The 123607-nt window shown below is 32.2% G+C and overlaps 2 protein-coding genes and 1 pseudogene across 2 annotated transcripts; 2 read left to right on the plus strand and 1 right to left on the minus strand.

Moving 5' to 3' along the window:
* Positions 1–6880: 6880 nt before the first annotated feature.
* Positions 6881–75719, plus strand: LOC133323318 (potassium voltage-gated channel protein Shaker-like; the record flags this gene model as incomplete). Its single annotated transcript, XM_061532259.1, has 11 exons — positions 6881–7004; positions 10447–10615; positions 11194–11290; positions 22230–22425; positions 28473–28594; positions 33034–33187; positions 34013–34184; positions 55896–56025; positions 68910–69100; positions 69959–70405; positions 75565–75719. Coding segments are annotated over 10 exons (1795 nt in total), but the record flags the coding sequence as incomplete, so codon positions are not given.
* Positions 20400–20647, minus strand: LOC133323325 (U6 snRNA-associated Sm-like protein LSm6; annotated as a pseudogene).
* An 11436-nt stretch (positions 75720–87155) lies between the features above and the next one.
* LOC133323319 (potassium voltage-gated channel protein Shaker-like) lies at positions 87156–115737 on the plus strand. Its single transcript, XM_061532260.1, has 4 exons — positions 87156–87184; positions 105817–106007; positions 106172–106428; positions 115645–115737. Exons 1-4 carry the CDS (start codon positions 87156–87158, stop codon positions 115735–115737), a joined length of 570 nt encoding a protein of 189 aa, XP_061388244.1.
* The last annotated feature ends 7870 nt before the right edge of the window (positions 115738–123607 follow it).

Here is a 123607-nt window from a genome sequence, read left to right on the forward strand (position 1 = left end):
AAAAACCCGATTATTTCGAATGGATACTAAATTATAAGTATCCATTCGAAATAAGCTTTGTTTTTTTATTAAAAAAAGGTTTTCAATCATCAATGAATTTTATTCAGAAATATACAAAAATATGCCTTCTAGGATTCGGTTCTTATCACACGACCGCTACTTTTAATTCTCCTCATTTTTAGTAGTTCTACTTCTTCAGTGAATGTGCTAATGAACAAAATGCATAGTGAATAAATGCTATGCATTTACCAAATGCACTTTTGCCGAGTACATAGAAAGAGATAGATAGACAGTCTGTCAGCCACACAACCAGCTATGGAAAATAAACTTCTACCTAACACTGTACCTATATATAAAACGAAAAGGTATATAACACATGGTATATATGCGGCATGTGACGTCATAGATTATGGTATATAGGTGAGGGAGAAAAAATATCACTTGAAACACGAATCACAGAAAGAGAGAGGGAAATAGAAAGACAGAGAGTGGGAATTAATACGTCCTGACCGTTTGTTTGCGATGAAAAAAAAACTGACGTTGATGATTTGTTTTCATGGAACATAACGAAACGAATGAAATGAGAGACGAAGAGAGCAAGACTGAGAGAGAGGTGGATGAAATAAGAGCGGCCTTAAAGAGAATATAACATTTGACCCAATTTCAATGCAAATGCATGCATGCATCAACAATGCACACAGAGCCACAAAGGCAAAAAAGAAAACGTGTATGTAGTGAAAATTCGTCAGTATTTTATAAGGTTGGTTATATAGAGAAGAAATGTACATAAATCATAGATATGTACACAAAGTCACCTGTATATAAACAGATAACAAATGATTTGTAAATTGCTGTTTATTGCCATTACACCAATTCTAAGGCCAGTCTAAACTGATTGCATTGGGTTATGAAATATTGCAATACTCATAAATCATATTTTGAAAATAAACACTTTTAAGAGGATTTAAAAAAAGGAATTTAATTTTCCATAATACAAAACATTTATGAAGCAAGTGGTTTCTTCCATTGAAAAATATATATGAGAAATATTTAAAAAAACAGAAGTACCAATATAAGAGGATATTCTAAGCCATGATCACGATTTTTTTAATTGACAATAAGTTGTGATTCCTCGAATATGAATCTCCTTGCCTTGAGTCAACTACTGTCGAATACGGCCTCCCTCATTTGCCGCCTAACTACTGCCTGAAAATATTTATCTAACAAATGCTAGAAGGTTACACGGTAGTATATAGCGGCAAATATACCATACCGTGTTATGTATGAACGTGTAGTTGTATATAGCTATAAATATATATGTCATCTGTGTATATATAGAGGCATATATAACTAAAAATAGTTTAGCCTTGTCTTTTCTATTGCCTGAGGAGGGGGCAAGGTAAATGTGGTGGTGGTGGCGGTGTTGGCTGTTGAAAATGACGATTGAATTTGACTGTTGCGCTTGTTTTTAGCATTTTATTGACGAGAAGTCAGTAGGCCGCCACCCGCAATCCTCACGTACACTGTACTTAGACATAAAACGGGAGGGGAGATGAATATAACGGCAATCATGGCACGGCGTCATAGACAAGTGCAATTACATTTGCAATGTTAATTTCTCACAAGAAAAAATGAACTATGAAATCATTGAACCTTTTCAATTGAGTGAATCGATAGGACCTGAAAGGGAAAAGGAGGGAGGTTAGAGAATTGATTTCTGTATATTGGGGGATAATAATAACTTGAGGCTGATTATTCGATGACGTATTTTTGGCAATAAAAATGTATTTATAAAAGTCAAAAAATTTTTTTAATTCTTTTTTTACAACACTAAATAAATGTGAATTTTTACAAATATTTTTATCAATGGTTAAATAAATCTGAATATTTTAAAATTATTTTATACCCTACACTACTATGTTGTCAGAGTATTATAGCTTTGTGCAGCCCCAGGAGTTTGTAACGCCGCGAAATGATGGGTCTACCTTTAAGTATATCGGTCATATCTCGACTAGCTGAGCCGATGTAGACATGTGTGTCCGTCCGTCCGTTATAATTGCCATTATAATTTGTAAACACGATACAGGCCACAGTTATGGACCAATCTTCACGAAATTTTACATGTAGGATGGGTTCGGCCCAATGAAGACCCCTATTGTTTTTGGAAAATATCGGTTAATATTTAGGGGGTGAACTTGACCAAATGCTTAATTTTTGTCAGTTTTTTCTGGTCACTCCAGAGGCCGCAATTATGGTCCAAACATCACGAAATTTTACATTGAAAAGGGGATCGGGCCAAGGAATAAGCATGCCTCTGTTGATAAAGATCGGGTCAAATGGACCCTGACTTTTGTGCGAAAAATTACAAAATTTGTATTCTATGGCGTATATATTTACCCCAGAAGGATATAGATCCGAGAAGTTTATAGTATATCCGAGAAGAATGTTTGACGTTTTAATTGGTACCAATAATATTGTCATATGTATTCGGATATGGGAGTTGCACTTAAATATTTGTAGGTGCTTACGTATTCAGACATTACTTAGTAACCGTTACCACACTAGAGGGCGGAAATATAGCGATGATCGCTTTGAAATATTCCTTGATGTTCCAGTTATGGTCAAGAATAACGCCTATAATTTTCGGCGATGATCTGATAAGAATTTTGGGATGAAGTTGCTCGAAAACTTAATTATGTGCATTTTTCGAGTCGAAAGCCGAACATCACAACACAACCCACGGTGAAGGGAATCTGGACAAGTAATTAGAGGGGCTGTACAGACTATAAGTAACATTTGCTGAACTTTAGTCAGTCAAAAGTGTGCAAATAAGGCGAAATATTGCCCAATCTCAGAATATAGAACCACAAAAAATTAGATTTTCATAGAAGATGTTTAAGGTATCATATGGTCGGCCCCGTCCGACTATACTGCTCCGCTCACTGGTTTATAATATGTTTTACAGAAATTATTGTAGTCATGGATTACATAAATATATTTTTTTCTATGACTATTATAGGCCTGGAATTTTTAAAAATATATTTTCTATGACTGTTATGGGCGTGTATTTTTATACCCTTCACCACACTGTGGTATAGGGTAATATGTCTTTACGCATATGCTTGTAACAGGCAAAAGGAAACGAGATAGACCCATGGTTCCTTTTGAGAATATAGAATCACTTTCTGAGTCTGGTCGCATTTATGACCTGAATTGGATGAAATTTGGCCCAAGGACCAACCCTATTGAAATTGAAGAAAATCGGACGAAAAATATTTTCGTCCGATTTGAGGTAAATGTGGCGCCAAAGTCCCTATATATCTTTCGATTTCCATGCAATTTGGCACAGAGTTTTGAATTAGGCCCAGAATGATATGTGCTAAGTTTCGTGAAAATCGGTTGAGATTTAGATATAGCTCACATATATAGTATTGTCCGATTTTATGTAAATGATGCGCCAAAGCCCCTATATATCTTTCTATTTGCCCGAAATATTGCATAGTATACTGAATAGTGTGTAGAATGATGTGTGTCAAGTTTCGAGAAAATCTGTTCAGATTTTGATATAGCTCACATATATATTTTCGTCCAATTTAAGATAAATGGCGCACCAAAGTTCCTATATATCATTCGATTTGCACGAAAATTGGCACGGTGTGTTCAATTGAGTCCAGAATGATGTGTGTCAAGTTTCGAGAAAATCGGTTCAGATTTAGATATAGCTCCCATATATAGTTTTATCCGATTTTAAGTAAATGGTGCACTAAAGTTCCTGTATATCTTTCTATTTGCACGAAATTTGGCACAATGTACTGAATAAGATTCAGAATTACGTGTGCCAAGTTTCGAGAAAATCGATCAGATCAGATTTATATATAGCTCCCATATATATTTTTGTCGGATTTAAGGTAAATGGGACACCAAAGTCCCTTTATACATTTCAATGTGCATGAAAATAGGCATAGAGTACTAAAGTAGGTGCAGAATGTTGTGTGTTAAGTTTTCAGAAAATCGGTTCAGATTTAGATATAGCTCCCATATATAGTTTTATCCGATTTTATGTAAAAGGTGCACAAAGTCCCTATGTATCGTTCGATATGCGTGAAATTTTGCATCGTTTACTCAATTGAGTCTAGAATGACGTGTGGCAAATTTCGAGAAAATCGGGTCAGATTTACATATAGCACCAATATATATATTTCGTCCGATTTAAGGTAAATGGGGTTCCAAAGTCCCTATATATCGATTTGCAAGGAATTTGGCATAGGGTACTGAATTTGGTCCAGAATGATGTGTGATATGTTTCGTGAAAATTGGTTCAGATTTAGATTTAGCCCCCAAAATCTATTTTCGTCCGATTTAATGTAAATTATGCACTATAGATTCAAAGTTTACCCGACCGGCACACAATTTTGTACAGTGTACTGAAGATACTACAATTCTAACAACCACTTTACAATTGTATTTACAGAAATTTTGTGTTTTTTTCTGTTTTTGTATTTACACTTGATGTTTTTTGTTGTTCTGCATATTCATGGGGATTTTCGTACCTTTGAAATGCAAATCTGTCCCTACCATAGCTCGTGTGTTAAGTTTCGAGAAAATCGGGTTAGATTTAGATTTAAGTTCGTTCAATTTCATGTCAATGTTCCTTCTAAAAGGCGACGTCTGTTAGGATACATATGTGGAATATACCCAAAGTGGTGAAGGGTATCATTTAGTCGGTCCAGTCCGACTTTACTACTTTCCTTACTGGTTATACCCTACACAACTATGTTGCCAGGGAATTATAGCTTTGTGCAGCCCCAAGAGTTTGTAACGCTGCGAAATACTGGTCCTAGACCCACCTTTAAGTATGCCGATCGTCATATCTCGACTAGCTGAGTCGATTTAGACATGTGTGTCCGTCCGTCCGTCCGTCTGTCCATTATAATTTGTAAACACGATACAGGCCAAAGTTATGGACCAATCTTCACGAAATTTTGCATGTAGGATGGGTTCTGGCCAATAAACCCCTATTGTTTTTGGTAAAGATCGGTTAATATTTAGGGGATGAAATGTACGAAAAACTTTATTTTTGTTCGATTTTCTGATCGCTCCAGAGGCCGCAACTATGGCCCAAACAACGCAAAATTTTACATGGAGGATGGGATCGGGCCGGAGAATAAGCATGCCTGTTTTGATAAAGATCTGTCAATATTTAGCGGGTCAAAAGGGCCCTCACTTTTGTGTGAAAAATGGCAAAATTTGTATCCTATAGCGTATATATTTAGTCCTGAAGGACACAGGCCCGGGAAGTTTATAGTATACCCAAGAGGAGTAGTTGACCTTTAAATTGATACGAATTATGTTGTCGTATGTACTCGGATGTGGGAGTTACACTTACATATTTACAGGTGTTTACGTATTCAGAAATTATTTAGTAGGTCATTACCACACTAGAGGGCGGAAATATAGCCCTGATTGCTTTGAAATTTTCCATGAGGTCCCAGTTATGGTCGCCTATCATTTTTGGTGATGATCAGATAGTAATTTTGGGATGAAATGGACCAAAAACTTAAATTTGTGTGTTTTTGATCTATAGGCCATAATTATAAGCCGAGCATCACAATACAGCCCACGGCGAAGGGAATCTGAAAAGTATTTAGAAGCGCTATACTGAATATTAGTAATATTCGGAAAATATGTTGGTGTAAGGAAGATGAGCTGTTGAAGGGTGCAAATATCACGAAATATTGCCCAGGGTCGGAAAAAAACATCCGCAGAAAGTAAGAGTTCTGTGGGAGTTGTGTAGGGTATCGTATGGTCGGCCCCGTCCGACTATACTGCTCCGCTCACTGGTTTCAAAATATATTTTTCAAATATTGTTCTAGGCGTGTATTCTTTTAAAATATATTTTATACATTTTAATACATTTTGCAATGATTATTCTAGGCCTATTTTGTCAATGTATTTTTAAGGATATTTCAACAAACTAAGGGAACTAATGAGAATCAGTGACGAGATCAGAAACTATAGTCTTCCCTGCCTTACCCTTTGGCGGACAACGTCATACTTTCCCCACTAATAAATAGTTGTTTTTATAAAACAACAAACTGGGATTCAGCCTGAGTGAGTTTTACAATTACAAAATACAAATGGTATTGAAATTATTTTCAACTCATTTTATATGCTTTAAAATAACTACAAAATTTTTGTTCTTTAGTTTTCATGCCCATATCACTTAGTGGCCATTAAATATTCATACCAAAAAAATTGAAATACCTAATACTGCCAAAAGTACAAGGTGTTACACCAGGAAATATATATTTTTTTATTGCAACAACAAATTCCATTCCCACCGCAAATGAAAAAAATATATTTAAACGATATCACACTTTATTATGTGGCGGCAAATTACAAATACATATGCCCAAATTGATTTAGATTGCACTGTGTGAACTTTAACAAGCACTTTTGGAAATTTTTGTCAAGGAGCCAAGAAAAAGTGGCCCCCTAAAGTGGTCGAAATGTTCGTTGTGTTTGTGTGTGCGATGGTTTAAAAATTTGTGATTGCAATTTTTGATGACTTTGCTTACAAGTGGTTGAACAAACATGGGTTTTTTGCAAGCACTGGGTTTGGGTGGGGACTGGTTTTTTTGGCAACATGAAAAAGAGCAAAAGTGGCAGGACGACAGGCAGACTTGGCTCGTAACCTGAAGAAGGCTTTACAATTTAACAAGGATATTTTTTTTTTCTTCTTTCAATTTTTATGACAACATAAAAACAATTCTCCATAGGCTAAGTGTTTAAATTGCATTGCATTTTTTATATATACAAAAAAACTATTAAAATAATAATTTATATAATTTTTTTCCTTCTATGTTTTTTCTCCCTTTAGGTCTTTACCCAAATTAAGCAGTCAAGACGAAGAAGGGGGGGCTGGTCATGGCTATGGTGGCGGGCCACAACACTTTGAACCCATTCCTCATGATCATGATTTTTGTGAAAGAGTTGTTATAAATGTAAGTATAATTGTGTGTTGTTGTTATTTTTTGTTGGTTTTAAATGTTTAAATTATAATTTTTGTAATTGTGGTTATGGATTTTCTGATGATTATCCTGTAGTAGTCCAGTCTTTAAAAAAATTAATTAAATATACGATTGTAAACCCTCAACCTTGTGACTAATGGTGTAACTTTTATACGACAAAAATATGCCTCATCTATAGACCCCATGTAACTTTGTTCCAAATCAGTTTCCGATATATCTGTCTGGCGGTTGCGCACGATAATTCTCGAAAAGAGTAACCAATTTTATACAAACGTTTAAATATAGATCAAGTTCGAAGATAGGATATATCGGTACTATCCTTCTAATTCTAAAATTTGTAAATCAAACATCAAACAAATGTAGTGTTCGATTGGATACACATTTTGTACATCGTAGTATGTTTATCAAACCTAGATCAAGTCTGAAGATGGCACCCACTCTACTCTTAAGTATGAGTAGTTCTTTGTTACAAAAATACCTTCTTTAGATCTTCAATATATAGAAAACCGTCTAGATGTGTTCTCAGCGCAGATGACCTACTTGACGTTGTCTATAGACAGAAATCAGCTTTTCCTTAGTTCAGATGTCTTTTTTATAGAAAATCTTCTTCGTTCTTTCTAGAAAAAGGAGAAGCACTTACAGAAAATCTGCAGGGCATCTATAGACCCGTACATCGAAAATCTGTAGACCCCATATAATGGTACCTCTATGTTTTGTTATTTTGAGGATTTCAGCTATTTTTATACCCTACACAAGTATGTTGTAAGGGTATTATAGTTTTGTGCAGCCCCAAGAGTTTGTAACGCCGCGAAATATTGATCCTAAACGCACCTTTAAGTATACCGATCGTCATACCTCGACTAGCTGAGTCGATCTAGGCATGTGTCTGTAAGTCCGTCTGTCCACTATAATTTGTAAACACGATACAGGCCACAGTTATGGACCAATCTTCACGAAATTTTGCATGTAGGATGGGTTCTGCCCAATGAAGACCCCTATTGTTTTTGGTAAAGATCTGTTACTACTTAGGGGATGAAATGGACCAAAAACATTATTTTTGTCTGACTTTCTGGTCGCTCCAGAGGACTCAATTATGGCCCAAACATCGCGAATTTTTACATGGATAAGGGGATCGGGCCAACAAATAAGCATGCCTATTTTGATAAAGATTGGCCAATATTTAGCGGGTCAAATGGACCCTGACTTTTATGTGAAAAATCACAACATTTGTATTCTATAGCGTATATATTTACCCATGAAGGACATAGATCCGAGGAGTTGACTATATACCTTTCAATTGATACCAATTTTATTGCCGTATGTACTCGGGTGTGGAAGTTACATCTAAGTATTTACAGGTGCTTACGTATTCAGATATTATTTAGTAACCCATTACCACACTAGAGGGCGGTAATATATTTTGAAATTTTTCATGAGGATCCCCAGGTATGGTCAAGGACAATGCTTATAATTTTCGGTGATGATCTGATTATAATTTTGCAAGAGGGTGTAAATATCGGGAAATATTTCCCAAGCTCAGAATATAGAAGAACAGAAAGTTCGATTTACGTGGAAGTTGTGTAGGGTATGATATGGTCGGCCCCGTCCGACTATATTGCTCCGCTCACTGGTTACAACTGAGTTGTTCCAAGTTTTCTTCAGTCTAAAAATTTTAAATTTTGGTCCATTATTTAGTATTGTGTACATATAAAGGAGCATTTATTTCAGTTGATGATCCTAGACACTTTTCCAAGCGATGTACCTATATGTTAGTATTTCGTAAACAACTTCATCTAAAGACAAATAAGAATAATCAGATCTTTTAGATACAGAAAAGGTTCCGTGGTTCAAAAGGTTCAGGTACTTCATGGACTGGAAATCTTTCCTAGGTATTCTATTATCAGGTATAGTGAGGACATGTGAGCATCTTAAATTCTTCAGAACATCTAGAGAGCAAAGAGCTATACACGTAGGATCCATACCCAGTAAACCTGTCGGAAGTCTTCTATAGAAAAAATATCTTCCTCAGGTCTTCCAGAGACGTTCTCCACAAGACTTTCATCGGATTATATAAACCTTTTACAGGTTTTCTGTATGCAGAAGATTTTTTCAAATATTTTATGGGCAGGAGTTGTTTCCTAGGTCTTTTGCTGCTATTTATTTGTTCCCAATAATGCGGTAAACACTAACAAAAGAAAAACTCCCACATCTGACTAGATAGAACAATAAAATTAGTTCGATCTTGTCAGATGACTATGTCATTCAGAAGTAAATATATACGCAATAGAATAACAATCTTGTTATTTTTCACACAAAAGTCCGGTCCCATTTGACCCGCTAAGTATTGACCGATTTTCACCAAAAAAGTTATAAATATTCTATGGTCAGATTTTTTCCTCTGTGTAAAATTTCGCGATATTCTGGTGAAAATTGTGGCCTCTAGAGCGACCAAACAAAAACACAGACAAAAATTAAGTTTTAAGTCCATTTCATACAATAACAAACAGTAGGGATCTTCTTTGGCCAGAACAAAGAAATTTTCGACTCGGAGATTGGACCATAACTGCGACCTATATCGTGGTTTGAAATTATGAGGGACAGACGGACTAAAAGGTGGATGGCGATACAAACTCTTGGGGCTACGCAAAGCTAGAAAAATAATTTGTGTTATTCTCATGTGTTGATATCGAATTTTTTATTAGAAGGTCAGGGAACTTCGGATGCACTGCACCTCATATATAATTTTTATTATTTTTAGGATTTGTATTATCGTTGAGTAGCAAATCTTCCTAAAATTTATATCCACCGACTTTGAACATAGTAGCCCCAATATAAAAGTCCAGCTATACTCTATAATTACAAATTTTCTAGGCTGGCAGCCAATTACAATAGCATAACTAAACGACGTTTTTCTGATAGGTTCACATTTGAGAAAATTTTAAAACTTTTAATATTCCAATACAGTATACGGTCCCAATAAAGGCACCATTAGATTCTATTTGTATGAACTGCACTCGTCGAGACCCATTATATTCTTAATATGCCATGAACATTGTGGTTCTGACTATTGAAGGTTTTATAAAAAAAATCTTCATGTTGGAGAGAACAGCTTCTTCATGTCTGCTTTTGACAGATATAGAAATAATATTTTCAAAGTCTTCCATTGACAGAAGAACAGCCTCAGACATTCCCGGGACCAAATGCCTCCCTTAAGTTTTTGGTACACATAAATCGTTCTTAAGTTTCTCTATAAAGATAAATCCTTCTTCTTACCTTCTTGCGACAGACAACATACCTTAGATGTTTCACAGAGGGTACCCGCCTTTAGTATCTCTACCCCTTCGACAGTCAAACGTCCAAGTTATTTGTTTGTTATATTCATAATGTTCATATTCCTCAATTTATTTCATTTCAGGTAAGCGGGTTAAGGTTTGAAACACAATTACGAACGTTAAATCAGTTCCCCGATACGTTACTGGGGGATCCAGCTCGGAGATTACGGTACTTTGACCCGCTGAGAAACGAATATTTTTTTGACCGTAGTCGACCGAGCTTCGATGCCATTTTATACTATTATCAAAGTGGTAAGTTCGATCAGTTGCCAAGAATTTTCAACTTTATCTCTTACAAGAACAATAACAAAACAACACTTTACAGCCAGGACAGGCTGGACACACTTAACATTTTTATATATAAAAAACTATTTCTATATATAATAAATTTTCTATATATAATAATATTGAAACTAACTAATCATGTAATATTTTTTCTCCTCTTCTTTTATATTATAAATAATAATCAAAACCAAAAAAACAACAACAATATCTACTACTACATCTACAACGATAACAACAACAATAATAATATATTTATATTAAAATATTTGTATTTATTATTTAAACATTTTTTTATTTATATATTTTAATTTGAATTTGTTTTTTTTTATTTTCAATTTCTTTTTTTGTTTTTGTTTCTTATTTACGTGTTGAAAATCCCTGTTACTACCCTCTCCCACCCTCCGAAAAAACGTAATTTATGTTATCCTGTTGTGCATCATCCTCCTTTGATTTCCTGCCTGCCTGTCTGACTGCTGCCTGCAAAACAAAAAATATTACCAAAAAACCAAAAATCTGTATATGAATATGAACAATGAAATTTCTAGGTGGCCGACTACGGAGACCGGTCAATGTCCCTTTAGACGTATTTAGTGAAGAAATAAAATTTTATGAATTAGGTGATCAAGCAATTAATAAATTCAGGTAAGATTTAATTTACCACCTAACTGCGTTAAATGTACGTTAATCGTTGAGTTTTATACATAAATACAGACTTTGCAAAAAAAAAAAAAAAAATAAATTGATTTTTCAAAATTTTATACAAAATTAAAAATTTTATATTCTTTGTGCCACAACAAAATGTGCCTTATTTTTTTTCAATTTCCAAAATTATATCCTTTATTGGCCGTAAAGAAACAAACAATATTTTCTAATTTTATTTTGTTTTTTGTATTGGAATGATTAATTAATTGATTGTTATAATTAATATTGAAAAATATATATTTTATTTGTTATACAAAAAAACCGTATTTGTATGAAATATCCACACAATTGCAATATTACTTTAATTTTTTCGTTTAAAATTATTTCCTTTATTTTGTGGTTATTTAGATAAGAATAAAATTTATTGCAAATTTGCTTTCCATGTTAGTAATTTGACTTTGAAAATAATTTATCATTTTGGAAAACTGTCGTAGTTTGTTTTATGGTTTTTTGTGCAATTTGTTGTTAATTCGTTCGATCGCAAAAAAAAAACATTATAAAACAAATATTCTATACTAATATACGAGAACAGTGCGTTAAGTGTGTGTTGATAGGGAGCTGATGGGATATATCAGAAATATCTATATTATTAAAAGAGTAAAATGATTGACTGACTTAATGATTCATCAACGACCAGATGGAACGGCTATAGATAGAATCTTGAAATTTGGGATGAGAGTCACTCTTAGTTATGAGTCGTTTATTTTGAAAGTGGTTTAAGTCCATGATACAAATCTTGGTTTCCCATTTTCTATGATGTTTAAAGGCACAAAGCCACAAACAAAATTTATACCACTTAACAATATTTTTGAAACAAATCAAATTCAAAACTTTAAATATCTGTATTAAGAACCAGTAGAGAAAGTATTAAAGTCGGACTGGGCTGATTATATGATACCCTTCACCACTTTGGGTATATCCCACAAATGGAATCCTAACAGACGTCGCATTTTTGTCATTCTGAAACCTATACTAAATTTTGGTCAGATATAGAGTTGCATCTTACAATGGGACAAAATTATGTAAATAAATTTAAAGCAAAATATCGAAATCTAAACCGATTTCATCGAAACTTGTCATATGTTAGGTTACACTTATATCAGTATGTTTTTTGCATTCGGCCACATTTTGAGTTATTCATTAACTTATAAATCCAAATTTCGTGCAAATCGAAGGATATACACGGACTTTGGTGCACTATTTACCTAAAATCGGACGAAAATATGTATGGGAGCTATATCTAAATCTAAACCGATTTTCACGAAATTTTACACACATTGTTCTAGGGTTAATTCAGAATGCTAAGCCAAATTTCGTGCAAATTGAAGGATATATAGGGCCCTTGGTGCACTATTTACCTAAAATTTAGCTATATCTAAATCTAAACCGATTTTCACGAAATTTTACACACATCGTTCTGGACTTAATTCAGTACGCTATGCTAAATTTCGTACAAATTGAAGGATATATATGGACTTTGGTGCACGATTTACCTAAAATCGGACGAAAATATATATGGGAGCTATATCTAAATCTGAACCGATTTTTCCCAATTTCAATAGAGTTCGTCCTTGGAACAAATAAGTGAACTGTACCAAATTTCATCCAAATCCGATCACAAATGCGACCTGTACTTTGTTATCAAAAATACATGGACGGACGGACATGCATAAATCGACTTAAAAAGTGATTCTATGCATATTCTCAAAAGGAACCCTGTGTCTATCTCGTTTCCTTTTGCCTGTTACAAACATATGCACAAAGACATAATACCCTGTACCACAGTGTGGTGAAATTTGGATTGAGGGTCATTGATGGGTAGATGTACAAAAGGTTTTTTTTTGAAATTCGAACTATAAGTATCCGAAAAGTTCTAAAATGTACTAAATTTTTTTATAGAGGATAGAACTAATAAAATTCAAATTTGGAATGCGAAACAAGTTTGAGAAGTAGGATTTATATAAGGAAATAGTTTAGGAAACGCGTACACCTGTATGCGAAACATACGAAACAATACTAAATTTTATACAATTTTAAGTTGGAGGAATGTAATGAATATTCAATACAGTATGCAATACAGTATGCATTTGAGTGAACTGATAGAACTGAAACATTGAAATTTGGAAATAAGATTACTACGGCATTATAGAATTGTGGTATTTAGGTAGTTTAGGAAATGGTACTAAATTTGGTACAATTTTAATTTAGTGTGAACAGATAGAGCTGAAATCCTGAAATTTGGAGTTAGGACCGCTGTTGGTGTGTAAGATTGGGGTATGTAGGAAATTTTCGAAATTCGTGCTAATGTGTACTAAATGCTGCTAAAGTTGAAATTTGAAATTAAATTGAGAAATAAGATTCCTATTGGTTTGATAAGGTAGTTTTGGAAATTCGTACTAATGTGCACTGAATAACTTGGTACAATTTGAATTTTATGTGTACCTATATAGCTGAAATACTGAAATTTGGAGTTGGGATCACTGTTGGTATGTAGGATTGGGGTATGTGGGAAGTTTTGAAAGTCCTTTACTAAATGGTAATAAATTTGGTAACATTTTGATTTGGGATGGTGTCCTAAAACTGGGAAATGAGAATTTTATTTGATTGTATGATATAGGCGGTAATGGAAATTTGTATTTATGTATACACAATTTGATAAAATTTGGATGTAGGTGATCCGTAGGCGGTGGTGTGTGAAATCCTAAAGTTTGGAATTAAGATGGAGTGTTGGTACAATTTTGATTAGATTTCTGACATTTGAAGTTTTCCGTGAAAACAACATGTTAAAATATTAGGTTGGCGAAACTTTATTTAACATGCACTGTAACATCCAAATATTCACCGTTTTGTTGTATGATTTGTTGCCATTTTAAATGGAACATCATAGAATTCCTGCTCTCTATTTGCAAAAACCTGTAGTAGTCGATTTTTACAATCCTCCCTAGATACCAATTTTTTATCATTAAAGAAATTTTGCAATGCAAGAAAAATATGATGTTCGCTTAGTGCCAAGTCGGATGCATTAAAACTTCCCAACCAAGATCCACAAATTTCGGGCGAGTCACTGTAGATGTGTGTGGCCTAACATTGTCCCGGTGGAACACGACACCTCTCCTGTTGGCCAATTTTGGTCAATTGCTATCGTCAAACGGTCCAGTTGTTGACAGTAGAGATCAGGATTTAGCGTTTGGACATATGGAAGCAATTCATAATAAATAATCCCCTTCCAGTCCCACCAAATGCATAGCAAAACCTTCCTAGCCGTTGGTCCTGGTTTATCCACTGTATGAGGTGGTTCACCGCTCTTTGAACACGATCGTTTCCACTCAAAGTTATCGTATGTGATCCATTTCTAATCTCATGTCACCATCCGTTTAAGAAATGGGTCTATCTCATTCCGTTTGGTCAAGGCTTCGCAGATCGAAAATCGATCCATCATATTTGTTTCTGTTAATTGGTGTGGCACTCAAACATCGAGCTTCTTTTTGAATCCAGCTTTCAGTAAATGCTCATGGGCGATGTTACGACTGCTAACATGTCGGTCAACTTAAATCATTTCTCTGTGTCCCGAAATTTGGGTCAATACTGGTTAATTTTGTATAAGGCATTTTTTTTTACAAAATTTACTATTAAATAAAATTGCAGCTGAAAGATGTGTTCAAAATTCGGAATAATTGGGGTATCTTTATATAGGGTCTACCTCGAAACACAAGTCAATATAGGTTTTATTTTTTTAAATCTTATTTTATTTTCTTCCCAGTGGGAAGTCAAAATATTCCTTATTATTATGATTACAAATTTACTTCACTGCAAGGAAGGACACCGACTTCGCCGGATTTTATGCCGATGGATGATTTCAATACCCTACACAACTACGTTGTGAGGGTATTATGGCTTTGTGCAGCCCCAAGAGCTTGTAACGCCGCGAAATATTGGTTGTAGACGCACATTTAAGTATACCGACAGTCATATCTCGACTAGCTGATTCGATCTAGACATGTGTGTCTGTTCGTCCCTCCGTCTGTCCATTATAATTTGAAAACACGCTACAGACCACAATTATGGAATAATCTTCACGAAATTTTGCATGTAGGATGGGTTCTACCCACGGAAGACCCCCATTGTTTTTGGTAAAAATCAGTTCATATTCAGGAGATGAAATAGACCAAAAACTTTAATTTTGTTTGATTTCCTGGTAGCTCCAGGGGCCACAATTATGGCCCAAACATCGCTATTATGTACATGGAGAAGAAGATCGGGACAAAGAATAAGCATGCCTGTCAATATTTAGAAGGTCAAATGGACCCTGACTTTTGTATGAAAAGTGGCAAAATTTGTATTCTATAGCGTATATATATATATAAATATACTCCTGCAGGACATAGACCCGAGAAGTTGATATTATATCCAAGAGGAGTGGTTGACCTTTATATTGATACCAATTATATTGTCGTATGTACTCGGATGTGGGAGTTACACTTAAATATTTACAGGCGCTTAGACTTTTTGACTTTATACTTTTGTCAAAAAAAAAAAAACCAACACCAATTTCAATAATTCCGGGATATTATATTCGAGATAAGTTGCAGGTTTTATGTGCTCGAACATGGGATTATATTGTTTATTATCGGTAGAGTCGGAAATGTGGCAAGTGCCCCACATGTTCGGGATAAAGCTCTACTGAATATTTAAGCTCAATGACAGATGATCAGTATAGTACGATATAGTGCATTTGCCGATCTTCTAATTTATCGATTTAGTTGTAAAATATGCCTTTTACTTCAAAATAGGCCTCAGAATGGGTGACACTTTTTCTGGCAAAAATTCATCCGATCTAAAATTGTTTGAGTACAAGGAACAATTTCAGGGGACAGATTTTTGGGTGCGCTAGTTATTCGAAACTGATGATTTTGTAATGGAATTTTACGTTAAATTCAGTCCATCAATTTTTTGTAATATTAAAACTTCTATAGATGGTGTTTCAAATATTAACAAGCCTCACCGCCCTAACCTGTTTCTTGACAAGTGTCTAGTTTCTACAAGGTATACTTTTTTTGTAAGGATATCTCCATATCAGACCGTTAAATATTGAATTCTTCTCCCTCAGCATCTAATTGGAGATATACCTAAGTTATTGATTTCCCCTCTAATAATATTTTCTCTATTTCGAACATAAATTCTTATTAAAATACAATACGTTTTGAAATATATATTCTGAGCACATTACCTTAATTATAAAATTAGTCGCAGACTATTTTATAAACAATACATAAACAAGCATTTAATTTATAATATTTTTAGTCAGCAGAACCTACAACTTAACGCACTGTCCTCGTATTTCTACAAAGAAAGTAAATTTGAACAAATTATAAATTGATTTATTGTTTGTTTACAGTAATAAAACAAAAATACAACAACAACAAAAATATATATAAATAAAATAACAAATAATCTGGCCCAATAAAAACACATAAATATATCAATACAAACAAACAAGATTCACACATACATACACACAGACACACCTGTACACATATATACTCCAAATACATACATAACATAATCACACACACACACACATATCCACATACACAGACACACAGCAAGCAATGTTGTTTAGGCATTAATTCACTTGACCACCAGCTTAAAATTTTGTTCATACGACAAAGGGGCCGGCCCGTGGTATCAAGTTGAACGAAACAGAAAAACAAAACAAAAAAGCAAATAAATTGAATTTTTAGACAAATTCACATATTCACACAGACACCAACCAATCGAAAAAAAAGAAACACTTTCGTTCAAGTAACAATAATGAATGAAGACACACACACTCACAAAACACCCAAAAAAAATGTGGGCGCAACCTACCCCACTTGGTGGTGGCGGCGGCACATCATTCCGGCACATCTAACATGAAGACATAGGGAAATGTTTTCTTGTTGCCAAAAAAACATAATAATATTTTTTTTGGACCAAGTCAATACTTCTAGTCGTCATGTTGTGTGTGTGTGAGTGTGCATATAGCCACTCTCCATCGAGCAGGATATTGTGTTACGCCCACCAGCATTTTGTAGAAAGCAAAAAAGCAATTAAAGCAAGAATGCTAGAAAAAGCATTGCATGAGCTTTTTTAATTAGATAAGATGTGATGTGTTTTTGCTGTGTTCGTTCTCTGTTCAATACAAAAATAATAAAATAATCACTTGACTCAACTCAAGCGACGATCTCTCTTTTTGTGACATAAAAACACAGCCTCTCAAAAAATTGTCCTGAATTTTCCTGAGAGAGAATGTTTTTAATTACAAAAAGATAAAAAACTTAGAAAAAAAAAAATATAAACATTTACAATTACTTTACACGATGTGAAACACAACACAATTTTAATACAAATGTAAATGTCACAAAAAATATATACAAACATAAAATGATAAATTGGGTTATATATACAGTTCGATTTTTCGATTGATCGATTAGTTGATATTTTATAAAAATATATATTTGGAGGAAGTCTATTTTTAAGGTAACAATAAAAATTGGGTATTGATAAATCACAAAACAAGCTTCAAGTCTATAATTCCCATTATCGCAGTAAAAACGTCATTAATTTCGTTCGGGCCGAGTTTTGTATAGCCTCCACCACCACCACCAGCGTGGTCTCCTGTTATGAACTCGCTGCTCTAACCTCTAACAACCTTCTTTCTTAGCAGTTTATATTCAATAGATATTCCACCTTGAACTCGCACCTGGACGGTATGACGTGCAGGAGCTGATCCAACGATCTTGTTGTCGACAGGATACAGCACTTCTTTGTGCACCTCCTTATTTACTTTGCGATATTTCCGTCGATCTCTACATAGCAAAACTCGTATATGTCGTGTCCCCAATCTAATATGACATAATATTGCTGCTGCCATCTTCCTCTTTCGTTAATTCCGGTTAGTCTTTTTGGGTATTCTCGGCCTTTGCGGAAAGTTTCGATGTAGTGCCCGTCTTCTCGATACTATAACCGACATTGCACCCATCAGTTGATGTATTCTGGTGGCAGTATTCTTTGGCGTTGAGTTGGCTGGGGCTTCTCTATGTATCCGAACATGGGGTATATTTTTAATCCCTTATTCCCCCTTGAACTCGCAACTAGGGAAATCGAGGTGATCCAGGATCTTGTTGCAGGAGGAAGGATTTTGCAGGAGGTGATCCAGGATCTTGTTGCCAACCTCATCCAGCACATCTTTATGCACCTTCTTACCTAGTTCGCCGGAAACGTTATTCTCGTCGATCACATAGCACAACTCGTGTCTGTAATGTCTCTTGCAACCTTCGCATACGATAGCGGTTCCTTACCATTTGTTTGCAGCCATCTTCCGCTTTCATTAATTTCAATTAGTCCTTTTGGGGAATCTAGGTCTTTACAGAAAGGTTTCGATGTAGCGCCCGTCTCCTGGATACTATAGTTAGGTTTTGTGTCCTCAGTCGATTGATTCTATGTCAATATTACTTCGGCACTGGTTGGCATTAGATATTCCCCCTTAAACTCGCAACCAGAAAGATCGATATGGTCCCCATTTGCAGAAGGTGATCTAAGATCTTGTTTATGACCGCATCCAGCACCTCTTTGTGCACATCCGTGAAGTTCGGTTAGTCCTTCTGGTGATTATCGGCCTTTACGGAAAATGTATTTATAGTGCTCGTCTATAGCACTAGAGCTAGGGGTCTCCGTCCTCAGTCGATGGATTCTGGTGAAAGTCCGGTTGTGGTTTGGCTCAGTCGGTGATGACATGTCTCCTGCCTTACCATTGCTACTGTCATATTTCTCTTTCGTGAAGTCCGGTAAGTCCTTTTGAAATTTCCGGTCTTAATGGGAGGATACTACGGAAAATTTCTTTATAGTGCTCGTCTTCGGGATACTAGAGCTAGGGTTTTCCTTCATCAGTCAATGGATTCTGGTGGCAGTCTCTCTCCTTCTCTTTCGTGAAGTCCGGTTAGTCCTTTTGAATTTTCTGGTCTTTATAGGATACCAGAGCCCCTCAGTCGATTCATTCTAGTGACAGTCTCTTTTACTTTGGATTGACTTAGCCTTTACGACGGAGAGCTATTATTCCTTCTTTGCTGATTTTGTGCTCTACTGCTCCTCCAGAGAACTAATCCTCCTGTTCGCCGTTTCCGAGGAATTAAAGGAAGGTCGGACTTATCCTAAGGGGTTTCCGCGAGCTGTATGCCCTAAGCCTTATGACTACTGATAGTATATTATATACACTTTGATACAACAAAAATGTGCCTCATCGAAACATTGGTTTTAGACCCCATGCTTCTTTGGCCTAAATCCGTTTCAGACAACTTGGAGTAGATTTATAAATGCCCGTTCGTCTGTCTGGCCGATAACACGATAACTCTGGAAGGGAGTAAACGATTTCATCCAAACTTTGGACATCGTAATATTTCTTACAAATTTAGTTCGAGTTCGAATATGAAACACATTGGTCCACTTCTTATGGTACCTTTCCCACTAATGGTCAACATTTTAAATTTTTATAAATCCAATATCATGCGAACGGACTATTGGAACCAAAATTTGTACGACCTATGGGACCCATTAGTCGACTCCTCCTGGTACCTCAGCCACAAATGGTCAAAATGTTCAATATTTATAAATCCTATATTAGGCGAACGGAATATCCGATTTAAGCAAAATTTTGTACAACCTATTGTCTTTACCCAGCCTTGATCTAGTCCGTAGATGGGTCACATTGGTCCACTCCTTCTTTTACTTACCCCACAAATTAACAAAATTTTTAAATTCAATATAAGGCGAATGGAATGTCGAATCTTAACTAAAATTTTTACGACCTATTATCTTTAATATGCCTAGATAAAGTCCGAAGGTGGTACTCTTTGGCCCTCTGATTCTGATACCTCTCTCACAATGGGTCAATATTTTATTTACCCTGGTTTCTGCATTTGCGCCCGATGCCCTTGCTGACTTTTTATATTATTTATTATTTATTTAAAAAAAATAATGAGTTGTACAAAAATATATAGAAAAAAAACTAGTGTTATACTCTTCTCTTTTGTGTGGATATATACAAAACGTTGTTGCCTCTTACGAAGGCGTCACCGTATTTATTTTTAAGTTGGCCATTGACATATTCGAGTTTGATCGAGGGCAATGTTCATGTAGCCATCCAGACATGCTAGAACACCTCTCTAATCAAGACCACTGTTTAACTTGACCACAACAGGTCTTCCATGGATTTGATTGATAAATTGTGACAAAGCTTCCTTGCGAGACATTTTTCCGGGTGTTGTGTTGTATCACTAGGTCGACTTTTGTCTTTTGTATTTTTTCACCATCGTTTACGCCTCCTCACTATTCGGACATTCTGAGATGATTATGTCGTTTTCCAACTCGAACTGGATTTCCCCGCCTGTCTCGCATGCAGATTTTTCACACCCAAAGACAACCTAAAATATGCTGCCAATTTAGTTTAAACTTTGCTCAAAATAAATAAAAATATGAGTATCGTTATAAGGGTCCTACACCGAAACTCATATGGAACATTTTTTCTAGAAAAAAAACTCAAGTAAGACTCCAAAAATAAATTAATTGACACAAATTACAGATAATTTGGTTGACAAACAACCCAAAAATACTGAATAACGGTCCATTATATGGTCCCAAACTTGAACCAATATCCATAATTGGTGGTAGTGAGATTGTCTATCCAACGAGAATCGAAAATTTAAAATGATAGAAAAATTAGTTGAAAAAGATGCGCCCAAAATACCAAATACCATACCAAGGAGTTCTATCAAAAAATGGACCAAATTGAATTGTAGCACAACTTCAAAGCAATAACTTTTGCCGTTTCTTTCGCGGTGGTAGCTAAATCGACATAGAATTTTTATTTAAATCAAGAATATATAATTTATGAGGCCACCAGTGAATAATTATGGAGGATATAAACAGTCTCAAAATGTGTTGCATTTCATATCCGTACGAAGAATAATCGAAAAGACACAAAATCATTGCCCTGCAATTTTCGATACCGTTATTTATAATAAATCTTAAACTGTAAAAAAATAATTTAAATTTTATTTTGAGTATTTAATTAAAATCGACTTCCTTGATATATATAAAAATTATAAAATTATCGACAAAAAATCGATTTTTCGATAACATCATCTGTATACATATACCCAATTTACATAAACTACGCATTCGTTGTATTTCACACAATGAACAAAAACCAACACTTCACACAAGCAAGGATAATTTCAAATAAAATAAAAAACAGCCCACGAAAAACACTCCTGTACATGTGAAGCAAAAAAACGTTCAAGAAAACAGAAACAACAGAAATAAACTCAAAACAAAATCGAACAGTCGTGTGCTCTTCATATTCTAAGAATCTTTTCGTTTCCCTATACCTTTGATTTGTTTTTTTTTTCAAATATTATTATTTTCTTGATTTCAAATAATTTCTATACGATTTTATTTTAAAATGTGTAAAAATTCAAAGTTTGATACAATTGGTAATTTGTACTTCAATGAATTGATGATGGCTGTGGTATCGTCTTTGAATTTTTCTTCCTGGATTTGTGTGATTATGATTTGATTAACAATTTTATAGTGCAATTGGCCAAACTAGAAAAAAATAGAAATTAAATTAAATAAATTTAAAAAAAAAAATCAAAAAATCTCAAAAAAAAATTCTAAGTTGTAGTAATAATTTTAATTTTTTTATAATTATTATTAATGTTTTTTAATTATAATTGTTTTTTTGCAATTTTTTTTTGTGTATAATTTTCTTCTATTATATTTCTATATGTTATACGTTTGTTTTTTCTCTATTTCCCATTTCTTCTTCTTCAATCACCTTTAGAGAGGATGAAGGCTTTATTAAGGAAGAGGAAAGACCATTGCCGGATAATGAAAATCAAAGAAAAGTTTGGTTACTTTTTGAGTATCCAGAAAGTTCACAAGCCGCCAGAGTTGTAGCCATAATTAGTGTATTTGTTATATTGCTATCAATTGTTATATTTTGTCTAGAAACATTACCCGAATTTAAGCATTATAAGGTAAGTGGCAAATGTCCAAAAGACAAAAACCGAAAAAAGCAAAAAAAAATTTATTGTGTGTTAATTGTGCGTTGATTTCATTATTTTATTTTGTACTATAATTTAAATTATTTATATATAATTTTATTTATTTTTTTATTATTCTATACCTTTTGTGTATATAAACATGAGGATCTAGTTATTTTCCTTTTTTATAGTTTACAAATCCAAACAAAAAAATACTATACCCACTTAACCAACTAATATATTTTCAATTTGAAGCGTATACTTTTTATTGCAGATAAATAACTCCCCACCATAATTTTCCCCTTTCCCTAATTATCCCCCATAATAACTTTCCCCGTTATTTTTGCATTATAGCCAATAGTTTAGATTTGTATAGAACTCTCTTCTATATAGTAGAAGCTAGCCGAAATTTCTTTTGCACACAACTATTTTAGATGACATTTTGTGCACATTGGGGGATTTTCTCAACAACAACAAGAAAAATAAGATTTTTGTTAATTATTAATAATTGTTTTTGAAAATTTTATTTTTGTTTCCAATTGGATTACCAGAAACAACCAGATTTTCTAAATTCAAAAATAGAAATGGTCTTGGAACAAGAAGTAAGTTGATTTTTTGGTCAAAATTTGTTATGTAAAATTATAAAAACTATATAAATGATAAAGTAATTATAAATAATAAAAATCATAAACAAATTGTATGTAATATAAATAAATAACAATAAATTAATAGAATCAAAGCAACAATGAAACTAAAAAAACATACAGTTGTTCCCCTTTTATCAAGTAAAAATGTCGAAAATAAAAAAAAAAAAACACACACAAACACACAGAATTTTTGGGAAATAACGTTTCAAGGATCTATCGTAAAACGTTGACAAATATTGATCATTTTTGACATGAGAACTCAAAATACTAAATTGCCGCCAATTTTGTTGAAAAATAGTGTGTAGACTCCCCAAAATACCAAAAAATCCAAAACGTGGACTAATATATCCCATTTTCAATACCAAAAATCCTAGGAGTAATGACAATGTATATGCAAATTTCAAAGCTCTTCAAATCGGCAAACCACTACGAACACTACAAAAAAGTACAAAAATCAAGGATTCGGAAGTCGGAAAACTTCTGTCGAATGTGAATTCTGTTCTACCAATTATCAACTCCGCTAGTGTAGTATAACCGGACGGGGCCGACCTGCACAACCACTAAAGAAATATAACTTTCTACTTACTTCTACGTTACAGAACGGTTGTTCGATAAGCCGAGCTTATAAAAGATTTCCAAGCCCGTCGGTCTTGTGCGCCAATCCACTAATTTGGAAGACCACGTTCCAAGATGTTGTTTTCTACTTGCTCTTTCCATCTAATTCGTGGCCTTCCCCTTCTACGGGAACCATAAGTAGGCTCACTTTTATATGCCTTGTGAGCTGGGGCATTCTCATTCATTCGCACAACATGGCCTAGTCACCGTCAATGTCCGCGTCGATGTCCGCGTATAAATTGTGAAGCTCGTGGTTCATTCGACGCCGATATTCACCATCGACGCAGATCGGTCCGTAGATCTGTCGCCTTGTTTCAAAACTGCTTACTTAGACCATGACACCAAAACTGATGTCATTCGTTTTATTTATGGTGGTACCAAGGTATATAAAATCTTTAACTACCTCGAAGCTGTAGTTCTCAAGTTCCACAGTTGGTCCGAGTCTACTGGACGTCTTGCGCGTTGATACCATCAGCTTCTTCTCGCCGTTTACTGCCATACCCACTTCGGCAGACTCCTCTTCAGTTTGTTTAAAGGTGGATGTTACCGCTCGCAATGTCAGACCCATTATATCGATGTCATCGGCGTAGGCGAGTAACATTTGTTGTTTGGTGTACAGAGTGTCATTTCTGTTCACCTTTGCGTCTCGTATGACCTTTTCCAGCAGGATGTAAAAGAGATCACGCGACAAATTGTCACCTTGTCTGAATCCTCGTTTCCTACTTTAACTGCTGACCTTGTGCCTGCATAGCCGTATCAATTTTGCAGGAATGCCGAACGTAGACATGGCTTTAAACATTTCTTAACGGATAGGGCTGTCGAATGCGGCTTTACACAGCACACTGGATAACACTTTATATGCGATGGGAAGGAGACCTATTCTGTAGTTGGCACATATCGTCTTGTCTCCTTTTTTGTGCACGGACTCAGGATGCTGAGGTTCCAATCATTGGGCTTGCATTCCTCTAGCCAAATTGTACTAATCAGCTGGTGCATGCTTCTGACCAGCATCTGGCCACCAGTCTTGAATAGTTCGGCTGGTAACCCATCGGCTCCTGCTGCTTTATTGTTCTTGAGCCGATTAATTGATTTTATTACCTCATGTTGGCTACGTGGTATACACTCTATACCATAATATCTTATTGGTTTTGGGGTATATATATATATATATATATTGTTCAGCTTATAATATCCTCTACAGCGACTAGAAAATATTATCTGATCATCACCGAAAATTATAGGTGTCGTCCTTGATCATAGTGCCGTTAGCGTGCCGTTTTGGCTCTGTGCCCTTAAACATGCTAGAACATATAACGTATTATGTTTTGTAATCTATTCTAGAAAACCAAAATTTGTATCGGAACCTAAAATTGACTTAAAACACTTTCAAAAAAACGACTCATGTGTGTCATTGAATGCAAATTTTGCCATTTTTCACACAAAAGTGTGGCTGCATTTAATACGCTGAATATTGACCGATTATCATGCAAAGAGCCATGTTTGATACTTGGCTGGACCCCTTTCTCCGTGAAGATTTTTCGGATCATAATTGTGGTCTATAGAGTGACCAGAAACCAAACAAAAAAAAGTTTTTGATCCATTTCATCCTCTAAATATTAACCAAATATTTAGTATCCTTTAGTACTTTTCTTTATCCATTCAGTAAAACTAACTTTTCCTCTCGGTTCCATACTAATGGTAAACAATAACTTTTAGTACTTATGATGACCTCTGTACCACTGTAGTTTAATATTTAATACTAATATACACATAATATTAGGCTGGGGAAAAATAAATCCATTGAACCGGTCACCGAAAATGCCGATGACATCGGAAAAATGGTCCAAGTTAACCGACATGATAGCAGGAGCTAAACATTGACAATAAACGGTTTTAAACCATTTACACAAAGCTAGATTCAAAAAGAAGCTTGATATCTGGGTGACACACCACTTAGAAAAAATTGAATGGATCGAATTTCCATCTGCGAATGAGATAGAGCCATTTCTTAGACGGATGGTGGCTAGAGATGAGAAGTGGATCACATACGATAACCCTGTGCGAAAACAATCATGGTCAATGAGCGGTGAAGCACCTCAAACGGTGGCCAAACCAGGACTAACGGTCAAGAAGGTTCTGCAATACATTTGGTGAGACTATAAGGGGATTATTTATTTTGAGTTGCGTCCACATGGCCAAACGTTAAAATCTGATCTCTACTGTTAACAACCGGACCGTTTGAAGATAGCAATTTACCATAAACGGCAAGAATTGGCCAAGAGGAGAGGTGTCGTGTTCCACCAGGACAACGCTAGGCCACACACATCTACATTGACTCACCAGAAACTTCGGGAGTTTGGTTGGGAAGTTTTAATGCGTTTTGGTTTAACCCCAATTTATTATCATTTTAAAATGTCGGTATGAAAGTCTAATTTTATAAATTATAGACCCATTATACATGACATAAGCTTGAAAACAATAGGCGATGGATTTTTTGTACTAATGGGGTTTTTTTATTATGTATATTTAGTGATATAGGTTGTGCGATCCATAAGGCACAGACGTCTGTGAATCTAGATTGTCCAAATGCCCCCAATATTGTATTTATTCTGAAATTATATCTTAGAAGTAAATGCAAAGGTATCAAGTTCTAGACTAAAACTAAATGCATTTTGAATTTATGCCAATTTAGGCAAACGACTTGTTTGTGTCTTGCTTTTATTCCTCTTCATCAAAGCAATAAATTTTATCATTGCCCTGAATCCACACAATCGATTCACTAATACATTCGATTCATTTTGCCAATATATGAATACTTTCCTGCCCGTCCGTTTTGAAATAAGAGACAATTAGGCTAATTTTTATGTATTATCCTAATTGTGTAAAAGGGACATAAGTCAAAATCGCTCTTGAAAAATTCTGGAACCGAAAACTAGAGAAAAGGACAACACTAGATGGCACTCCTTCAAAATCAACACAGCCTAATTTGGTATTCCCCTTTACCATTTTCAGTGGAACAAATTTCTCGAGGGAGAAAGGGAGTTCCGTTAAATTTGATTGAAAAATCTTCTAGTTTGTGAGTACAGCAGTGGGAAGAAGTAGCAAAACTTGTAAAAGCAGGGACCGAAAATAACAGTTATTTTTTAAAATGCGAACAAAAAAATCTTCATGTTAGAGACAGGGGACACCAATAGTGTCACATACCAATAGATTCGTATTGAGGAGCCCATTAAGGATACTGAGTGATCTTGAGAAAACACTCTCAGTTCCCATGTTAAGGATTATTTTTTAACGGAAAAAATAAACGTTGATTTTTAACTGTTAAAAATTATGTTTATTTTTTCCGTCAAAAATAAAAGTATTTTTTGGATTTTAATTTTTTCCGTCAAAAAAAAAAGTCTTTTTGGGACTTTTATTATTTCCGTCTAGTGTACCAAATCATGAATATTAATTAAAGAATCATTCCCCCGACTATTAGGTCAAAGGTTATATAACTGGTACCAAACTCTATATGCTTATTTACGTAAAAGAGTTTTATTTCCTGACGGAACAAATAAAAATCCCAAAAAGACTTTTATTTTTGACGGAAGAAATAAAAATCCCAAAAAGACTGTTATTTTTGACGGAAAAAATAAAAATCATTTTTAACAGTTAAAAATCAACGTTTATTTTTTCCGTTAAAAAATAAATAATTAAAGTGGATTTTTTTATTTAGGTCACATAATAACAGTTATTTTTTACCTGATTTGATATAAGTTATAACCGTTACGGTCCCTGTGTAAAAGTGGTAGGTTCTGTGACCAAAAAAGTAATATATTTCTTGATTTGGATATAAGGAAAATATTTGTTAAAAAAATATATCGCCACGTTTAAAATGGAATAAACATAATATGAACACTAAAATAATAAATTATAATTTATCATTTACATTAAATATTAATGCGATAATAGCAAAAATTTACCATAATTATAATATAGCTATTAATAAAAAATACAAATAAATTATAAAATTGATTCTAATATTTATAATAAACAAAGATTGTTCCACTGCCATACATTATAATTTAAAACAAATTCAGGTCAGATATAAATAAAAATAATAATTAACATAAATATGGAAAGAAAATAATATGCATACACATATAAATATATATTGTACATAATAAAAATATACCATATAATAAATAATAATTTTTATAACTAAATATTATTATATATAAATGATATTATAGGTTTGAAGTCCGCTATAAATGTGCAATTTCCAAAAAAAAATGCTTAAATTTTAATTTTCTTATTTTTTTACATTAGAAAACAGAATTTCAAGAATTTTCCATACATTCCTATAATTTTTTTTATAAATATACAAGCTCCTGTAAGTAGTGGGTAAAAAATGATAACTTATTGCATTTTGCTTAGATAGAGTTGCCATACTTTCCCATATCCAAAACCTTGTTATCCTTATTCCTTATAATAAACCTTATAATATATACGATTTTATATAATTAAATCATTTTGGGTATTTTTATAATTAGAGTATAGTTCTCCTCCTCCCCCCTCAAACCATTTTGTATAGACTTAATTTTTCTCTCTCTTTACCCCCCGCCTAGTTTTTGTTTTTCATTCCTCAAATGTAAATTATTTTTCTTGAATATATTTTCAGGTTTTCCATTATTACTATTATGATTATTCTATTAATTATTGTTTTTTTCTTAATCTTTTTTGTAACAACTAATCATTTTATTTTGCAAATAAACAAATTCTGAATGTATATCATTATAGGTGTTCAACACAACTACAAATGGCACAAAAATCGAGGAAGATGAGGTGCCTGACATCACAGATCCTTTCTTCCTTATAGAAACGTTATGTATTATTTGGTTTACATTTGAACTCACTGTTAGGTAAGAAAAAACTATAACCGCCCACCACACCCACTTCAAGGAGTGAGGCAACTGTTAACTGAACGCTAACTAAACACAGAACCTCGTGGTTTACTTTGGTGTGATGGAACTTGACAATCATAAACATAAAATGAAATGAAATGTTTTACTTAAAAGGGTGATATTTTTAATAATTGCTGCTTTTGTATATTTTCTATATAATAATTTATAATTTCTTTGTATATATTGCTGCCAACCAAGTAACTATCTCAGGGATTTTGTAAAATATTATTAATAACTCCTAAAACCCCAAGTCAACCCCCACCCCCTTTACCACGTTCTTCTTCTTGCTCCAAACCCTCTTAAAAAATATTACTTGCTTAGTTATGCAAAGTACTCGTATTTATTCTGCGTTTTGTTTGCCGCTGAGTAACACAACAACAACAACTGATGACCAAAACTATACTTGGACCCCCATTTCAACGATACAACAACAACAAATGGCACAAATTGGGAGAATTTTGGATAGATTTAAGGCATCCGCAGTTAACCCACAATAACCTCTCGAAATGGATTTAATCAAAACCATCAAAACCAAATCGAAAATTCAAACAGTGTCCAAAAAAAAAAAAAACTCATGGCATGCCGTAGAAAAAAGAGTCCCTTTTTATAGAAATTGATTGAATTCTATATTTTTTCTGTTCCGAATTTTTTTTCTTTTCTTAGTCTTAGTCTTTCCATGTCTGTTACTACTGTCCTCCCGTATGAATTCAAAAATGTTTTCAAAATTTGCAAAATTAATTTTTTTTTTTTAATTTTTTCTTGTAATTTACAATTTCCAACTCCGTTTTGGCAAATACCGAATTTTTGGGGCCCCCAATCCAATCTTTACAAAATTTGTGTGTAGTTAGTCGTACCGATTCGTTTTCGTTTATTTATAACTAGAATATCCTCTCTGTAATGTAGCAACAAGTATTGTGGCATGGTAGTAATCTTCAACAACAACCAACCAAGCAACCAAACAACTCATGTGTCATTCTTTTAACGAAAGTTGTTAAAAATACGTCCTATGGAAAATGGAATTTAACCAGGACACAATTTTTAACACAATTCTACAATTGTGTTCTTGCAAAAAGTTTAACGGACATGCCACACATTATGAATTTTGATTATGCGAAATGTGCAGGAACTATGTTAACCATAACCACCAACCACAATCACACCACAATCGTCTTCTTCTAACTTCTTCCAAAACCAACCAACCAACCAACAAAATCACCCTTTCTTCTCTCTCTTTCAAAATCACCGACCACCCCTCAGCCCCCCTGAAACATACAACGATTTGACTGAATCTTGGTGATGGAGTTCTTGATATTGTTATTATTGATTTATGAGCGTTTCTATTTTGTAATGCAAAAGAAAAAAAAAATAAAACTAAATGCATGTGGCAACAGTGTTCTTTTTTGGGAAACGCCATACAAATAGTAATAAGTACACAAAAGTTCCATCACACCAAAATAAACCTTCTTTATATATATATGGAAGAACATAAAACTACTAACACTACTCAACTCTATTAACAAACTTTCTTCTCTTTATGGCTTTGGTTCTTTGTCCCGAAAGGATCTCTTTCGAGGGCCCTTGATATAAAAAACAACCTTTACGGGAATCTGACAAAGGTCCCCTATTTTGTAGAAACCTACCATGGAGAACTCCTATTGCAAAGAAGCCACTTAAGTTGGTATTCTATTCTACCGAAGCCTTCTACGGAGGTCTACTACTCTATTGGAGGCCTCTTATATCATATAAGAGGTCTCCTGTTGTACAAGAGTGTCCTAATGAGGTCTCCTATTCGACCGAAATCTCCTATGTTGGTTACCTATTTCATATGAGTCTCTATAACAGAGGTTTGAGAGGACATCAATGGACATCTTTTCAAAAGAAGCGTCCGACAAAGGTCTCCTACTATTTCGTAGCACCCTCAAGAAGCCTCCTACTTTATCGAATCCTCCTGCGAAGGTTTCCTATCTTATATGAGCCTCATACAAAAGTCTGCTATTCTGCTGATGGCTTTTACGGATGTCTCGTGACCTATAGAGTATCCTATGGAGGTCTCCTAACCTATATGCCTCCTATGGAGGACTAATAATCTGTAGAGGCCTCCTACAAAGGTCTTGTAACCTGCAGAGGCCTCCTACAGAGGTCTCGTGGCGTAAAGAGTCTTCCTACGGGAGTCTCGTGGCATATATAGTCCTCCTATTATTTAGAAACCTCCTACGAAGATCTTATTTTACATAGAAGACTCCTACGGAGTCCTCCTATTATAAAGAATCTTCCTACGGAGATCGCATATTACATAGAAGACTCCTACTGAAGTCTTCCCATGGGGGTCTCGAGACATATAGAGTCCTCCTATTATATGGAGATCTCCTTTTATATAGAAAAATCCTACGTAGGTATCCAATTATAAAGAAGCCTCCTACGGAAATCCCAGACACCTATGGAAGTCTTTTATTTTATAGAAACCCTCTATGGGTTCAGCTATTCTGCATTAGCTTCATACGGACGTTTTATTTCCTAGGTATCATATTCTATATGGAGATCTTCTATTTTATAGGAGCATCATACGAAAGTCTTGTATTATATAGAAGCCTTCTATGGAGGTTTTTTATTTTATAGAGGTCTCATACTGAGATCTCTTATTATAAAGAAACCTAATATGGGGGTAATATATTCCACAAAGCCTGCTATGGAGATCTCCTATCATATGGAAGCCATCTACGGAGATTTTATATTATAGAAGCCTCCTACGGGTTCTCCTATTCTACAGAAGCGTCCTACGTACGTTTTGTTTTCAATAGAAACCTCCTTTAGAGGTCTCATATTCTATATAAGCCTGATTCGGAGTTCTCCTATTCTATATAGAGGTATATAAAATACCCCTAATGAGGTATCTTAACCTATAGAAGTAAACTACTAAGGTCTCCTATACCATAGATGACTCCTAGGAATGTCTCCTTACCAATACCAGTTTCCTACAGTGGTCTCCGAACCTCATACATCATGGAAGTCTTTTAACATAAAGAGGCTTCCTTCCGAATCCTCCCACGAAGATCTAAATTTTTTTAAAATTACTTTTTATCGTCTTCTAGAAGGTCTTCTTCATAGAAAATCTCAAGGTCCTATTCTTCCCAGAACATCAAAAAGCCTTCTTCATAGGACCAGAAGTTTTTCCACTTCAAAGAAGTCCAATAGGTCTTCTTCTTCAAGGAAGGACAGAACGTTTTCTTCTTCTTCATAGAACATCAGAAGGTATTCTTTTTCACCGGAAGAAGACCGGAAATTTTTCCTCATAGAACATCAGGAGGTCTCTAATTTAAATCGTAAGGTATTCTTCAAAGAACAGGAGACCTTCTCCTCTATTACATTAATGCCGCTTCGAAAATGATTATTTTCGCCATGCGAGACCCCTTCTCAATGGTTAATCTATTCTTCAAACTACCTCTCATCGGTCATATATTCGGTAGAAGATCCAACGAATGGGTTTGGAGAGAGGAGATATATTTTATAAATGATCCTCAAGTGATCAAAAGTATATAAAAGAAGATCTCTCACGAAATCAAAAGGTTTATAAAAGCCCCTATAGGGCTCAATAATACTATTGAAGGCCGTTCAAGGGATCTTCTATTATGTGGATTACCGCTAAAGATTTCTTCTCGTTTATAGAATATCTTCCACGAGTTCAAATATTCCACCGAAGACCCCTCAAGGTTTTCATTATTCTGTTGAAGGCCCATAAAGTGTTAAACTATTCTATTGGATGCCGTTCAGGGAGTTTTCTATTCAGTAGAATACCGCTCACGATATCTTCTCGTTTGTAAAAGACCTCTCATGACATCAAATATTCTGCGGAAGAGCCCTTAAGGCTTCAACTATTCTGTAGAAGGTATCAAAGGGTTCAACTTTTTTATTGTAGGCGGTTCATGGGGTCTTCTACTCTGTGGAAGAACCTGAAAAGGTAATCTACTATTTACAATATTTTCAGAAGGTCTTCAATTCTGTAGACGAATCCTTAAAGTTTCAACTATAGAAGACCACACAATGGATCTACTAGTCTCTCCTTATCGGATGAAGTATTTTTTTCTATATTTTTTATTTGTCTACGGATATCCCATTGGGCAAAGAACCATAGCTTTTAACTACTACACTTAATGCTAACGCCACAAAAACACTACCTCTCTTTTTATAAAAACAACAACTACAACTTTCCAAAACCCACTCTCTTTCTGCTCTTTATACTAACAAACAAAAACAACAACAACAAACCCTAACCTCTTTACAAACCAAAAAAAAATAATCTTTATTTCAAATTATCCATCGTCTACCTTTATTTTTTTGGAATATTCGAAATCAACAACCAACCAATCAACCAACCAAACAACAACAAACAAAACAAATAGGTTCCTCGCATGTCCGAACAAATTAAATTTCTGCAGGGATGTCATGAATGTTATCGACATAATCGCCATCATTCCTTATTTCATAACATTGGGTACTGTCGTAGCCGAAGAGGAGGATACATTAAATCTTCCAAAAGCGCCAGTTAGTCCACAGGTACGTTCAAATTGTTTACATGTCTTTGTAAGAATGAAAGAAAAAAAATACAACAACAACAAAAAATATATTACAACAACATATATATGAAAAAAAATATCTAAAAACTCAAAATGGACGTAACACAAGTTTGAAATGACGATACAACACAGACAGACGAACGTTGGACCAAACACACCCACACATATATGTACTTAGACACACACACACACCCACACACCGACCTTGACTTTGTTTTCAGTTTTTTGTTGCTATTTTTGAATATTTATTATTGTGTTAAATGTTACATTACAACAGCAACAATAACAACATACACAAAATTAATATTTGGAAAAATAACAAAAAAATAAATAAATTAAATATAATTTGAAAAAAAAAATACAACAAAATTCTAGTACAACAACAATTCTTTGCAAATTGAGTTTTTAGTTTTTTTGTGACAGTAAACAATTGAAAAAATTATGATTTTTAAAAGAAAATTTATAATTTTTTTATTGAAATGCCTGTTCTTTTGTTTTGTTAACTAATTTTACATACAATATATATATATTTAATAATACTACAATCAATCAATATATATATACCATATAACTTATATATAAATATATAACAAATTTTATTTTTTTTATTTAAAAAAAAATATTTTTTTTATTTTTTGGTCAATGTTATTACCATATAAATATATACTTTTTATTTAATTTCAAATTTTTTTGTTTATAAATAATTAACTGTTATTAAACTCATTATTATTATTTATATTAAAAAAACAAAAAATATTCATTCAATTAATTGTTGTAAAATACGTTATTAAATTGTAATTTTTAGGACAAGTCATCGAATCAGGCTATGTCCTTGGCAATATTACGAGTGATACGATTAGTTCGAGTATTTCGAATATTTAAGTTATCTAGGCATTCGAAGGGTTTACAAATTTTAGGACGAACTCTCAAAGCCTCTATGCGGGAATTAGGTTTACTTATATTTTTCTTATTTATAGGTAAGTTAACGAATATAAAAAACAAAACCAAAAACAAAAAGCAAAACTATTTTTTATAAATATAAACAAAAAATACTACTACTACCACCACTACCAAAATAATAAAAAAGGCTTTACAAGAAAAAAAAAACAATAACAAAAAATATTAACACTCCAACTATACTCTCTCTTCATAATAACTGCTTAAATTCCCCCAAAACAATTTTACTTGAAAGTAAAAAAAAAAAACTGAAAACCCCCCTTCACCCACAGCTATTTACACATATTTAACACAACAACACTAATTTTAAAAACAGAAACCAACAACAAGAACAATTTCTACAACACAATTTTTTTAATAATAATCACTTTTTTTAAATAAAATACAAAAACAAAAACAAATAATTAAAAACAATCATTCACTCACACACTGTTTACACCATGTTAAATGAAATCATTCACGTGATTTCGATTTGACTTGTGAGTAACAGTGCAAAAAAACGTGTTGTACAAATTCAAAAAAATAATGGAAACTAGGTTGTGATTTTTTTAATATACAAATTATAGGTATTAAGTATTATATAATTATTATATATTAAAAAAATAATATATTATAAAAAATAGGAAAACATTTTTTTATTATTATTGGTTAGGCCTTTTTAAGCACTTGAAATATTTTTTTTTATATTTTTTCAATATTAAAAAAAAATCATCGCCAGTTAGTTTAGTTAAAAATTTCAATAACTTTGTTTTTATTTTCAAATCTTTCTACATTCCCCCTCTCCTTCCTCACTCTCTCTATATATATAAATAGCTTTTGGTATCTTTTTGTTTAACAATAAGTCCTTTTGAAAAGCGTACAAAAACAAAATAAATTAGTAAAAATGGCTTAAATGTTTTAATTTTTTGCAACATAAAAAATAGTAATAACAATTATTAATATTTAAAGTGTGTTCAATTTTTATGGTGAACTAATGATTACTGGCGGACTCAGTAATATATCCAGTTTCGGGAGGTTATACATATACAAGCAGTACACAGTAGACCACATTAAAAGGGAGCCATCATGGCCCAGAAGATTTCACCCGAGCTTTTAAAATAATTTCATCCGGAGTTGTTAGAATAATTGCAACCAAATCTTCATTAAATTTAGCCATACAATCTGAAGATATTTCCTGTGAGCTCTGAACCGGATTGGCTCCCAAAACATCATTAAAAGTATCGGTAATGTTACGTCCCAATTTTGAGAAATTTCTCCTGCCCTTATGGATGCTTTCAGCTGACTATGAAATATTTTGCACCATACCATGATGAAGATTTTAGATCACAGATAGAAATTACGATTCAAGTCGTTCAATTGAACGCTTCACAGAAGCTGACTTATGAACTAGTTCAGTGTAGTTCATGTTACTTCCGTTCATAAGTACGACTATTTTCAAAGTGAGCCATAATGGTCCAAATAATTTCACCTGAGCTGTTAAAATGCTTTCAACCAAAAAAACCAAAACAGCAGTGGCTTTCAAAACATCATTAAAAGTATAGGCTATGTTACGTTCCAATTCTGAGAAGTTTATCGTGCCCTTATGGATGCTTTCAACTGACTATGAAATCTTTTGCACCATATCATGATGATGATTTTAGATCTCTTCTAGAAATCACGAATCAAGTCGTTCGATTGAACGATTCACTGAAACTGACTTGTGAACTAGTACGGTGTAGTTCATATAAGATCAGTTCATATTTTAGACTATTTTCATGAGCTCTGTCCCTTTATTTGTTATTTTCAACTTGTGATTGTATTGCAAACTATAAGTACGATGAAATATTCGCATATTGCAAACGATGAACCAAATAGTTCACTCGAGGTCGTTAAATTTTGTTAAGATTTGGGATATTTGGTTACGCATGTTCTAGTGGAAACCAAATCCCAACGATCCCAAAACAACGTTCGGTGGTATGTCAAGGGTTGTTCCCAGTTCGATTAAATGATTCATTGAAAATTAGCAGTGAACTAGTTACATGTGGTTCATTTTAGTACAGTTTGGACTATTTCCTTACTCGAGTTCTGAATATTTCTATGTCTACCGAGGGTATATATACTTTGCTACGGCAAAAATGTGTCTTATCGAAATATAGGTTTTAAACACCATGTTTATTTGGACCAAATTCTTTTCAGAAAATTTGGAGCCGATTTACAAATGACAGTTGGTCTGGCGGGTTGATGTGCACTATAACTCGAGGGGAGTAATCAATTTTCACGTTTTTACCCTGATTTTTTTAACTCATGTTATTACTTACTTACTTTACGTAGTTGGCTTGTGACAGAACTGTTGTTCCATAAGCCGAGCTTAAAAAAAAAGATTTCCAAGCGCATCGGTCTTGTGCGCATCTCTTCCAATTTAAAGGACTATGTTCCGAAATATTGTTATCTACTTGATCTTTCCATCTAATTCATGGCCTGATGCGTGAACCATCAGTAGGCTCGCTTCTATATGCCTTTTGAGCTGGAGCATTCTCATTCATCGTACAACATGGCCTAGCCACCGTTGTCGCTGCAGCTCAATACGACTGACTATGTCGATGTTCGCGTCTAGATTGTAAAGCTCGTGGTTCATTCGACGCCAATATTCACTGTCGACGAAGATCGGCCTAGAGATATTTTCTCTTAAACACTCCAAAGGTTGCCTCATCTGCTTGCACAAGTACCCATGCTACAGATCCATATAACAGCACGAGTAGTATCTGCGTCTTGTAGAGTGTGAGTTTAATCTGGCGGGAAGTGGCCTTGTTTCTAAACTGCTTACTTAGGCCATAGAAGCATCTGATGGCCATCACTATCCTTCTTCGAATTTCTAAATAGATGTTTTAGTTTTATTTATGGCGGTACCAAGATATATGAAATCTTTGACTACCTCGAAGCTGTAGTTCTCATGTTTCGCAATTGGTCCGAGTCTACTGAACGTCTTACGCGTTGATGCCATAAGCTTGGTCTTCTCGGCGTTTACTGCCAATCATACTTTGTTTACCGCTTGCAATGTTCGACTCATTATATCGATGTCGTCGGCGTAGGTGAGTAACATATTCTGTTTGGTGTAAAGAGTGTCATTTCTGATCACCTTAGCCTCTGGTATGACCTTTCCAGCAGGATGTTAAAAAGGTCTCACGACAAACTGTAACCTTGTCTGAATCCTCGTTCGTTATTAAAGTGTTCCGAGAGGTCCTTTCCGACTTTAACTGCTGATCTTGTGCCAGTTAAAGTTATCCTGCATAGCCTATTAATTTTGCATGAATGCCGAACGCAGACTTGGCTTTAAACACTTCGCATACGGCTGTCGAATGCGGCCTTATAGTCGACGAATAGGTGGAATGTGTCGATGTGTTTTTCGTGAGTCTTTTCCAGAATTTGTCGCAGAGTGAAAATCTGTTGAATGGTGGATTTTCCAGGACGGTATCTACATTGGTATAGTCCAATAATGTAATTGAACATTTGCTTCGGCCGTTCACAAAGTACGCTGGATAGCACTTTATATGCGATGGGAAGGAGACTTATTTCTCTTTAGTTCGCACATATCGTCTTGTCTCCTTTTTTGTGCACGGGACACAGGATGCTGAGGTTCCAATCATTGGGCATGCATTCCTCTAGCCAAATTGTACTGGTGCATGCTCCTAACCAGCATCTGACCACCAGTCTTCAATAGTTCGGCTGGTAACCCATCGGCTCCTGCTGTTTTATTGTTCTTCAGCTGATTGATTGATATTCTGACCTAATCTTGGCTAGGTGCTATACACTCTCTATACCGTCATCTCTTGTTGGTTCTGGGGTGTCCTCTTTACCGCCACTATTTGATACCAGAAGTTTTTCAAAATGCTCTTTCCAGATCCTCAATACGCTGTCTGTATCTGTCACCAGATTTACTTCTTCATCTATAGAGGAGGATATGCATGCATTAAAACCTGCGGTTTGGTGTTTTACTGTACATCTCGATTTGCTCCCGCTCACGTTTTCCTTGTAATTTTTTATTTTTTGTTTCTAAAAATTCGTTTCTTCTCTCTCCTGTTCTCCCGATAATTCTCAATCACATTACGTGTTCATATTGTTTGCAGGGTTGCCCTATACGCTACGGGATTCTTCAAAACCCTGGGCTTTACCATGTTAGAACCAAAGCCGTTGCTTGGTATCTATCATCCCCTACGCCATCAAATATGATACTTATCCACTAATTCTAGTACGCTCCGAGGAGTCCGCAGAGGAAACATGCAGAGGTAATACCCGAACTGTCAGTCATAATCTGTGATCGACTCAGTCTCGAGAAGCTGAGGACATATCAAACTTATGCAATCGGCAATAATCAGCAGTTCCATCGCTAATTGAACGTAATTTTAGGATGGGGAAAAGGAAATCTATTACATTTATTCAGATTTGGGCCAAATATGCACCGTTTTGTTGTATGACTTGTTGCCATTTTAAAGGTAACTTCATAATGCCTCTCTCATAGAGGTCCTGCTCTCTATTTGTAAAAAAAATCTAGTAGTCGATTTTCACAATCCTCCCTAGAAACCAATTTTTGGTGCCAAGTCCGGACTGTATGTCGGATGCATTAAAACTTCCCAACCAAGCTCCCGAAGTTTCTGGCGAGTCCCTGAAGATGTGTGTGGCCTAGCGTTGTCCTGACGGAACACGACACCTCTCCTGTTGGCCAATTCTGACCATTTCTGGTCAATTACTATCTTCAAACGGCCCAGTTGTTGACAGTAGAGATCAGAATTTAGCGTTTGGCCATATGGAAGCAACTCATAATAAATAATCCCCTTTCAGTCCCACCGAATGCCACAAATTTCAAAATTATAAATGTAGCAAAAAAACTGTTTCAACTCGACACTAGCCGCCGATTTCGTAGGCCTCCGTAAAGCAAAACAGTATATAAATTAATATTTTCTATAATTCAGTCGTTTATTTTTAAAGGCGGCTTAAGTCCATTTTTGCTTATATTGAGATATTTAAAGTTCTGGGTTTGTTTGGTTTCGAAAATATTGCTAAGTGGTATTAATTTTGTTTGAGGCTCTGTGCCCTTAAACATGAAGGAATATATAACGTAATGTGTTTTGATGTATTTTCTTGAAAACCAAGATTTTTATGACAATCAAAAATGGACTTAAACCACTTTCGAAATAAACGGCTCAGTTATGATCTCTGAAAATTAAAGTTTTCTATTTTTTTTTAAGTTTATTTATGGATCTATTACTGAGAGCGGTCATACCGAGCAAATTATTGAACACACATCTCTATAAACTTCGAATAGTATTTGTACTGTACCTTGAAAAAAATAACAACAACTACAAATAATAAATAAAAAATAATATTATTAAACAAGTGTGTCATATTAGAATAGGATTGCATATTAACTATATAAAAAAACCGTCGTCAATTAGGTTTATACAAAAAAAATAAATATATGTTAAATAATATAATACTAGTGAACCAACAATATGTATAGTCTTGAAAAAAAAAACTATATATATATATATAGTCTTTTAGGTGTAAACACTGACTGAATTAATGTATGTGTGTCCTATCTATAACGAATAACAAGCAGCATATATTAGTGGCAAAAGCAAATGCAGATCTATAATATTAATGGAAAAAATTACTCGAATTTTAGTCTATTACTCGAGATATACATGGCAGAGTAAAATTTGAAAAAAAAAGAAAATCAAAAAACAAATGAAATTCACAGCAGTCGGTTGTAATTTTAATTAGAGAATTTTCACATAAGACAAAAAATTAGGAAGAAGAAAATTAAAGAAGTTTGTTATTTATTTATTTTCGATCTTAAAAAATCTCCTAATTTTTTGCCTAAATTAAAAATACAACACTTCTGTTTTGTGAAAAAATATTTTCAAAAATGTTCAGACATGTCCAAATTCAATTGTATATGTAAACGCCTATCTGTGTGTGTTTCTCTATGTATACATATTTGTGCATTTTTGATAGCTAGAACAAAAAAATAAAACAAACTACATACACACCAACCTAACCAAATTAACCAAACAAAAAATAATAATAGTAATCATTGTATATTATTTCGTAATTCTATTTTTTTATAAATGTTGCGTGCTTTTCTTTAACCAAATAGTATTGTCATAGAGTTCTCTTTTAACGTGTGCCTAATTAACCAAAAAAAAACAAAAACAAATAAATATGTTTCTATATATCTCTAACAATAACCCATAACCACCGTACATAATATCTCAATACATATACATAAATAAATAAATATATTTTTTTGTTATTTAGTAGACCATTAGTAATTATAATTATTTAACTGATTTCCCCCCAACCGACCTTTATTTTGGGGTTTTTGTGTTATTTTTTTGGTTCAAAATTTACTTAATTGCCTTTAAATGTAAATGTATTGTGATATTCCATAACAATAACTACATACATATATAGTTAGCTAGAGCTTAAAGCTTTTGTGTTATTTCAGTTGAAATAATGTCGATATTAGCCTTTAAATTGTTTGGAGTAAAATATAGTTTTATTTTTCTATTTATTTCTTTTTCTATCTAAATGATTTATAAATACCCATGCACATTTTTATTTATTATAAATATATATATTTTGTTGATAAAATCGGTTTAATAGTACAGAGCTTTGAGTGATGTATTTTGCAATACACTCACATATAAATGGCCGTAATTATGAGGGAAGGTGGTATGACCCAAAATTAGAATTTTTCTGAAAATATTTTCCTATAGAAAAAAATTAATCCTAATGACGGAAAACATTTTCTCAAGAGACTGCGAAGGGCGTGGATTTTTTCAACGCAATGCCAAAGTTGTGGATTTTTGGAAAAAATATATATATTTTTTAAGAGACTACCGAAGGCGTGGTTTAAAAAAAATTTTTGGAGACTACCAAAGGCGTGGATTTTTGAAAAAAAAATGTTTTTTGGAGACTACCAAAGGCGTGGATTTTTTAAAAAAAAAAAATTTTTTTTGGAGACTACCAAAGGCGTGGATTTTTTAAAAAACAAAATTTTTTTTGGAGACTACCAAAGGCGTGGATTTTTGAAAAAAATTTTTTGGAGTCTACCAAATGCTTGGATTTTTGAAAAAAATATTTTCTCAAGAGACGTAAATTTTTTAAAAATATTTTTTTCAAGAGACTAAAAAAGGCGTGGATTTTTTCAAAAATATTTTCTCATAGACGTACATTTTTAAAAAATATTTTTTTTCAAAAGAATTATAAATATTTATAACCTACACAACTATGTTGTCAGGGTATTATAGCTTGGTGCAGCCCCAAGAGTTTGTAACGCCGCGAAATATTGTTCTTAGACCCCCCTTTAAGCATACCGACCGTCATATCTCGACTAGCTGAGTCGATCTAGACATGTGTGTCCGTCCGTCCGTTCGTTTGTCCATTATAATTTGTAAACACGATACAGGCCACAGTTATGGACCAATCATCACAAAATTTGGCATATAGGATGGGCTCGGCCCAATGAAGAACCGGAAATATAGCGCTGATCGCTTTGAAATTTTCCATGGGATTCCAGTTGTGGTCGAGGACAACAAATATATTTTACGGTTATGATCAGATAATAATTTTGGAATGAATTGGACCAAAAACTAATTTTTTTATTTTTTTTCGAGTCGATCTATAGGCCAAAATTGTAAGCCGAACGTCACAACACAACCCACAGTGAAGGGAATATTAGTAATATACTGAATATAAGTAATATTCTGAATCAGCAACGTCCACAAGATTTCATTTCGAGGGGGCCCGGAACAATATTCGCTGTTGAAAACATAAATTGACTGTGAAAAAAATTCACTTCGCCCCCCTGCGTACGTCCCTGTTTGGAATATATGTCAGTGTAATGAAGAGGAGAGGGCGCAAATATCACGAAATATTCCCCAGCCTCGCGATAAACATTCGCAGAAAGTTAGAGTTCCGTGGTAGTTGTGTAGGGTATCGTATGGTCGGCTATACTGCTCCGCTCACTGGTTAAGAATATTATTCCAAGCGACCGAATGCGTGGATTTTTGAAAAATATTTTCTCAAGAGACTACAAAAGGCATAGATTTTGTTTTTAAAATTTTCAAGGGACTACGAATGGAGGGGATTTTTATACCCTCCACCACACTGTGGTTCATGGTATTATGTCTTTGTGCATATGTTTGTAACATGCAAAAGGAAACGAGATAGACCCATGGTTCCTTTTGAGAATATGCATAGAATCACTTTCCGAGTCCATTTGGGACGAACCCTATTGAAATTGGGAAAAATCGGTTCAGATTTAGATATAGCTCCCATATATATTTTCGCCCGATTTAATGTAAATGGTGCACCATAATGCCAATATTGGCCCGATTGAGACAAAATTTTGCACAGAGTACTGAATTAAGTCTAGAATGATGTGTGTTAAGTTTCCTGAAAATCGGTTCAGATTTAGATAAAGCTTCCATATATACGTTCGTCCGATTTAATGTAAACGGTCTATATATATATATTCCAGAATTTGGCACAGCGTAAAGAATTAGGTCTAGAATGATGTGTGTTAAGATTCCTGAAAATCGGTTCAGATTAAGATATAGATCCCGTATATATTTTCGTCCTATTAAATGTAAATGGTGCACCAAAGTCCCTATATATCTTTCGATTTGCACAACATTTTGCATAGTTTACTGAATTATGTCTAGAATGATGTGTGTCAAGTTTCGAGAAAATCGGTTTAGATTTAGATATAGCTCCCATATATATTTTCGTCCGATTTAATGTAAATGGTGCACCAAAGTTCCTATATATCTCTCGATTTGCACGAAATTTGGCACAGCGTAATGAAATAGGTCTAGAATGATGTGTGTAAAGTTTCGTGGTAATCGGTTCAGATTTAGATACAGCTCCAACATATATTTTCGTCCGATTTAATATAAACGGTCCCTATATATCTTCCGGAATTTGACACAGCGTAATGAATTAGGTCTAGAATGATGTGTGTTAAGTTTCCTGAAAATCGGCTCAGATTTAGATATAGCTCCAATAAGGCAAATGGTGTATTGATTTAACGTAAATGAAGGACCAGTATAATGAAATTGGTTCCATAAACAATTTCATTATAATGGTCCTTTAAAAATGCGACGTCTGTTAGAATTCATCTGTTGAATATACCTAAAGTGGTGAAGGGTATTTAAAAGAAAATCAAGGGACTATCAAATGCGAAAAATTTTTTGAGGGACTGTTTAAGGCGACGATTTTTTAAGCGACTGTCAAAAAAAAAAATTCAATAGATTACCAAAGATGCCTGATTTTTTTTTTTTTTTTTTTGAAATATATTAAAAACAACATTTACGGGAGTATCAAAAAAGCGTACTTAAAAATATTTTTTTTGTCAGGGGGTTATAAAGGCGCACATTTCCTCAAATACTGAGGAGTAACTTGTTAACAAAATATCCTCATTTTCTGACGTCAAACATTTTATAAAAAACCATTTTCACTTACTGGGGACTGATTTTTCGTTTTGGACTCACAAATTGGAACAATTACATGTTCAGTTACAGATGAGGACTTATTTTTTTCTATAGCAAAAATCATGTCTTATCAAAATTCGTCTATTATCAAAATTCGTCTTATATTGCGGACTGATTTTTTCTAATGGAAAAACAAATTCTTCGTAACTTCGACAGGTTTTATATACATAAAAAATGTTTATGTCATACCACCTTTCTCTCAAATATTATTATATCAAATAAATGCAAATATTATAGGCAAGTAATGAAAAAGTATATTTTTATTTATTTCTTTTTTAATTTACCCTACACCATTTTCAATTATTTTTATCTAATTTTTTCTACAATAATCTAAATAGCAACGCAATTATTTACAAATTTACCTAAATAGTACAACAAAAAATAGCAAACATGTCTATGTAATACTGTTATGAAAAATTTATATTTTGTAGAGTAGTTTAGCTGTTGATTATTTCTAATAAAAAAATATCTCTTTTTTTCTGACGGACAGACCAAACTATTTATATACAAAAAAAAGTATATCCTCATATAACTATATTTAGACAACTATAATCACTACCCCCCTTTTTCTATGAAATTATTTAGTAATTTTTTCAGCCAATTACATTTTATAAATATTTATATATTACATAAAAGAAACCTATATATGTTTGTACAAAAGAAAATATTACGTCGTTTTGAAAAAAACTCTACAAGGTTCAGTATAAATTTACGTCAATTTAAATGTGTATAACTTATATATTTTTTAATTTTCTTTTGAATATTTAAATTTTTTACTCGTAACCAACTAATCCCCATTTTATTTGAAAATATTTCTACTAATCATCCACACACACACACTGATAAATTTCCTTATTTTTTTCTCTTTAGTAGAAGGAAGAAACATCCTATGCACATTAGTTTCCTTTTTGAATCATTGTTTTTTTTTTTCCTAACTATCGCTCTTCTCCATTTGTATCACTGAGTATATACTTATTAACATTTTCTAAAAATTCAATATTTTTATTTTTTTACTTTAGAAAGCACCGTTTTATTACAATTAGTCAGTAGTTAGTTGAAATAAAATATTTTTTTTAATGAAACAGAAAATTAAAAATATATAATTATATATTATTGTATTTTACATATATTTTTAATATAATATATATAAATATTTTTTAGTAAATTTTTTTCAGAAAAATAACGATAGCCATTTTTCATCTTCGACTATAAATTTAGAAATTCTTTTCAGAAATGTAAAGCACATTAGATTTTCTGCAAATAAACTGTATTTCATATTTTTATATATATTTTTGATATAAAAAAAATTAAATTAAAATTTAAAATTAATTTTTAATAAATTCAACACCACTTCAGAATCTTGAAATTGACTATAATTATAACATAAAAGCGAATTTTCAACCCATCAATTTTCTGTTTAATAGAAAATTAAAACTTAGAAGAGAGAATATTCTTCATACAAAAATATCCTTAGATCATCCCTAGTCTATGAATAATTATTTTATAAATATGCCAATTTCTTTAGATTTATTGTTTCTTATAAACAATGTAACAGAATATGATGATTTAATATATTCTAGTCATGAATTTTCTTAAGCCTATGGCAAATTTTTCTCTATGGAAGAATTTCTGTGATGGTAAGATATCAGATACTATCACTAATTCCCATCTTATAAAGGGCCATTTTTTTGTCAATCAAACCGATCGTTTTAGATAATTTAAAGTCGATTTACAAATGTCCATCTGGTCCACGTCCGACTGGATATAAAACCGAATGATGTGTGGTCTAAACCTAGCAGACCTCAACATTTGTACTAAACATCGATTTAGTTCCTCTGTTTCTTATGGCGTTTATTTACGTATTTTTTTCTGGACGAGAACTTATATAAACAAAAAAAAAAACAAGTGGAGAAGCGTTAACTTCTGCCGGGCCGAACTTTGGATACCCTCCATCATAGATATACTGACAGGTACTTGAAGTAAAAATAAAAATATAGCGAACATACCAAAAAGTGTACCTATACCGACATTTCTACAAACCGATTTTGGTTCTAAATATTGGCCACAGACCCCATGTTTCTGTGGACCAAATTTGTTCCAACAAATTTTGATTGCATCCAAACTTTGGCCATCTTATTATTTCTTCCAAAATTAGTTCAAGTTCGAACATGGGGAATATCGGTCCACTCCTTCTGGTACCTCCCACGCAGGGGCTAGAGCAAAATGCGGGTTACAGTTCATATATATGAATATATAAATAAGGTTAATTATCGAACCTTATGTTCTATTCTTTTTGTATCTATATAATAACTATTTTAATATAAAAAAGGGTTATATGGGGACGACCCCATAAAGGGGGCGAATATTAAAAATTTTTAGTAGAAAGATTTGTTACCATATACGACTACAAAATATAAAATTGCAGAGAATTCGGTTGAAAAACGGGCTCAAGAACCCCAAAATACCGAAAATTGGGGTACCCTTATATGGGGTCTATCCGACAAAATTGACCTATATTTATAATTTTTTCTGGAGAGATTTGGTACCTATTAAGAACTCAAAATACTAAATTACAGCCAATTCGGTGGAAAACCCCTCAAAATACTGAAAATAAGGAGGTACCGTTATATGGGGGCTACCAGAAAAAGTGGATCTATATTTATAATTTTTTGTGGAGAAATTTAGTACTCAATAAAAACCCAATGTACCAAATGTCAGCGTATTCGGTTGAAAAACGCGCTCAATAATCCCAAAACACCGAAAATTTGGGGTTCTGTTATATGGGAGCTATGCCTAAACGTGGACCGATATATACCATCTTCGAACTTGACCTGCCTGCAGACAAAATTTCAGCACCATACCTCAATTCCTTCAGAAGATAGCGTGATTACAACAGACGGACGGACAGACGGACGGCTAGATCGTCTTAGAATTTTACCCTGATCAAGAATATATATACTTTATAGGGTCGGAAATTAATATTTCGGAATGACAAAATTAATATAAGACTTCGAAGAGGAGGACTTTTTATTATGTATAAATAATCTGTCAGTTTTCTACAACAACAGATCCGCATGTATTGAGGATTTAATTTCTATAAAAAATATTCTTTCAATTCGAAGGAGAAATTTATCTCTACAGAAAAAAATTCCATTTGAACAGTTACTGACTACTATTTTTTGACAGGTTTAGGTTAAGTTCGGTACGGCCGAATTTTTGAAACTCCCCACCAACTCTCGGGATTTTTATGTGGACTATGTAAAAACATTACTTAGACATCCTCAATTAATAAGCATTCATTTGCATACCCTCTATCATAGTATGGAGGGTATATTAAGTTTGTTATTCCGTTTGTAACTCATCGAAATAATCATTTTGTGTACAAGGAAGAGAGAGACCTATATTTGCTACGAAGTGTTTTTCCCACAATGTTTCATTGCATGTATATACCCACACGGCTGATTGATGTTTTTGTTTCAGACGCTTACGCATGGATTAGAAATCTCCCTTTGATGAATTATCTCCATACCATAAATTATCTCCTTACTATAAATTATCACATTTTGAGGAATCCTCATTTTTTCCATATTTTGAGATTTTGGGTTATCATTGGATATCAAATCCTTTTTATCGGAACTGAATATCGACCCACGATGTTCAAAAATTTTAAGTTTTCAGACATATTTTTTAACCGAATCAGCAGTAACTTTATGGTGTTACTTACTTTACTTAGCTAGCTTGTGACATAACTTTCGTTCCATAAGCCGAGCTTAAAAAAAGATTTCCAGGCACGTCGGTATTTTGCGCAGTTTTTCCAATTTGAAAGACCATATTCGGCAATGTTATCTTCCACTTGATCTTCTCATCTTATTCGTGACCTTCCCCTTCTGCGTGAACCATCAGCTGGATCGCTTTTATATGCCCTTTATGCTGGGGCATCTTCATCCATTCTCACAACATGACCTACCCAACGTAGTTGCTACTGCGCTCAATAGTCTAACAATGTCGATGTCCGAGAATAGCTTGTACAACTAAAGTTTCATTCGACGGCGATATTCACTATCAACGCAGATCGGTCCATAGATCTTTCAGTAAATTTTTCTCTCAAACACTCCAAGAGCTGCCTCATCTGCTTGCGCAAGTACCCATGCTTCCGATCCATATAACAGCACAGGTAGTATCAGCGTCTTGTAGAGTGTGAGTTTGGTCTGGCGGGAGATGGCCTTACTTTTCAGACCATAGTAGCATCTGTTGGCCATCACTATCCTTCTCCGAATTTCAAAACTGATATCATTGGTTTTTTTATGGCGGTACCAAGGTATATAAAATCTTTGACTACCTCAAAGCTGTAGTTCTCAAGTTCCACAGTTGATCCGAGTCTACTGGACGTCTTGCGAGTCGATACCATTAGCTGGGTCTTCTCGCCGTTTACTGCTAGACCCACTTTGGCAGACTCCTTCCCAATTTGCTCAAAGTTCGCTGTTACCGCTCTCAGTGTTCGACCTATTATGTCGATGTCATCGGCGTAGGCGAGTAAGTGGTGTTGTTTGGTGTACAGAGTGCCATTTCTGTTAACTTTTGTCTCTCGTATGACCTTTTCCAGCAGTATGTTAAAAAGGTCACACGGCAAACTGTCACTTTGTCTGAATCCTCGTTCGGTATTAAAGGGCTCCGAGAGCTCCTTTCCGACTTTAACTGCTGATCATTTGCCACTTAAAGTTATCGTGCATAGCCGTATTAATTTTGCAGAAATACCAAATGCAGACATGGCTTTATACACCTCTAAACGGACAGGACTGTCAAATGCGGCTTTATAGTCGACGAATAGGTGGAATGTGTCGATGTGTTTTTCGTGGGTTTTTCCAGGATTTGGTGCAGAGTGAAAATCTGGTCAATGGTGGATTTGCCTGGTCTGAAGCCGCATTGGTATGGTCCAATAATGTCATTGACCATTGCCTTCAGTCGTTCACACAGCACAGTACGACTTATTCCTCTATCGTTGGCACATATCGTTTTGTCTCTTTTTTTGTGCACGGGACACAGAATGCTGAATGCTTACAATCATTGGGCATGCATTCTTCTAGCCAAATTGTACTAATCAGCTGGTGCATGCTCCTTACCAGTATCTGACCACCAGTCTTGAATAGTTCGGCTTGTAACCCATCGGCACCTGCTGCTTTATTATTTTTCAGCCGATTGATTGCTATTCTGACTTCATCATGGCAAGGTGGTATACACTCTATACTGGTCATCTATTATTGGTTCTGGAGGATACCCCAGAACCAATAATTCACGTTTCTCCTCTCTCCTTTTATCGCGATTGTTCTCCATCGCATTACGTGTTGCTACTATCCGCAGGGTTGCCCTATACGCTGCGTTTTTTCATATCAGTAGCATTACGACACTCCTGATCGTACCACGGATTTCTTGATGGTGGTCTTTGGTACCCAAGTGTTGCTTTTGCTGCATTTTGTAGGGAGTGGGCAATTTATGGTGTTATTTGGCGAAAAATATTATATAAGTAGTTTGATGGTTCTAGTCGCATATTTCACACAAGTGGTTATTCTTCAGTTTTACAAAGTGATTGTTTTCTGTAGAAAAATATGTTAAGGATAAAAACAATTTTTAGTTTTTACTTGATTTCAACAGGTCTTTCCCTCTCTCTCTCTCTCTCTCTCTCTCTCTAAATTTTTAATAATAATTCTGGTTTGATATTTATAATAACAAAATATTATAGTTATATATATAAAACCAGTATAAGAAGTCAATAGCAATTTATTAATCAGATTAAGAATAAAAAAATTTCAAGGAACAAATTTATTTCTAGTGGTGTATAATTTATAAAAATATGTCTATCAAAATTATATTAACATCTAATGTGCTTTACAACAAAAAAAAAAAACAAACAAATATTATCTCACAAAAACCATACACAATAAGTTTTATATATAAAAAATATCCCAAGCAGAATTTTTTCCAATAAAAAAACAACAACTATTAAAGGCCACACAAAATCTAAAAAAAATCAAAATAAATATTTTTACTAACCCTAAATTAAAAATCAATATTTTACCTCTAACTAACACTTTACAAACCAAAAATAATAATAATAATCTCTATAATGTGTGTATATGTGAAATTTTACCTCCCCCAATTTCAAAATTGCAAAAACAAAAAAATTCAATTGAAATACAGGCGTTGTCCTATTCTCGTCGGCGGTTTATTTTGCGGAGGCTGGTGCTGAAGTGTCATTCTTCAAATCGATACCGGATGCATTTTGGTGGGCTGTTGTAACCATGACCACTGTGGGATATGGTGATATGAGGTATAGAGACAAAATTACAATTTTAAATATTTTCTTGTTTTAATTTTATATATATATAAATATTGTACAAGAACAACAACAAATACACATGTAAAATATGGAGCATATAACTGATGAACATACAATTTGTAATTGTAAAAATAATTGAAATATTTTTTTTTAAACGGAAATTCCGATTTTATGCAATTCAGATGGAAAAACAAATTGTGTATATTGAAAAAAGAAGAACTTTTTAAAACCGAACATATTCTATACATACTTTATTGTAATGAATGTACGTACGTGCGTGTGTGTTCTTGTGTCTTTGTGTTTGTGCGATAAGTGTAATAAAAATACATATATATTAATCGCAAGCTAATGCAAATATTTGTCCAAAATAACATACAATTTAACTTGAATAAAAAAAAATAAATATTGTAATTAATTTTTTGTCGTAATACAATTTTGTTTATAAGACAGGTCAATATAAATTATATCATAGTAAATTATTAAATATATAAAAACAAGTTGTAAAAAACAAATTCTTAAAAGCAACACTTCTAAGAACTTTACCCATACATTTTATGATTAGGAACATATTATTAAGCAAATATACGACAAACAGATGATTTTCACGTGGCTCCTGTAATTAGATAAAAATCGAATTATTATAAAAATCATATACCGATAAAAATTAGATCTCGAAGGTGCCGATTTATTTTTTAGAAAATGTCAGATTTAAAATTAATAAATTCGTTAATTTTATGATTAGGAACATATTATTTAGCAAATATAAGACGAACAGTTGATTTTCACGTGGGTCCTGTAATTAGACATATTGAAAATCGACGTGTTCGCATATTGTGTTGAAAATCATCCTTAAATTTCACAATTTAATTTAAGTACATCCGCCCGTGTTGTGTGTTGTGTGGCAAAAGTTAGCTGGAAAGTTAAGCAACTATGTTCGTAAAAATTACCTTATCCGACTTTACCGACCTTATAAAAATTCCACAAAATTTTAATATCGGCTTTTCTTAGAAACCTTAAGCTCCTTAATTTTACGGTGGAAACTCATAAAAATGTCAACGTGCTAAGCACTTAAAAGGTGTTAGTTTGAGTAGATGTCGTAGAAGCATACATGGGAAGATCCTAATTTCTCAAAGAGGGGAACGACAGAAACGCCACTGAGAATAGAGACTTGTAAAGGGTGTTATTATGAGCGATAAAAATATTAAAAAAACAAGTGAAAAAGCGTTAGATATACTGACAGGTACTTGAAATGAAAATATAGGGAAAATACCAAAAAGTGGACTAATACCGACATTTCTACAAACCGATTATGTAAACCATGATACAAATTTCAGAAATGTTTAATGGATAATTATACCCTTAACCTTATGCCTAATGAGGGTGTAAACACTTTGACACGGCGAAAATGTGTCTCATCTAAATATTGGTTCTAGGCCTCATGTTTCTTTGGACCAAATTTGTTTTCATCCAAACCTTACCCATCTTATTATTTCTTCCAAACTTAGTTCAAGTTCGAAGATGGGGAATATCGGTCCACTCCATCTGGTACCTACCTCAGAGGGGCTAGACCTAAATGCGGGTTATAGTTCATATATAGTTCAGCGAATTCGGTTGAAAAATTATCAAAACCCCCAAAATACTGAAAATTTGGGGGTGCCGTTATATGGGGACTATCAGAAAAAGTAGCCCTATATTTATATTTTTTGTGGAGACATTTTGTACCCAATACGAACCCACTGTACCAAATTTTAGTGACTTCAGTTGAAAAACGCTCTCAAGAACCCCAAAATACCGAAAATTGGGGGGTACCCTTATATGGGAGCTATGACCTGCCAGCAGACAAAAGACAACCCCATGCAACATTTTATCACCCTATCTCAATTCCTTCAGAAGTTAGCGTTATTACAACAGACGGACGGACGGACAGACATGGCTAGATCATCATAGAATTTTACCCTGGTCAAGAATCAAGATCAAGAGACCAAAAAAAACACACACACACAAATAACTCAGAAAAATTCATAAAATCTATTGCTTTAGCATAGCCCCACAAAAATGGTCTAAAGGCGTTAAATCCCACGATCTAGACGGTCAACTGACTTTTTCTGTATTAATTTGTAGGTTTTGCAACACTTCTGGCTGGTCTTCATTCTAAAATCGTGCCCATTGAATTATCGGCCAAATTTAGGTCATTTGGCTTCAATTCTACTTTTCCACTTTGTTGAGTAACATAGGTCATCATTAACACTGGCTGATACAGCTGCGATATTTTCTTCACTTCTCATTCACTTAAAGGTACCAAAAATATTGTTATGTGGTATAATTTTGGTTTGTGGCTTTGTGCCCTTACAAATGATAGAGTGATAAAGTGTCAGAACTTTCGTTCCATAAGCTGAGATTAAAAAATATTTCTAGGCGCGTCGAAACATTGCGTAGTTTTATAAATTTGAAAGATCATGTTCGGCAATGTTGTTTTCCACTTGATCTTTCCATCCAATTCGTGGCCTTCTGCATGATTCATCAGCTGGTTCCCTTTTATATGCCTTTTAGGCTGGGGCATCTTCATCCATGCTCATAACAGGAATGAGCCAACGTAGTCGCTGCCGCTCGATACGTCTAACAATGCCGAGAGCACGGGTAGTATCAGCGTCTTGTAGAGTGTGATTTTTGTCTGGCGGGAATTTACCTTGTTTGTAAACTTCTAACTTCCTGCTCCGAATTTCAAAACTGATGTCATTAGTTTTATTTATGGCGGTACCAATGTTTACTGGCAGACCCACTTTGGCAGACTCCTTCTCCATTTGTTCAAACGTGGCTGTTACCGCTCGCAATGTTCGACCCGTTATATCGATGTAATCGGCGAAATCGAGTAACATGTGCTGTTTGATGTAAAGTACCATTTCCGTTCACATTTGCCTCCGAGAGGTCCCTTCCGACTTTAAAAGCTGATTTTGTGTCAGTTAATGTTATCCTGCATAGCCGCATTAATTTTGCAGCAATGCCAAACGCAGACATGACTTTAAACACCTCTTAATGGATAGGGTTGTCGAATGCGGCTTAATAGTCGACGAATAGGTAGAATGTGTCGTTGTGTTTTTCGTGGGACATTTCCAGTATGAAAATGAGAACGAAGATCTAGTCAATTTTTGGCACATATCGTCATGTCTCCTCTTTTGTGCACGGAACACAGGATGCTGAGTTCCAATCATTGGACATGCATGCATCTAGCCAAATTTTACTAATCAGTTGGTGCATGCTCCTGACCAGCATCTGACCACCAGTCTTAAATAGTTCGGCTGGTAACCCATCGGCATCTGCTGCTTTATTTTTCTTCAACCGATTAATTGCTATTCTGACCTCATTATATGGTATACACTCTATACCGTCATCACTTATTGGATCTGGGATATATTTTTCACCGATACTATTTGATACCAGGAGCTTTTCAAAATGCTCCTTCCAGATCCTCAGCACACAGTCTGTATCTGTCAGCAGGTTTCCTTATTTATCTCTACAGGAGGATGTGCCTGCACCAAAACCTTCAGTTTGGTGTTTTACTCGTTGGTAAAATTTCCGGACTTCGTTCTGAAAATGATATTAAAAATCTCCGAAATTTTAAATCTAGATGGGTTGGGGGCTTCTCTTAAATTAATAATGGGACCTTCCCAAAAAATGAACCAATATTGATATTTTATGCTATGAAGATTTGCTACCCAAAGGGGATTAAAAATACCAGATTTGAGCCAATTCGCTTGGAAAATGTGGCGAAATTCACGAAAATAACGATATTTTGAGTACCGGTTATATGAAACAATATTAATTGGTTCTCGGGAGCAAGATTTGTTATTCATTTATCCAATTTGGTTGAAAAACTTATCAAAACTCCCTTAAATACCGATTAATAGGAGAAACTTCTCTGTGAGGGACACCCTAATATATGGCCCAATATTTAAAATTGTTTGTAGGAAGAAAACTACCCAATGTGCAGTCAAAGTAAAAAGCGTGACCAAGCATCCCAAAATACCGAATAATGGGGTGTACAGCTTCATCGAGTCTACTCTGAAACATAAACCAATATTGATATTTTTCTAGGGAAATGTACTACCAAATGAGAATCCAAATGATCACATTGGAGCTATTTGGAGCTTGAAAACTGTGTCCCAACTACTTAAAATATCGGAATATACGATGTGCCCTAATATGGAAGCCACCCTCAATATTGACAAAACCGACCAAATTAAAGCAAATTCAGTTGAAAAACCCTGTCCAAACTCCCCAAGTTATAATATTTCGGAGCGTGTATACCCAAACGTGTACCGATGTAACCAATTTTCAATACCAAACGTCCTAAAATTAGTAGTAATGTTTGTGCAAAATTTTAAGGTTCTGTCCACAAAGTTTTGCTATATTTATCGTGATTTCAACATACAGGCGTACAGACAGACAGATATGGCAAATTAGATACACGTAAAATTTAATTCTTATCAAACATATAAGTTAGCGAAGAAGAAGAGCTTGGGGACAACAGCTCGTCTTTCTTACCCTGTCATCATTTCCGAACCTTGGTTTCCCTTGGTTGAACATTATTAATTTATTAAAAAAATTGTATGTATTTTAATACAATTTAAATTCTTTAAATTAAAACAAATGTTTATTTTCTAATAATATATAAAATATATATATAATATAAGAAATATATAATTGATATTGTATATTGACCTGTGTTATAAATTTAAAAAATAACAATTGTATAAAATTCCTAAAAAATAAATCGATTTGTTATTTTATTTTTTTTTATGTAATATTTTTATGTTGTCTATAACAATGTTTCTTTTAACATATATATAATTGTGAAAAATAATATTGTAAAAAAAACACAAAACTAAATCAATGTTGTCTGTACTCTAACTATATCTTTCTCTTTGTCTATATTCTCTCTCTATATATATACAACAACTGTTCTATTTCTATTGTTTTTCTTTACTATTATTATTTTTTCTTTAAATTTGGCATGTGCTTTAGTTTTTCAAAATTTAATTTTGTTTTTATAAAAATTTATTTAGTTTTTCTTCTGTTTAGTTTATTTATATTTTGTAGAAGCAAACCAAAAAATTAGAAATTTTTTGAAAATCCTTAAAAATTGATGCCCCAAAAAATATCACCATATTTCGTGGTAACGATACGATACGCCATTGAAGACAGACGAAAAAAGAAATTAAATGATTATTTTTTTTTTCCTTTCCGATTTTTAAAGCTATATAACTATCTACCTTTTCTCTGTCTCTTTTGCATACAAATGACATTGAAATCGAAATGAAAGAAAGAACGAATACAACACAGCCTATTAAACCACAAGCCGTTTTTAGAATAAGTCACCAAAATACAAAACCCGAAAATAAAAATAAAAAACGCCTAGATTAAACATACAAAAATATTTCTGCTTGGGAAATTTTAAAATTAGGATTTTTATTAATTTTCCTTAAATTAAAAAAAAATAATAATATATTTATTAAAAAATCTTTTTTTAATATTTTAGGTAATAACATTTTTTCCTAATGAAAAAAATCGAAAAAAACACACATTAATTTTTTTAATAACAAAACACATCATTGCCACTAACACCCAAACAATTTAACAAATGAAAAAAAACATAAACGAAACGAAAAAAAAATTGTAAAACCTTTAGCCTTGTTTTGGAAAAAGAAAAATCCATTACCCTTGATCATCCTGCCAATTCCCTATATTTTCCCCTCTGATTTTTTTCTTAACAAATTAACAAAACAACTAATACCAACAAATCTATAAAATAAAACAGAAATGCCAATTTTTTTAAACTACAACAACAACAATTTGAAATTTTCTAGGCGTTGTACTCTTCTCATCGGCGGTTTATTTTGCGGAAGCTGGAAGCGAAAATTCCTTCTTCAAGTCCATACCCGATGCATTTTGGTGGGCTGTTGTCACCATGACAACCGTTGGATATGGTGACATGACGTATGCAAAAACTTTAATTCTTTTTAAAAAAACTAAAAAAAAATACTTTTTCTGTTCTACCTCTTTGTTATTTATTTAGTTTCAATTTTTTTTAAACTTAACTCTGTCTCTTTTTTTTAATACTTAGATTTACTAATTTTCTTAATTTTTTATTAATTTTTGTTTGTTCGATTTTTCTTTGTGTTTGAAATATTTTTGTTGTGATTTTTTCAATAACACTTTAAAAAAAATATTTTATTTTTTTTTTTTTGTAACTTCTTTTTGTATATTATTTTTGTTTTATGTTTAACACTATATTTTTCTTATAATATTTTTGTGATATATTTACAACAAAATTATGTGTTTTGTCTTATATTTAAAAAAATCATTATATTTTTCCATATAATTTGCACATGTGTTCAAAAATCAAATTTTCAAAACAATAACCCCTCAATTCCCGCTCAAAAACAAAAAAAAAACTGATTTGCCAAACAAATCAAGCGACATTTTTTCACCATTTCATCAGCAGCATCAATCATAAAAAATTTAAAAAAAAAATAAGAAATCATTTTCAAATTTTAAAAATACAACTGTACATAAATCTTCAACCCGGCACCGCCCAAGCAAAAACAGCAGGGCCCCTACCAAGGGCCAAACTTTTATAAAATATGCACCAATTTTTTAAATATTTATTTTTTCTATTTTTAATGCAAGCATAATTTATTTATTTTTAATTTTTATTTTTTATATTAATTTTCATAAAAATTTATTTCATAATTTTTCTCTCTGTCTCTTTTCCTACTATCCTTTCTGATTTATGCATCATATGAAATTATTTCTAAGCTTGTTGCATGTTTTTTATGTATTTTTCAAAACTTCATCTCTATCTTTCAATCTGAAAACAAAAAAATCAAAAAAAAAAACAAAAAATATTGGTTCCTCTTTCAAAATCACAACATGCTTTCCTCTTACCTACATAATTTTTAATTTTATTTTATATTTTATTTCCATCTCTCATCGTTTGCATGTCCTTGCTTTCTCTCGAATTTCTTTGTGGCTTAACAACAACAAGCTTCCAATGTAAATCCTTACATAAATAATAAACACTCTACAAATAATAGATCTCTATACTAATTGGTTTTATCATTCGATCATGTCATGTATCACCGTCACGACCACCACCACCCACCGCCATTATTGTCATCGTCATTTGCATTTTTTTTATTCTCTCAAAACATCAATCAGCAAAGCAATCAACCAATCACAAAATCAAACGCCAGCAAATCTATTTTCTTTCCACTACATATTTCTTTTCAAAATCGAAAACCGACAAAGTCCATCTGTAAATTCTACAACGTCTCTCTGTGTTTATAGTCACATGAAAATTCGAATAGGGTTCTTTAAGAAAATATTTTAACCAAAAGGAAGAGAGAGAATTTGTCAATTTTTGGAGAGAGAAAAAAAATAATCTTTTTTTAGGTTAAGGTCAACATTTTTTGACATTTCAAACCTAATTGGAATGTGAAATCTCACGAGACTATATATAAAGATATTCTATATGATTTGGAAACGAAGTGTAATATCATGTACATAAGTCGATATTGATTTTTATAACATATCCGATATTAAAGATGGTGTGGGAACGAAGTGATGTGTTTTGATTTTTATCACCTTCACACCTCCACTTTTAGACGAAAAATAATGTGTTTGAGGGTATGACCTGATGGTATATTTGAAATTAAAAAAAATGAATATTATGGCACAGACTTTTAAGACAAGATATCGAACCGAACTTTTTATATCTTCCAACATTTATACCCTCAACCACGAAGTGTACATTTAAAATATGTAAAATCGATCGGCATTTGACATGGTAAATTGGTACCAGGAGAAAACCCAATACCAAACTACAGACACAGAGAAAAATTCATAATATAAAACCAATGAGCGGAGCAGTATAGTCGGACGGGACCGACCATACGATACCCTACACAACTACCACAGAACTCCATATTTCTGCGTGAAATACGTGGGTTGTGTTGTGATATTGTGATCGACTCGAAAAAACACAAAAAAATAAGTTTTCGGTTCACTTCATCACAAAATTATTATGTTATCATCCCCGAAAATTATAGGCATTGTCCTTAACCATAACTAGAACCTCATGAAACATTTCAACGCGATCAGCGCTATATTTCCGCCCTCTAGTGTGGTAATGGTTTATTAAATAATATCTGAATACGGAAGCACCTGTAAATATTTACGTGTAACTCCCACATCCGAGTACATACGACAATATAATTGGTATCAATTTAAAGGCCAGCTCCTCCTCTATGTCCTTCAGGAGTAAATATATACGCTATAGAATACAAATTTTGTAATTTTTCACACCAAAGTCAGGGTCCATTTGACCGGCTAAATATTGGCCGATCTTTATCAAAACAGGCATTCCTACTCTTTGGCCCAGTCCCCTTCTCCATGTAAAAATTCGAGATGTTTGGACCATAATTGGGACCAGAAAACCCGACAATAATTCAGTATTTGGTCCATTTCATCCCCTAAATATTAAATCTTTACCATAGGGGTCTTCATTGGGCCGAACCCATCCTACATGCAAAATTTCGTGAAGATTGGTCCATAACTGTGGTCTGTATCGTGTTTACAAATTATAATGGACAGACGGACGGACGGACACACATGTCAAGATCGACTCAGCTAGTCGAGATATGACGATCGGTATACATAAAGGTGGGTCTAGGACAAATATTCCTGACAACATAGTTGTGTAGGGTATAATTATAAACAATTGTGCTAAAAAAATGCCCAAGCCGCCGAACAACCGAAATTTGGGAGAAACTGTTCTGTGAAGGGTAGCATAAAAACTGGACCAATATGGCAGCGAAATTCCTACCCAATCCTTAAAAATGTGCCCAAACTTCCTTAAAAGAGGAAGATCAAGACGGCCCATATAGATCATTTACACGGGGATTATCTAAAAACGTAAAAGAAGGAAAAAGCAATGCATGACAAAATTATATTAAGTATAGCGATCTGTATCACGATTTCAACAGACGGACCTGGTTAAATCTTTATATATCCCCATAAAGAAAAAGTTTGGATGACCAATCGACCGACACAAAACATTAAATTATATGATCACAGAAGTGTTATATCTATGACGAAAATGGCGCAGTCTTTTTGAAATCAAATATCGCTCTAATCATACATCACTATGGACGGTTATGTATTTACTGGCATATTTTTTTATGAACATCCACCGATTCACAAACCACAGTAAATCGTTGCTATTTTCTGGATAAAGTGACAGCTCATTGATTCGTTAGTTAGTTTTTGAAGCTTATTAAGAGCCCATAAAACGAATCGATAATGCTTGGGAAGTTCAGGCGGCTTTAGGATTTCCTCTCTGTTATAGTAGTTTGGGGGAAAATCCATTATTTTTATATGAAATATAGGATTTTATTTAACATACTTCGGAATGTCCGATTTGGGCCAAATATCCACTGGTTTGTTGTACGATTTGTTGCCATATTTAAGATAACTTCATAATGCCTCTCTCATAGAAATCCGGCTCTCTATTTGCAAAAAACTCTAGTCGTCGATTTTAACAATCCTCGCTAGATATCTATTTTTTATCATAAAGGAAATTTTGCAATGCAAGAAAAATATGATAATCGCTTGGTGGCAAGTTCGGACTGTATGAAGGATGCATTAAAACTTCCCAACCAAGCTCCCGAAGTTTCTGGCGAGTTACTGTAGATGTGTCCTGGTGGAACACGACACCTCTTCTGTTGGTCAAATCTAGCCATTTCTGGTCAAATGTTTTAAACGGTGCAGTTGTTGACAGTAGAAATGAGTATTTAGCGTTTGGCCACACCAAATGCATAGCAGAAGTTAGTTCTGGTTTAGCCACCGTTTGAGGTGCTTCACCACACTGTGACCACGATCATTTTCGCACAGGGTTATCGTATTTAATCCATTTCTCATCTCCAGTCGCCATCCGTTTAAGAAATAGGTTTATCTTATTTCGTTTGGCTAAGGCTTCACAGATGGAAATTCGATCCATCCAATTTTTTTTCTGTGTATTGGTATGGCACCCAAACATAGAGCTTCTTTTTGAATCCAGATTTGGTCCATTTTTAGCTCCTGGGCAAGGTTAAGACTGCTGACATGCTGGACGAACGGTCTATTGGATTTATTATTCCCCAACCTATTATATGTTGACAATATCAGCCAGTTTAGATTGCACTTTTCTCTTTTTAAACTACGAATATAATAGTTGCATTTTTTTTCTAATCTTTCATACAGGAGAAGTCTATTCTACGAATGTTATGTTGTCCACTTATATTTGGACGATATCTAATTCATAGAATAGGGATATATATCATCCTTGGACCCCTTGTCACTACTAAGCTTTTTTACTGGTTTTCGGCGTAGAAGAACTTTTATGAAACACATACATAAATTTATTGATATTACACTACGTTCCAAAATATATTGTTTTTCTAAGTTTAAATAAATAATTTGAAATTGGATTTTAAGCATATGTACGCAGGCGTTTCGCACCAATAGTAACGAATATTTCAGCAATAATAATATTGATATTGAGTTAAAACTATGGCACAATGCTGATATATTTATCCCCCCAAAAAAGGCTTTCATTGCTTTAAACATACATATATCTATATAATAATAACAACATATTATTGTACCAATATTTAAATTCAAATAATCGGTTTCTGGGTCTCCCCACAAATGCTTTTTTATCTGGAAATCTGCCAATATATTTTATCCAAATAAAAACCAAATCGATTATATTATGCTTCTTATGATAATATAATTTAATATATATTTATTCAATTTATTTGCATGATCTTTCAGTTTTATATATTACAATGATCAAATCGATAATTTTCCCATTGGCAGTGTGAGAAAAGAAAAACTTACAAAATATAATCGTGTCATTATTAAAACAAACAAACAAAAAAACTTTGTAATATAATTCAACGATTTACAAATGAAAAGGAATGAAGATCGAAGTTTTTCCTTTTAGTCTTCCAGAAAGCAAGTTCTTCGATATTAAAAAAAAATTAGTAAAAAAAACTAGGAATATATTTGTAGAGTACAAATATTTCCTAGTCATATTATGTATAGAAAACATTTTCAATGAAATATACATTGGAACAAAAATAAAAAGGATATATCAAAAGTTTGGGGATGAGACTTCGATCCTTTAAAAAAAATAGTCTTTATTCATTAGGCAGATATCAGTATTTCGAATCGTCTTATACACCAACAAAAATTTTAAAACGATTTTGAAATAATAAAAAATTTGTCCTTTTACAATTTAAAAAATTTATTTAAATTAATGCCGAGGAAAAAAACAGAGAAAACTGTGCAACAAAATATTGACGTGTGCAAATGTTTATTGGTGTTGGTAAGTCATTATTACGTGAGCAGTTCGGAAATTTCTTAGCCTAGCACATAATGAGCGGTATAAACAGAAAAATGTTAAGTGTTTTGGAAACTTCTATCTCTGTTATGAATACATGTTAAATTTGTTCGATCTGGCAACTCCTTCATGTAAAAACAGGTGTTCATAAAAGACGCATCCGCAATTTAATACAAATGAAAAATTAGAAATGCGTGCTTTCATTGTAATAAAATTGCGGATGCGTCTTTTTTGAACACCTGTTTTTACATGAAGGAGTTGCCAGATCGAAACGAAATTTAACATGTACTCATAACAGAGATAGAAGTTTCCAAAACACTTAAAATTTTTCTGTTTATACCGCGCATTAATTTTAATTTTTTTCTGTTTATAAGGTGCTTTCTGTGCTAGGCTAAGCACATTCCGAACTACACTCGTATGTATTTAGAGGTGTTCTCTATAGTTTCTGAGAGTTATCTATTGAAGATCTTCTTAAGCGCAACATTTAAAAGAAATCGAACGGATGCGTCTTTTTTAAACACCTGTTTTTACATAAAGGAGTTGCCAGATCGAAAAAATTTAACATGTATTCATAACAGAGATAGAAGTTTCCAAAACACTTAAAATTTTTCTGTTTATACCGCGCATTAATTTTAATTTTTTTTTCTGTTTATAAGGTGCTTTCTGTGCTAGGCTAAGCACTTTCCGAACTACACTCGTATGTATTTAGAGGTGTTCTCTATAGTTTCAGAGAGTTCATCTATTGAAGATCTTCTTAAGTGCAACATTTAGAGGAAATCGAACGGAACTATATTTCAAACGATTTCAACAAAATTTAAAACACAACATTCCGGATTATTCGGTACACTGTGCACAATTTTGCTTCAATCGAACAATCGTATATAAAATCGAACCCAAAATGTGTATGAGAGACACATGTCAATTTTAGATGCAGTTTAGTACGTTTTGCAGAATTTCGTCTCTTCGAGAGATTACAATATAAAATAATGACTAATATGTTATGTACACAATAACAAACCTCTCTCTATTTTTGTTGCACAGTGTAATATAACTTAATTAAAGTGAATCAAAAACAATTATTCAAAAATAAGCAAATTATTATCTACATAGCCTTGGTAAGAAAAAATAACTGGGTCCGAAATATAATATTATTCTATTTTATTTCAAAAAAATCATTTTTTGAAATGATTTCGACATTGCTGAGAATGGTAATTCCTAAATAAATGGGGAGCTATTAAAAATCGGCTTATCGTTTTTACACTTAACAAAATAAATATTTTGTAATTTTTAATACAAACTTATTGTCACTCACTTTTTCCCGCATAGCATTACCGTTTGTTGTTCTATGTATCGCTAGAAATTGTTATAGCATAATTGTTCAAGGGCTACTGGCCATAATGAGCAGCTAGCTAGCTATCATTTCCATCATGTGTAATTTTCTGATTTCCAGATAATCTACTGCGATGCAAATAGCAATATTTATTTTCTTCGTAATTAATAATATTTACCAGAAACAGCCAATCAGCCAATGGGCCGAACTGGATAACGGAATAGAAAAATGCTGACAATTCTAGCAACGATACGACGGCAATAACGGATAGCTTGCGGTACCGGGGAATTCGATTGTAGTCCTTGGCAATGTAACAGCCTTTTAAATGAATAACTCTGCTCTCAATTAGGTTTCAGTGAAATTTATCCATTTTATTACTATTTTTTTTTTTTTTTTTTTTTTTTGAATATTTACTTTGAAGTATTTGGTGAAAACGTGCTTCATCACAAAAACAAATAATGTTTTTTGTTGTGTTCACAGATCCGTGTTATTTTTACTCTTAAATTGTAATACAGTTCTTCGTTACTTTTAGAATGAATAGATGTCTCAAACCATTTAGTATTTGCCCTGATCTAACGAGAAAAAAACACACATAATTAATTACAATTTTTTTACCCAGCAAAAACTTGGTAAGTACATACCAACTTCAAGTCTTAACAATCAGCATTGCCTTAAGATATATACAAAATATTTGCCTTTTTCATAAAAGTTCCTTATTAAAAGACAAATACAAAAATATATAGAAAATTAATATAATTTTTAAATAAGCTTCAAATAATAATGATTTTTTTTTCAATACCCATATATTGTTACTTTGCTTCAGTTACACAATTTTTTTGCTTAGATAAAGGCATTAAGCTTTCAGTTTTTTGCCAATAACGTTAATATCAATATTTTTTAAATATTTATATACAATAAAAATATTTTTAATATTTAAACAAATCCTCGAATATTTACCAACAACAGTTAATAATAAATATTTTATTATACGAGGTAAGTAATAGTATTTATATGCAAATATTTCAATAATAAAAAAGTTTGTTATTTTTTTCTGTAACGAAAGTTTTTGCTGGGTTATTGATTTTGATCTGCGTTTATCATAGAAATATTTAGGTTTTAATAAATTTGTTAAAGAAAATATTACACACATTGAGCAAAGAAATCAGTTATACCGTATTGCGGAACCACAGCGTTTGTGGTCTGTAAATAAATATTTTTTTTTATAAAAATGCTATTCAACGAAATATTATTTAGCAAGAACTGCATTTAATGTGATTAATTGAAATATTTGTTTTATGTTTTTTTTTCAGGACTCCTTGAAATATATTTTTAATTGGTTTTTATAGCCATTGATTTCCAAAATGTTTTCATTTCACAAGGATAGTTGACAATAGATGACCATTTCATATTTTCTCTAGCCTAATTTTTGGACATCTAAGAAAACATTAACAGAATTTCAGTCCACAGATGAAAGCTGATGTGTCTTCTACGAAGAGTTCGATTTGACAGCCATCCTATTGCAGATTATGCTTTTATAGAGTACTATTTTTAAAATTTTCTATAAAAGAACAAATAGCCTTTTCCATAACCTGCAAGAATGTACAATATCTTACTTACATAACAAGTTTTTCTTTTTGAACCGGACAATTGGAGAAGTCGTGGTAGGATAAATCCTATCGGAGAAGATCTTCCTTAATTAATAACTTGATTTGTGGTAAAGATGCGATTTAAAGCAAATTACATGGTCCACAATTTTTTTTTTTTTTTTTTTTTTGTATAAAAGCAGAACTAGTGCTACTTCTAATCCCATTGTAGTTCCGAGGAACTTTTCTAGCCTTTTCACAATGATAATCAATCGTCGATTAGATTTTCGTTAATCTTTTAATTAGATTTGTCACATTCTAAATGCAATGCTCATAGAAATACGGACAAATTGTTGTTTTTATTTCTTTCCCGGTTTTATTCTTCTGTCGAAGAAGGCGTTGTTTCTAGACAACGATAGATGGCAGCCCCAATACTTAGAAGAGGATACAGCACACCAGCACTTAGCTGGAGAACTAATCGAGTAAGGTGGCAATGTTTTATGGAAGCCATTACCATCTTACACAATAAGCTATTCTAGGAGATTGGACTGTCATCTATTGTTTTCTAGTCGATTTCATTTTCGTTACCATTTTAATTAGAATTGTCAATTTCTAAATTTAGTACCCATAGAAATACGAATAAAATTTTGTTTTTTATTCTGGCCCGACTTATTTTCCTGTTAAAGGAGACGTTGTTTCTAGACAACGATAGATGACAGCCTTAACACTTAGCTGGAGGACTAATCGATAAAGATGACTGTGCTTTATGGGAGCTACTGTAGCCTGTTCTTAGAGATGGAACTGTCATCTATTGTTATTGTTATCTAGTCAATTTTATTTTCGTTTCACTTCTAATTAAATTTGTCATGTTCGAAATGCAGTGTCCATAGAAATACGAATAAAATGTTGTTCTATTACTGGCCCGATTTTATTCTCTTGTTGAAGGAGGCGTTGTTTCTAGACAACAATAGATTGCAGCCCTAACACCTACAACAAGATATAGCACACCGCCATCTTCCACTTAGCTGGAGGACTAATCGAGAAAGATGACAATGCTTTATCGGAGCCATTACCATCTTACTCTGCAGTCAGTTGTAAGAGATGGGACTGCCATCTATTGTTATTGTTATCTAGTCGATTTCATTTTCTTTCTCTTAATTATAATTGTCAAGTTCTAAATGTAGTGTCCGTAGAAATATGAGTAAAATGTTGTTGTTTTTATTTCTGGCCCTATTTTATTCTCCTTTTAAAGGAGACGTTGTTTCTAAACAACGATAGATGACAGCCCTATCATCTACTTAGCTGGAGGACTAATCGAGTAAGATTGCAATTTTTTATGGAAGCCATTCCATCTTACTTGTAGTCTATCCTAAGTGTGGTGCTGTCATCTAATCTTATCTAGACACAATGTCTCCTGTAATGTTTTACAGTGGTCGGGCCCTTTTTCAGTTAGTGTTGCCATTTTTCTCTGGGTGGCGCTATTTTCTACCATTCCTACGTTGTTTTATCCTCATGCTCTGATGTTGAGAGGAGGCTATTTAAAAAATATTCGAAAGCCAATTAAATTGGTAAACCCAGCAAGGAACAATGTATCCTGTAATGTTTTACAGTGGTCGGGCCCTTGTTCAGTTAGTGCCGTAATTTTTCTTTGGGTGGCGCTATTTTCTACCATTCCTACGTTGTAATATCCTCATGTTTTGATGTTGAGAGGGGGCTATTTAAAAAAATATTTGAAAGCCATTATATTGGTATACCCAGCAAGGAACAATGTATCCTTCAATATTGTTAGGATTCTTGTTCAGTTAGTGTTGAATTTTTCCTCTGGGTGGCGCTCCTCCTACCATTACATTTTTGTGTGTTATACTTATGTTTTTATGTTGAGAGGGGACAATTTAAAAAAAAAATTGAAAGCCAGTTATACTAAATTTGTCATATGCTTGAATAAAATATGTTATCGAAATTGTATGCAATAGATTTTTGATATAGCCCTCAATATAAGGGTCCTGACTGATTTTTAAGGCCCTTTTAAGAACCCAATTGATTGTAATTTTGAATTTCCGGTTTATCCATGCAGGAAATTTGTAATATAGGTCATGGTGGTCCATCAAATTTTATGACGTTTTTACTTTTTGGTATGATTTTGCCTCAGGTTCGTTCATAACCTCTATATTCGATGGATTTGGTTCTGGTAACGCCAGATGGGCTAATGAGGGTATATACACTTTGCTACGACAAAAATGTGCCTTATCGAATTATTGGTTTTAGACCCTATATTTCTTTGGACCAAATCTGTTTCAGACCATTTGGAGTCGATTTACAAATGTATTTTATTCCATCTGTCTGACCGGGTAGTGCGCACGATAACTCTTAAAGGGAGTATCCAATATTTGTTCCAAACTTAGTTCAAGTTCAAAGATGGGAAACATTGGCCCACTCCTTCTGGTACCTCCCCTACAGATGTGCAAAATTTCCAATATTTATAAATTCTACTACTATCTTCATCAAACCTAAATCAAGTCCGATGATAGGACCCATTAGTCCACTCATTCTGGTACATTAAACAAAGATTCAAAATTTCCAATTAAATTCGAAACTTCTTATATAAAAATATATACCTTATATAAGGCGAGTAATAAAACCTTTGTGTAACTCCTAAGACCTCCGAAAACATAGACTGATGATATATATATCTGTTGGGAACGCCAACTAACACTTAATTAATTGTTCAATTGATCAGCTACTATGAAAGTTTCATATACACACTAAGTGAAATCGATTAGGATTTGATATTTAAAGTTTTTTTTTTTTGGTAAAGTACTTTCACAGACACATTCTCAGACGCTGGTCTCTATTTTCAGCCTCAATTTTGTCCCCGAGGCAATGTAACAGAAACTGCTCTAGGTTGTCTAATCAGCTGATATTCCTTAGCTGCTATACGTGAACGGGCTCTGCCTTTAAACGGCATGCATAACCTTCCAATTACACCTCGACAGATGAATTCTAGCAGGTGTAGTAAAACCTATGTCTATGCAAACGACACATAACGATATTAATGTCGTATGGAGGGCATGAGAAATGTCGAATGGGTTTAACAATTTTAGATAAAAAACATAAAAAAAGCCAATAAGGTGTTCAAAAGCTCCCAATTATAGGTTCATGTTGAATATATAAATTTTTGTTGGATTTTTTAATTTTTTGATTAACTAAATAAAATATTTTTTTATTCTTCACTTCGAAAAACCTAAAAAAATTATTATTATTAATTTTTAAATTCTTATTAAGAAACGTAACAGACATTTAAAAACATTGCAGGACTTTGCTAAAACACCTATAAATATTTGAAAATATTTTAATAATATTTTTATAAACCTCATGGCATTCCGATACATTTCTTGTCTCGAAAAAGTATCATTGAAGGAATTCCAAATATATTTCAAGAAATGTTTTTTTGTTTAATAAATGAAAATGTTGATATATTTTTATTAATACCGAAATAATCTCTCTCTCCCTTTATTCCTTAAAAATAATTAATATTAGGTTACATATTTATTTAAAAAAAAATACTTCTGCTCTCTAGCTTTCGCTCTCACACCACCTCGTTCTCTGTACTCTCAGTCAAATAATACTCTGTCTTCTGATAAAAAAAAATATATATCTAACATTTAAATATCATAATTAATTTGAGTTAAAAAATAATTTATTTCTTATTTAAATATTTAATCATTTCCTTATAACATACATTTTCTTCTACTACCACTTTCTAAATAGTTTATACATAACTCTGTATATAAATAAAAATACCCTAACATATGTCAATATACATACAAATGTATTAATTGTCTAACATAATTTTATACATACATACATATTATAAATATATATAAATATTAACATTTTCCCCTTATATATAACACATTTTACATTCAATTTTTATTATATATAAAAAATATTATATTAATATTTAACAAAAAAATTTCAAAACATGAAATGTTTCAAAATTTTTGCTCCATAATTTATATTATATTTGTATTTTCATTTTTTGTTTTTTTTTTATATCGTTCGTTCGTTTATATACATCGTACGTACTCTCTGTTTCTTCTTTCTCTTCATGTCGACAAATCAAAATCAAAAAATATATATATCGAAATCCAAATAACGACAAAATATCGCAAACCAAAAATTATTCAAAAAATAACAATTACCAAAAAATCGAAAATAATAACATTGCCTGTGAAAAAACCAATTACCAATAACCGTTATATACCACCCGTTAACCGCAATTCGATTACTTTTTCCCACTCCCATCACCGACACCATCACAAAACATTTGCTGCTCAAAAATGTGAAAATTCAAAAAACCGAAAATAAATAAAAAATTAAACGAATTCAAAACAAAATGGTTACCGAATAACTGCAATAATTCAAAAATGTTTGACACAAAACCGAAATTGATTGACACTCTACTATGTGTGTGTGTGTCCGTGTCGCATTAATGATGGTTTGTTTGCAAAATGCCAAATAGGCCGGTCGGAGTTTGGGGAAAAATTGTGGGATCACTGTGTGCCATTGCTGGTGTCTTGACAATCGCTCTACCGGTACCGGTTATTGTCAGTAATTTCAATTATTTCTATCACCGTGAAACGGATCAAGAGGAGATGCAGAGCCAAAACTTCAATCACGTTACTAGTTGTCCATATTTACCTGGTACATTAGGTAAGTTTGAGTTTAATTTTATAACACCCATACATACACACACCAGTTACTTTTTTGCGCTCTCTCGCTCTCTACAACAAACAAATATTGTTCTCTTTAAAACAAAAACTGCTTTCCTTTTATAACAATCCCACCACACAAATAAACAACACCAACAAAATCCACGTAACAAATTTCCACCAGTTAACAGTAAACAAAAAAGAGAAAAGTTGTTTCTCTTTTTTTTCTTAACATAGCTCTTTTCTTCTTGCTCGCTCGCTCTATTTCTGTAGTTAGGCCAATACACACATACACACTTGGAAACAACACACCTGTAGTATAGACTAACCACTCAAGCACACTTTTTTCTTCTTCTGGGAAAACTCCATTAAACATAACATCCAGTCCAGTACATTCCAGTGATATTAATATCCTGCTCCCTCCTCGCTCTTTTCCTGTACCCTATATTCCTTCTCTAAGAGTACCCAATTTTAAAGTAAAGTAATTGCTTCCATGTTAGGATCCTTTTCAAAGAAACCACCAAACACATTTTGCTCAATTTTTATATTTTTTTATTTCTTTTTCTATAATACCCAACAAACCAAACAACAACAACAAAAATGGTCTAAACAATGCGCTAAACAAACTAAAAAACGAAAATTTTCAACAAAAAACAACAACAACTACACCACCCGACACAATCACCATTCACCACCACCACTCAACGAAAATAATTGCCCATTGCCATCATCCTGTAACAAAAAAATCTCGTTTGTTTTGTTTTTTTCTGTTCATTTCATTTCTTTGATCACAACAACAACAACAATTTTGTAATTGTAACCGCCCTCTCCCCACGTTACTCCTTGTTATCCCAAGTAGGTCAACATTTAAAGAAATCATCGTTGTCTGAGTCCTCATCAGATATGATGGATTTGGATGATGGTGTCGAATCAACGCCGGGACTGACTGATACGCATCCTGGTCGTTCGATGGTTCCATTTTTGGGAGCCACCCATCAACATTCTCATATAGCTCCAACAACGGCCTCGTGCGCCACCGCCGCCGCTGGCGTCGCCAATAATACGGCGGCGTCTGCTATAACCACAACCCTGCCAGCAACGCCTCAGCAACAAACGCCAGACAAACAGCAGCAGCAGCACCCGCAGCAACAACACCAGTTGCAACAACAGCAGCAGCAACAACAAATCCAGTTGCAAAATGGCTATAAACAATCTGCCATCAGTGTTACCAGCAGTGGTAACATCCAGACCCATAGGCATAATAATGCTTTGGCCGTTAGTATCGAAACCGACGTTTGACTACTGGGTAAGTGTTGGGCTCTCTGAGTCCTATATTATCAGTTTTTGTGTGTGTTCATTTGTTATTGCTTTTTCTTTTTTTATTTTGAAGTATACATATATTTTATTAGTCTAAATACATTTAATATTTTTGATAAACTATAGAATGTATATTTAAATTTATAACGTAACGATCTCTTATCCTGTGTAATTTCTTCTGTGTGTAACTGATTTCTTGTGCTCATCATATTGTACGCTCTTAAGCAACAACAAACAAAAAACCGTACAACTCTTTTGTAATTGTTTAGAGGAATAAATAACTCTTATTTCAAAAGTATTTTCCTCCATTTCTCTGTCTATTGTTCTCATTTAATAACTCTTAAAACTCATACAAAAATAGAGAGAGCTGAACTAAAATAGTGGTAGAATATCATTTACATGAGAGATGTGAAAGAAACGGTATTCCTATCACTGAGAAGAGTTTCTTTGTTTACATTCTCTTATTGTGAGATAAGTAGTACAATAATGAACTCTTCTTGGTAATTATTATAATGCAGTGCATTGCGAATAAAGAGGCGCTCTTTGTTCCCCTATTGCCAATTAGAAATATGGACTTTTCTAACAAGAATATAAATATGACCGAGAAGAGTATCGTTTGCATTAATACCATTATTATTAATTTGCTCTAAGTATCGTAAAGTAATTTGTAATAATTTTCACAATGTAAAAAAAATGTAGTTTAACTTTGGTAATCATGGCTTCAAACACTCCATTTCCCCAAAAAATAAATAAATAAATACAAATTGTACAAATGTTCCATGCTCATCTAAGGGCTGCCAAAAATCTCAAATATTTTTTTTTTTTTTTAAATACCTAATGAGTGACTCTCAGTCCAACATCTAAAAAAATTATTTCAAGCTAAAAATAAAAAGTTCCATGATATAAAATGAATATATAATAAAAACCAGGGTTGCGGAGCAGTATAGTCCGAGCGACTTTCTGTGGTTCTAAATTCTGAACTTGGGCAATATTTCCCGATATTTGCACCAATTGGACCGACTAGAGGTCAACAAATATTACTAATAGATTCCCAGATTCCCTTCTAATTACTTGTTCAGCTGATGTTCAGCTTTCAATTGTGGCCTATAGATCGACTCGAAAAAAACCATAAATGTTTTCGGTCCACTTCATCCCAATATTATTATCTGATCATCACCGAAAATTATAGGCGTTGTCCTTGCCATGCCAGGATCCTAATGGAAAATTTCAAAGCGATCAGCGATAGTGTTCTAAAATTGTAGGCGTTGTCCGGCGATGGGTTACTAAATAATGTCTGAATACGTAAGCACCTGTAAATATTAAAGTGTATCTCCCACATCCGAGTACATACGACAATACAATATATATCAATTTAAAAGTCAACCACTCCTCTTGGATATACTATCAACTTCTCGGGCCTATGTCCTTCAGGAACATATACGATATTGAATACAACTTTTGTCATTTTTCACACAAAAATAATGGTCCATTTCATCCGCTAAGTATTGACCAATCTTTTTCAAAACAGGTATGCGTATTACTTGGCCCGATCGCTTTCTCCATGTAAAAATTCGCGATTTTATGGTCATAATTGCAACAGAGGGGTCTTCATTGGCCAGAACCCATCCTTAGAGATAGACAGTGGGTAAATACCCAAAGGGTAAATACCCGGTAAATTGGGTAAATACCCATTTGTTGGTATTTATTTGGGTATTTACTATATTGAATAGGTAATACAACTCTTTCCGGGTTTCTGTTATCAAATCGATTTAGAATGGATAGTTTTACGATACTTTAAAGACGTGGGTAAATACTTAGGTAAATACCCGAGTTGTTACCCAAAAATTGGGTGTAAAAACTCATTAACTGCGGAACCACTTGACATAGGCGGCCAAAATTTTGCATACAGGCTTTTAATGTCAAAGCACATATAGAAATCCAAAATGGGGTCCCTGGGTCCAAGTTTTGATATAGACCCATATAACCGTATAAATACTATCTCTACCCGCATAAATACCATCACGACCCATCCTACATACAAAATTTCGTGAAGATTGGTCGATAACTGGGGCCTGTATGGTGTTTACAAGTTATAATGGACAAACGGACGGACGGACAGACACATATGTCTACATCGACACAGCGAGTCGAGGTATGATAATCGGTATACTTAATGGTGGGTCTAGGACCAATATTTCGCAGCATTGACAACAAAGTTGTGCAGGGTATAATTAGAGTTTTTATGTGGTAATAGATGAAGATCAACCATAAAAAGGAGCTAACGAAGGGAATCATATTCTTTAGTATTACCATTACCACATTTGAGGGCGGAAATGTAGCGCTGACAGCTAGGAAAAATTTTCAGGAGGTTCCGGTAATGGTCAAGGACGTCGCCTATAAATTTCGATGATGATTGTTCAGTTTTCTAATCGCTCTGGAGGCCATTGTTATAAGCCGAAGATCACCAATGACACAGGGAGAAGGGGATCGGGCCGGTCAATATTTAGCTGGTCAAATGAACCAAGACTTTTGTGGGTAAAATAACAAAATTTGAATTGTGTGACGTAGATGTCCACTCCGGGAAAACATAATTCGTAAAATATGCCAGGGTAAGAAAAAGAAACAGTTGATTCTTAATTGGCCAAGAGGTTGCAAACATCGCGATATATAGTCCAGGCTTGGAATGTAGATCCTCAGAAAGTTCGAGTTCAATGGTAGTTGTATGGACGGCACCGTCTGACTATACTGCTCCGCTCATTGGTTTTTATTTATTTTTTATATGAATCTCGTTCATTAAATTATTAAAGTCCGCTCTATTTCAAATAGTCTTGGAAATGGAGTTAGATCTTTAATAAGATATAAATATATCGAAAATTTTTACTATGAACCCATAACTTCTCAAGAATTTCTCATTTAAATTTGCTAAAAATCTCAAAAACTCTTGAAGATATAGCCGATTTATTGTATCAGCTTCAAGCGAATGTGTTTTTCGAAAAATAGAAAAACAACAACAAAACAATAAGAAAAGAATATTGTAAATTATTTTTCTTCTCTTTTAAATTTTCAAAAAAAATCGTGACGATTCCGATTATATTTTTTATAACATCAGACTTACGGCTAATGAAGGGGAATACACACTTTGTTACGGCAAACATATGCCTCATCAAAATATTGATTTCTTGCACTATTCATGACGAAACCTACATGTCAGACTTTTGTCTTTTCTGAAGGTATTCGAAAGTAAATTTTTTAAACGCTCAATAGAGATCTCAATTAAATATTTTATATCTTATTATAATTTTGTAAGCATCATTATGTTTTAGGATACATGTCTCTCATATATCCTCAAATAGACCAGTCCAGAAAAGTTCTGGGGTCAGTTTATTAAAAAAAAAGTAATAAGATACAAACGTATTTTGGTTTTTAGAGTTATTTAAAAAAAAATATTGGCTAGGGTATGAAGCGATTAACTTAATGTTTTTTCTATAAATTGAACCGATATCTGAGAACTTTTCATATCAAATTTCAAAGTTAAGAAAATTATCCAACTTGTAGAAAGAAATTCGCAATTCCATTATATTACATATCTGAAGAAAAATTGTAATTTTGTTGCATGTTCAATATTTATAAAAAATGTGTTCCACCAATTCCAACACAATAGAATATCACAAAAAATTAGTTTAGAAAATGATCAGATTTGTCGGATGAAATTCGTATGGATTATATTACAATTCTAAAGAAACAATTTGAATTTAAGATATGTTCCTATATTTAATATTTATAGAAATATATCCGCTAAATTTATCTATTCTTATCTCTCGAAAATATAGTTTAGAAAATTATCCGAATTTTCGAAAGAAAATCGCAAAACATTTTTCTGACAAAAAAAATTATAATATTTTAGCAGCAATTCCACCAAAATAGAAAAGAATTATTTGAAAAATATTTTTGGTTTTTAGAGTTGTTTTAAAAATGTTGGCTAGATATGAAGCGGTTAACTTAATGTTTTTCTATAAATTGAAACGATATCCGAGAACTTTTCATATCAAATTCCAAAGATCTGGCACGTCCGAAAAAATTCAAAGGACCTTTTCTATGTCTCTCCCCCATTTAAATATGTCGTATTTCATAGTGGATTTTATTAAGCACATGTACAGTAAAATCTCGAAAAAAATGGGCTGGACTTCTATAAAATACTATTTTATCACTTTTCATATTGTATTTTAAACATTAGACTTCTATCCGACATGTCGGAAGAAAATCGAAAGTCATTAACTACACCGCATTTGTTTCCCTTTCAATTATTTAAAAAATCTTGAGGGAAGTATACGACTTCTAGTGGCCTATTTTATCACTTTTCATATCGAATTTTAAACTTTAGACTTTTACCCGACATGTCGGAAGAAATTCGAAATTCCGCATTTGTTTTTTTTTTTCTTCTTTAAATTATTTTGAAAATTTTGAGGGCAGTAAACGATTTCTAGTGGCCAAAAAGTCTTCTAATAGAAACATTTGTCCTACTTTGATAATTGAATTCCTCGAATCGGTAAAATAATCATCCTTAATACTATTTATACATCTGAAGAATATGATCTGATTGAAACCATGATTGCCAAATTGTTAAGTTAACATTTATTAAAAATTATTTAATTGAATTTATTACATAGAACATACAATTTTTCAAGTACTTCAAATACAATACGAATAATACATAATTTAAGATAACATATATAAATAAACATTTATATATGTTTTTGTAATAAGCAAATACCCCTTTCTTATCAAATAAAGTTTTTTTCTATAAAAATAATAAATCAGTAATTTTTGTTAATTCAATTGGAAACAGTATAAGAGATGTTTTGTGATAAAAACGTATTTAGTATTTATTTCAAATTATTTATTTTTTTATAATTATTCTAATTATATATATATATAAAAATTGAACAATTTCAAATTTTAACAAATTCAAAGTATACAATAAAAATTGAGCTTTTATTTTCTTTTGCATTTCAAACCAAAAACAAAAAATCAAAACCAAAAATCAAACAAAATTCGCAAAAAAAAACAAATAAAACCAAAATCCGAACGGCAATCACATTATCCTGAAACGATACGATCATATTACGATTTTAACAAAAAAATGTGTAGTAAAAAAGACGTTACGTGCGATATTTTGGCCTTGTACAATACGTTGGATGCCAGAAACGACTACCAAAGCTGTTTAAACCAAAAAAAAAAGAACAAAACAAAAAATAATAATTTATGCAAATATTTAATTTTAAGTAGTAATTTAATTAAATTGAAACAAATTAAAAACAAAAAAACAGAAAACCCCCAAAAACACAAAAACATCTTAATTAATAAATTATGAACAACAACAACAAAAAAACTTATTAAGAAGAACAAAAAAATTGCAAAAAATTATATAAAAAAATCAGAACAAAAAAAAAAACATCGAAGAAAATTCACTAAAAACAAAGCTAGAAAATAATAATATAATTTAAATTAAAAAAAAAAAACAATACAAACAAAATCCCAAAAACCTGAAATAGGTAAAAATCTAAAACAAATTAAATGAAATATTAAAGATTTCAATAGCAGAAGAATACATTTGAAAAGAAATACAGTTTTTTTTCGAAAATCAATGAAGAGACAAAAACAAGCCATTCATGAACAAATCCAAAAAGCAAAGAAACTGAAACGAATAATCCTTTCCGTCACATCACGAAATAGTTTCCAAAATTGGGGATATTTAACCAATAGCAAAGATTGTATTAAGAAAATGCAATTCTCACAGTCCTTCAGAGGAAGAATAAAATTACACGATCTGCAACAGCTATAGATTCGGTATGAAAATAAAAAAATAAAATAACAGTAAAAAATTAACAAGGTGATAATGGCTAGAAAAAATAAATAAAAAAATAATTTATGTAGTCGAGAGAAATAACAAATATTCCAGAGAATAGAATAGAAGGTGAGCAGTCAAATAATACAGTAGTCACAAAGTCAGCAAACAGAAATCACACAAAGCACAGTGGTTTTTAAATCAAAAAAAAAAAAAAATTGTATAAACAATTTAATTTGCAACTCAATGTACAAGCAATCTTGTTCAAAGAACCTTCATAAGTTCTCATATTGAATATGTGAAGTATTTATATATTAATAAACTATGTTCAATATTTCACCAATATTGAAAAAATATACCAAAAAAAATTTTTTGTTAGAAATTTATCCGACTTGTCGGAAGAAATTCTTAGGGAATATATTTGGAATATATTTCCCCAAGAAAAATTGAAAATTGTGGCATATTTCCATATTGAATACTTATAGAAAAAATAACATGTCACAAACAAAAATTGTTGAGAAAATTATCAGACTTGTCGGAAGAAATTCGTATGGACTATATATTATAATTCTAAAAAAATTTAAATTTTGTGGCATGCTCCCATATTCAATATTTAAAGAAATATATCCGCTAAATTCCTCACTTCTTATTTTTCCAAAATATAATATTAAAAAATATAGTTTAGAAAATTATCCGACTTTTCGGAGGAAAATCGTAAAACCTTTTTCTTAAAAAAATTAATTTTTTTGACATGTTCTCTTTTTCTATTTGCAATTCCACCACTATAGAAAATAATTATTTAAAAATACAAAAATTTAGTTTAGAAAATTATACGACTTGTCGGAAGAAATTCGTAAAGTTTATATTACATATCTGAAGAAAAATGTGAATTTTTTGGCATGTTTCCATATTTAATATTTAGGTTCGCTAAATTCCACAGAAATAGAATGTCAGAAACAAAATTAGTTTAGAAATATATCAGATTTGTCGGAAGAAATTCGTATGAATTATATAATAATTCTAAACAAAAAAATTAAATTTTGAGGTATGTTCCCATATTCAATATTTATAGAAATATGTCCGTTAAATTCCTCACTTCTTATTTCTCCAAAAAATAATTTTAAAAAAATATATAGTTTAGAAAATTATCCGACTTTTCGGAAGAAAATCGTAAAACTATTTTCTAAATAAATAAAAATTGTTTTTAACATTTCTGTTTCAAGCAATCCCACCATAATAGAAAATACTTGTTTAGAAAATATCACACAAAAATGTAGTTTAGAAAATTATCCGACTTGTCGGAAGAAATTCGTAAAGTTTATATTACATATCTGAAGAAAAATTTGAACGTTTTGGCATGTTTCCATATTCAAACGGAAAATGTAAACAAATCATTCATAAAAGGGATCAAAGAGAACTAGGTGAACGAGAACAAAATATTAACGATTGGGCCAAAATCAAACGAAACGAAAGAACCACAACTAGTTCCGATCATTCCTTTTGCGGAATAGTTATTTTGAAACACCTGATAAAGAACATTTCCAAGCATATTCAAAATTAAATTTCAATTTATAGAGATTTATTGTGTTCCTAAAACCGTACGATCTCTTTTGATTCGCTCAGCAAAGGGATTTAGCTCATTCAGTCGTTCATTGGTACAGATCAAATAGTTCGGTCAATGAACGGGGTCAAAATAAAGTACGCTAACCAAAAAACAAACAAAAAACAACTAGTTCGGATCGTTCCTTTTTGAAGAATATTTTTTGAACTAGGTCATTCCTAAATGCTTGATATGAATAATTGATTAAAATAAGAAAAATGTAAATAACGATGTAGGGGAGATCTTTCTGCCTAAAAAGGTATAAAACTCAAACGTAAATGAATTTGGTTACGGGGAAAATTGAATTTTTAAAGTTTTTACTAGCACATAAAAAAATAAGATTTATAGAGTTGTGTAATCTCGCTCCTGAAACAGTACAGTATCAGTCGATTCGCCCGGCAAAGATGACTAGCTCATTCATAATTCAGTCATTCATTGATTCACGTCAATTAGTTCGGTCAATGAACGGGAGGATCTAGATGAATGATCGAATCAAATGGAACTAAGAGAACGAAAAAAAAATGAACGAATGGGAGCAAGAAAAAAACAAGCAACGAAAAAAACACAACTAGTTCTGATCGTTCCTTTTGAGGAATAGCATTTATGAACTAGTTCGTTCGGAAACGAACTAATTTTAGATGTTTAGTATGAATATATAAAAAATATACATTTGGTTATCTGAAAAACGAAATTTTAATGACATCTGATATAAGTTATTAACCCTTTCAGTGTCAAAAAAATTTTTGTCGCAATAAAAATCTAAAATTTTGTACTTAAAATCATATGAAGGCACAGATGTTAGAAAAAAAAACAATTCTTATTTTAACCCTCGGACAGTTTTGTCCGCCTTTCAGCAAAAACAAAGTCATCAATTGTAACGGTACATAGGATAACCGAAAAATTGCAAAAGAAGAGAGTAATTTTAAATGTCGAATATATTCGACAAAAACACTGAAAGGGTTAACTTCTGATGACATTTAGAAAAATTTAATAAATTTTGAAATTTTTTATCAATAAATTTCAAGTAATTTTTATATTTTTTACTTGATTAAAAACCACTGTGCAATGTAAGATAAAATATCACATAAAAATACTTACACACCACATACAGCAACGATATTAATAATGTATAGGCAAAAAGTGAAAAAAAAGAAAACACCACAAACTACCCCCAAATTGTAGATAAAGAAGATGAAATGTCCAATTAGAAAAATAACAGAAAGCAACCCTTAACAAAAAGTAAAAAATAAATATCGAAGTTAAATAAAAACAGTGGCTTATTAATAAATGCCTCAGAAAATAGTAAATATTAATAGACGAAATTCTTCTGGGTCAGAAACGAATGTAGATGGAACACAAATACAACCAACCAACACTTGTAACATAGAACCACAATAATACACCAGAAAAAAGAAACAGATAGAACCACACATGTAAAATCAGTCATTGGTAGATATCACAGAACAGTAATTGGAATATTGAGGAACATTGCAGGATAATACAACCAGTCAGTTAATAGGCAGTGTAAATGATGCAATGATATGTTTACAGTAGATAAGCAGATAACAACAACAACTCCAAAAATCATTTACAATTCATTTAAAAATCACTATCATAAAACCAGGCATCAATAAGTGAGTTCGGCTATCTATCACGTCAGTTAATTTGATAATTGAACGGTAAGATCTAGATGAACAGAGGAAAATTAACGACTAAAGCAAATCGAACCGCAACTAGTACCAATCGTCCAGATTGTATCAAAATGAACTAAGTGAACGAATGGAACCAAAGGAATTGGATGGTCGAAAGAACTACATCTAATGCGGAATAGTTCATTTGAACCGATTTATTATTTTAAATGTATTTTAGATAGAAGGATTTTTATATATTTTTTAATAGTTTACACATTTAAAAGCAAAGTCGATTCGTTGGGCGCTATTTAAAAACATATATAATTGTTCTCAAGTTCATATTATGGGCAATTCCTTACACAAAAAAACTGACAAGACTTGAAATGTCGACTTTGTGATTTCCACAAAGATCAAAAGTCTACTCCGACTTTCAGATTTTCCAATACAAAAAGTCTATTAATCGATCAATCGAAAGTCGATTTACTTACCCCTACTCCAAAAGTCGATTTACTTATCCCTACTCCAAATCAGAGTGAGTTCTGACTCTATTTGTAGCGAAAAGTCTGAATTTGAGAGTAAGTCTTTAAATGCTCCCATTCATTAGTGCCGTACTGGTCCGAAATGAACTAGCTCAATGTAATATAGGAGTAATAATTTCCCGCATGCCATGGAAGTGTTTCGTCCATCCTTTTGTGCTTAATTAAATTCAATATCGACTTATCCTCTCCAAATTAGAGTAAGCTCTGATTCGATTTCAATCTAAAAACTTTTTGAGAGTAACTCTGTAAATAATCGCATTTAATGATTCAATGATCCCATTCATTGACGTTGTACTGAAACGAACTAGTTCATTAAAACTATTCCGCAAAAAGAAGATCGGTAATAGAACCGGCTTTTATGTTTATCTAGTTCATTTCGTTCTTTAAATGACCCGCTGATTGAATAAATGTTCCGATTCATACTATTCCAGAAGGAACTAGTTCAATGAAACTATTCCGCAAAAAAAAAAGATCGGTATTAGCTCCGGCTCTTACATTCATGTAGCTCCTTTTGCTCCCCTTCATCTAGTTCATTTTGCTTCGTATAGATTTTCTCGCTCAATGATGGAATGATGTGACAGAACTATTGAACTAAAAGGAATTATGGATATAAATGAAAGTATCTAGATCCGGTTTGCGGGCGAATTTCTTCAGTAGTTTATCTGGTTAATTTTTCTTCAATCTATCATCTAGATTTTCTCGTTCAATGATCGAATGATGTGTCAAAAGAAAATTGAACTAATTGATATTATGGAACTAAGTGAATGCGAAGAGAACTACTTCAGTAACGAGATTGTTCTAGTCAATAGTTCCTTCAATAATTTATGAGTAGTTTAATCGCCTCAACACAAGTGCTCGGCATTTTTGAGTCAACGGAATTGAGTTATTTTAAACGTTAGTACAAACGTTCATTGTCTTTTTAGAGGTCATTCTTGTCGGTATCTAAGTTCAATAATCAATTTCATAGATATTTTTTAAGTTTAATAAAGTTGTCTCCTCAGAATGACCAACATCCGCAGTTTCAAAATATTCAAGCGGAATTATTTCACGGCTCATTTCAGTGAATAGTTCAATCAAAAAATTAGGTCAAGCGAACTTGTTCCATGGCCCATTTTAGTGAATTTCTGTTCAAGTGGTGAACTTTTTTAATGTTACGGAACTTTTTACCTGGAAAATCTATCCACGGAGCGGATTGATCTTGTTCTAGAAACTTCATTGATGTTCTAAGGCTTTAAATGCAACCATATATATTGTTGTACTGTTGTTTCGGAACGAACGAGTCCAATGAAACTATTCCGCATAAAGCAAATCGGTTTTAGATCCGGCTCTAACGATTATTTAGTTCCTTTTGATCTCGATCAACGGAATCATGGAACTAAATGAAATTAACTAGGTCTCTTTTGCGGATCGAACTTCTTCAGTAGCTACATTGTTCATGTCTATAGTTCATTCAATAATAGTCATCTCAATACAATAGTCATCTCAATACAAGTGCTTAATATTTTATTGTCAACCGAAAAAAAGTTCCTTGGTTTTTAAGAGGTTATTCTTGTCGGTAATAGAAATTTTTCTCAGAATAGAGTTGCAAAATCCGCAGCTTTATAATATTCAAATGTAATTGTTTCAAGGCTCATTTCAGTGAATAGTTCAATCAAAAAATTACTTCAAGCGAACTTGTTCCAAGGCACATTTTAGTGAATTTTATAATGTTACGGAACTTCGCCTAGTTCCCCTCGATTCAATCGTTTATCTTTTGAACTGAAAATAAACTATGGAACTAAATAAATGAACTAGTTCCTTTTGAGGGTTCACTCCTCAGGAACTAGGAACTTTTATTTGTGATTGGAGTATCTACAATACCAGCATCATAGATTCAATTTTCTTACACGACCAGGTTTTGTTTTGTAGTGTTCGATTCTTGCATTGTTTTGTAACGAAGTAACGATCGATGCTAGCTTCGTTTCTTTTGGTTCCATAGTTCATTTTTAGCTGGAAATCCTAATTAGAAATTGTTTGATGTTCTAGAAATAATACAGTACCTTAAAATAGTTCCTTGGCTCCATATAGTTATGACTCTTAGATAGTTTATTTGAATCACAAGAACGATGCAAGAACGGTTCTCATAGTTGCGATTGTTCAGTGTTGATTTATTTTGTCCAAATAAATGAATAATTGGTTCAAGTAAATGAACTAGATAAACTATATGAACTAAAGAGCTGAACCTAGTTCCGATCTTTTTTTTATTTCTAATGAAGTAGTAGTAGTAGTTTAAAGGAATGACCCTAATCTATGGTGCTTGCGAAAGTCCATTAATGTTTGCATTTCTAAATATTTCTTTTCTTCAATATCAATTTAAAGAACTTTTATAAGAGAATTTTGCCATCAATTAAAGTAATATTTATCTGTTGCATTCAAATGACATCATTGATAATCCTCCACACACCCATATATGAAATATTAATGTATAAATACTGCCGTCAATAAATTATTATTAATAATAAATGAAAAAATAAACCATTAACCAACAACAGCAAGAACAACTTCTTATATTAGGTTAAATAATAGTCAGACTTAATTAGATTATAACAAACTTAAATTTAAAATAATAATAATTAATTAAATAATTGTTAAATGTAAATTAAAATAAATAGCATAACAGCAAAATAATTTCACCATCACATCAACATAACACACACTCACCTACATACATATTACATACATATACATATAGTAAAAATTATCAATAAAATTAAAATCAAATTCAAAGCATTTACAACATTCAAGAAAATAGATGAAGAAACAGAAATCTTAAAACAATATTAAATGCAAGGGTATTACTTCAACATTTTTTGGCTTCCCAAATTAATAATTTATTGGTCCCCAAATGTAAAAAATATCTCAAAGAAAATATCAACAGCTTTACTAGTCATTTATGCAAAACAAAATCTAAGAAATAAATATAATTTAATAACATCTGCTTCGCATCGCCTTTTCTGTCCCCTCCGCATCGATATTTCCCCACCATTTAAATACTGATCAAATATAGTACAAATCTTCAGATAAATAAACAACAACAATAAAATCAGATGTAAAATATTAAAACACACAATAAAAATTAAAAGAAAAAATGAAGCAGAAAACAAACAACAACTCAAATATGTTACAAGCAATTTAACAGAGTAAAAAAAATTAACAAAAAAATCTCTTATGATTTAAATTTATAAAAAATATGACATTACTTTGAAACACTTTGAATTTTGGGTGTTGGGCTTTAAAATAGATTTTTCGTATTTTTATTTTGTATTAATCAGTCTTTTTAATAATTAAAAATATATTTGTTGGCTAAAAATTTTGTCCAATTGACTAATTTATTTATTTTTATCCCTTATCTTTATTTATGTGTTCCTTATAAAAAATACTTAAAACAAATTATATATTGACTGACTAATAATATGCAATATATTTAAGTTGCATTAGTTAAACTGATAATATCAAAACAAAAAAATATGTATTGTAAATACTTAAAACAATAAAATAAAAAAATAAATTATAACAAAATAAAATAATAATAAATAATATTGTATAAAAAAGCTTTGAAAACCGTCCACGCGCACAGAAATTCTTATGTTTTTCTTATTAAGTAATATGGCGATATTTAATTTAATTGTTTTTTTTTCGGATTTTAATTTCTTTGCGAAATCTTAAGGCTTTACAATGCAAGATTTTGAAGATACAAATTTCCAAAAAAAAAAAAAAAAAAAAAACTCAAAAATATTCCTCATGAGAAACAACCAATAAATAATATATAATATATATTATTAGATATTTGAATCAGCATTTAACTCGATTTACCTACAAAATTAAATTCGCTCATTATCTTAAACTTTTCAAAATCCCATGCCAATCGAATTTATTTCAAATACAACACTGTATGCCTCACATTTCCTAATAGTATCAAAAATGGCAACGCTGACCAGCTAAGTGGAATTAGAAATAATTTCCATGTGTGTGCAAAACTGGCCACAGAAATTCTGAATTGTGAATGGATATGTAAACAGATATCAGCTGATCTACAATTTTTTATTATTTTAATAATAACCTCAACAGCCCAGATTTAGTTCCTCGATTTACAAATCGAGTAGTATTAGAAGATATAGTCAAACTCCTTAAAAAAATACTTTTTTCACAAAAAATGTGGCATCTCTAATGAGTTTTTGTTTTTCGAATATTGATTACCCGTTTTATGTGATGATAAAAATAAATATGAAATTATTTGAAATCAAAATTTTAGTTAAGTATGTGATATATTTGTTCACATCTTAAACTTGATCGTTAAAATAATTCTACAGCACCAAAATTGCAGCCGAATGTTATTCATTATCATAAATTTGTAATATATGCTTCGGTTTTTCTTTGCTGAGTCGGTTGTTCCGTAACGAACTTGTTTAAAGGAACTATTCCGCAATAGGAACGATCGGTGCTAGGTTCTTTCGATTCTATAAATTATTCTTCCTCCAGTCGCTAATTTTTTGTTGTCTCCCATCTTTGTCCTTTCGATTCAATCGCTCATTTTCGTTCTTTCTGATTCTTTGATCTAACTGAACTGAAAAGAAACTATGGAACTAAATAAATAAACTAGTTCCTTTTGAGTTGTGAACCAATTCAGAATCATGGATTTGTTATAGATTCAAGTTTCCTATACGAACAGGTTTTGTTTCGTTAAATTCAGTTTTGGATTGTTCCATATTGAACTAATTCAAAAGAACGATCGGATATTGGTTCCTTAGGTGCCATAGATTATTTTGCATCAGTCGGTTCTTTTTTCACGATCCATTTTCAATTCAATCGTTCGTCTACTTTCCTTTTGATTGTTTGATCCAACTGAACTGGAACTATGGAACTAAATAAATGAATTAGTTCCGTTTGAGGAGCGAACCACTTCAGGAACTAGGATTTGTTATTCGTAATTGGACTGAATATCTACCGTACCAACATCCTATAACTATGTTTCTTAAACGAAGCTAATACCGGGTTTTTTCCTAGAAATCGGTTCTTGATTTGTTGCATAACGAACTAGTTGAAAAAACCATTCCGCAAAAGGAATGATCGTTGCTTGTTTTTTTCTATAATTCTTTTTGCTCCAGTCGTTACTTTTGCCATCGTCAACCTTGTTCCTTTCAATTCAATCGCTCACCTTCTTTCTATATGATTCTTTGATCCCACTGAACTGAAAGGAACTATGGAATAAAATAAATGAACTAGTTCCCTTTGAAGAGCAAACAAGTTCATGCTTCCTAGGTTCAAGTTTCTCCCATCGTTCATTTTCATTCTCCTTCACCTAGTTCCTTTCAATTCAATCGTTAATCTTCTTTTGTTTTGATTCTTACTAAATGAACTAGTTCCTTCTGAGGAGCGAATAACTTCAGAAACTATGATTTATTATTAGTGATTGGAATATCTGCAATACCTTCATCCTAGATCCAAGATTGTCAATCGAAATTTCTACCAGGTTTTTTCGTACAATTTGGTTCCTTTAGTTCTTCCGTAAGAAACTAGTTCAAAGAAATTGTTCCACAAAAGGAACGATCGGTGCTAGTTCCGGTTCGTTTGGTTCTTTTATTCAACTCAACTGAAAGGAACTACATTAATCAATTAGTTCCTTTTGCGGAGCGAACCCCTTCAGGAACTAGGATTTGTTACTCGCGATTAGGCTGAATATCTACAATATAAACATCCTAGAGTCAGGTTTCTTAAACGAAACTACTACCAGGTTTTGTTCGTAGAAAGCTAGGTTAGTCTATGTAAATATTTTTAGTTCAATTTATTAACTGATGGTTTAATTCACTAGTGATGAACATCAAAGTTCAAATATTTTGTTCTTCGTCGGAAAAACATGTACAAAACTAAAAAAAGACATTATCTAGGAATACGGAGGATCGGAACATAACCTTACAGATTGTAAAGAACAATCCCATATATATGAAGTTGCGAATATTTATTATCTTAAATGGTTTCATTGATTTTCAAAATATTCTGTGGCATGATTTTTATCCTCTTGTATGTGCTCAAAGCAATTATTGAATTTTTTTCAATCCGATTGAGACTACTCAAAGTCATGTTTATCGAATGCTTCAAAACATCCTTTGACGACTATATTAGTTGATCACGCCATTTGGGCGCCAAGTTAGGTCTGTGTGGCGAATAACCTATCACTTCCACGTTTCGGCAAATCTTGATACCGGTTGGGATTTGAACCCTAGTTCCTATGACTTAATCCGTAAACAACTTTCGTTAGATTTGACTCTTCATCAAAGGCTCATACGTTTTATTGCAGTTTTGCTTCGGGCTCATACGAATATATCTACGATTCGCCGCACTTGACGATATTGTAATCGTACTTGAAGCACTGTAATTGGAGTTTTCCAGAATGTCACTGCACCAATCAACTATCTTACGATATATCACATTACGATCTTGCATTATCAGTTCAATCACGGTGCCAATGTTCTGTAGCACATCAGCAGTTTTATGGCGACCTTTGTCCTTGAATGGACTTCAGTTTCGACGGAATTCATTAAACCAGTGTTTCATAGTTCTATAGATTTACGTTTTATCGCGTTCCTGAACCAGTTCCATTTTTCCGTTTCGCTCCTGCGGATAATGAACGGGAAGGTCTAAATAAACAATGTTGCTTTCGTGGGAACTGTTCCTTTGAAAACATTTATGCTTATCGATGTACTAATTATCCACATGGAATGTTGTAAAAAATTATTGTTAACAAGGTTAACAAGTTGATTCAAGGATTAGTGCAATTGAACAATTCACAGAAAAGAACCATGTGAACTATTTCTGTCTATACAGTTCAATTTAGCCCTGATCACAAAACAGTTCATTTACGTTAGACTCAAAATGTTTAATTTGAATTTCCGTAACTACTTTTTATCGATTACATAGTTTTTTATTTCCGATGATTATTAGAGTTCAAGAGACAATCTCGTTCCTGAATTGGCACGATTTTTTCGGCTCATTACAAAATGACCAACTCCCTATTCATTTTGTCCCTTTAAGTTCAATCGTTCATTGCTACACGCCACTTAATTTGACCAATGCGGGGAAAAATCTAGATGAACGATTGCCTCATGGTAAATGATAGGTAAATCAGATCGAAAATTAAGGACTAGGTCAAAAAGAACTAGATGAACGAAAGAATGAACCTAATACCAATCGTTTCTTTTGTGGAATAGTTTCTTTGAACTAGTTTGTTCCACATTCTCACCTAATCCAAAATTAACTTAATAGCGACAGGGTTTTAAGCCCCAAGACATTTCGAATATGGAAAATATTGAACTATCCATCTGGTACCTCAAATGTTCGAGTGATGTGAAATATCATTGGTTGTCTAATGCCGCGTGTAAATCCATTCGCTACAAAATCTTGCATTGTTTATAAGAAAGACTGACTAATTTTTTCTTATGATTTTTTTTAACCTTAAAATCCGTTAAAGTCCAACACCCCCAAATCATGTGCAGAATCTTTGTAATTATTAACACAAGAAATATATATGCAGTTGTAAAAAAAATTTTCAAATTATAGCTACAACAACTACAATATGCAGTTTCATTCCCCAATTTAACAAAAAAATCATTTTAATTTTCAGTAAAACGTTCTCCCCTTTAATTTGCCACTTCGCTCCTCCCCCAATTCACTCATTTGTCTCATGAAAGGCGTTTGTTTTGTATTAAAATTAAAAAAAAAATAATTCAAATTAAAAAAATCTATATTGAAGTCCTTATAATTATCAAAAAAAAAAGAAGCTAATTTAAGAAAAAAAATTAAAAAAAAACCTAAACTAATTGATGAAAAAATTCTAAAATTAAATCAAATTTAATTTAACTTTAAGTAAATATTAAAAAAATAAAATTTATTATTATTAATTATAATTAAACAAAAAAATGAAAATATTCAAACAAACAAAAACACCAACAAGCAACAAAACAAAAAATAGAAATTAAATTAAAAAAACAACTATGAATAATATAATAAATTTCAAAAAATTCTTAGAAGAAACAAAAAAAAACAAACCATTAATTTAAAATTAAAACCAATAAATTTATAATTAAATTATTAAAAAAAAACCTGCAGATAGTGTCTAGTATTTTATGTAATACAAAAGAAAATTAAATTGGAAAAAATAATAAGAATTTTTTTATTAATACATTTTAGTATTATAAAATTAGAGAAAACCAAAACGAAAAAAAGAAAAACAAACAAAAACTAGGACATTACAGAGAGTGGGTAATTTTTTTATTGAAATTCTTAAAGAGTAGGGAATCCTTTCTATTTGAACTGGAAGGGTATGTGATTTCAAAATAAATGTTGAATATTAACAAGAAAAAGAGCTGTTAAGTCCGAACGGGCCAATCTTTTTATGCCCTTCATTATGAAATGAACATTCAAAGTACAGAACATCTAACAGGACTTTTAAAGGAGAGCTGTACCTGGAGAAAAATTGAAAAATAGGATCTTGAATATACCGAAAATTGCAGGGACTTAGAGACCTCGTAATGCGAAAATATAGACACTTCTGTTGAAAAATATTTATAAAACCCAAAATACCTATAAAAGGGCCAGGATTTGTATATGAATGAAATGCCCAAAGTTCAACCGATTTTTAATATTTTTTAAAGAAAAATTTAAAAGCGAAAATTGAGGAATTATAGACCCCGGAAACATAAAGAAATCAGAGCCAACTTAGACACTTTGTCTGAAAAAATTCTCAAAATCCTATAACAGGGCCAGGATTTTTATATGAGCGAAATACCCAAAATCTTTTTTTTTTTTTTTTTTTTTTGAAAATTTTAAAAGCAATCTAAACAGCAAATCCGTGTCTGAAAACCTCAAAATACTTAATATTGTGGATATATCCTGAAATTCATATTTTTCAGTTCAAGAGGTTCGAAAATTACTGACCAGAAGATAGAGGAAATACGAGAATCAGAAATGAATTCCACGTTTGACTCATCAAAAAGTGCGCTGGTTTGGGCTGATGTGTGGTAGATCCCACTATATTGGTACCCAAGTATGAAATGTATTTCATGTCCGTTCGATTTAGTTCAAAATATTTCAAATTGTGGTGTATCCCTCAAATCGATCATGCCAAACAGTCGCCACAGGCGAACATTTAAAGAGAAGTGTTTCTTCCACTACCAAATTTTGTCTTCGAAGACCTTAACGATCGATTTCTGTGTGTTTTTTTCGGGCTCATACGCATAGTTCCATGATGATAATCACCTGTGACAATCATATAAACGCCTTCAGAAGCACCTCGATTTTTAAAGCATTTCTTTCCATTTTTTGGGAAAATTGTTGTTTTAAATCCCTGTAAACAACACAACACATGGTCGTACGTCAAGCCATTCTGAGTGAATTTATACCAAAAAAGTTATACTTTCGAACGATAATGGCAAACGTATTGTTTTTTTCATGTCACTGTAAACAACACAACACATTGTCGTACGTCAATCCGTACTAAGTACGTTTATGTTAAAAATTATATCAAACTTTCGTGGCAGCTCGCAAAGTTTACGAGGTTCTTCTGTTTTTTACAAATTGATTTTTCAAGTCGCAGCAAACAACACAACACATGTTCGTACGCCAAAGCGTACTGAGCACGTTTTTGATAAAAAAAAATCAAATTTTCCAATGGAAAAATCAGATGACGTGGATAGGGTTTCAGTGACGACATCTGAGGTTTATTCCTCTATTTCCTCTATTTTAAAAATGTATACTTTCGAACGATAATGACAAACGTATTGTTTTTTCGTGTCACTGTAAACAACACAACACATGGTCGTACGTCAATCAGTACTAAGTACGTTTATGTTAAAAATTATATCAAACTTTCATGGCAGCTCGCAAATTTTACGGGGTTCTTCAATTTGTTTGACAATTGAGTTTTCAACTCGCAGCATACAACACAACACATGTTCGTACGCCAAAGCGTACTGAGTACGTTTTTAATTAAAAAAATTCAAATTTTCCGATAAAAAATCGAATGAACTGGATAGGGTTTTAAATTTTAGACATCTGACATCTCTATTTTAAAAGGAAATTAGAAATATCTTCCACTGGAAAAAAATTCTATAATTTTCAGGGTCTATTAACCAGGAAAGATATATTTAATATAAATGACAATGCCAATAGGCAATCGACAAATCTTAAAGACGTATCTATTAGAAAGTTCAGAACACTAGTATGAAAACAGTACAAATGTGCATAATATATAAAGTTCTCCAATTAAGCTTAATGCCATGAGGATGTCATAGTGTCTATATATTCTAGGGAATTTTCGCTCCTTTGGAATCAAAATCTGGCAGTTCTATTTCCATGTTCACACAGTGGTAAAATATGGCAATTTTGTTTCTTAACCGGTTCAATCATTTTTACGTTCACTCTCCAAAAGGAACTAGTTCCATAGTTCGTGTTAGTTAAATCTTTCACTAGTTGACTCCAGTTAATTCAATCATAAGAAACTAGATGAACGACAGTAAAAAATGAACGACTGTACAAAAAGAAACTAATTCCTTTAGTTCCTTTTGCTGCACATTTCCTTTAAATTATTTTGTTCCCGACTTCGAAATTAATTGAATCAAAATTAACTATGTGAAGGAATGTAAAACATAAACGAAGCTAGATGAAGCCAACCTAGTATCGACCGTTCCATTAGCAGAATAGTTCCTTTGACCTTGTACCCAACTCGATTTTGTCGAATGGAACATATACACCGAGGAAGTTGGACAATTTCGTTCTTTAACCGGTTCAATATTTTTTTGGTTCACTCTCAATAAAATCGATTTCAATAAAATCGATTTTGTCGAATGGAACTTATACACCGGTAAAGTTATACTATTTCGTTTCTAAACCGGTTCAATCTTTCATGGTTTAGTCCGCAAATGGAACTAGTTCCATAGTTCAGTCATTCACTAGTAGTTTATTCAATCATAAGGAACTAGGTGAACGACAGTAAAAAATGAACGACGTCACTTTTGCTACATATTACCGTTAAACTATTTTGTTCTCGACTTCGAAATTAATTGGATCAATATTAACTATGTGAAGGAATGCGAATCCTAAGCGAAGCTAGATGAACGAAAGAAGCCAACCTAGTATAGACCGTTCTATTTACAGAATAGTTCCTTTGAACTTGTACCCAACTCTTCACAATGGTGTAGGAATAGGTAGGAATATGAACATAATGTTCAATAAAATCGATTTTGTCGAATGAATCTTATACACCCGTAATGTTGGGCAATTTCGTTTTAAAAACCGGTTCAAGCTTTTTTGGTTCAGTCCGCAAATGGAACTAGTTTCATCGTTCCATTTTAGTTCAATCGTCCACTAGTAAACACCAGTTAATTCAACAATAAGGAACTATGTCAACGAGAGTTGAAATTAACGAAAAATAAACAATATGAATGAAAAAACCGGAACTAGTACCGATCGCTCTATTTGCAGAATAGTTTCCTTGAACCTGTTCGTTCCAGAACTAAACAACCCACACAGTGGAGCAGGAAAATACATTTAATTTTCAAAAAAAAAAACAAATTTTTCGAAAAGGAATTTAATTTGTAATTTGACAACCGATAATTAATTTAATCCGACTTTTCTCATATCTTACAATAAAATTTTTTATGAGTCGTACCAGAAAATTTCTAAATTTTTAAAGAAATATATAAATATGTATTCTACCTTGTATACTTTACAACTTTCCCATTTCTCTTCTCCTTAAGAATTTCAATAAAAAAATACACACCCAACTTCATTTGACAAAACCTAATTGCAAAATGTCACAGCTAGAGCAAAAATTATTAAATCAACAACAAAAATCCGTAACCCTAACAAATATGAATGTGTTTTTTGAGAGTTTGGAATAAATGTGTTCAAAAAAAGTAAATAACAAAAACAAAAATAATTTAAAAATAAAATTTAAAACAAAAAAAAAACAAAAAGAAATCCCATGTTATTATATGTTTAAATATAATGTTATTTAATTACTTTAAATTATTATGTAATAAACTTCAAAAAAAGAGAAACCTTGTATTTGAGTATTTAATACGACAAAAATCAAATGTAAAATAAATTTAATATAACAACAAAAATTATTATAATAAAATTGTACATATATTATAATAAATAAAACAAATATTGTAAAATAATTATAGTTTAGCTTAACAATTATAAGTAAAACATATAATGAAAACAAAAAACAAACAAGAAAACAACAACAAATGAGAGAAAGAAAATAAAAAAATTAATTTATATAAATTAAAAAAAAACAAATTTTTTTATTTATTTATTTTTTAATTTTTATAATTTCGTTATACTTATTATGGAGTTATTATGTCTTATTATAAAATTATATTACTTTTAATTATTATTATTAATGTTATTTTGTAGATTTGTAATTTTTTTTTATTATTATTTTATTATATTAATGTTTTATTTTGTTAAATTTATTTTTATTTTCATAAAATACATAACAACTTCCGTCCGTTTAGTTTATGAGGTATATAATCGACTTTCGTTATTTAGCCAATTTTTGTATTTTTTTACATTTAGTTTAATATAATGCAGTCTTTGTAATTACATGTTTCATATTTTTATTGTATGCCTTTTTTGTATAAGAGATATTTTCCTTATTTAAAATAATAGCTTAATAAACTCAATTTTAGTTTTGGTGATCCTAAGACAAATAAGGATCATAGTTTTTTTATTACTAGATTTTTAATATATATTACTTAATTTTGAATGATTATAATAATATTGGAAGGACGGATTAAAGGTTCAATGATATTTAAACTTTTATTTCTACTTCAGAATCATTAATTGATAGTATTTTATAAGGGTATCAATATATTGTATTAAGGGAACCCCCCATTCTCGGGGTCAAAAATGTTTTAATTCAAGAATGTCCCTACAAAATTTCAAGTGAAAATCTCAAGAACTCTTGAAGATATAGCCGATTTATTGTGTCAGCATCAAATGACGGCTAAAGGGCCTTTCAAACTTTAAACGCGAATGGCGGGCACGATAACTCAAAAACTAATAACCCAATCGATTCCAAATTTGTACACGTTTCTATATAGCTATCGTATGAACTAGGATAAAGCCAATCGGTGTAGATCTTCCTTATTTTTTAACTTGGTTTTTTGTCAAAAATCGGCGATATTCCAAAAACAAAATTTTCAAAGGTCCGTGTACTCTTTCTAACACCGTTGGAATTTTCAGATTCCGATGTTCCAGTGAGGAGTTATCATGCCCGCCATCAAAAATAAGGACTTCTCTTTAATTACAAAAAACAACAACAAACCAACAACAAACATTTTTTGTAAATTATTTTTCTTCTATTTTAAATCTTCAATTATATATGTATGTGTAAAGTTACAAACCTTAACAAGCATTGGTATTGATTTACCAGCCCATTGAAAATCTTGAAAAAAAAAATCGAGAAATCGAGGGGGGTTTCCTTAATATACATACCAATATATTTGTATTGCAAAATCGTGTTAACACAATTTTTTTTAATCCGAAGTGTGTATAATTTTAGGTATAGATCCCATATAATAGTACTCCAGATTATCTGTATTTTGGCGGTTTTCGGCGCAGTACCGTTGGAGTGTAAAAAATGTTTTGCAGAAAATTTTCGATATATTTTTTTGACTGACGGCTATGTCCAAAAATAAACAATAAGGTTCTTCCCCATTGACGTTATTTTGGAGACTTTCATTTGGCACTAACTATTCTTAAATTACTAAAAAAAAATCAGAAAAATGTCAATATAGATCTATGTTTTGATATGGCGAAATTTCACAACCGAGAGTAGGGAAATAACATAAAGTATTAAGTAGGACCAGCCTCATTTTTCTGTATTTTTTAGGTTTTAGCCGCAGTTTCCCAATGAAGTGGCTGAAGTTTGACATACCTTATTCCTGGTGTATAAAAATGTCGTTTCAGGAATTTGTCAATTTTCCATGGTCCCGCTTATATTTCGCTACCTTGAAGTTCATATGAAGGTCTCGAACTTTTTAAGACATTTTAAATGCCTCACCACATGACGTAGATTATAAAAATGTTGAAGACTGCCCAGGTTTACAATTTTCTGCGAGAAACACAATTAGACACTTATATCCTTTTGAACTTAGTTTGATTTAGGATTAATTAAATTTCTATGGAATTTTACCCACAAAGATCCTAGAATGTCAAATTTCAAACATGTTTTAAAAAACACACTGGGACCTTCTCAATTCCAAAATTCTGTTGGGGCAGATATACATATGTGGATGTGATGACAAAACATAAACTTTTATGTAAAAATCATATGACAGCCAGTGAATTGTATTAGAAAATATGGTTGAAACCTTCAAAATAATTAAAATCGGGAGATGCCGTAATATGAGGGTTATACCAAATCCGTGATCAGCATTTTCGTACTTCAAAGTTTTAACTTATCCTAACCAATAATATATATATATATATACGAAATCGCATATAACGACGGTCAAGGGACCGATGAAATTAGTCACTATAAGCGATATGTAGTTTTAAATTATATTTGTAAAAAAATAAAATTTAAACAATTCGATTTTTAAAAATTTCCTAATATAATTATGATCTATTTGAAAAACAAGTGTAGTAAGCAAGGTAATATTTCTTATTTTGGATTATTTTATTAATGTTATATTTTATTTTTCTGTTAATTTTTTTTTTAACTTTTGTTTGACTCAAGTAATAAAAACGCTTAAAAATAAATTTAAATAACACAACACACAGTAAATGTAGTTTAGTTTATTTGTAATTTCAAATTGAAAATATAAAATATTATCACAGAAAATGCCATTAACAAAAGAAATAAAAATACCTAAAAATCATGTAAATAGCCAGTTGTGGAGCTAAGTTTAGCAATTTTTTATGTAATTTCATGTAATATATGTAAATAGAGAAAACAAAAAAAACAACAAACTAATGCCAGAGTAAAATAAATAATAGTAATAAAAAAACAAGATAACGCGTTAACAATATATTAACATTTTTTGATTTATTTATTTATTATTTTTTTTTAATTAGACTAGATATTGGTAACATTATAATTTTTGTAAGTCATACACAATTTAATTCACTTTGTCAGAAATTATTGCCAAAAAGAATATGGAAAACTAAATTTTCCCCGCTTATAACTCAACCAAGTCTTAGCAATTTGTTATTAATTAATAAATAAAAAAGAAGCAAACATATCGTTCAAATAATCAACATAACTAACATCTGCATTTTCTTGAAGAAAAAACATAACAATATATTAAATCATTTAACTGAAATTTAATTTATAAGTTCTTTCAACAAAGACAATTCCCAAAAAATTGCTATACCTAAAGGAAATACTTTTTTATTTATGATTTCAAGTGCAGTTTCAATTCAAATGATAAATCGCAATTAAAACGGTGTAGGGGTCGTATACATAATATGTTAGTCACATTACGTATACCACATTGTGTCTGCTTTAACAAGAAAGATAACGAAAACCGATAAATTCGGAGTATGGGCAAATTTTCATTAAATTCATTTATAAAAGTTTTGGTTATCTTCCATATCCGCCGTTTACGTCAATAGCTGTTAGCTTCAGCTTCAAGGTAAACCATATGTCTTATTACACAACCGACTTTTCGGGATCATGTTTTCTTCAAGATTCACACAAAAGACTTGGACCATTTGTCCAGTTAAATATTGTCGGATATTTAGACCATTTGTCCAGTTAAATATTGTCCGATCATCGGCAAAACCAATTTTATTCTCCGTGTAAAATTTCGCGCTAGTCGGACCACAATTGTGGATTCTAAGCCGACGAGAGAAAATAAACAAAAATAATGTGCTGGTCCATTTCATTCCCAAAAATTTACCGATCCTTGACTGGATCGGGAATTTTATATGCCAAACTATGAACGAAATACCAAACTACAGACACTCTGATTGGATATTTTGGCTAGGAGCATGAACATGACATGGATTTATATTGAAAATATCCTGCAAAGAAGTGGTTTATCCAGGAAGGTGCAAGAATGCTAAACTGGAGCCACTTCGTCAAATAACGAAAATTAGCGGTACCAGTACATGGCAACTATATTTGAGGAACATTGGTAATTTGTAGCATGTAAGATTTACCATTAAATGACAAATTAGAAGCAATTGAATCGAAAATCTTGTCAAAAAAATGTCAACGATGGGCTTTATCTAATGGTGGACATATATTGATATTTTTAAGTATTTCCCCTAATGAGGATCCCAATATGAAATTAATGCCGATTGGAAATAAGTCTGAAATCCTCAAAATGCCGAATGGATATTTATATGGGGAAATCCTCAGAATGTCGAATGGATATTGACATTTATATGCCGATGGATATTTATATGGGGACTATACCAAAGTATGGACTCATTTTTAAAGGTAGTATTTTTCAATCGACTTAGCTCTCATATGGTTTAACATAGTACTCAAGAGAACCGTCATGTCCCAGAAGTGGCTGAGGTTTTTTAAGGGCCTACCTAATATTTTATATATAATAGGCATATGAGATACCTATGAGATCCGCCCGTCTCATCAATTCCAAAGGCCCGATATATTTACCAACCGAAATGATAAGGCCTTAACAAAAACGCCAGTTGAAGAAATCTGACCAAATTTAGATATATTGCAGGTCATTGCTGTATTTTCCAATCGAATATGACCTTTTCGATTCAAGTAAAGTAAGTTGCATAAATTAGGTCCATTTTGCATTTGTAATTAGTGCAGGTTTTGACTTATCTCAAATTTTAGAGTGTTAACGACCGATAACAAAAAATCCTATATAGGCTCATGTTTTGACGTAGACCTTATATTTACGTATGTATACTTTTCTAAACGAAGTGGCTGTAGTTAAACATGTCGGTCCTACGAAATCGTATATAGAAACCACTCATCGGAGCAGTATAGTCAGACGGGGCAGACCATATGATACCCTACACCCTTCTACCACGAAAATCTAACATTCTGCGGTTCTAAATTCTGAGCATTGGCGATATTTGCATACTCTTGATAGATTATAGGTCAACAGCTTCATTTTCTAAACCTGACATATTTTGCAAAATAAAAATTGGGTCACTTTAGGTTTTGGTTGAATTGACCCTCGAAATATTGACTGATTATCGTCTAAACAGCCGTTCTAAGTATTTGCTCAGATCCCTTCTATCGTATAAAATATGTGATGTTCTGCATATAATAATGGCATTTAGAGGAACGAGAAAATCTGACAAAATATAGTTTTCGGTTCAATGCACCCCCAAAATATCGTCTCAAAATCCCCGAAAATTATAGGCGTCGTCTCTGACCATAACCTGATTTTCATATAATATATCAAAGCCATCAGCTTTGTTACGCCCCAGAATACAAACCCGCTAATTATTGACCGATCTTCATGAAACTAGTCATGTTTATCCTATGGCCAGGTCCCCTACTAGTTGAATTTGTACACGGCTTCATCAGTTCAAGCTAATTTTCAATTGTGATACCTTTAAAACCATGAGTTTCGAACGCATTGAATCCTTCTTCTGGCGACAAAATTCGTTGACCACCCATATTTTTTCTGGGAGAAATAAATAAAAGTCTGTGGGTCCCAAATCTGGTATGTACAGATATTCCACCTTTTGGTCGGTCAAAAATAAGTTGGGTTAAGCCGGTGTGAGTGAGCTCGTATTTTCATGGTGCAAAATTACTCGTCTTCTTTTCTTCGTTTTTCTTTAATTTCTCTGCCATGACTTTAGGAAAACAATATTAAATTGATTGCCTTGGTTCGTCATTGATTGCACATCGATTGATCTCTTAGGCATATATCAATTTTTTTCAAAATTTCTTAATACCGGTTGTCAACGATAACATATTCAGCCGTAGGCAATATCCCAGGTATACTGGTGGAAGAAATGCCCAAGAATTCTGGTATCTCACAGTGTGTCACACGACGAACTTCTTACACTGCATCAACGTTATGCGGGACAATGCCCGTTTTTTTGACGACTTTCGACTTTGATCGAGCCCCGATTGAATATATTATTTTAGGATTTTTTGTCCTGACAGTCTACGTCCAAATTAGTGTTAACAGATGGAACAAAATTGTAAAGAAATTAATTATTCTATTTCTTAATCAATCAATGGTTGCTAACGTCCCATAGGGAATCTACTAGGACAGAAATATAGCCCATATATTCACCATATTTTTCTCCAAACCAAAGAGTATGCGCAATGTGTTGTAAATATACAGTATCCGCCCCATATGAATATATCCGATTCTCTCTATTTTCCAAAAAATCTTTCTATGCTAATTTCCTACAGTATATTTTTAAATACAATTTTATTTTCTTTAATTCACTATTTTGGATTGCCTAGAACCGCGCTCTTATTAAATTGACGGTGTAGATAAAAACTACCCTACTTTGAAAACAAAAATTATAATTACAGCTTAAAAAAATCAGCCTCTTTTGTAATATAAAAAACTCAAAACAATCGTTTCAAGTTTTCCAAATACTAAAATAGAAAAAATGCAATTACAATTTTTTTACATAATTTAATAAATAATAAAAAATATTGAAAAACAACATTCAAATTAACTTTGACTCAAAATCCAAAAAAAAAAAAAAACACACAAGAAAACAACAATATTATTTATTTACAACAAGATATAAAGACTGGAAAATAGTATAACAAAAAACGCAAATATAAAAACAATTATTATTAAAAAAAAATTTAAAAAATAGGCACTCAATTTTTTATTTCGATTTAATTTTTCATAATTTTTTTAGTTAGCCAAAATAGTTTTGTTTTTTAGTTGAAAACCAAACAAAAAAATAACAACACAATTAACAACAATGAAAAGGTATTTTCCATTAAACAAAACAGTAATACTTTAAAGAAAATACAAACAAAAGAAAAATATTACAAAGGAAATCCCTCCTCCCGTTAACACACAAAATAAAAACAATTTTTTTTATTATATGATTTTTTTAACCAAGAGAAAAAAATATTATTTCCCAAAATAAAAAATAATCACAGCTTGAATACTATAACAAATTAAATCTAAAATAAAATTGTTGTTAAAATAAAAAAAAAACTGAAAATGTTTTATAATCGTTATCATTAATAATATAATAAATAAAAATAATAATAATAATAAATAACAAAATTCACACAAAACACTTACACTGGATATTAGTTTCAAATAAACTTCCCTCCTCTGAGTAAAGAAAGAAGAAGAAAAAAACATAAAAAATATGACAACAAATGCTGATTAAAAAATAATTAACTTTAAATCCCAATATTTTTCAAAAACAAAAATACTGCGTTTTCAAAAAAATAAATAAAATAAAATACATCAAAACTCAATGCTAAGCTAATTTATTAACAAAAAAAAAAAACTAACAACAAATAAATTAATAATAATAACTACCACAACAAGAACAACAAACTAAATATTATTTATTAGACAAGTGCAAAAAATAAAAACTAATTATGATAATTATAATAATAACATAATTAACAACAAATTTCTTTATAAATTATTATTATAATATAATATTATATAAAAACACACACAACAACAACAAACCAGATAACAAATAATCAACAAAGCAAATAATAAAAAAACAACCAACATTAAGTGATTGCGAAAAAAGAGAAAAAAACAAAATAAAAATTATTAAAAAAATTAAAAAAAAAATTGACAACACATGTTTTCAATTTGGTTGTTTTAGTTTTATTTGATAAAACGTGTATTCCAATTTTAGAGCTAGATTTTTTTTTTAACTTGTGACTAGAAAACAAAATTAGCTAGGTGCAAATAAATAAACTAAGGCTTATTAAAGCAAAGAAGGGATTTATAATATAGCTATATATGCAAGAAAATTAGTATGAATTTATATATTATTTTAACGCACTAATATTTAGCCTCTGTACTAATTTATAATTATTTTAATTAATTGTATCATCCAGACGTTCATATTCTTCATATTTGGTAACGATGGAAATAATCAAAGCTATTTTTATAAATGGAGATCACCATGCGTATAAGTGATGTTATATGACAGCGGAACGTATACGCCATAAAATTATAATATCCCATAATTTCATAGGTATTTAAACAATGAAATCACAGGTTTAGTAGCAGCACTGATTTCTGTTACAAAAATATTTTAATGTCTGTCCTTAATATGTATTTAAATATCATTAGCATTAATACAAATTTTATTTAAATAATTTTTAGGTGAGAGTTTTTTAAATATGTTTCCAATTCCTAGCCATAACGTGGATTTAAAAAAAAATCTCAGGCGCCACTAAGCTGTCTGTTTTATATAGAAAAAGCAGGCAAGTCTGAAAAATTCCTCAGAAAAAATTCCATGAATAAGCCTAGCCTTCGTACAGAAACAAAGATCGCAGACCAATTTGAGTAGACTTTATCCTCAGACCCGACTGAGGTGTCTTTCTCCAATAGAAAACAAGATAATTTGTTTATACATTATTATTGAATAATGTATTTTATATAGCCGCCTTAGAGTATGTACTACACGATACCACATACGAGGGCAGTGCGGAAAGTTCTTAGCCTAGCACAAAAAATGCGTTGTAAAAAGAAAAAAAGTTAAGTGTTTTGGAAACTTCCATCTCTGTTATGAACACATGTTAAATTTTGTTTCGATCTGGCAACACCTTCATATAGAAACAGGTGTTCAAAAAAGACGCATCCGCAAATTTTTTACAATGAAGGCACACATTTCTAATTTTCCCATTGTAAAATGTGACAAAAACTTTAAAAATACCAAAAAGTTGACCGGACCTTTATGTGGGAACTTTGTCAAAACATACACCGGTACTGACAATTTTCCATACATAAGTATGTCACCCACCGAAGACCTGGTATGCAAGTATTTTCTGTAGGAAAATGCGTCATATGTGAGCTATACCAAAACGTGGAACGATATACCCCATACCAAATATCTTAGGAGTAAAACAATATCAGTGCAAATTTTCAAAACTCTATCTTAATTTCAATCGTTATTTCAACAGACTAAAGAAAATTTTTATATACACTTGACCTTATAATGGATATATATATTCTCAAAAATCTTAATCTGATGGTATTTTTATATCCTCCGCCATATGGTGAATGAGTGTATATACACTTTGTTGTAATATAAGTTCGAAGATGGAATATCGATCAACTTCTTCTTGTACCTTCCACCCAAAATGGCCAAAATTTGAACGAAAATTAAGTTTTTGCGAACGGCCTATTATATTTACCAAACGAAGATCAAGTTCGAAGATATTGCCCATCGTTACATTCCTTCTGGCACCTCCCCCACAAATGTTAAACATTTTCAATATTTATAAATAAGATATTAGGATAATAGGATGTCTGATTTGATCCAAACTGTGCATATCGTGGTATTTCCTTCAAACATAAATTATATTCGAAGAAGGGGAAAATCGGCCCACTCCTTCTGGTACCAGCATCAGGTATTCCCATTTAATCCAAACTTTGTAAATCGCAATACTTTTACCAAACGAAGATTAATTCCGAAGAACGGAACCATCGGTCCACACCTTTTGATACTACCAACTGAAATAACCGATTATTAAGTTCGAGATGGGATCTTTAGGGCAACCTCTTCCAATATCTCCCCACAGATGGTCAAAAAACATATACCTTATACATGGCGAATAACGAAACATATGCGTAATTTCGCCGACCTTATCAAACCATATGCTTTGTGGGCAATACTTTTTATACCCTACACAACTATGTTGTCGGGGTATTATAGCTTTGTGCAGCCCCAAGAGTTTGTAACGCCGCGAAATATTGGTAAAGGTGGGTTTAAGTATACCCATCGTCATATGTCGACTAGCTGAGTCGATCTAGACATGTGTGTCCGTCCATTATAATTTGTAAACACGATACAGGACACAGTTATTGACCAATCTTCACAAAATTTTGTATGTAGAAATGGTTCTGACAATGAAGATCACTATTGTTTTTGGTAATGATCGGTTAATATTTAGGGGATGAAATGGAACAAATACATAATTTTTGTCGGTTTTTCTGGTCGCTCCAGAGGCCGCAATATTTAGCGGGTCAAATGGAACCTGACTTTTAAGTGAAAAATTACAAAATTTGTCTTCTATGTCGTTGATAGTATATCCAAGAGGAGTGGTTGACCTTTAAATTGATACCAATTATATTGTCTCGGATGTTCTCGGATGCGGAAGTTACACTTAAATATATACAGGTACTTACGTATTCATATATTATTCAGTAACCTATTACCAAACTGGAGGACGGAAATATAGTGCTGATCGCTTTGAAATGTTCCAGTTATAGTCAAGGACAACGCCTAAAATGTTAGATAATGATCAGATAATAATTTTTCGGATGACATTTGCTGACCTTTAGCCAGTCAAAATTGTGTAAATATCGCGATATTGCCCAATCTCAGAATATAGAACCACAGAAAGATTTCCATGAAAGTTGTGTAGGGTATCATATCCTCGTATAAATAGTAATAATTAATTAAAATATAGACTATTAGTTTTCAAGAAAATGTAAAACCAGTGAACGCAGCAGTCAGTGCAGTGTTGTAGGACCTGTCAGACCACATAATGCCCTACACAATTACCACTAAGTTCTTGGTTTCTGTCTGGAGCGACTAGAAAATCGGGCAAAAATAAAGTTTTCGATCCGAAAAATCATCTGATCATCATCGAAATTATAGACGTCGTCATTGACCATAACCGGAACCAACATTTCAATTTTCCTATCCATCACCGCTACATTTCCGCCCTCTAGTGCGGTAATGTTAAAACTAATCAATATTAGAATAGATAGACCCTCGTCTATATTTACGTATAACTCCCACATCCGAGTACATATGTCAACATACTTGGTATCAATTTAAAAGATCAACTACAGCTTTAGAATATACTGTCATCTTCTATATTTATTTTCGATGTATATTCTATATTCAGGAATAAATATAGAATACACATTTTGTTATTTTCACACAAAAGTCTGGGTCCGTTTGACCCGCTAAATATTAACCAATCTTCATTAAAACAGTCATGCTTTTTCTCTATGGATCGGATCTCTTTCTCTGTGTAAAATATTAGTGATATTCGGGCCATAATTATGGTCTGTAGAGCAACTATAAAAATAGACAAAAGCAAATTTTTAATACATTTTATCTCCTAAATATTAACCGATTATTACCAAAAAACAACAGAGGTCTTCTTCGGTCAGAACCCGTCCAACATGCAAAATTTCGTGGTGATTTCTCCGTAATTGTGACCTGTATCGTGATTGCAAATTATAATGGACAGTCGAACGGATATACATGTCTAGATCGACTCAACTAGTCGAGATATGACTAACAGTATATTGTAAGGTGGGTCTAGAATTGATATTTCGCGGCGTTACAAAATCGTAGGGTCACACAAAGCTGTAATATCCTGACAAAATAGTTGTGTAGGGTATCAATATTGTACTTGGTGGCAATACTGAAATTGACTTGAAATTATTTCACTTGATGATCATCACCTAGGACAAGCTACAGAAGTCAGTCCAAGATAATGAATGGGGCTGCCATCTATTGGGTCCAAGAAACAAGGTCCATTGATGTTTTGTGAAGTGATTTGGGACCTTGTTTAACTAGTGCTGCCATTTTCCGCTGGCTGGCGCTATCTCCTGTCATTCCACAATTGTGTTACACACATGTGTTGATGCTGAGGTTAGTTATAAGATTATCAAAGGGGCTTTAGATCTAAGCCTCTTTTTGCAAATATTCTATAATTACATTGAAAGAATTTTTACTCATCCGTTGGGGTTCGAACCCTGTAGTCTGTAATTCTATATAAACTATTTTAGAATATTTTAATTTCCAAATTAAAATATTCTATGAAAGTATTTCGTGCTAGAATGGATAGAAATTCGTCCTTTTTTGTAGTAAAGGGTTAAATAATTTTAAAATTTATAGGAGTTCATTTGTTTCTTAATTTTTGTAGGCATTAAAAAATGCTTCAAGCTTTATATTAACGCTTATAGGGGCCAGCATTAGTAGTTATCATAATATGCTTTCATTTATATTAAAAGTGCGGGTACTCAAAGGTACTACCATAAAAATATAGTAAAAAAATAATAATACCTATGGACCTCCAGCGTTGTGCGGGTAATCATTTCGGGGTAAGTGATAAATTTTAATTTTTATAAAAAAAAATTCTAATTGAATTCTTTTTTTAACTTTTTTCATACTGTAGCAAACTAAGTTTAATTGTGTGAAAGCTCTATCTGTGTCTACACTATTACTTATTTTTAAAAGTAAAAAAAATATCTGCAAAACACAACAACTATTTAGAAAAAAAAAAACTAAATCATTTCAATCACTAAATATTTTCAAAATACACCACCCCCCTCTACTTTCCTTAAACCCTCAAAAGAAAAAAATTAAGAATTATCTGCAGTTGGAATCATTCTTTCATCCAGCCATTTATATTGTTTTAACAGAAAAGCACTTTGCAAATGCATGAGCTTTTGAAAGTTATTTTATCCAGTAATAAAAAAAGCTTGTTGGAAATAAATGATAATAATAAAACATAAGCTATGAAGCACGTTTTGTTGGCTTATGAGTATGAAATAATAAGCTTTTTTGTCTATGCAAGAGAAAAAATATTTTAAAAAGCTTTTTTAATGAATGCTAATGTTAAGTATGTAAATAATATTGAAAAAAAATAATTAATGGTAAATATATATTTATATCAAATTTTGTGTGTGAGTGTGAACCCATGAGAATCGCCAACGATCCTGTAGCCTCTTAGGAAATCTAGAAGAGCAAACTACGTAAAATGAAAGAGAATATGAAGATCATTAGATGGACTTATATACGGAGTAAATAAAAAAGAATTTAGTGCCCACGATTTCTTTTATTGATGTGTATCATTCATAAGATTACAAATATATCGCCCGTTCGTTCGCTCTCAGTATATCACTAAATGTTTCATGAATTGTGTATAACCCCCTCTCTCTCGCTCTCACGTTATTAAATAAATGTCTCTCCCTTATTTTAAGTTGTATTTCAAAAGCTCTTGTCATCAAAAGAGAAATCATCATCCCTCATCAAACATTCTCATCTATGAATATGTGTCGTTGTATTTGTAATTATCTCCCTATCTCTATCGATCTATCTCTCTCTCTTTTTAGATTTATAACAATCATTCGCTAACTCTCATAATGTCGCTCATTTTGAACTAATAGTGTAAATTTTTCATTTATTTAGAAACAACTATTTTTTTCTCTCTCTTTCTCAGTTAAAAATCACTATTCATTAGTTTTTGATTATTTTCATTAATTTAATATTTAATTACTTATTTGTAAATTGGTGTAATTACTCTCATTTAAAAATTGTCTTTAGTTGTTTCTCTCTCTCTTTTTATAAAAAAAAAAAATTAAATATGTTAATTTTTCTTTGTTCCTTAGTTTCATGTTTTTATTGTTTTTCTGTTCTATTAAACTTTGTGTTTTTCTTTGTTCGTTAATTTCTCTAACCTCTCTCCCTGTCTTTCTCTATCTCTCTCTCCTTGAGAATTTTTATATGATCAACAATAATTAATATTTTTACTATTTCTCATTGAAAACACAAAAAAACCAAAAACAAAATCAAAACCTACAGACCCGTCGGCTTCTGGGGCAAAATCGTTGGTTCGCTATGTGTGATAGCTGGTGTACTGACAATCGCTCTACCCGTACCCGTTATTGTGAGTAATTTCAATTATTTCTATCATCGCGAAACGGATCAAGAGGAAATGCAGAGTCAAAACTTCAATCATGTTACAAGCTGTTCATATATGCCTGGTGCGTTAGGTAACTGTCACCCTTTTGTTGTCTCTCCCAACTATGTGTCTATCTCTCTCTATCCATTAGTAATACTCTCTTCATGTAGTTATCTGACTGTCTCTTTTCTTATCTCTCACATTATGTAAATTTACAATCACTAATTCATTTTATTTCCAAAAAATTATCCTCAGGTCAACATTATCGAAAATCTTCCTTGTCTGAATCATCGTCAGATATTATGGATTTAGATGATGGCATCGGTACACCGGGCCTGACTGATCATCCAGGTCGTCATTTAGCTCCATTTCTAAGGACTCAGCAGTCATTCGAAAAACAGCAGCTACAGCTGCAGCTCCAATCACAACAACAACAACAGCAACAACAACCTCAACAGAATGGCATTCGAGGGTCTAGCAATTTAAACCAGAGGCACAATAGTGCCATGGCGGTCAGTATTGAAACCGATGTCTGACTACTGGGTAAGTACTGAATATTTTATATTACTGAAATGAAATATCAGACCTCAGGATCATATGAAGTGATGTACGTTTCGTAAAAACGTTACGATACACAAAGTTTCGGCGTGGATTTTTTAATTAATTTTTTTCAGGCGTGGATTTTTTAATTAATTTTTTCAAGGGTCTAGTAAACGGCGTGAATTTTTTAATTAATTTTTTTCATGGGTCTATTAAAAGGCGTGGATTTTTTAAAAATATTTTTTCAAGGATAAGGGCATTATCTCTATCTATCTGTGATAGAACTTTCGTTCCATAAGTCGAGCTTAGAAAAGATTTTCAGACGCGTTTGTCTTTTGCGCAGTTTTTCCAATTTGAAAGACCATTTTCGGCGATATTGTCTTTGACTTGATCTTTCCAACGTATTCTTGGCCTTCCCCTTCTGCTTGCACCATCAGCTGGTTCGCTTTTATATGCCTCCTGGGCCGGGGCATCTTCATCCATTCTCACAACATGACCTAGCCAACGTAGTCGCTGCAGCTCAATACGTCTAACAATGTCGATGTCCGAGAATAGCTGGTACAACTCATGGTTCATTCGACGGCGATATTCGCCGTCAACGCAGATCAGCACATAGATCTTTCGGAGAATTTTTCTCTCAAACACTTCATCTGCTTGCGTAAGTACCCATGCTTCAGATCCGTATAACAGCACGGGTAGTATCAGCGTCTGCTAGAGTGTGAGTTTGGTCTGGCGGGAGATGGCCTTGCTTTTGAGTTGTTTGCTCAGACCATAGTATCATCTGTTGGCCATCACTATCCTTCTCCAAATTTCAAAACTGATATCATTCGTTTTGTTTATGGCGGTACCAAGGTATATAAAATCTTTGACTACCTCGAAGCTGTAGTTCTCAAGTTCCACAGTTGGTCCGAGTCTACTGGACGTCTTGTGCGTTGATACCATAAGCTTGGTCTTCTCGCCGTTTACTGCCAGACTCACTTTGGCAGACTCCTTCTCAATTTGTTCCAAGGTGGCTGATACCGCTCTCATCGGTATTGGCTGGTAACATGTGTTGTTTGGTGTACAGAGTGCCATTTTTGTTCACTTTTGCCTCTCGTATGACCTTTTCCAACAGGATGTTAAAAAGGTCACACGACAAAGTATCACCTTGTGAATCCTCGTTCGGTACTAAAGGGCTCCGAGAGGTCCTTTCTGACTTTAACTGCTGATCTTGTGCCTGTTAAAGTTATTCTTCATTGCCGAATAGGGCTGTCGAATGCGGCTTTATAGTAGACGTATAGGTGGAATGTGTCGATGTGTTTTTCGTGGGTTTTTTCCAGGATTTGGCGCAGAGTGAAAATCTGGTCAATGGTGGATTTGCCAGGTCTGAAGCCACATAGGGTCCAATAATGTCATTGATCATTGGCTTCTGGATAGCACTTTATATGCGATGGGAAGGAGACTTATTCCTCTATAGTTGGCACATATCGTCTTGTCTCCTTTTTTGTGCACAGGACACAGGATGCTGAGGTTCCAATCATTGGGCATGAGTTATTCTAGCCAAATTGTACTAATCAGCCGGTGCATGCTCCTTACCAGCATCTGACCACCAGTCTTGGATAGTTCGGCTTCTAACCCATCGGCACCTGCTGCTTTATTATTCTTCAGCCAATGATTGCTATTCTGACTTCATCTCTATACCGTCATCTATTATTGGTTCTGGAGTATCCTCTTCACCGCTACTATTTGATACCAGAAGCTTTTCAAAATGCTCCTTCCAGATCCTCAGCACGCTGTCTGTATCTGTCACCAGGTTTCCTTCATTATCTCTACAGGAGGATGTGCCTGCACCAAAGCCTTCGGTTTGGTGTTTTACCCGTTGGTAGAATTTTCGGACTTCATTCTGACTCCTGTACATCTCGATTTGCTCACACTCACGTTTTTCTTGCTCTTTCTTAATTTTTTTCTGAAAATACGCTTATCTTCTCTCATTTTCTCTCGATAGTTCTCCATCGTAATACCCGTTGCTACTGTCCGCAGGGTTGTCCTATACGCTGCGTATTTCATGTTAGTAGGTTTACGACACTCCTGATCGTACCACGGATTTCTTGATAGTGGTCTTTGGCACCCAAGTGTTGCTTTTGCTTCAGTTTGTAGGGAATGGGCAATTATCTGCCATTATGCTTCTATATTATTATCGGGACAAGGGGTGCTTTCGTCAAGCAGTTGGGTAAGTTGAGCGGAGTAGGCTTCTGCTATCTGTTGTGTTTGCAGCTTCAAATTTCCGTGTTACATTAGATCGCACCTTTGCTGCTACATTAAGACGGGTGCGTACCTTGGCTGCCACAATGCAATGGTCCGAATCGATATTCGCTCCCCGGATCCATCGGACGTCTAAAACACTGGATCAATGCCTTCCGTCCATCACAACATGATCGATTTGATTCCTCGTTGTTCGATCGGGAGAAATCCTAGTGGCCTTGTGTATATCGAGATGCTTGAATCTGGTGCTGCTAACTACAATGTTTTTTTGCTGCCGCGAAGTCAATCAACCTCATGCCGTTGTCTGATGTTTCTTCATGGAGGCTGAATTTTCCTACGGTGGGGCCAAAGATATCTTCCCTTCCGATTTTTGCATTAAAATCTCCTAGCAGAAGTTTAATGTCATGGCCAGGTCAACGATCATGTGCTGTTTCTAGGCGCACGTAAAATATGTCTTTGGTCTGTTCATTTTTATCTTCGGTCGGTGCATGGGCGCAAATGAGACTTATGTAGAGAACATCGTTTTTATACGGTTTATAGCAATTCGCTCATCGACTGGAGTGAATCTGGAGACGTGGTCTTTTATTCTCCTGTTAACCATGAATCCGCAGCCAAATTCATGTCTCGTTTCATGGCAACTATAATACAGGGCGTAATCATCTGATTTACTTACGCCAGTCCCTTTCCATCGCATTTCCTGTACGGCAATAATATCGGCTTTGTACTTCTTGAGTACATCCGCCAAAGCGAACACTGCGCCTGTTCTGTACAACGTGCACACATTCCAAGTGCAGATTCGCAGATCGTGGTCCTTTATACGTTTGCGGGGGGTTTGGTTTTCTTTTTCTTAGCTTTTTCATATTAGGTTGGGTTTTCCAAGAGTGGGCAACTAACCCGACGCCTCAACCCATTTTTTTATAGTTCTTATGGGTGAACTCGCGGCACATATTAGCTCAATATTTCATCAGGCGATGAATTCATTTTAGTAGTCCTTTAAAAATGCGACGTCTGTTAGGATTCATCTGTTGAATGTACCCAAAGTGGTGAAGGGTATCATATAGTCGGCCCCTTCCGACTTTACTACTTTCCTTACTGGTTTAAATTAATTTTTTTCAAGGGTCTATTAAAAGTCGTGGATGTTTAATTAATTTTTTTCAAGGGTATATTAAATGGCGTGAATTTTTTTAATTCATTTTTTTCAAGAGTCTATTAAAAGGCGTGGATTTTTTAACTAATTTTTTTCAGAGGGTCTATTAAAAGGCGTGGATTTTTTTAATTAATTTTTTAAAAGGCGTGGATTTTTTAATTATTTTTTTAAAGGGCGTGGATTTTTTAATTATTTTTTTAAAAGGCGCGGATTTTTTAATTAATTTTTTAAAAGGCGCGGGTTTTTTATAATTAATTTTTTAAAATGCGCGGATTTTTTTAATTAATATTTTAAAAGGCGTGGATTTTTTAAGTTAATTTTTTAAAAGGCGTGGATTTTTTTAAATTAATTTTTTAAAAGGCGTGGATTTTTTTAATTAATTTTTTAAAAAGCGTGGATTTTTTTAATTAATTTTTTAAAAAGCGTGGATTTTTTTAATTAATTTTTTTCAAGGGTGTATTAAAAGGCGTGGGTTTTTAATTAATTTTTTTTCAAGGGTAAGGACCTTGTCTCTATCTATCTGGATCAATTGGAAGAAATGTTTTAGTTCCTAAATTAATGCCCTGAGGACTGATATTTTTGTCTATCAATTAATCTCAAATTAAATTAACTGTAAAATTAAATAAATTAATTTTTCTTTTTTTGCAGTAAAAAACGTGGAGCATAGTATTAATTGGCGTCGTGAAATGTTACGCTGGATGCCTGAAACAACATCAAAGGCGGTCTAAGAGATCGCTCTGTTATGGTCGCGGTGTTTTTCCTATTATTAAATAGGAAAATCTCTGCCCAAAAAGCAAAAGAGAAAAACAAAACAAGCAGAAAAGCAACAAAAAATAAAATAAATGATGAAGACACATAAATAGAATAGAAATGAAAGTGACGCAAAAACAAATAGTAGAAATATTCTGTTTTGTTTTCTTTTTTTTAGAGGAAAACCCAATTCAATTAAAAAATAAGCAAGAACAACAACAAAGCAAAACAACAAATGATGAAGCCGAGACAAGACGTAAAGAAAAAACAATAAATTTATTATAGTTATTATAGTTATGTTTAATTTCCAAAACAAAGTTTATTTTAATTTTTTTAGACAAATGTGAGGAAAAAAACAAATGTTTTCAAATAAATTTGAAAATACCAAAGAAGAACAACAAAACATTTAGCAAATATCATTGTTAGTAAAATATAAAAGTAATTAATGAAACAAAAATAACAAATACAAACGGAACTATATAAAAAAAAGAAAAACAAAAACAAATCTAGAAGACAGAAAAAGCAAAACAATTTTTTTAAGAACAAAAAAAGCTAAACAAAAAATAATTATAAACAAATTAGCTTAAATTTATTAACAAAAAAGAGTAAGAAGAAGAACAACAACAACAAACAACATAAAAAGGTTAATTAGAACAATTGGTTTATAAAACAAATTATTAGTATAAAGTAAATGATAAATTATTAAAAAAAGAGAAAACACACATAAATGAGTATGAGAGGAGACGACACACAATAATGTGAAAATGTTAGATATTAATTTAAAACTAAAAAATTAAATAATTAAATTATTATTATTAAAACAATGAAAATTAATTATTAATAAAAATATTACATTAATTTATGTTTGAAAATAATTATAATTTATTAGATAATTAAAATAAACAAACTACCAACAAGAACAACAAAAGACAAAAAATAAACAAAACAATATGAAATAAAATTCAAAGAGTCGAAGAAGGGGATTTTCACCATTATTAATAAAACAATTTTGAATTTTATATAAAGAAAAAATAAAAATTTGCTCAAGAAATATTGCAAAATTTAAAGTAAATTATAAAATATGAAAAATTAGTAATTTTTATTACAAAAGATTTTTTATAATGGAAGCGTTATGGAAACGCTAAATGTTGATAAATAATTTCCCATGCACTGAATATCAAATTATATAAAAATCGTAATATATGGGACTCTATTTTAAGGAATGGAATTCTGAAATATGTTTTACAGTTACCGACAAATATCGGTACGTTTTTAAAATATATATATTTTTATTAAAAAAAAACATTTATGTTAACTTTTTGATATCCGTTGGTAGGGCTTGACAAATACTTAAACAAATTAAAATATGCAGTACTGCAGCTCTACTGGTGTTCTAATATATTAAAATAAATGAGTGATTTCTAATCGTCCCGATTACATCCCCTAAATCGATTTATAACATAGGTATTGAGTTATTCTACAAATTTAAATTATAGATCTGTGCCCTATTTTGAATAAATAATCACATTAATTGCTTGTCTGTGACGAAGCATTAAATGCTTGTCTGAGGCGAATACGCCATCCAAATCAGCGGATACCATAAACATTAAAAATTGTTTTCCCGTTACAAATGGAGACCATGGTTCTAGAAACAATCTATTTTTGGCTACAATCCATATGTGTTGAATTAAAAACTGCATTTTTTCAGATAGTCGAATATGACTAGTAAGATATGGTCGGGAAAACATATTGATAATTCAAGTAGAAAATTCGAAATATAATAATTCTGTCATTGACGAAATACTCCTATGTTTTGTTACTTACAGATTTCTTTTGTTCATTTACTTATACTAAAATTCTAAAACCACATCTTGTGGGAAGAATTGATACAAACTGGGAATAAGATCGGATTTAACCCTAAAATGAGTTTTCATATTATTTAAGATTTTTGATATTCAGGCTGATTTTTGAGTTTTGGTCTATTCTTATAGTAAACTTTATGGCGAATATTTTTGTAACATATTCGGACCTGCTATAATCCTGTTTTAAATAAATTTTCATAAGTTTTCAATAACTTCTGAAAAAAGGACCGAAAAGACCCCTTCAGGGTGTGGATTGAGCTTTAACATATTAGACAAAAATAGAGTCTATCTTCTGTATGAGATATGATGATTTTGGCTTTTGAAGCTCCCAATGTAGTTTTCAGACATTGAAGCAAATTGTCCTATTCTTGTATATCGGATCAAAAAAAAAACATGAATATCTGGTTCTGATCTGAACACAAATATGAATGACTTCAAAAAGGTGTTTAATTATGAACAATAATAAGGTTGAAATAGGCGGATTTTTTCATATTCTTTCAAATAAAATCACGAAAAAGTCCGGTTGCAATTATCTTGCAATCAATGGCAAACATAACGAAGTCTATGTAACATCCTGAAAATATGCAAGTTCCCAGTCTTGTTTATAAAGTATACATAGGATTAGGATGTCTATACATGTAGTTGATGGTCTACACATGTAGTTGATGATATATTTTAAAATTTAGCCGAAATGTGGCATTTTCTTTGTCCTTCAACAGCTTGACATGTCAATCCCAATTTTTGTAAAATCCATATTTTTGTTGGGCAGCATGGAATCTAACCATGACTCAATTGGTAATTCTATCCATTTCATATGCCGAACATTAGTTTCGGAACCAACAAGGATTGAGGATTATTGTTAATAATCGTTGGCAGATTCAAGCATCCCAAATTTCCCAGACAACGAAGTTGCTTAAAACTTGTTGGGACCATTCATTCTATTTCATAGGCGATTAAATTGAGAACTTTTAACAGGCATTAGAATTCTACATCAGATCGGGTATAATAAACGGCACCGAAGTGATTGTACTTGTAATAAGGTTCAGCATGCTGCGCCAGAACTGTAGCATACGTATTTCATTCAAAAATTTGGATAACAATAAAAATTGAGACAGAAAACATTTGCATCAGATTCCTCATAAAGTAGACCAATGGCAGATTTCCCAATTTGATCTCAAATCCGCAAAATTATAATGGAAACTCCTCTATAAGGATCACCTATCCAAGGATCATGAAGGAAAATAATATATTGCAGAAAAGGACATTTTACTCTGCATAGGGTTTCCATCTCAGACATTCAGGAATATTGTCAAGATTTCAAGACCTCATCTTTATAACTTTTCTCCATAGAAGCCACGATAACATGTTTTGGAATATTTCACCTAAATTTAGTAGCACTTTAATATATAGAACGCCCCAAATCAGTAGAAGATATACAAATGTGATAACAATTGAATAGTTAATTTAATACTGTAGAAGAATTCCCTGAATAGAGGCCTGGTGGTCTGTCAAAATTTTGGATATTTATAGACCAACAAGCAGTGAGGGATTTCTTGAGATAACATCAATATACAGATAAATTCGTAGAATAAAATTAAAAAAAGCTTTCGTTAAGCTATCATTTGTAAGTCCTTTCGTCCACAAGAAGTCTGCCATCCTCTACTTTTATAAAAATGTTCAGCGATCTTCTGAACACATTTCACATACATTTAAAAAATTAAACTTTGATTAAATTAATACTTTCATAAATGATATATTTTACAGCAGGACTATAACTCTAGTCCTGCTGTAAAATATATCATTTATGAAAGTCCAAAAATAACATAACCTCACATTGAAAAAGCTTCAATCTGTACAACAACTTCGAAAGCTCTCTTATATAATTTGGAGAATTTGATAGGCGTTTCTAATATCTGCTGACGTATTTTGTCCACAGAAGGGAAAAAGGGTTTATTTTATTTATATTCCAAAGAAATGCTTGCAGAAGACTCTCTGAGAGATTTTCTGTTTACATAAAGGATTTTTAATCAAAAGAAAATTCTGTATTTTTTAAATATAATAGTATCGTCTTAAAATCTAGAAACCTATTGTATACATTAATATGATATAAAAGGATATTTATCCAGCCCATTCGATTGCAGCTTATATACGATTTTTTTGTTCAAAACTTCGTAAGAATACAATTGTATATATATTTTAAAAATTTACTAATTACCGAAAATATTATTAAATTAATATAAGGCTGAAAAATATGTCTTACAACACTCCTTTTATGTCTTCGGTTCTCAACAAAATACCCCGTCTCTGATTAGTACTTCTGAATTATATTTCATATTGTAATGTTGTAATGCAAAACGATATTAGAGAAATAAATGCTAATTAAATAAAAACAAAACTGCCGTTAATTTAAAATAATATTACAAAACAAAAAATATTAAAACAAAATAAATAAAAAAGAAGAAACACAGAAATACCTTAAAAATAAAAAAAAACAAAAACCATACTGTAAATACTAGGCAAAAAGAAATTAAAAAAATAAAATATGCAAAAAAAATAAATCAATAATTTAATGCAATAAATTCAAATATGAATCTTCCATCTTCAAGTCAAAATAAAACAAAAAAAGAAAAAAAAAATTAACAAACAACAACTTCTAAGATAATAAATTTTCATATTAATAAATTATGATAAAGATGATGATGATGACGACGATGATAATGATGATGATGCTGCTAATAATGATAACCAAAGATAATTTAAAAAAAAATGTGGATAAGACATAACAATTTTTGCCCACTAAGTTAAAATGCTATTATACATTATTGTTATAATAATTTTATTTCATAATCATTTTTATTATTATTAAAAACTATATATAAATAACAAGAAATATTGTAAAATAAAAAAGCAAACTAAGCCGCAGCAATAACAGCAACAACAAAGAGAAAGATATTAAATGCATAAAGAGAAAAAATAAAAATAAATAAATTTAAATACAAAAAATACTTCAACTTTTGTCTACCATTAGTTTATAATTTTTTATAATAAAACGATTTTTTGTTGATATATATTTTATGCGTTCTGTTTTTACAAAACTATATTTTTTATAAACTTATTTGCGCTTTTTTAATATTTCATCTTAAAAGTTAAACAAGAAATAAATTAAAATATGTTAACAAAACCAAAAGGAACTACTACTAATGATACCGACCTTGCTAATAATGATGATGATAAACGTCACCGATGACGATGATGAAGATGATGAACTACAATACTATTAATTCTACTCTCTAACTATCTCTCTACTCTGTCTTTCTATCTATCTTTCGGACCATAATTTTTTTGATAAAATAATATCCTAAAACAAATTAAAATACAACCACAAAATAAAACATTATTATATATATATATAAATAAAACAGAAAAAAATAATCAAATATTCTAAAAATAAAATGACTGAACCCAAGCAAAAACAAAAAAAAAATAAAATAAAAATAAACTCACACCAAACCGATGAACAACAACAACAAAAATTCAAGGAAAAAACACAATTTCACTACAAAATTAATTTTCAAATTCATCGCACCACTCAGTTTCACACTTTAACTTGGAATATTCAAAGCAAAGAGATTATCCAGAAGCAACTGGTATCTATCTAAATAACCTCCTGTATATAAAGGAAACCTTTTATAATTATTATTAATTCAGAAATCTCACATCGAGGAACAAATCCTCTTTTTTAAAATATCTCTAGTTTTTGGAAATTTTATTTTGAAAAATATTCAAGAATATATTTTGGACACTTTTAGTTGAATTTGACGTCTTATGGGGATATTCAAACTTTCCCGGCTAAATTTAGACCAGTCAAATAAACCCCCAAAAACTCCAATTTCGCAATGTATAAAAATCTAACAAATATGTCAATTTTTGTGACCTGATATATAATAGGACTAAATTATAATCCGAACATCTGGAAATTTTACACGAGGAACAAGTAGGGCTTTTTCCATGATCATCGGTCAATATTTGACAGGTCCAATGGAACCTACATACATATATAAGACGTTTCATACACACGAAACTAATTGAAAACCCAGTGAGTGGAGCAGTATACCCTACACAACTACCACAGAACTCTAACATTCTGCGGATGTTTATTTCGAGCCTGGGCAGATCAACAGCACCTCTTTCTTACACTGACATATTTTCCGAATATTTCCAATATTCAGTAGAACACTTCTAATTACTTGTCCAGATTCCCTTCACCGTGGGTTTTGTTTTTATGTTCGGCTTGTGGTCCTTAGATCGACTCGTAAAAAACACAAAAAAATTATGTTGTCGGTCAACTTCTTCCCAAATTTTGTATGTGATCATCACCGAAAACGAAAGGCGTTGTCCTTGACCATAACTGGAACCCCTTGGAAAATTTTAAGGCGATCAGCGCTATATTTCTTCCTTCTAATGCTAATGGGGTTTATATACATAATATTTAAATACGTAAGCAACTATAAATATATAAGTTCCCACATCCGAGTACATACGATAATATAATTGATATCAATTTAAAGGTCAACCAATCCTTTTGGATATACTGTCTACTTCTCGGGTCTATGTCCTCCAGGAGTAAATATATACGCCATAGAATACAAATTTTGTCATTTTTTACACAAAAGTCAGGGTCCATTTGACCCGTTAAATAATGACCGATCTTTATAAAAACTGGCATTCTGATTCTTTGGACCGATCGCTTCTCCATGTAAAATTTCGCGATGTTCGGGCCATAATTGCGGTCTCTGGATCGACTTGAAAAACCACATTTCATTGGCCCGAACCCATCATACATGCAAATTTTTGTGAAGATTGGTCCATAACTGTGGCCTGTATAATGGACAGATGGGCGGCTTCACAAAGCTATAATTATAGTCTCGAGATTTCATAAAGACCGGGTTTGGGACCCCGAAAAGTAGGTTCTATTACTCCAGATGTATATCATCTAGAGAGGTATAACTTATAGCCTAGACAGACGACAGCCTTAATTTGCATTAACAGCCTTAATTCAAATTAACTTGTACATTATCCTCATTTTTATGTGTTGTTAATGCACAAAATCAAACTGAATTTATACTGAATTAGGCAATTTCAATATGGCAATGCTGTCGAAAATTAATTGTTTCTTGTCAAATTTATGTATATTTATGAAAATAAAAATAAGAAATGAAGGCAAATTTCAACCATTTTTTAAATTGGGAGCTGCTTTGCTAAGATCATAATTGCTATTCCTCCTTTATGTCATGTATTTATTTCCCAAAGATGTAATCCCGAAAAATATCGAAACAAATGTAAAAAAATTTCATCATACACACAGACAAACAATTGTTTTGAAGCAAAAAACTGTTTCGTAAATGCAGAAACTCTCGTCTGTCAGGGGTAAATATTAATTCAAATTAAGAAATTTTTAATGCAAATTAAGGCTGTCGTCTGTCTATGGTATTACCCTATAAAAGCTTTACAAATTAAATGTCTGTCTATAAAAAATTAGTTTCTGAACTAAATGTCCGTCTATAAAAAAGTTAGTTTCTGAATCAAATGTTATTGGTGGTATAGAATACACCGAGACACATCTTCTGTCTCCAGTTTCTGTCCCTTCAAAAAAAGGTTTTTTAACATAATTTGCTTATAATCCTTGAAGGAGCCTACATCTATTCGCAGCCTTTTGAAAAAGGTATATTAAATTTGTCATTTCGTTTGCAACACTTCGAAATATTCACCGGAGACCCCATATACTCTATGGGAATAAAATAAAATTCTATGTCGATTTATGCGTGACCGTCTGCCTGTCAGATGAAATCATGTTAGATATCGCCATATTTGATATAGAGCTTTGAAAATTTGCTCTGGGATTGCTATTACTCCTAGGATGGTTGGTATTGAATATGGGTTATATCGGTCCACGATTTGTTTTAGCCCCTATTTACATATATACGGTACACCCCAAATATTCGGTATTACAGGCATTTTTGATACGTTTCGTTCTCATTGATTACCAAATCTTTCTACCGAATATTATCAATATTGGACCACTTTTTAGAGTAGCCCCCTATTATTCGGTATTTTGGTGGTTTTAGTCACATTTTCAAAATAATCAGCTGTAGTTTGGCATTTTGCCTATCAGATCTACTTACCAAAACTATATTAATATCGGCTTATATTTAAGGGTAGCCCCCATATAACTGTTCCCCACAATATTTGGTATTTTGATGGTTTAGGGCACAATTTTTAAGAGCATTTTGGATTTTCATTGACTAGAAAAGTACCCCTCCCAAAAATTATCAACATTGGCCAATGTTTCGCTCTAATTTCATTTTTAGGGTTTCATGGTGTGTCAAATATTCCAACTAAACATGATCCATATTGGTTCGCTTAGTAGGGAAAATACAGATACAATATACTAGCATCTCTTAAAATATTTCCCATAATGGCATATTGGGCTTCACGAAATAAATAAATAAAGTTGTTCTCTCTTATGATAATCTCTTAGCTTCGAAAATCCTATAAAAAAAGTAAATACAAATAAAACTAAATTTTTTTACAATTATATTTTTGTTTGTTCCTGTTTTCTATTTTTTTACTTTCTTCAGCTTTTTATATTATTATTAAAAATAAAATAATAATTACTTAATAAAATCAAATAATGTGTATATATGTAAACTAATCAATTAAAACAATAAAATCACAATAAACATTTATAATACTATATAGAGATAATCATGTATAAAACATAAAAATAAATTAAATAAAATACAAAAAAACCAACAACAAACATAAAATATTATCTAAAAAAGCTTTGAATACCGTCCACGCGATTGCATGAAACAAACAAACAACAACAAAAACCAAACAACCAAAAAAATGAAATGATTTTGAAACCTAAAACAGCAAAACAAAACTATAACAAGAACAACAACTAGCAAACAACATACACACATCCAACAACAACAACAAACAAAAATAATACTAAAGTAAACCCGAGGAATAACAAAAACAACAACCACAAATTATAAATATTATTAAATTTATGAAGATGACAAAATTATTATTACAAATTGATATTTAAAACCACAAGAAAAAATTAGTTAGTTAATTTTTGTAAACAAAAATAATAATTTTCACAAGGCCTTATTTTAATTACAAATTAAAAAAAAGTTATATGTAACAAATAAACTAATTTTTAAATTGTTATTACCAAATTCAATTTAAAATAATTTATTGTTTTAAATTCCTCACTTAAAAAGTACGTAGACATCTGTTTTACTTAGCAAAAGTTGAAGTTTTTTTAGATAAAAAATAAAAAAAATAAAATTTAGATGAAATAAATTATTAAAAAATGTGCATAATTTTGTAGATTGCTACTTTTCTCTTTAATGCCTGAAAGTATGCTAAATAAAATATTTAAATCAAATTTAAATGGACATAATTTTATGACTGCCTAAAAATATACTATATATTTTGAATAATATTATAAATATTTTCAAATCTGTTATGTAGAACTGCCCTAGAGGGGAATGTTACGGCTAGCAGTGTTGCCCAATTTAGCGGTTTTCATAAAGTTTGTCGTCTTTTGTTTTCATTAAACTAAAAATCGCAGTAATTTGATCTGGTATTTGAAAAATCCCAATGATGTTCGCAAGCAATACAATTTTCAGGGATTAATTATTTTGAGCCTTTTATATCCTTCACTGGAAAGCACACAATACAACAACGTTGGATATCGATTTAGCCATGTCTGGCTAGGTTGTATAGTATGGAAAATATTGCCCAGTGGGATAAAATGCACATCTAGCGTGCAGAATTTAAAATTCGATGTAGGATTACTCATTATTTATTCATTAATTATCATTACAGATATATTAGTTTGGTGAAAAATAAATCTATTATAGGGCTTTATTTAACCCTTTGTGGTCCAATGTTGCCCACCGGCAACAAAATGTTTTAGAGGTTATATTTAATATGCAGCTAGTAAATGTATATTTTTTGGATTACATATGTTAAGAGCTGATTATAGACGACACATATCAAAAGAAAAATATAAAAAAATCTAATTTTTGGTCAAGTTACATGCTTTTCAATACATAGAGTGCACAAATATGTACAGTACCAATTTGTGTATACAGTCGTAAACATGCTTCGGAATGTCCGATTTGGACCGTTTTGTTGTATGATTTACTGCCATTTTAAAGGTAACTTCATAATGCCTCTCTCATAGAATTCCTGCTCTCTATTGGCAAAAAAAAAACTCTGTTAGTCGATTTTCCTAGATACCAATTTTTATTATTAAAGAAATTTTGCAATGCCAGAAAAAATATGATAATCGCTTGGTGCCAAGTCTGGACTATGGCAGATACATTAAAACTTCCAAAGCTCCAGATGTTTCTGGCGAGTCGCTGTAGATGTGTGTGGCCTAGCGTCGTCCTGTTGGAACAATTCTGGCCGTGTCTGATTAACTGCTATCTTCAAACGGTCCAGTTTTTGACAGAAGAGATCAGAATTTAGCGGTTGGCCATATGGAAGAAACTCGTAATAAATAATCCGCTTCAGTCCCACCAAATGCATAACAGAACCTTCCTGGCCGTTAGCCTGGTTTGGTCAACGTTTGAGGTGCTTCACCGCTCTTTGACCACTATCGTTTTCGCACAGGGTTGTCGTATGTGATCCATTTCTCATCTCCTGTCACCATCCGTTAACGAAATGGGTCTATCTCATTCCGTTTGGACAAGGCTTCGCAAATGGAAATTGGAAGAAGCTCGAAGAAAAAAATAGGATGGAAATTTTTTCTTCAAGCTTCTTTTTGAATCCAGCTTTGTGGTAAATTTTTACGACTGCTAACATGCTTGTCAACTTCGATCATTCATTCTATTTTATCGACATTTTCGTCGAAAATCTAATAGATTTATTTTTTCCCCAACCTAATATGTTTTGTCATAACTCCTGTATAAAGGTTCCGGTACTTTGCCAATTTTTCAATATTTACCAATCGAAAAATATGCAATATTTTAAATTTCTGTATATATAAGTAAATGTATAGATGTGCTGATACATTTTCAAGTAACTGAATGACTTTTCTTACTTAGCTCAGCTTTTACAATTTGAAAGACCATTTTTCCAAATATTATCTTCCACTTGATCTTTCCATCGAATTTGTGACCTTCCTCTTCTCCGTCAGTTGGCCCGCTTTTATATGCCTTTGAGCTGGGGCATACTCATCCATTATCACAACATGCAGCTCGATTGCCTAACTATGTCGATGTCCGACTATAGATGGTACAACTCGTAGTTTATTCGAGGCGATATTCGCCGTCGACGCAGATCGGACCGTAGATCTTTCGCATAATTTTTCTCTCAATCCCTCCAAGAGCTGCCTCATATGGTCGCGCAAGTATCCATACTTCAGCATCTGTTGACTAATGTGGGCCACAAACGTCAAACATGTGAGTTAGATCGGCGTGAATCTAAGTGAATCGATTTAGTCCACTGTTTCAACATTTTTGTTGTTTTGAGATTAGAAAGCACACAGGACCAATGCTAGAAGTTATCACGATAAAATTTCCAAAGGGCTTCTGCTTTTATTCAAATGAATATTTATCGTTCTCTTCGTTTATACTTTGTCAATTTAATTTTTATTCGGGTTGACTATGCGTCTTTAAATCTAGTTTATAACATATTTGACAGTTGAGAGTTTTCGAGGAGATGAGTCGACATTCCAGATTTTATATTTTTATTGTTTTATTCCAAAATCCAAAAATATATAGGAAAGTTTTAAAAATATTTTAAACAAAATAATAGTTTAAACCAAAAGTTATTCCTATTCCAATTACATACATGATAATAATTAAATACATGTACGTATATTCTAGGTAAAAAGAAAAATTTTACTACATCGGTACTACTCTGTTCCAGAACCTGCAACAATTTTGCATTAATCAATCTTCCGAACATACCAATTATAATAATATAGTGTATGTAAATTATTCAGTCCAATATTTAAATTTGTATTTTTTGGTCGATTATTGCAATAGTAGCCAATTTTAATGAGAATGACAACACTGGCTTCTACTATAAATAAAATAAACAAACAAAAGGAAAGCATACTTTCAGGCACTCTCACAAAACACTAGATATTATTTCCAAAATAAATGTTTTATTAAACAAATTCTTCAAAACCAAATGTTCTTCAATTAAAATAAAAATATAAAATAAAACAAAAAAACATAAAGCTGCCATTAGAGATTTTTTTGTACTGACTACGAAAATTTCATTTGACTTTTCTCCCCCACAAACAAACTATAAATGTAAATATATAATAATTATAAATTGTAAAAGGTAATAAATTAATGCAAAACTGGAAATACCAAAAAGGAAATAACAAATTTGTATATGTAAAATGTTTTAAATTTATTTATTTAATTTCCCAAAAAACATAATTTAATAAATAGCTTTAACTCCTGTCTACCACATTACATGGAAACAAAAAACAAAATCTACTAGAAATCTAATCATTAGAAAGACAAATTGTTTTTAAATTTAAAAAATTAAAAAAAATCAACATATCGATATTACATTAATTTTTTATTTTCACTTTTTGTTTCATTTCATTATTTTTAAAATATTATTAAGCAAGCAAATTACACATTTCTAGTATTTTTTCTTTAATATTTACAGAAGAAACAACAAGCTTAATAAAGGGAAAATCTAAATAAACAAAAAATAAAACTAAAAATGCAAATATTAAAATTATTAATAATGGTCAAATAAAATCATCATCAAAGACAGGAAAGAGAATATTAAATAATATTGAAAAATAACTAAAATATAATATAACAAAAACCTTGCCAAAACTTATTGTAATAATAACAATAAAATAAAAAATACTAAAAAAGAACATAACTATAATAATAAATTCACAAAAATAATAGTTCATCCTAAAAGAAAACAACATAATTACAAACAAAACAAATCTCCATAATAATAAAAATAATATTTTATGACTTTAATCTAATAATACTAAACAATAACAGAGCTTTGCCAGATTTAATAAAAAATTGTAAAAAATTAATTATCACAAAACATTAAAATCCTATTTCTCGTAATTATTTT

This window comes from Musca vetustissima, unplaced genomic scaffold (genome assembly GCF_032173495.1).
Source record: "Musca vetustissima isolate MV318-11 ecotype Yass unplaced genomic scaffold, APGP_CSIRO_Mvet_v1 utg3768, whole genome shotgun sequence".
Taxonomy (NCBI): Eukaryota; Metazoa; Arthropoda; class Insecta; order Diptera; family Muscidae; genus Musca; species Musca vetustissima.

Coding starts and splice junctions, on each gene's coding strand:
- LOC133323319 (XM_061532260.1), top strand. CDS start 87,156: ATGAACGATTGCCTCATGGTAAATGATAG. Junction 87,185..105,816: donor TGCCTCATGGTAAATGATAG/GTAAATCAGATC, acceptor CAAAACCTACAG/ACCCGTCGGCTTCTGGGGCA. Junction 106,429..115,644: donor GGCACAATAGTGCCATGGCG/GTCAGTATTGAA, acceptor CAAAACCAAAAG/GAACTACTACTAATGATACC.